We start from the raw sequence: 135,415 nt of genomic DNA, 5'->3' as shown, positions 1-135,415 counted from the left end.
CAAGTTGAAGAGGAGCTGGACTTGTTCTATCTGGTCCCAGAGAAGAAAACCAGAACTTATTGGAAAGAGCTGCAATAAAGGGCAAATTTAGTGTTGATGGTGGGAGAAGCTTTCTAATAATTAGAGCTTCAAGAAATGGAACAGGCTGCTTTGGAACTATCCCCCATCCCCACCCTGCCCATACTGGTCTTCAAGCAGAGGCTGGATGACTACTGGCTTGTAATGGAGCAGTGGAGGAAGGGGCATGGAGGTCGTAGTGAATAGAGCATTGGATTTAGAATGAGGAAGATCTGAGTTCAAATGAAGCCAGAGACAATTACTAGTTTTGTGATCCTGAGTCACTTAAACTCTGGCTGCCTCAGTTTCCTCAACTGTAAAATGGGGATAATGAAAGCACTGATTTCTCAAGATTGTTGTGAAGATCAAATGAGATAATATTTGGAAAAGGCTTAGCATAGTACCTACATATATATGTATATGTGTATATGTACATGTTTGTTCCCTTTACTTCCTTTTTTTCAATTTCTTCATCCATAAAATGGGAGTAATAATAGCCCCTACTTCCCAGAATTGTTTTAAAGATTACATGAGATATTTGGAAACTGATTAGCATAGTACCTGGCACATGGCTTGCCAGATATAAATACCATACACATACATATTTATATATATATGTGTGCTTGTATGTTACATATATTTATGTATATACACACACACACACACACACACACATATAGTTCTATAAGAAATGATGAGAAGGCTGATTTCAGAAAAGCCTGGAAAGACTTAACATCAACTAATGTTGAATGAAGTTTCCAGAACCAAGAGAACATTGTACATAGTAACAAGATTTTAAGTAACAAGATTATGTGACAATCAACTGTGATGGACTTGGCTCTTTTCCACAAAGTGACTTTTTTTAACAAAGCAATTCCAATTGACTTGTAATGGAAAGTGTCATCGACAGCCAGAGAGAGAATTATGGAGACTGAAAGTGGATCAAAGCATAGTATTTTCACCTTTTTGTGTTGTTTATTTTCTTGGTTTTTTTCTTTCTCATTTTTGATCTGATTTTTCTTGCACAGCATGATCAATATGGGAATATGGTTAGAAAAATTCCACAAGTTAAACGTATATCAGAATTATGAAGGAGGGAGAAAAAATTATAACACAAGTTTTTGCAAAGATGAATGTTGAAAACTATCTGCATGTATTTGGAAAAATAAAATACTATTGGAAAAAAAGAAATACATATATATGTATATATTTATTCCCTTTACTTCTCTTTCTTCCATTTTATTAACCCATAAAATGGGAATATTAATAGCACCTACCTTCCAGGATTGTTCTGAAGATGAAATGAGCCATATTTGAAAATGCTTAGCACAGTACTTGGTACATGGTAGGTATATGTTATGTATATGTATATGCATACACACTCTTATGAATGTCTATTCCCTTTCCTCCTTTTATTACTTTTTTTATCCATAACATGGAATATTCTGTAGATCAAACGAGATATTTGGAAACTGCTTTGTAAACTTCAAAGTACTATATAAATACTAGCTATTATTTGCAGGAATTTTTGTTCCAAATATGACTAGCCTTTGAATTCCTCTCAGATTCTAAAATTCCATGCCTCTGGTATCGTACATAAAGTTCTGGACTTGAAGCTGGATTCAAACCCCACTGTAGATTTTTGTTAACTATGTAACTCTGAACAAGTCAGTTTCCTCATCTGTATATTGGGGATGATATAGGTGTCTCAAAAATCTTAGTTTTAATAGCTTTAAAATGCATTGAGACTTTTGGGGCACACTATAACTCTTTACAGGACTGTTAAAAAGATCAAATAGGATATGGTAAGCCTTAAAACAATCATTTAAATGTACATGATAGTTTAAAGCAAACCTTAAGAGATTACATAAATGTCAACTTTTATTAATTGTTTCAGGATTTTTGATTTTTTTTTTTTTTTTTTTTACAGCTCACCAGTGTTCCTCTTTTGTGCTGACACACAGTTCTCATGCCTCACCCTAGCATCATAGGTTTAGAGCTAAAAGAGACCTTAAAGTTATCTGACCCCAGACCTCCTTTTTTGGAAAAGAAAGCTGAAGTCGAGAGGATAATTTGCCCAAGGTGATAAATAGTAGAGTTATAATTGTGGTTTTTATCCAATTTCTTTAACTCCAAGTCTGTAGCTCTAACTACTACACCATACTGCCTTCCACCAATTCATGGCAGTGATTGATACTGGACTACTCAAGAGGAAAGTCTTGGAATGACAGACACACCGGTGTCTGTCTTCTAAGGACTAACCAAGACAAGGTCATCAGTAACAAGGTTGCCTAGCAGGGGATGGATATTGGGGGAGAGAAGAAAGGATCGGGGTAAGAGGAGGGTCCTCTAGGCTTTCATCAGGAGGGTGATGTCTTGAGCTGCCAGCCGATTGGATGTAAATGGGGCAAAACTGCAGAAAGTCACTATTCTTCACATTCATCAGAACCCAATGACAAGACAAAAGTCAAGGGTTCAAGATGCAGTGAATGACCATGGCCTTTCTCAGGTAAAATCTTGCCCAAGTCTCAGTTGATCTGAGGCAACACCCATTCAGTGACAAAGGGCTGTGAGTTCCTTGAAAGTTGCTGCTAAGTGGCCCAGTATATAGTAGGCCTGGCCTGGATGGCAAATATGACCTCAGATACTAGCTTAATCCTGTTTGCCTCAGTTCCTTGTCTGTAAAATGGGTTGGAGAAGGAACTGGCAAGCTACTCCAGTATCTTTGCCAAGAAAACCCCAGATGGGGTCATGAAGAATCAGACATGACTGAAAATGATTAAACAACAATCCTTCACACTCTACCATGATATATTATTTTTTCTCAAATTTTCCTAGAAAACTTTGTCTACTCTCCTACTATATCAGAGCTAGAGTTGACCTCAGAGGGATTCTATTCAGTCAGCTCTTATTTGGCCATTATTCCCTCTACCATGTGTCTGACAAATTCCCCTTTAACCCGCCATTCCCACTACTAGGACAATATCCTCAAGAGATCACGACAGTGGGAAAATGACCATATGTACAAAAATATTTATAGTTACTCTTTTTTTTTTTTTGCTATGGCAAAGACCTGAAAATTAAGGGAATTGGCAGATTAAATTGTGACTTACAAATATAATGGAATATCACTGTGTAGCGAGAGATAACAAAGGGAATGACTTCAGAGAAACCTAGGAAGATTTGTATGAATTGATGTGGAGTGAAGTAAACAGAGTGAGGAGAACAATTTATTCAATAGCATCAATATTGTAAAGACAGACAACTTGGAAATAACCAGCCATAATTTCAGAGGACCACTGATGAAACATGACATCTATCTCCTGAGAGAGGTGATAACTTACAGTGCAAAATGAAACATTTTTGGACATAGCCAATGTGAGAATTTGTTTTGTTTAGCTATGAATATTTATTATAAAGACTTTATTTTTCCTTTTTTCCCCCTTCAGTGAGAGAATAGATAGAAGGGAGAGAAAAAGATTTTTATCACTTAAAATTTTTATTAAAAATAATATTTGATCCTGGAGGCAATAGAGAGTCACTAGACTTTATTGAGAAAGGTGTGTGTGTGTGTGTGTGTGTGTATGTGTGTCTATGTATGTATGCATGCTTAGGAAGATCATTTTGAAAGCTGAACAGAGGATGGATTAGGACCTAAGACTAGAAAGAAAAGATTTATGACAGGGAGATTTCCCCCCTTCAACTTAAGTATCTTGGTAGTCTAGGTGTGAGGTAATAAGGGCTGAGCAGTCAACATATCCCAGAAGGACAGGATATAAGTGGTAAGATGAGGGAATGTTCAAAGACAGAGATGTTTTGAAGGTAAAATTGGATTGGATATGGGGGAAGGAAATGAGAGAGAGTAGAGTCAAGGATGACTGGAAAGATGGTGGTCCCTTCAGCAGTACTAGGGACAGTTTGAAGAGAAGTTTTGGGAACAGAAGAAGATAATGAATTCATTTTTGGATACATGGAGTTTAAGATATATACTGGATATCTGTTTGAGGTATCTGACAGGCATTTGGAAATAAGAGATTAGAGGTTAGCAGGGTGGTTGTTAAGGCAGAATAGATAGATTGGAAAATCATCAACATATGGATGATGCTGAGTAACTCTATAGAAGCTAATGAAATAACCAAGTAAAGGAATATAGAGGGACAAGGAAAGACAGCCAATGACAGAGTCTTAGCACCTCCCCAAATTTAGTAGGCCTGATCAGGATAAAGATTCAGCAAAGGAAGCCTAGAAAGAAGCAGATACTTTCCCCATGAAATTTTATCTTACTCAATTTGGCCCAATGTTCTTTGGATCCTGAATCTCTTTGTTAATTATCCCTTAGATAATTAGAATTCTGTGTCAGTTTCATGCTCCGTTAGTATGCCAGATATGTTTTTATTCATTATTTATTCAATAACATATGATATCTCCAATAGCAAGATAACGTATCTTGGAGAACTTAATCTGAGAATAGATTTCTTGGGACACTACCCAGGGTTGACCTCAAGGCTGACCTCAAGCCATTTACAACTAACTACTTGAGGTTCAGCCATTTAATGAGGTCTGGATTCATTTAATTACACTATCATTTATTCCTCATCACTCCATCTTTTCCTCAAGAAGAACAGAAAACACTTTGTCAAGCTCTTTGCCAAATTCTAGCTGCATCATTCCTTTTATCTTCTAGTTTTGTAACTGTCAAAAAAGGAGAGAAAACTTTAATCTGGTGTGACCTATTCTTGTTGCCTATTTGTGACCAGTTTCCTTTTCTATATCTCCATTAACCATCCTTTTAATAATACTTTTTAGAATTTTGTCTGGAGCAAATATCATCACTGGCCTAGGTTCTTTTGTTATCTCAGATTGTTCTTCAAGCTCTTTCTAATATCTCCATATCTGGTAGTCCAGATAGATACATATCATCCTGAGTTAAAATCCCAGCCTCAGATATTGTCTAATTCTGTGAATCTGGACAAGTCACTTAACCTAGTTTTCCTCAGTTCCTCATCTGTAGAAGAAATTGGAGAAAGAAATGGCAAACCACTAAAGTATCTTTGCCAAGAAAACGCTAAATGGGATCATGAAGAAGCAGTAATGACTACAACAACAACAACTACTACAACAACAATAATAACAACAACTCAAGGAGTTTACCTTCAGGTAAATATACCCAAATATATACAAAGTTAAGGGTATGCCAATAGTTGTTTAACAATGGCCTTTCTGAAGAAAAACATGACACATTTTAAGATTTCATCTCCATCACTTGCTTAAGGCTAAACAATCAACAATAAATAAAGCCCTGGTTTATGGTTTGCTGACTTTTAAGGAATAAATATTCATTCTGAAAACTGAGCAGTCAACATATCCCAGAATTAAGTACAAGTTAGGAGAGAGTGATAGCAACTCTTGGAAGCCCTGAAACTCTCTTTTTAAGGCTCAGCTCAAGTATCATCTCCTTCCCAATCCTCCATTTTTGTCCCTTCCCCCATCACTATGTCATTTATTTGTTAATCTATGAACCCAGGCTAATAGATCTACAAGTGAGTTGCATTTAAGAGTGGCCCATGCAAAATAACCTGCCACTTTCCCCTCCAGAGCCACTAGATCCAATGGCAAGATATAGACCAGAATGACTAGAGATGGTCCTGACTGCAGTAAGAGACCTTAGCCTTTTAGAGCTAAGGTCTTTAACAAGTCTCAGTTTGACTGATGACTTTTGAGTTTAAGGGATGGGTCCTTAAGAAAGAAGTCTAGCATATGAACCTCAAGATATCTTGCAGGTTTCTGGTAAGAGTAGGATAGACCTTATGTGAACAGAGGGAAGGAGAGAGAAGAGGAGGGAAAGGAAGGAAAGAGGAGGGAAGGAAAGGAAGGAAGGAAGAAGAGAGACAGGGAGAGAGTATGATGAAGGAAGGAAGGGAAGGAAGGAGGGAGAAAAGAGAAAGAGAGGGGAGGGGAGGAGAAAAGGAGGGAGGAAAGGAAGAAAGGAGAGAAGAAGTGATAAAAGGAGGGAGGGAGGGAAAAAAGGAAAGAAAGGAAGAATTGAACTGAAGATAGGGATCAGAGGAGTGAAAGGAAAGAAGAAGAGAGAGAGGAAAAAAGAAATGAAAAAGAAAGGAAGGGAGTAAAAAGGGAGGGAGGAAGAAAGGGAGGAAGGGAAGGAGGGAATGGGGAAGGAAGATAGGAAAGGAGGAATGAAATAGGAAAGAAGGGAGGAGGAAGAAAGAAAGGGAGGGAGGAAGGAAGAGAGGGAAAAGGGGGCAAGAAAGAAAAGAGGGATGGGAAGAAAGAAGGAAGGAAAGAAGAAAAGAAAGAAAAGAAGAAAGGGAGAGAGGGGAAGAAGGAAGGAAGGAAAGAAAAGAAGAATAAGGGAGGAAGGGAGAGAAGAAATTGTGTTGCCCAACTGATCTGTTCAGTTGGGTCCCCAGTGAAGCATCTCTAATCATAGATCTTGTTTGTCCTTTGTTTTCAAAGAGGATCATGACATCAAAAAGGACATCATGATATACAAGTGAGTTGCATTTAACCTCTCTGATGTCATGGTCCTCTTTCTATTGGACCTAGTTGGCTCTGGAGGAAAAAGTGGGGCTGGTGACTTTGCACAGTTCTCCTTCTCTTAAGTCTAATTCACTTGTATGTCATGGTTCTCTTTGAGAAGGAAGGACAAATAACAATAATATTTAGCTGTATAGATGATAAACCCGAAAACAAGGGAGTCTTTTGTTTGTCCTTCATTTTAGAAAAGAACAATATCAGGTGACAGACGTGACTTTTGTGTGAATTGAGTTTAAGTGAGGCAGATATTTGAAAAGTCATTGCCTCACTCTCTCTTCCAGGGTCCTCAGAGACCAGTGGTGAGATCTAAGTCAGGATGACTGGGCAATAGTTGGGGACAGAGAGGATAGTCTTGGTGTCTAACCAAGCTCTAAGCATTCTTGCTTCAGCAGTTAATGCACAGTATATAACATCTCACTCCATCCAGTATGCATGCAAAATGAAACCACGTATAAATGAGGGTTTTATAGAATTGCATACATATTATCTATGGCATTAAATTTTATGAGATTTTTTTTTTCCTGGAGAACAAAGGACAAACAAGCTGTGAGTAATATAGGAAAGGAGGACTCTTTGGGGACTCAACTGACTAGTTCTAGTTGACACTGAAGCTATTTACTCCCTCCTTCTCCTCTTCCTTTTCTGCCTCCACCCTACTCCTTTCTCCTATTCTCTCTCTAAGGAGAGACATATCCTTACAGCGATTTTGATAGCTTATGCTTCACAAGATATTGTGGAGTTTGGGGGCTAAGTTTTTTCTTCCACATTTAATTTTTTATTCTGTTTTTTAGAATTTGGGACAACTCTTTTGTCTCATATAGTTTTCATTCATATTTATTGGAATATAACTCTGATAAACCAGGCTTTGATAAAGCACATTAGAATTCAAATGGACTTGACTATGCTTTTACTTAAAAAAATATATTTATTAGTTTTTGACATCAACCTTTTTTGGGGGGTTACTTTATTTCCTTTTTTTAAAATAGCTTTTTATTTTTTTAAATATATGCAAAAATAGTTTTCAACATTCACCTTTGCAAAACCTAGTGTTCCTAATTTTTTTCCCTCTCTCTCCCCACCCTCCTCCTCAAAACAGCAAGTAATTTACTATAGATTTTTTTTTTCCTCTGAGGCAATTGGACTTGCCCAGGATCACATAAGTGTCTGAGGTCAAAGTTGAACTCAGGTCCTACCTGATTTCAGGGTTGGTGCTCTCTCCACTGCACTACTTAGCTGCCCCCTATAATTCACTATAGATGAAACATATGCATTTCTCCTAAGTATTTCTATATTCGTCATTCTGTACAAGAAAAATCAGATCAAAAGGGGGAAAAAACCACAAGCAAACAATACTATCAAAAAAAAAAAAAGATGAAAATACTGTGCTTTGATCCATATTCAGTCTCCACAGTTCTGTCTCTGGATGGAAATGGCTCTTTTCATCACAAGTCTATTGGAGGGCAGCTAGGTGGTGCAGTGAAAGTCAGGATGACCTGAGTTCAAATCAGATCTCAGACACTTAACGTCTCTTAGCTGTGTGATTCTGGACAAGTCACTTAACCCCAACTGCCTTAGTTAAAAAAAAAAAAAAAAAAAAAAAAAAGGCATTAAATTAAAACAAATCTATTGGAATTACCTTGAATCACCTCATTATTGGAAGTCCATCACAGTTAATCATCACAAAATCTACAATGTTCTCTTTGTTTTACTCACTTCATTTAGCATTGGTTCTTAAATAAAATAAATCTCTCCAGGCCTCACAGTTTGATAGCCCTTTGGGCATAGTTCCAAATTGCTCTCCAGAACGTTTAGATCAGTTCACAGTTCCACCAACGATGCCTCAGTGTCCCAGTTTTTCCACATCCCTTCCAGTATTTATCATTATCTTTTCCTGTCATCTTAACCAATCTGAGAGGTGTGAAGTAGTACCTCAGAGTGACATTTACTTTTATAATATTTTGATTTCCATTTTTTCTCCCTCTCTCCCCTCTCCAAGACAATAATCATTCTGATATAGGTTATACATTTTCCATCACATTAAACATTTCTACAGTAGTCACGTTATGAAAGAAGAATCAGAACAAAATGGGGAAACCATTAGAAAAAACAACAAAAAATGAAAATAATATGCTTTAATCTGCATTTGCACTCCATAGTTTTTCTCTCGATATGCATGGCATTTTTCATCAAGAGCTTTTTAGAATTGTCTTAGATCATTGTATTGCTGAGAAGAGTAAAATCTTATCAAAGTTGATCATTCTCACAGTGTTGCTGTTATTGTGTACGATGTTCTCCTGATTTCTCTCATTTCACTCATCAGTTCATGTAAGTCCAGGTTTTTCTGAAATCCTCCTGCTCATCATTTCTTATAGAACAATAGTATTCGGTTGCATTCATATACCACAACTTGCTCAGCCTCCCTAGTTGATGAGTGTCTCTGATGTTCAATTTGAGAGCTGCTAAAAACACTTTTGTACATGTGAGTCCTTTTCCACTTTTTAATGATCTCTTTAGGAAACAGACCTAGTAGAGGTATTGATGGGTCAAAGGGTATGTACAAGTTTGATTGTCCTTTGGACACACTTCCAAATTGTTTTCCAAAATATTGGATCATTGGTTGTTTTTAAACTCAAATCACTCTGGCTCTCACTGATTGGCCAATAGTAGTTCCCAAGCCTCACTTGCTCTTTGGGTTTTGATGGCACAGAGTGAGCGTAAATAGCAAATGTTCCTGTACAAGAATCTTCCCCACGGACCCACATGTGCAAGAATGTTTGTGGCAGCCCTCTCTGTAGTGGCCAGAAACTGGAAGATGAATGGATGTCCATCAGTTGGAGAATGGTTGGGTAAATTGTGGTATATGAAGGTTATGGAATATTATTGCTCTGTAAGAAATGACCAGCAGGAGGAATACAGAGAGGCTTGGAGAGACTTACATCAACTGATGCTGAGTGAAATGAACAGAACCAGAAGATCATTATACACTTTAACAATGATACTGTGTGAGGATGTATTCTGATGGAAGTGGCCTCTCCAACAATGAGATGAACCAAATCAGCTCCAATAGAGCAGTAATGAACTGAACCAGCTACGCCCAGGGAAAGAACTCTGGGAGATGACCATGAACCACTACATAGAAATTCCATCCCTCTGCCTTTGTCCGACTGTGTTTTTTATTTCCTTCACAGGCTAATGGTACACTATTTCAAAGTCCAATTCTTTTTGTACAGCAAAATAACTGTATGGACATGTATACATACATTGTATTTAACTTATACTTTAACATATTTAACATGATCTGGGGGGGAGGAGGGGAAAAGTTGGAACAAAAGGTTTGACAATTGTCAATGTTGTAAAATTACCCATGCAAATATCTGGTAAATAAAAAGCTATAATTAAAAAAATCAGAAAAATTAAAAAAAAAAAAAAAAGAATACTCCTATGCTACAAGACAAAAAAATAAATAAATCTTCCCGGCTCTGATTGATTCTTTTGGGAGTTTTGCCTCAGTTCTTACCCACCTTTAACCATCGAATGGGTGTTGCCTTAGACAGACAGAGACCTGGGAAAGACCTTAGCTTAAAAAGGCCAGGCCTCTCAGCGCACCCGAGTCGTTGCGGTGGTCCTGACCGGTTTTGCCAGGGACTCCGGTGATCGTGGAGGAAGAAGGGAGGCTGATGGATGGCTTTGGTTTGGCCTCACTTAGGTCCAGTTCGCTCTCCTGACGTCATCGGTCCTTTGAGAACGAAGGAGAAAGGACAACAGCTCATATGGGATACACCAGGGCTCTGCAAGCCTCAAAGCTCCATGTAACGCTAGTCATTATTAATTGGGATTAGTAATGATCGTTCTTCACGGGTACAAATGAGATCGAGCAGGGCAGAAAACAGACCCCAGGGAACCGTCGGTTCTGAGGGAAGTATCCCGGATCCGCGCGGGCTGAAGTGCCAAATGCCCAAGGGCGCGTGGCGGGATTCAAACCCGGACCTGCGACTTCCGGCAGAGGCGGCGCCCTCCGCGCGCCCTTTCTCCCTCGCAGAGTGAACTCTCTGCCGCGAGGGCCCCCAGCTCCCAGCGCGGACCGGCCAGCTGCTGACGCGGTCCGTGAGCCCCGCTTCCAGGCTCCGCGCGCCGGGCCCTTCCAGGGTTTGTAGAGTAAGGTGGAAGGCGGGATGAAGTCTGTCTCGGGACCGCAGTCCGAGACCCGCCCACCGCCTTCATTTTCCCTTTCCTTCCAAATGGCAAGCGGCGGGAAAGGCGGCAGTGGCGACACCCTGTGGCCTTCCACGTTCCTGCTCTCTGTGATTCGGGTCTGGGGAGGACAGGCTAGAGGGGTGGGAGGATCGCAGGGTCCTGGGTTTGGAGCTGGCGGCAGTGGCGACACCTTGTGGTCTTCCCCCCTCATTTCTTCGTGGGGACCAGGCTGCAAGGGTGGGAGGGTCAGTCCTGGATTTAGAGTCGATGGTAGTGGCGACATCTGGTGGCCCTTCCTGGAATATACCCACGTTCTCTGTGGTTTGGAGGACAGGCTGCAAGGGTGGGAGGGTCAGTCCTGGATTTAGAGTTGGTGGTAGTGGCGACACCTTGTGGCCCTCCCTGGAATATGCCCACGTTCTCTGTGGTTTGGAGGACAGGCTGCAAGGGTGGGAGGATCAGTCCTGGATTTAGAGTTGGTGGTAGTGGCGACACCTTGTGGCCCTCCCTGGAATATGCCCACGTTCTCTGTGGTTTGGAGGACAGGCTGCAAGGGTGGGAGGATCAGTCCTGGACTTAGAGATGGTGGTAGTGGCGACACCTGGTGATCCCCCCTAGAATAGGCCCACGTTGTCTGAGCACAGGGTCGAGGCTGTAACTCGGGAAAGGAGCAGTGGAGATCTTGGAGTGCAATCCCCTCATTTTACAAGCGAGAAAACCAAGGGCCAGAGAGGGACTTCCCCCATGTTACAGAACAGCAGACTCAAGCATTAAAGGTGGTCCTCTGACTGCGAATGCCGCACTTATTTTTGCTAAACTAAGGTGCCGCTTTAAAAGCTCTTGAAACATTAAAATGAGCTCGCCCTCTGCACTTCACACTCAGAGATTTTTTAAATCTCCATTTGCGGTTTCTTCAGCGTGGAGAGCTCCGTGTGTGGAATCCCGCCCGTTCCTCAGTGACTTACGCTCTCAGAGGCTTGGTGGCGGCGGGTAGTGACTTAGAGGCACAAAGGATGAAGCTTGAGAGGCAGGTGCGTCTCGTATTGTCTGTTAGGCTCTGCTGATAGAACACTGAAATAGTCAACTTAGGAGGGCTTATGGGAAGTCAGGCACATTAAAGCACTGCTGGTGAGGGGGTGATTTGTGTAAACATTTAAAAAATAGTCTGCCCATGTCCTTTGTTTTGGGGTCCCTTTAGATTCACAGGGGAGACAGAGAGAGAGAAAACTTAAAAAAAAGGAAGAGTGGAAGGAAGGAAGGAAAGAAAGAAAGGAAGGAAGAAAGGAAGGAAGAAAGGAAGGAAGGAAGGAAAGAAAAAAGAAAAGAGAAAGAAAGGAAGAGTGAAAGAAAGAAAAAAGAAAGAAAGGAAGAGTGAAAGAAAGAAAAAATAAAGAAAGGAAGAGTGAAAGAGAGGAAGGAAAGAAAGAAAGAGAAAAAAAAGAAAGAAAAAGAAAGAAAAAAGAAAGGAAGGAAAAAAAAAGGAAGGAAGGAAGAAACACATTTGTTAAGGATATATGTGCTAGACAAGTGCGAAGCACACCAATACAAGTAAAAAATAGTTCTTTCCCTCAGAAGCTTACACACAGTGAGGGAAGACAATATAAGAGAGCTGAAAACAGGGAGAGATGGGCAAGTGGAAAAGCCTAAAGTGTCAGGTAGAGAGCTGGGAGATAAGTGAGAATAATGGGTCTGTGAAGTGCCTTACATGGTGGTTTTGGGGAGGAACTCAGCAATCTAAGGAAAAGGCCACATGGGTCTCTCTAGGATGAGAAAATTGGTGGGGCATAGGTAGAAAAGATTTAGAAGTGAAAGAAACCTTTGAAGTTATTATTTAATGTTTACTTGCCATGGGTAGGGATGGAAGAGAGGGAGGGAAGAAGAAAATTTTGGAGCACAAGGTTTTGCAAGGTGAATGTTGAAAACTATCTTTGGGGGTAGCTAGGTGGCACAGTGGATAGAGTACCAGCTGTGAAGTCAAGAGGACCTGAGTTCAAATCTGGTCTCAGACACATAACATTTCCTAGCTGTGTGACCCTGGGCAAGTCACTTAACCCCAATTGCCTCAGGAAAAAAAATAAATAAAAGAATCATTGGAATACCATGCCAAAAAAAGAAAAAAAGAAAACTATCCTTGTATGTATTTGGAAAAATAAAATACTATTAAAATTATTACATTTATTAAAATAAATTATTGACAAAAAAAAGAAGTTATTATGTCAGGGCAGCTAGATGGTGCCATAGTGCACAGAATACTGATCCTGCAGTCAGGAGAATCTGAGTTCAAATTCAACTTCAGAGGCCTTCTAGCTTACTAGCTGACTCTGAGCAAATCATTTAACCCCTACTGCCTCAAAAAAAAAAAAGTCATTTTGTTCATTTGCAGATGAAAAAACTGAAGCTCAGAGATTAAATAACTTATTTATGGTCACATAGCTAGTAGGATTTCTTGATTTATAACTTGATTTCTCATTTTACAAGGTCAATGCTGAAAAGGAAGGTCCCATACATACCAACATATCATAGCAACATTTTCTGTGGTAGCAAAAAGCTAGAGACAAATAGGAGCATTGTTTTTTCTGTCCTTATGTTTCCAGTGCTTAATTCAATACCTGGCACATAGTAGTCATTTAATAAATAAATGTTAGTTGAATCAAATTGAATGTATGAATCTACATGGGGACAACTGAATGAACTGTCTCTAGAGGTAATGAAATATTACTGCATTATAAGGAAGCATGAAGGAAGAATTCAAAGATGCCTGGGAAGCCTTGAAGCTGAAGTGATCCTCAGCAGGCTATTGTAATAATGTTTGATGATGAGGGTCTTCAGAGAATCCAAAAAGGTGAAATTGACAGGACTTGGAAACAGCTGGAATATGGTGGATGACAGGCAGTGAGGAGTCCCACAACTCCTAGTTTGGGAAACTAAGGGATTGGGAGGTTGGTATTGCCCTCAACAGTTAGGCAAGTTAGGAAGAGGAGAGGGGTTAGTGGAAAAAGATAACAAGTTTAATTTTTTTTAATGGTTTTTGTTGTTTTTGTGAGACAAGTGGGGTTAATGACTTGCCCAGGGTCACACAGCTAGTAAGTGTTAATTAAGTATCTGAGGCCAAATTTGAACTCAGGTCCTCCTGACTTCAGAGCTGTTACTCTATCCACTTTGACATCTAGCTGCCCTATTTTTTAAAAATAGTATCTTATTTTTTCAAAATACATGCAAAGATCGTTTTCAACATCTTTGGAAAGAAGGGCACCCACATGTGCAAGAATGTTTGTGGCAGCCCTTTTTGTAGTGGCAAGAAACTGGAAACTGATGGATGCCCATCAATTGGAGAAGGGATGAATAAGTTATGGTATATCAATATTATGGAATATTATTATTCTATAAGAAATGATCAGGATGGTTAGAGCACTAGCCCTGAAGTCAGGAGGACCTGAGTTCAAATCTGACCTCAGATGCTCAACACTTCTTGGCTGTGTGACCCTGGGCAAGTTACTTAACCCCAATTGCCTCAGCAAAAAAAAAAAGAAAAAAAGAAAAAAGAAATGATAAGGAGGATGATTTCAGAGAGCCCTGGAGAGACTTATATGAAGTAATGCTAAGTGAAGTGAACAGAACTAGGAGATCATTGCACATGGCAACAACAAGATTATACAATGATCAATTCTGATGGACATAGCTCTCTTCAAGAGCAAGATGATTCAAGCCAGTTCCAATGATCTTGTGATGAAGAGAGCCATCTACACCCAGAGAGAGACTGTGGGAACTGAGTGTGAATCACAACATAACATTCTTACTCTTTTTGTTGTTGTTTGTTTGCATTATGTTTTCTTACTCATTTACTTCCCTATTTGATCTGATTTTTCTTGTGCAGCAAGAGAATTGTATCAATATATCTACACATGCTGGATTTAACATATATTTAAACATGGATTGCTTGTCATCTAGGGAAGGGTGAGAGAAAGAAGGGGAAGATCTGAAATGCAAGGCTATGCAAGGATCAATGTTGCCAAATTATCCGTGCATTTACCTTTGCAAAAATTTGTGTTGCAAAAATTTTCCCCTCTCCCCCATCTCAACCCAAGACAGAAAGCAATTCAATGTAGGTTATACACATATAATTCTTCTAAACATATATCCATATTCATCATGCTGCACAAGAAAATTCAGATCAAAAGTGAAAAAAAAAGAAACAACAACAAAAGATGAAAAAACTATGCTTTGATCCACATTCAATCCCCATAGTTCTCTCTCTGGTGGTAGATGGCACTTTTCATTACAAGTCTATTGCAATTGTACAAGTTCAATTTCAAAAAACATTGAGTTTAAGATGTCTGCCAAAATCTAGTTCATTTGGATTTAGATTTGGCTTGGAGGCAAGCAAAGCAAAGAACAGAAGAGATGATCTACCTGAGAGAATCAATTTAAATCCCAGAACTAGAGAAATCAGAAGTTCAAGAACAGGTTTAGTGGGAGAGAGAAGAGAGAAAACAGATGATAATACTTGACTTAGCCATTTAGCTTGGCTAAGATTTGTAAGTGGATTTACCTAATTAACTCATTGAATCTTTACAACAAGCCCCTGGATATAGGCACTATAGGTATGGTTATTCCCATTTAACAGACAAAAAAACTAAGGCACAGAGAGATTCACTTACTTAACAGTCGTCAAACAACCAGTTGATGTCAGAGGTCTCTTTATTCTTCTCCAAGAAGAGAGAACTTTCTTTGATCATCCATAGTATTTGCTTTTCCTTACACAAAATATCCCATTTCTAATTTCTAGGCCTTTGCACTGGTTGTTCCTTATGCCTGCAAGATTCTTCCTTCTTATTGCCTACTCTTCTTATCCTGGGTTTCCTTCAAAATTCACTTTCTGTGTGGTCCCTCACTAAGATTTTCTCTTAATTATTGCATCTAAATTCTATGTAAATATATATCCATGCATACATGATCTGCAATCATTTAATTGTTATATATAAATTCTATATAAACATATCTATATCTATCTATCTATCTATCTATCTATCTATCTATCTATCTATCTATCTTTCTTGCATTTACCTATTTATTTATAGGCTTTCTTTACCCCTTTTCCCCAATGTAAGGTCCTTATGGACAGTCAAAGTCACTTCTTTCTTTGTATCCTTGGCGGCACCAACTAGTTGCTTAATAAATGTTTGTTGATTTAAAGTTGTGGGCAGAGAACAGACTTTCAAGATTAGAGATTTTAAATGTGGGGCAATCCTCAGAGAGGGTGAGGTCTAAATGATGGACTAGAGGCAGCTCCAAGAGGACTATTACATTTTTAGGATGAGTGTTTACACTTCAGAAAACAGGACAGACTCTACAAACTAGGGCTAGATTTATCCTTCTATTGATTGTCTAGACTTCAGAAAGTGATCTAAAAAAATGTTAATAATAGAGATTAAATGTTTTTGCCATAGAACTGGTTCTTAAACACTAGCACATCTCTGTAAGATACTGGTGGATAGCTGAAGTAGACTGGAGAAGAATGTTGGAGTTGGAGAGTTTGCTGAAGTGAGAAGTTAGGTTATTTGGGAGAGTATTACCAGCAATTTTGAAGTACCAGAGAGCAAGATAAGGAACTAAAATCACTGAGAAATCTGAAAGAATGACCTGGAGGTTAGGGAATGGCAGTTAATCAATGAGCATTTATTAAGTGCTTACTCTATCAGGAAGTGAGAGAACCAAGGAAAAGAAAAATGATCCCTGCCCTTAAGGAACTTCCATTCTAGTGGGGGAGACAACATATAGAAATCATAACATGTAAGAATAATATAGAGTAGATAGAAGATAGCCTTAGAAAGGATGGGGTCAGCAACTGGGAATACCAAGGGAAGACTTCTTAAGGGAGATATCATTGAGTCCTAAAGGGAGCCTGAGGTTAGGAGGTAGAATGTTTTAGGCTTGGGGAACAGTCAATTCAAAGGCATGGAGGCTGGAGATGGAATATCATTGAGGAAGAATAGCAAAATTGTGGATTGTTAATTAAATTAATTATATAAATAATATAAAAATAAAATAATTTAATAATTTAATTAAAAAGGCAGGAAAGAGAGAGCTTGTGAAGAGCTTTAAAAACCAAAGAGACTACTTTAATAGTTGGTCTTGGAAATTCTAGAGTATCTTGAGTGTAGTGGGGTGACATGGTCACTTTGGCAGGTGGAAGATGGATTGAATGGGGTGAGGCTTCAGGCTGGGTGACCTATGAAGAAGCCATTGGAATAATCCAGGTGAAAAGGATGAGGGCCTGGCTAGGGCAATTGTCCAGGGTATGAAGAGAAGGGGTTCGTGGGAGAGGTACTATGGAGAAAAGGGCAAAACCAAAGTTTTGAACTAGGGTGACGGTGATGTGACAATAATGGGGAGAGAATTGTATTGCATGAACCTTGAAAGAGATAAGGGATTGTGATGGGGAGAGATCTGGAAGGGAAGAAAGCAGGACTTTACCATGGAAGGAAGCAGGGCACCATGATATAAATGAAAAGGTTATTGAAGCTGGTCAGAGGGCTGGGGAGGATAAGTCCAATGGGGCTGGGGATGGATGAATGTAGAAACATTTATTGAGGGTCAAACTTAGACTCAAAACTTGCCTAAAATACTAATTATGCAAGTTAGTCACCTAATGGCTCTGTACTGTCCCTCAGGTCAATAAGTGACATCATGGATAGAGCACCAGGTCTAGAATCTAGATCTGAATTCAAATCCAGCTTGAGATATTTCCTGAATAAAGTCATTGATCTTCTTTGCCTCACTTTTCTCCTATGTAAAATGAGCTAGAGAAGGAAATGGCAAATTACTCCAGCATCTTTGCCATGAAAACCTCCTTTGGTATCATCCAGTCAGACATGTCTGAATAGCAGCAACGCTGCCACCTTAATTTATCATCTGTAAAATGTTAGACTCAATGGCCTTTAAGGGCCCTTCTAGCTCTAACATATACTTCTGTGAAATAGGAGGCCAGTTTGTATTGTCACCAATCAACTGAGCTGAGTCCTGAGGTAGGAGCCTAACAAATATTTAGTGAATAGAACTGAGCGGGGCTGGGATCTCCAGCACCGAGCAAGGTGAAAGAATTCTTTTGAGCCAATCACTAGTCTAGGTATCACAAGACCTGGGCTGTCTTACAGGCTTTGCAAGGGGGTTGCTGGCTGATCTTGGACAAATGCCTTTATCTCTCTGGATCTTAGCTTCCTCATTTGTTAAAATAAGGTACTGGATGCAGCCAAGATTAGGAGGAAGTAGAAAGCTGGGAGATAATTTTTACAGCCAGTGTTTCTGATGAAGTTCTCATTTCTAAAATATGTAGAAAATGGAATCAAATTTATAAGATGATAAACAGTCAAAAGATATGAATAGGCATTAAAGAAATTAAAACCATTTATAGTCATAAAATGTTCTAAACCATTATTGATTAGGAAATGCAAATTAAAACAATTCTGAGTCACTACCTCACATTTGTCAGTTGGCTAACATGGCAGAAAAGAAAATTTATAAATGTTGAAGAGGATATGGAAAAATTGGAATACTAATGCATTGTTGGTGGAGTTGTGAACTGATCCAACCACTCAGGACAGCATTTTTTTTTTTTTTTTTTTTTACATTTCTGGTTATTTAATTTTTTCCCAATAGTATTTCATTTTTCACAATACTTATAAAAATAGTTTTCAGCACTCAAGCTTTTTTCCTCCCTCTCTTCCCTCCCTCCTTCCCAAGACAGCAAGCAATCTTATAGAGGTTAAATATGTGCAGGTGGAGGGCATTTGGAACTATGCAAACCCTTTGATGCAGTGTACCTCTACGTGGGTCCGCATCCCAAAGAGATCACAAAGCAGGGAAAAGGACCCACGTTTACAAAAATGTTTACAGCTCGCCTCCAAGGTTCCTTCTAGTTCTGAGGTTTTCATGGGAGTGGGGGTGGGGGTGGGGGGGAAAGGCGGATTGTAATGTCCCCATTTTATAGGGACGGCTACTGAGGTTTCTGGCTCCCAGCCCAGAGATTTTTCCTTGGATTCTCCAGGTCTCCAAGTTCGCAACCTTTTTTGGGCCCTTCTTCTATCCCGAAACAATGTTTCCTAAAACCGCCCCCTGGGGGTCTGGCGGCCTTAAACTTGAGGACTGCCATTGCTGCCCAGCCCCCGAACTCTGAATTTCTCGGGTTCCATTACCACCGTTTGCCAGAGGGGGGCGCCCCGGGAAGATATTCAAATAAATGACAATTAACGCAAATTGCGAAGCGGGATCCTGGGAAGAGGGCGCGGCGTGCTTAGTGGAAGAAACCCAGCCCCGCTCTTAGGAGCGGGGGGGTGCCTTACTTTTTGCTCAGGCGCGCCTCAGGGCAGCCCCGCCGCTTCCTGCGTCCTCTGGGGGCCCTTCGTAGAGGGCGGGGCCGGGGGGGGCGGGCCTCGCGCGGCAAGATGGCAGCCGCGGCTGAAGAGGCTGAGGCGGCAACGCGGCCTGCGGGGCCCCGGAGCCCCCAGAGGGACCTGTGAAAGGGGCCGGCGGCTCCGGAAGCTCCGGGCCCCGGCCCGGGCTGTGAGGACGGCGGTGGCGGTTGCGGCGGGGCCTCGGGACGATGCTGCGCTCCACCGGCTTTTTCCGGGCCATCGACTGTCCCTACTGGGCCGGGGCCGGCGCGGGGGCGTCCTGCTGTCGGAGGCCCTACTGCCACTTCCGGCACCGCGGCTCCGAGCGCGGCCCGGCTCGGAGCGAGGCGTCCGCTGCAGCCGCTAACGGCCCCGGCCCTGGCGGCGGGGGCGCGGCCCGGAGTGCGGGAGGTAAGACTCCGCCCTGGCCCGGGTCCGACCTCGGGTCCGATCCCCTCCTCCTCCTCCTCCTCATCTGTGTCAAAGAGCCCTTTCCTTTCCCTGGTCTCGATGCCTTGTCTCCCTTCCACCTCCGTGCCTGGTTCCCCCTCCCCCACCTCTGTGACAGTTCTCACCTCCTTTTATGCCTTTCCTGTATCAGGTCTTCTCCCTCAATCATTGACAGCCCCCGCCCCATCCTTGTGACAGCGCCCCTGTATCGGATTGCCTCCTTGGGACAGCCCCCCATCTCTGAATGGGGTCTCCTCCGTGTGTGTCGGGTCCCCTCCATGTGACAGCCCCCCATCTCTGTATGGCCTTCCTCCGTGTACCAGCCCTCCATCTCTGTACGGGGTCTCCATGTGACAGCCCCCTCCATCCCTTTGTCAGGCCCCTCCCCTTCTTCCCTCTTCCATAATCCCTATTTCAGGCCGCCCCATCAGCATAACAGATTTTTCCTGTTAGCGCTTTCTCTCTTCCCCATCCTTCTGCACTTTCTCCTCTGCTGCTCTGTAGTCAAGTCTTTTTCTTCAACACCCTATGCCTTTAGTGTATTTACTGACCATTATTTATTGTTGTACTCAACTCAGGGCTGGGGGTGTGTGGGGCTTAGGAAAAAGGAGCCACATGGCCTTTTTATTGGGGAAATTTATAGTTTATAGTCTAAAGAAAGACATTTTAATTAATTCACTTTATTGTGACTTTATTGTGTTCCACTGGAGAGACTGCAGAGTGCAGTGACCTTAAGAAATTCATAGGAATTTCTTTAGGAAGTTAAAGGAAGTTTCACAGGCTGGAGAGTTCCTAGAGGAACTAGGCCTTCGGGTGGATTAGGAAGGGCTAAGGAGATTGGAGGATTTGGGAAGTTTTGTTGAGGGAGGTAAGGGAGGACTTTCCAGAATGGAACAGAAAATGAACAAAGTCCCAGATATGGTGAGATCACAAAATCATAGATTCAGAGCCAAGAGGGATCTAAGAAATTACTTATACCAAAGAATATATTTATAGGTGGAAAAACTGAAGCTTGGAGAGGTTAAATAACTCAAGGTCACATAGCTAAGTAAATAACACAGGTAAGATTTAGCATGCCTTCCATTGTATCACAAGGGACAAATACTTCTTTTAAGGGACTGTTTGATCATCTCATGAGTGAAAAGTTCATCCTGCATCCATTCCTCGGTAACAGCTGCATCTGGTCACTCTAGGCCCTCATTTACAGGAGCCCAGGTCCAGCTGTTTTACCTTTGCAGATTTTAGCCTCTTATTTATCTTTTCCTCTTTATCAGTTCTCACATCTACAGAAACTGATCTGTATTGAAAAGCACATTCAGTTTTTCCCTTTCCTGTCCATCACACCTTTCTATGACAGTGAGATTGCTCTTACTACTTTGGTACCAATTCCATCTCTTTTAATTCTTGGTTTTACCCCTTAGCAGACAAAGGACTGCCTTTCTTTGTTTCTAGTCCTTCAAGGGAATGAGTTGTTACCTCGACACCAGAGGGCTCTCTATCCTGTGTGAGGCAAGGCCAGTTACTCCCCTCCATTCATCCCTATCCTTGTCAGTCTGTTTTCTCATGCTTCTGGCAGTAAATAGTTTCCATTGATGATTGACTTTTTTTTTTTTTTTTTTACACAGTAGCTTTGGAATGAATTGGAGATGGAAATGGAAAATGATCCCTCTTTTATTAATTCTGTAACTTGTATAGTGGCAGTTAAGAACCAATTCATTGACTTAAGTCTATTTTGGGAAATATGGGGTCTTAAACAGAGGGAGAATAGGATTTACTCTTTTTAGCTCCAAAGGGCAGAACCAGGAGCAATGGATAGAATTTAATAGGGAGGCAGATTTCAGCTTAGCGTAAGGAAACACAATAATTAGAGTCTTTTAGCAGTGAAATGGGTCACCAAGGGTAGAAAATTTTCTCCTTCCTGCAGGTCTCTGACCTGAAGCTGAGTGATCACTTATTAAGGATTATGTAGAAAGGATTCATATTTTAGGAAGATATTGAACTAGATACTCTCAGGTCCCTTTCTGTGCTACAAATAAATCCTAGAAGCATGTAATTTTTAAACTATGCAGAAACTATTGATAGAGAATGCTTGTTTAGGTGCCATTGTATGATTTGCCAAATGAACGTTTAACTCTGACATGTGGTCAGTTAGTCTTGTTGTTGACAAAGATAACAAAATATTAGAGCAACTAGAAATAAGTTTTTTTGTACCATTGAGGACAATTCAATACCAGTCATTTAGGTGGTAACAGTCTGAGAAATGGATTTTAATCCTTCATTTAATAATGGCAGTGTCAGGATGTTTGTTGAAAGTGATATTCCTGTGTTTTTTTTTGCATCTTTTTTTCCCCTAGGTGCAGGCCATTTCACAGATAGGAGAAAACATGCTGTTTGATTAAAAAGACCATGGGCTTAGTAGCTTGATTAGTAACTTCAGGAATTAAGTGTGAAGGAATTTCAGGATTTAAGTGTGAAGATTTGGTATGTATATTTAAAGGTTTGGCCATGTATATGCAACTAAGACTAGCACTGATTGAGAACAAGTAGTACTTTATTCTTGTTTATTATAGTTATTTGAAAGTTTCTCTACTATAGGCCTCAGGCTGTGGACATGATTGATCCTGGTTTCTGAAAGACTTTGCCAATAGAGCACAGCTTCCAGAAGCTTTTTTTAAAAAACCAAGCTGGAAGCTTAGAATATGGCCCAGTAATAGATGATGTGTCTGTTGCCTATGTGTGGAGAAGCTCATCACTGGAAAAGCTCTGACACCATGGAGGGGAGGAGAATTCATGGTGGACCAGGTACCTTTGATAGACTTTGCCATAGGCCTAGGATGATTGCCTTTCAGCTCTGAGGAGTGATGTATGACATACCCAATGCTGTAAAAATTCACATACTTCCCTCACCATAGTCCTGTGAAGGAGGGACTACAAATAAGGTTCTCCTTCTTTTGTAGAAGGAAAATGAGAATTTACTCGGTAAATTGACCTGTTCAGGATCACACATCAAATAAGTGTTCAAATATTGGCAATAACTACCTAGTAAGAGTCTAGGGGCACGGGCACTAAGTATATGAGGTCTGTGACAAAATCTGATAGGAGATGTGGGTGAATTAATCAGCAAGCATTTATTAAGAGTTCTAGGCACTGTTCTTGGCTTTGGGATTACTAAGACAAATGTCAAGCAGCCTCTGCTCTTGAGGAACATGTGATCTAGCCACAGGATACACATATAGTTATAAATATGTATATATATATGTGTGTGTGTGTGTGTGTGTGTGTGTGTGTGTGTGTGTATATGTTATAAAATCTATGTAAGGTAATTTTTTGGGTAGAATCAGGAGAGATTTCATGTAAAAAGATGGTACTTGAGTGGACTAAACCTTGAAAGAAGCTAGGGAAAGAGTACCTTCCAAACCAGAGGAGCAGCCTGGTTAAAGGCATAGAGACAGAAGGCTGTGTGTGAAGACAAATAGTAAGGCGGCCAGTTAAGCTGGTCCTGGGTGTGTAAAGGGGATTAATTTAGAATGCTGCTTGTAAAAGTAGCCTGGGGCTGGGAAGGGTTTTAAGCACCCAATGGAACAGTTTCTTTTTGATTACTGAATTGATCGGGAGCCCTTGGAGTTAGAATGACCCGATGATATCTGAACTTCAGGAAAATTATGTTGGGAGTTGTGTATAGGGGCAGCTTGGGCAGGGAATCTCACTAGAGGCCTAGGAGTGTGGGGGCTGGGGGAAGGAGGCCTCATTAGGGGGTCTTGGCTCAGGTGAGCAAGGGAGAAAGTTAGAGGTCCCTCAATGTTGGGCATGTGGCTCACAACCAAGGGGTGCCTCACTGGGTCCCGGAGACTAGAGGATGTGTGGGTTCAGTTATGAGCACATTCATCCATAAGGGAAAAAAACCTTGACATCCGAGAGGCTGGGCTTGGATTTGATTTTTCTTCTACTGCCTCAGACAGTTCACTTAACTTGTCAGACCTCAGTTTCCTTCTCTCCAAATGACCTTTAGGATTCCTTCTAGCTCTAAATTATAACCATGCTACTTCTCTAGGCCTCCATTTCCCTCTTTTTAAAATGACACTATTGAACAACAGGATTTTGAAGGTCCAGCCCTTGGACTTCTTTAAATAGCTTTTGAGGATCTGAAAGTAGTACTGCTACTTTTAGTATTTTTACATTTTACCCTTTATTGTTCTGTAGCTTGAGACAGCTTAGTATTATAAAGTCTGAGGCTGCATGTTCATGATGTCTGATTTCAAAGCAGAAGTTCTATGACATTTAGTCTGAATTTGAAATTATAAATCCTGAAAAATACATATGTACATGTATGTGGGCAGGCTGTTTGTTTATAGATAAGCCACTTTTGTTGTAGATTAGAAGGATCTTGGAAGACAGATGTTTTTATATAAATTTAAAATTGAGCCTATGAAGTAGGGAATGGATGTCTTAGTCACAACTATAAATATTTATGTGCTTCATGCAAGTGAAGTACTTTAATCAGTGCTGTGGGGGATCTGAACCTTACCTTTTAGTTGGAGAGACATCAGAGAAGATTTCAGTTTAACAAAAGGAAGAATTTAACTGTTAGTACTGTGCAAGAGTGGAATGAGATGTCTCCTTACAGCTAGATATGTTCAAGATGAGGCTTTGTAACTAATTGAGGGCTGATTGTTGAGGGCCAGGCTTTAAGGAAGGATTTGGCTAGACTTCTTTCTGGTTCTATTTTTAAAAATGGGGATTGGATTAGATGATTTTTATGGTCTAGATCAAGTATTCTATAGAATTCATTGTCTTGTTTTTGACATTCCTTCTGTTCAGGAAAATAAAGGAGGGTAAGTATACAACTGGTAGAAAATAACTTTTTTCTATTAAAAGACTTTTCTCAACTGCTTTGAGACTGGGGGCAGGGTATGGAAAATAGAGCCTCCATGGTACTACGTGTAGCAGAAGAGGGCTAGCTGACCATTAGTGATGTAAATAGTTTAAGAACACATTGTTTTACTGAATTTGTGGCATATAATTATAAGGTTTTCACTGAGGATGGTATGATTTCTTCTCAAAATTATAGTTTCTTTGGAGACCAATACAAACTTGATTTCCTGAAATTTAATACTTTCTAATCGAAGATAAATTGTGAGTCTTCTCAAAGTGAATAAACTAGTTATCAGTAAAGAGTAAAAAACAAAGCCCAAAGGAAACATGCTAGAAAGACTAAAACTTGGGACATTTGAGGATTTTTAGAAATGGGTCACTAATTATACTTGGAGTAATAGTTTAAGTTGGGAATTTTTTATCTGAATCCTGGTACTACCTGTATTACATTTTCTCTCTTTCCTAGTGTGCTGGGATGGGGGGGGGAGGGTGGAGTCCTAGAAGTCAGGAAGAGCTAAGAGGTCTGTCTGGGACCAAATTGTGGTGGCTTTTAGTAGCAAGAAGTGATTGAGGGGATTCTCTAGGGAAAAAAAAGGAGCCTTTACCATAGCTTATAAACATACTTCCCCCAACTCTGCATAGCTAAGTTAATCCTTTGTAGAAACTGACATATTATTTGTCCTTCTCTAGCACATGCAGGATGCCCTTGGCTGCTTCAACCATGCCATTCGGAAAGGCTTGGGAATTCTTACACTGAAGATCAGTAAAATAAAAAAAAATCAATTTCACATGTAATGCTGCTGAGAGATGACCTTCAGGTGAACGGTTCTTCACTCTCTGATGTGTCTTCTGGTCACCACAGAGTTGTTTGCTAATAGGAGTTGAAATTCTCAAGAGCTGAATCTCTAAGAGGTCCTGACTCTGCATCAGTATGTACAACCATCATTCACCTTACAACTCACAGAAACAATATCTTATTCAATTTCATTGTTACACATTTTGATTTTACTTTCTGGAAAGTAAAAAGTCTGGAAATACATTTATTTCAGTTGATTTGCTATTAAAATGTCCTTCAAGAAAAGGCAGAGAATACTGGACTAGAAATCAGGAAACCTAGCTTCTAGTCCTGGCTTTGCCATTTAATAGCTGTATGTCAGGGGACAGTAGCTTTTCCTACTCTGGGCTTTAGTTCTCTCTCTGTCAAATGGAAAGGGGAAGATGGACTAGATTATCTTCTAAGACACATTCCAGCTCTAATGTTCTATGGTTTTAGATTGTCTTGGATGATTTTGGTTTAGGACATTAAGGAGATAAGAAGCTGGACTTAAGATATTTAAAAATAATGAGTTCTTAAAAAACATTTAATTTGAAGTCAGATGCTCTGCATTTGAATCACAGTTTTATACAGGCTATCCATATAATGTAGAGGAAGTTATTTCTCTTTAGGCTTCAATTTCCTCATCTCTAAAATGAGGGGTTTGGACTGCATGAATTCTAAGATTCTTTCTAGATATGATGCTATAACTATAGACACATTCTAATCCAATCATTACTCAGAATATGAATCATTTCTACAAAGCTTTCCTGACAAGGGGCTGTTAAGCTTCTGTGCCAACACCTCTCAACCCACTCCACTGTTAGACAGCTCTGAGGTTTAGACAGTTTCTAAACTGAACTGAAATCTGGCTTCTTATAATTGCCCCCAATGGTTTTAGTTGTTTCCTCTGGAGCCAGACAAAGGAAAAGTACATTTAATTTCTTTTCCATGTGATAGATTGTGCTTTAGATTTTTACATAGACTCTGACAATCACATTCTCATTAGCTCTTCTAATAGAAATCGCATATATCTTACAGTGCTTCACATATTTCAAAAATGCTTTTCTACGCATTGAATTATTTGAAAATTACTAAGTACTTCTAAAAACTGCTGGATTAGTATATATTTCAGTAAACTTTTGCTGAACAATACCTATTGTTCTAGGGAAGACCCTAACCTATAGGATGCTAGAGCTGGAAGGAACCTTAGAATTTAATCACCTCATTTTTTGGAAAACTAGTAGTCAGTAAAAAGAATGATCTTCTTCCAGGTCATGTGATGACTAGTGGCTGACCAGCACTGCCGAGGCCTCCAGATTCCCAGCTTCCTTGGCCTCTTTTTATTTCACTGCCTCCTGATGTTATTCTAGGGAGAAGTGATTGGGTAGTGGAGCCATTGTTTTATCTATTTACGCTTATTCCCGACAAGTGACATTTTACTTGGCTTATCAGTATTGAACTTAAAAACTATTTCCTTAAGAAGCCTAATTTGCTTAGTTCCAAGTACTTTCTTTGCGTAAGTATTTCCTCTTTCCATAGATAGAAAGCTTTTAGAATCATAGACTCACAGAGCTGGAGGGTCCTTAGAAGTCATCTAGTACAACCTCTTGCCTGATGGATGAATCCCTTCTACAGCATCTCTGCTCTGCTTATGGTCATCCAGTTTCTGCTTGAACACCTCCACCAGTGAGAGGCTTTTGTTACAGCACCCATCACACAATGTTAAGTAATAAAAATAAAAATATTTCGATCTTGGCTTCTGGGCTTTTTTTTAGGGGAGTGGGGAAGCATTAACAAACCAGAACTTTGCATCTAAATGTGTTGCTGCCCGTTCTTTTAAAACTATTGGCTGGCTAAGTTTAAGAAAGAACCACTTAAGGTCCTAGAGAGGGGGTAAAAAGGGACTGCCAAAGTTGGCTGCATAAAGATCTGGCCTTGAGCTTGAGTATCCTAGGCAAGTGCTTCCCTTCTCTAAGCCTCTGTGTCTTCTGTATAGATGGGAATAACTCAGATGACTGTGTGGTGCATTGAAAACTTGAATCAGGAGAGAGCTAGGTTGGAATCTTGTACTGATTTGATACATGGCCCTGAATAAGCCATTCACCTGACCTTTCTGAGCCTCAGTTCTTTCATCTGTAAAATAGGGTTACTGATGGCAGTGAGAAGTAGCTGAATTGAAGGGTTGTGGGGAACTGCTCCTCTTAGTAATTTTTAAGTGTGAAGTCATAACCATGTAAACATTGGTCACTAGAGACATCACATAGGATCCTTATTGCATACTCAATTTTAAGTGGAAAATTGAAAAGGAAAATAAATTTTTACAATGCTTCATAATTTTTAAAGCCTTTTTTTACCTAAGATGATTGGATCATATGATTTACAACTGAAAAAGAGCTAAAACATTTCTAATCCAGCTCCCTGATTTTATACAGGAGTAACTTCTGGCTTAAAGTCTTTTTGCACACCCCCCCCCCCCAATGTAGTCACATGGCTAATAAGAGGTGGAGCAAGCCAAATCTCATGTTCTTTTTGCTTTCCTATGGTGCCTCACGAATTCTCATTTGAGGCTCCTAATACCTCTGAAAGGGTCAGCTCAAGACTCCTAATGATTATAGCTAGCATTTATGTAGTGCTTTAGGTTTACAAAGTGTTTAGGATCTCATTTGCTCCTCAAAACAGCCTTGTGAAGTAGGTGCTATTATTAGCCCCATTTTATAGTTGAAACTGAGGCAGAAAAAAAGTTGTGACTTATGCAAGGTCATAGGTAGAGTGTGAAGCCAGATCTGAACTCCAGGACTAGAGCTCTATCTACTGAACAACCTTAGTTGCCTCTATATTGAAATATCTGGTGTTCTTTGTTGAAAGTAAAACTAAAGTGTTTTTCTCTTCCATCTTTTATCAGAAAAGATAGGAATAGGAGATAAGAATTGGGCAGGTGACTCTAGAAATTGTTTTTTACATTTGAAACTGCAAAGCAAAGTTCCTTTAATCTCCAAACCTTGATTTTTCTTGAACTTTTGAAATCTTTGAATATTTTGAACTTGTGTAGTTGTCTCCCTAGCTAATGTAAACTCTGGGGGTCAGGGGTGGACCCATGCTTGATGTCTCTTTGTGTCTTTCTAAGTAGTCCTAATAGGGTCTTTTACATAGTCGGTATTTAAGTGTAGGTACTTGTCTATAATCTTATCAGACTTTGGCCTATGAAGGCAAAGGCTTGATCTAGATTGTTTTTTCTCCCCCCATTACGGTACTGGTTGATTAGTTAAAATATCCCTGTGAAATTAATAGAGCAGATATGATTATATCCATTTTCTAGATGTAGAAACAGACTCATTGAGGAAATTGAATGACTTAAAGTCACACATTAAGTAGTTGTGATGATGTTAGTAGATCACAGCTTTTGTTACTACGACTTTAGTTGCCTTCTCTCTGAATCATACTTTATAGATGGTATCCTTGACTGGGAATTCTAGCCTTACTAAATCCAATGTGTTTCTAAAAACAGCCTTTCTTGACCTTAATTTCCTCATGTGTAAGATAGGGCTAATAATAACTTTTTCCCTTGTAAAGGATGAAATACTTCAATGGTGGTAATTTTATAAATGGAATACATTATTACTTGGCATTGACCTTGCTCAATAGGATCAGCCATTTAATAGGTACTCAAATTTGTTAAATCAGTAAATTAGTATTTAAAGATGTTGGAGGTTTTTTTTTTTTTTTTTTTTTTTTTTAACTCTCTTGGATGTAATGATATTACCTTTAATTTAAATAAAATTACAGAATATTAGAACTAGAACATTGACTAAGAGGTTCACAAAGGTTATTTGACAGATGAGGTTACTGCCCAGAGAGAAAGAGAGAGAGAGAGAGAGAGGAGGCCCAAAGTAACTTGGCTATTTAATGTTAGATTTAGGATAAAAGTCTTAAGTCTTTTAACTCTCACCATACCAGTTACCCTTATGTAATAACCACACTTCCTATTCCATAGCCAGTTCCTTGTTACTAACAATATGTGTTTGATAATGCCTAAAAACTGGTAAACATTATTATAATACATGTATTTTGTTACATATGACAGATAAAATCCTGAGAATTAACATTAGCCCAGTAACACATTTGAAAATAAGCTTATGGATCCTAAAAACAAGATGCCAGTCTGCTGACTTCCTCTTGCCTTCTTTTGTTTATAAGTGTTTTTATTATTACCAGTGACTAATCTGTGAAGTACTAACATGTGTTTTAGGATATGGATTGTTTTGCTTTGTCACAGAGAGCTGAACTAGCACAGTTGGGTACAAATTATAGGAAACAGATTTTAGCTAATTATAAGAAAAACCTTAACAGTTAGCATCAACAGTGTAATGAGCTATCATTGGAGACCTTTTAAACAGGGGTCAATTGATCATTTCTTGGAAATATTATAGGATGGATTCATGAGTTGGTCAAGATGCCCTCTGAGGTCTCCTTTAGCTCTGACTTTCTTTGCTTTGTACCAAGAAGATAGCAAGCACCTACAAGATTGAGACTGATTTTAATCTTTGCATCACATTATTAACAGTGCCCTTACAGATTAATAATATTTACTGAATGGAATTCATGCTGTGTTTTGAATTAAATGGGCTTTTGTGGGCCTGTCACCCTAACTGCCATTTACGGAAAAATGTGCCCGTTTTTAGACTATTGGACTTACTATTTGGACATAGCCTGTTGCTAAGCTAAGGGACTGCCTGTAACAGTGATAGTTTTGTAGCGATGGGATATTTCCCCTGGTAGCCAAAGTCTGGAATTAGTGTATTTTCTGAAAAACTTGGGAAGCAAAGCAGCTCATTTATCTTTAAGATTTTAATCTTCGTTTTTCTTTTGAGCCAGTTAGTCCAGGTATAAGTACTGTTTGGCACTAATATGACCAGATGCTCAAGATTGAGAAAGGGAAAAGTTTATTTTTTTGTTTATAATCCTAGAGTGTGGACTAGAAGGGGCCTTAGTGATCATCTAGTCTACTTTTACAATCAATGCAACTGAGTCCCATAGTGGGTACGTGATCTCTTCCAAAGGAGCTTCCATTGTGCTGGGGAATGTGTAGTATGTACACGTTGGGAAATGAAAGGAGGTCAAGAATACACCTGAAGGATCACAAAGGAACCACTTGAGCATTCAAATACTGGCAAGGGGAAATTCAGGGTCAAGGAGTAAATTGAGATATGAGGGAATGGTCACACAAAGGCAAACCCAGGTCTCCTGAATTCCTTGACTTCTTTACATTGTGCTGAGTTAGAGCAGTATGAAGTACTTGCATAAAATACCATGACATTTGCTCAGGTGATTTCTGACTTCTTTTCTATGAAATTTTTATTCTGTCACAGTACAACAACAAATTAGCCAATAACTAACTGGTTTTGATATCTCTTAACAATAATGAAATGAGCTCTGGGCTTGAAGAAAGGAGACCTGGTTTTTAATTTTGGATTTGCCATTTTCTAGTGGCCATGGGCAAATCAGTTTGCTTCTCTTAGCTGGAATGTATACATTTGTAAACTAGGTAATTGTGAGGAAAGCATTTTGTAAACCTTAAAACACTGTAGACATAAATGTGTTATTATTTGGAGGTGATTTAGTGATTTAGCAAAACCTTAGTAGTAATCTACCACTGTTGGCCTGACATTAAGGTCTTAAGTTCTAAAATTTCATTGAGCATTTGTGAAAGTGTCAATTATAGACAACCATGTGGAAATACAGTTAATCCTAGATTCCTGTGACTACTGGCTGCTTCTAGTTAAAATAAATTAAGCACCTACTATGCTTAAGGCACTGAGGATAATTACAAATAAAACAATTATTGTTCTCAATGGTACAAATTAATATTATAGAGTATGTTAATATTGACAGTGTTTTATATATATTATCTGACTTGCTTAGTCATAAAGCTATTAAGTGTTGGAGGCAGGATTTGACCCTAGGTCTTCTAAACTGTAAGTCTAGCATTATCTCCACTGTGCCCCATAATCTCTCCCAAAGGAGCTTCCATTGTGCTGGGGAATGTGTAGCGTGTACACGTTGGGAAATGAAAGGAGGTCAGGAACACACCTGAAGGATCATAAAGGAACCATTTGAGCATTCAAATATTGGCAAGGAGAAATTCAAGGGCAAGAAGTAAATTGAGACAGGAGGGAATGACTTGTGTGCATGCGAAGAGGTGAGCAATGTGCAGAGAATGGCTAGCAAATAGTCTGAATTGGTAGAATAGTAAAGCAATATGAAATAAAGCTGGAAAAATAGTTTTGAGTCAAATTGGGAGAATTTTAGATTTCAAACTGAGGATTTTGCATTTTTCCATATAAGTGATGGGAACCATTGCAAAGAAATGACATATATAGTCAGAACTGTACATTACAAATATTATTTTCAGTATTGTGAAAATTAGCCTCGAGGGGGAATAAAATAGAATAAGCCAGAAATCTAATGCATTAGTGTAGATGAAAGCCTAAAGTAATAATTGCAAACAGAGAGGAAGAGACTGATTTGAAAGATGAGGATGAATCTATAGGATTCTATAGAATATATAGGAATCTATATATTCATTGGTAGGATTTGGGGGAGGAGGGAAGACCCAAAAGCACTATGCTTTTGGATCTGGGAGACTGGGAATGTGTTGGCAACCTGAACAGAAACAGAGAGAAGGGCAGATTTAAGCAAATCATGATTTCTATTTGGGAATGTTGAGTTCAAAGTTATGGGACATAGTTATTGTCCAGTAGGCAGTTGGATTTGTGGTGCTGGGATTCAGAAGAGAATTGGGATGGATATATATTTTGGGGAATCATCTGCTTAGAGGTGATAATTTAACAACAAAAAAGCTGTAGGAATTGATTAAAATATGCTGATTGAATCTACTACAAATGGATTTGTTATCCATTCTCATTTGGGCCTTTCCTGGGCAAAACAATCCTTTTACAGATCCTTAATTGAATCACTCACTCTCTATAGTGGCTTTTCCAAGTCTTTTTTTTTTTAATGCTCAGACTTTGAATGGTTCCCTCTCTTCCTTTTCAGTTGAGAGTCTTGACTCATATTTTACTGAAGAAAATTTAGGCTATTCATTGGGAGCTCCCATTTTTCCATATCTCTTTTCACATCACTTGGCTCTGTACCTCCTTTATCCTTGTCTCACATGAAGTGCCCTTTCTCTTTGCCATTCACAAAAGATCCCATTCCATTCCTATTTCCCCCCTTTGTTCTTTTGTCCCCTCATCCCACTAATCTTCAATCTTCTTATGTCTAGTGGTTGCTTACCTGCTACCTATAGATATGTCCATGGCTCGTACAGTCCTCAAGAAATCCTCACTTGATCCAGCCATCCCCATTAGCTATCTTCCCATATCTTTTCTCCCTTTGATTAAGTTTAGGGTATAATCCTCTCTTATTCTCTTACTGTCAAACTGTTGAGGGCGGTAGCCCCTTGATATTCTTTGTTTGATCTCCAACTGCATTTGGGACTTGGACCTTTGATACAAGATCTGGTCAAACTAGTTTGGGCTATCTGAGATGGCCAGGGTTTTACAGCCCCCATTCTAATCTCAAATAGACCAAATGGCATTAGGAAATTCCTTTTTGGGAAGAGACTTCTGTCTGTCCCCAAAAGATAACAAGAGAGTCCTTATCTTATTTACATCACTGCATAAAAGAGAGAACTCAAAAATCTTCTCTTTGCAAAAATGGGCCTTGCCCACCGGCTCTCTGGTGTTTCCATTCTAATCAATAAAGACTATGTTTCCATACAGCATTAAGTAGCAAATTCCTTTGCTGCCCAACCCGCCATTGGTTACTTTGGGGAAAGAAGGAGAGAGAAAAGGAACTGACCCATCTCTCTTTAGACCACAATTTACTTCTCATCATTTACTCCTCATCAAAACTTTGAGCAGTCTGTCTTTTGACCTCATCATTCCACTAAAACTGTCTCTCCAAAGTTACCAATGATCTCTTAATTGTCAGTTCTGATGGCCATTTCTCAACCCTCCTCCTCCTCCTACAGCAGTCTGTGGCCTTTGATGTTGTTGCTCACCCTCTTCTTCATACTCTCTTCCCTTAAGTTTTCAGAGCCCTGCTCTTCCCTGCTTCTCCCAGTCTGATCATTGTTCATTTTAGGGATTTCAGGTTTACTAAGTGCTTTCTGTTCATTATCTTTAATCTTCACAATCCAAAACCTGGATTGGTTCTTTACTTGGTTACTGACTGAAAGATCTTGGACAGGTCATTTATTTTCTTAGATCATATTTTTAAAATGAGAGAATTAGACTAGGGCAATAATCCTATAATATCCTTCTAGAACTCTCCTTCCATCCTTGTTTTTACATGTAAAGAAACAGACCCAGAAAGGGAAGTGACTTGTCAGAGCTGCCATTAAACCTTGCTGCATATCCAAGGTCCTCTGGCTCCCAGAACAGCGTGCTTTTCCCCCCCCCCTTCATCCTTGCTGTCCAGAGAATTAGTCCAATTAAACTTGTTTTCCTAAAGTGCTTCTCGAAGAAAATCCCCAGATGAATCTCTTTATACAGTATCTTGTCCTCCCAACTATAGTAACTCAGATCATTAGTAAATCTCTTCAATTTCTAATTTCTAAAAGCTTAAAGCACTTTCCTGGCTCCCTTGTTAAAAGCTCCCCAGTGTGTGTGCCTGAAGGCCACTCCTTTTTAATGGTAACTAAGCCGTAGGCAAAGCATTTCTGTTACTGAAGGGTCTCTTAATTCCGCCGGCCCTCCCTGGAGCCAGCCTACTGGCTGACAGTCCCTCTCTAGGTACTGAATGTGGTGGAGTTAAAGACTGTGGGTGAAGGGGACTGACTCTGTGCCCTCCTCTTCCTTATAATTATCTTAAATGCTCTGGAGCAGCTGAAAGACTATTGGAGACCCAGGTCAGCTGCTTGTGGCAGGGTGTGTATGCAGATGCAAAGTATGGTTCTCAGGGGTGAGAGTGAACTCGAGGTACTAAGCTGGAAGCCTTCCCATGAACAAATACCTTCATCACTTGTTGGCGGAAGAAGTGTCAGGTAATTCTTTAAAGATTCAGGTCCATGTTTTCAAACTGGAAGTCAGCCTCGTGCTCTTGGTAAATGGAGTTTTGTTTTAATATTCTTTGGCTTTATTCTTTGAGATACTTAGTCTCTCCCTCTTCCTCCTCCTTTTCCAGAACCCAGCCCTGGACGCTCTCCTGGTTGTGGGGCTGTTCCTTAGAAGCTTTGAGAGCTGTCAGACTTTGCTAATTACTACCTCCTTCTGTGTCAACTGTGGCTGGGAATTGAGTGGTTTTTTTTTTTTTTTTTGTTTTTTTTTTTTTTTTTTTTTAATGTAGCCATTGTTTGACTAAGCTAAATGAACTTTATTTCCAGCTCCTTAACTTTATTACCTTAGATACATCATAGAATTTTAGAATGGAAGGACCTTAAAGACCACCTATAACAATTCCCTTGTTTTACCTAGAGCTGAAGTGATTTGCCCCAGAGGTAGTTCTGCAGTTTTGGCAGAGCCGGGTCTCCGATCTAAGTCTTCACACGAAATCTCTCCGGAGGCTTCCTTCCTTAGACACACCCCAGTGTATTCTAGACTACACTGACTGAACTTGGCTCTAGGAGATCTAGCTCTGCTGGCTGCAGCTCTTGCTACTTGAGGATGGATAAGTCACTTAACATAGCTTAACTTCATTTTTCTTTTTAAAAACAAGCAGGAGAATTTCTGCGTTTTAAAACATCTAGCCTAAAATATTTTTTGAGTTAGAAAAATACCACGTGAATATTTGCCTTCTCTCTGCAAAAATGTCCAGGATTCTGGGTAATTGAGACAAATTTCTTACATTTTAGACACATTTTCCAATTTCAACAGTTACTGATTGTGATGAGAATGACTCCTAGGTTTAATTAACTCTGTTGAGGTATTTATGTTTCAAAAGAATTACTAAGTACTTTTTGGTACTTTATTTCTGGCTTGAAACTCTTCTATTTGAACTTCACAAGGTTTGCACTTGAATTAATTTTAGTTTTTCGTGTAGTTTTTGAAGCCAACTTAGTTGCAGATAATTTGTCTGACCTTTTATCTGAACTAAGAGTTTGGGATAAAGGATGTGTCTGATGCAAAACTTCATTAAAGAGCATTTTTTTTTTTTTAAATGGGATTGTTCAGGAAAATATTTAATTTCCTTTGGTAACCTTAATTCCAGAGGGCTTTGAAATAATTATATGAGTAGCTATAATAACTCACATTTATATAGGGCTCTTAAAGTTTGCAAAATGCTTTCTTTTAAAAAGAAAGCTCAGTGACTCTTAGAATTTTTCTCTTTCCTTAGGACTCCCCTAACCTTAAAAAGCTCTGGAATTCTCAAAACACAGAACTGAATGACAGTTTCTGTCATTTGTGTGACCAGAAATAGGCGAGTCACATACTACACCTCTTCTTTGGGCCTCATTTCCCCATCTATAAAGAGAAGAGTTGTTGGATGATCTAAGATTTCTCTTTAATTCTGATACTCTCCATGGTCGTCTTTCCCCCCCCCCCCCCCATACAATTTGTTTTGTTTTCAATTCCAGATAAGAAATGATACCCAATATATTTAGTCATACAAAATTTGTTAGCCATTTTTCTGATATTCTGTGACTATTCTTTGAACCAATTTTAAGTTGCTTCCACACTAGACAGGATAATTGGGAGGACCAGACTAAAAGAAAAGTCTTATCCTTTTTTCTACTGTGAGAATTTTAAACTGTGCTTCAGTTCCTTCCTTACTAATGGATGGATATAGCTAGGGCTGGTGGGAGGAGGAGTCTTTGGTTAGGTCCAGCTGAAGAACTGAAACTTTCTTGATATTAAAAGTACTCTGTTTCAGAATGAAATGCACTTTAAGGAAACTTGGAGCTGTGGGCTGAGAGAGATCTAATTAGGCTGTTTTCATTCAGATGTTTTTTCATTATTGGTTGCTAGTTTCTTTTTAAACTAAATCTGTACTCTTGATATCTGGTTTTAAAAACTGGCTTAGGATATACTCATGTTACCAACTATTTTCTAAACATCTGCTGTATTTCTTGAGCAGATTGGCCACTTTTTCTTTCCATCCCCTTTCACTAATTTTTGATTTTTCCTTGTCTAGTGACTGTTTACCTGTTCCTGCAGACATGCCCATATCTTCCCCAGTCCTCAAAAAACCCTCACTCGATCCAGTCATTCCCATTAGCTAACTTCCCATATTTTTCTCCCTTTTTTTTTTTTTTCCCCAGGAGTCTAAATTCATGGAGAATTTGTGCCTCCACTTCCTCTCCTCTTATCCTCTTAATTTTCAGCAGTCTCTCTTCTCTGACCACAGCATTCCACTGAAACTGGTCTCTCACAGATTCTAGTGACCTCATAATTGCCAATTCTGATGGCCCTTTCTTAATCCTCATCCTTCTTGAGCTGTCTCTAGCCTTTGATATTGTTGATCACTCTCTTCTTCTTTCCATTCTCTTGCCTTTAAATATTTATGGCTCTGACCTTCCCCAGTTCTCTTGCCAGTCTGATCATTTCTATATTGGATCTTCCTCCATGCCACAAATCATTATTCATGGATGGACCCACAAGATTCTGCTCTCTTTTCCCTCTATGCTATTTTTCTTAGTGATCTCATCACCTTCTAGGGATTAAATTTTCATTATACTGATAATTCTCAGATTTACTTAACCAGTCCCATCTTTTTCCTGACCTCTAGTCTCTTTATTTCCAACCTGCCTCTTGGAGATCTTGAACTGATTGTCCCCTAGACATCTTCAACCCTTTACTGTCAAAGGTATGACCTTCCTTCTAGTCATTCCATTATCAACCCATGGATCTTGCTTACAAGAACACTTTTCACATACAATCTGTTGCCAAGTCTTGTAGTTCTCATCTTAAAATCTCTGATATATACTCTCTCTTCTCTCCTCTGACACTGTCACCACTCTGCCTCAGCCCCTTATTGCTTCTTACCTGGACTATTGCATTAGGCTCCTGGATGGTCGTCTTGCCACAAGTGTCTCAATGTTTCAGTCCATTTTTCGTTCAGCTGTCAGATCTTTCCAAAGTATGTCTGACCACTTTACTTTTTCCTTCTACCCTTCATTTAGGAAATTCCAGTGGTGCTCCCTATTAACTTCATGACCAAATATTAAATCATAATGTCACCCTTCTTACCCTTATTCTCTTATTCAGCCCTCTTACTCCTTATTCCCTCTCCTTGTACTTTGCTGTCCAGTGACACTGCCCTCCTTGCTGTTCCTTAAATCAGATATTCTCATCTCCTAACTCTGGACATATTCTCTGGTTGCCCTCCATGCAGGACTCTCTCCTTCCCATTTCTTTCTCCTGCTGGCTATTCTGGCTTCCTTCAAATCTCAGCTAAAGTCTCATCTTTGGCAAGAAGCCCTTCTATTTGATGTTCCTTAATTTTTGTATCTTCTCTCTGTTAATTATCTCCAATTTATCTTATATAGATCCTATAGAGATAGTTATTTATGTGTTGTCTTCCCTACTGAACTAAGGGCTTCTGGAGACAGTAGCTGTTTTTTGCATTTCTTGGTATCCACAGCCCTTATCCCAGTGCTTTGTATATTCTAGGTGCTTATTAAATGTTGACTGACCTCACTGGGACAAGACTTTAGTAGGCTTTGACTAACTAGGAAACCTAAGTTCAAATCCAGATTACTGAGTTTACAAGGACTTCCCTTGCCTATGCTTATTTATCTATAAAAAGATGACCATACTTACCTATTTCACTGGGCAGGTTTGAAGAAAGGGCTTTTGAAATATGAATTGCTAACTTCCTGGGAAGATTAAGGATGCCAAATCTTTCTGACTAGAATACCCAAATCTTTCTGATTGGAATATCCTTAGGGAATGGAGAGTTCTCACTCTGATTCTGGTGTAGGCTGGTGATAGGTTACTTTCCTTCTAGTTCCTGGTCCCTGATTCTTTAATAAACAAAATCCCTCTGGGAAATGGGGATGGAAGTTGGGAAAAGGAAGAGACATTTGCAAAACAATTAAAAATAAAAGAAGACTTTAATGACTGTGCTAATTCTGTCTCAACTTGTTGGTAACTTTTGAGGGGAAAGATAAGAGAATTTAGAACTGGAATGAGCTCTCATTTTCTATAGTGTACACTGTTAAGATCAGGAAACTGAGGCTCTGAGAGGTCATTGTGCACATCATTCTATTCTTAGTACCTTATGAGCTTGGACAAATAATTTTGTCTCTTTGGACCTTTGTTTCTTTTGTAAAATGAATAGGTTGAACTCGATGCTCTAAGATTCTGTCCAGCCTAAAATTGATGGTTTTATGATTTTAAGTGTTAGAGCCAGGATTTGAACCTGGAGTAACTGACTCCATCTACCACACCTTTTCCTAGGAACCTGACTTTACAGATGAGGAAACAATGCCCAAAAGTTGGTAACTTTTTCTCTTCTAGTTTTATCCCCTCCCTCAACCCCATTTCTTGTTGTTTTCCAGAATTTGCTATACAGCTTAGTGGGTTGAAATGTGTGAAATGATGTGGGAGGAATGAGTTTATTGAACTGTTCCATGTGGTTTCCCAGGAAACTTGGGCTGAACTTTGAAGAATTTGGGCAAAGTGAAATTTTTTGAGAAGAAAAGAGTGATGAGCATTCTGCTGTCAGGAAATGATGTAGATGATGAAGGTTAAGACTGGAATGTTTGGGAATAGGGACAGACTTGGATGTTGTTGGAAAGAGAGCAAGATGAGCCAGATTGGAGAGGGCCTTTAAAGCCCATGCAGGCTGATCATATCATGCTTTAGTACTGTAGAATGTTTGAAGTAATAATAGCCTTAAAGATTGTTGAGTCTTGGGGTAATCAAAATTTAGAAGAGAGAGCAAGTAACTAGTTCCAGATTTTAGTAGCAAATTAGTGGCAGAAAGCAGAAATTCTTTTTTCAGGTTCAGGGCTATTAAGTGGGGTGTAGTCTTAGTGCTAAATGAGGGATTATTAATCTTTTTGTGTCCCAGACCACTTTGGTAGTGAAAAAATAAAATTGATACTGTCTTCTTTGGTAATTGATTCTATTCTCTATCACCACTGATGTTTTATATATTGCCTGAGTGACATTTCTTTGACTCTGAGTTAAATCTTTCTCATAGTTAATTAAGTTGAAAAGTTCAGTTTTCCACTTTTTTCTTGTCAAGGAAATCTACTCTCCTTGAAGGATGTAAGTGGATAGAAGAGAATCTAGTCTATAATCTCAATAGCACTGGTGCTCCTTTAAGAAAGTCTTTTGTATTATTCCTGTGACAAAACCTACTTATGCAAGTGGACACCTCCAATAAACTTTCCATTGTGGCAACATGAAAGGAGGGGTTGCTGCTATCCTGCATTCCTGATTTTCAACCAATCATTATCCTCCAACCTGTGAGGCTTCAGGTTTTGTAACTAATAGTTTTGTTCCCTCCATCTGTGATGCTGTCTTCTAATCTTTATGTGCCTATTGTCAGTAAAAGTGATCTATCTATCCTTATTTAGGGTTTGTTTTGTTTTGTTTTGCTTAGGAGTTGAAAGATCCCTTTCAGTGGTAAATGTTAGCTTTATCAATAAATTGAATTGCTCAGAAACTTGTACCTCAGTTTATGTTTATTTGGTTCATAACAGTAGTCTAGTGAAACAGACACCTGCCCTTTTGCCAAATGATATTTTTAAATTCATAAAATAATACATAGAATTGCAAAAGAAACTGGTTATATAGAAATAGTTATATTTTTTTTAAAATTCATAGACTTCAAGTAAAGAACGCTATAGCTAAAAGGATATACTATTATCCTCCTAACCTAATAGTAATAAATAACTCAAATTTAAGTTTTAGGAAGTATTTTCCTCTCAGTAAATCTGTAAATTAGCTAGTACAAATTCCCATTTTAAAAATGAATAAACTGAGCATCAGATTGGTGAAGGACTTGCCGGGTTCATCTAGCAGTAAGTACTGGAACTGGGACTCAAAAAAAGTCCAAATCTTTTTCTTTCCATTATTACTAGAAAAGACCCAGTTGGTTGAAAGAAGCGAGGGATAAGGATTTGGAAAGGGTCTCTGACTACTTTTCCTTGCTCATTTTTCAATCCCTTGAAATCTTTGATTTTTGATCTTATGACTTGGCTGCAGCTGCTGACACCTAAGGTGACTCTTGAATCATGTAACTTCTTAAATCAGTGGCTTTTTCTCTGTCTTTATCTTATTTGACTTCTCAGAAGCTTGTACCATTGTTAATCACCTGCTCCTGCTGAGTACTTCTCTCTTCCTTTGGCTTCTGGGATACCTTCCTTCTCAGTAAGTGTCCTTTGCTATGATATCATCCATCTCTTACCCTTATGTGTAGCTTATGTTCAGAGTTATTGAAGTAAAATATATGTATAATAAATATTTCCTGATTTTAGTTTTTTGGGGAGAGAAGGATAAAGTTTACAAAGGAAGAGTAAAGCTGAATTTTGAACTTGTATTTCAAAGGTCACAGAACTGGAAATCGAAGAGAGCTGGATTCTAGGCTTTGTTATGCTGTTGGGTGACCTTAGACAAATTACCACCTCACTTTGAGCCTTGGTTTTCTTTCTAAAATATGCAGATGGACCAGATAATCTTCAAGGGTTTTTTCAGATACACTATTGCTTGTTGTTTTCACAAGGCCTTTAGATAAATCTTTTTTAGTTGCTTACACTGGTACATATCTAGAAAACCCCCAACCCTAATGAATAAAGAAAGACTGAAAGAATAAGGAAGGTTGGTTCTAGAGAAATTTTAGGGGCTATAGTCACTGTCTTCAAATATCTGAAGGGATGATATTGGGAAGAAGGAGCACATTTGTTCTGTATAGTCCCAGAGACTGTATGTTCTAAGATTAAGAATGTTTTTGTTCAGTAGTTCAGCCAAATCTGAATCTTTGTGACCTTGTGCTCCTTATTATGCCAGTACTGGCCATAGTGTTTTCTTGGCAAGGATACCGGAGTGATTTGCCATTTCCTTTCCCAGAGGCAAATAGGATAAGTGACTTGGACAGAATGGGGCAAGATTTGAACTCAAATCTTCCTGACTTCAGAGCCAGTGCTATATTCACTGAAGCATCTAGCTGTTTCAAGATTAGGAATACTCTTCTACTTCTGACTTATTAATGAGGCAGTCTTGGGCAATTTCAAATTGTTTAACCTTTCTGTGAGCTCCAGTTTCTTTACCTGTAAAATGTAATCCCTGTAGAACTTGCCTTATAGAGTTGTCTTGAAGTTTGAATAAAATAACTTTCATATACCTCTTTCTAAACTTTAAAGCTCACTACAAATGAAATTTATCACTATTGTTATTATAATTACTATTACTGTTGTTGTTATATGCTTCCTTAGAACTTTTCCCTGCTATTCTTATTTAATAATTAAGTTCCAAAGATGCAGATTTTTACTCTTAAGAAACAGAAAACCATTTAATTTTAGCATGCATTTATTAAGCACTTACTGTGTACATGATTGTACAGTATTTAACACAATATGTTTATGATATAATGCCATATAAATATTGGTGGTTATGATTATATTATCATTTTCACAGATGTGCTAGATAGTAAAGACAAAAAATAGTCCCCTCTATTTAACCTTTATTGGGAAGATATAAAGTGCATAGATAAATATATGCAAAGTAAGTTTTAGGAGGACAAGAGAACACATAACCACTGGAATCAGAAGAGTTAGAGATCTGTGTAAAGACACATTCTCAAAAAAAAAAAAAAAAAAAAAAAAAAAGACACATTCTCCTCGCTAAGCCTTAGAGATGGGTAGGAATTGTAAGAATGGGGATAGAAATGGAAGGGAAAAGCATCCCAGGCATGGAGGTAGGGCTTGCATGTGTAGCTTGTGAGGCATCAAGTAGTATTAGGAACTTATGTATACCCCATAATTGAAGGTATTCAAGCAGGTGCTATAGTTGAAATTAATGTAAATTGAGATAACAAAGTGTTGAGCACATTCAATTTCTTGGTCAGGTTAGTACTAATCAATAAAAAGGGTTTTTAACTCCTCATAAGCCAGAAAACCCAGAAGTGGGTTTTGTAGGACTTTGTTTAGGGAAAGTAGATAAAAATAGAACAGTACATAGGCAGAATATAGGGTTGTCACCTGATTTCTGTTGTTAGAAAGGATGAGCTGATTGGTTGTGTCCACCTGTATCCTCACAAGGACACATAACAGTACAGAGATATAAAGTTTTGATATAAAGATAGAACAGTGATTTACAGGAAGACTAAACTTAGAGATTTCTGAACTTAACTCAGAGATAAAGAAACATGACAGTTGGCAGTTTGCAAAATGTCAGTGATTAGTATAGAATAAAATTAATTACAGAGTGGAATCAATTTGATTTTGTAAATCCCCCTCTTTGATTTATCTGAGACAGTCTCCTATGAATCATTTATTCTTACACTAATTCTGTAATTTTTATATTTTTTAACATAGTAAATGTTAGCAGTGTGTATTGCCATAAGCTTTTCTGTGGCCAGTCTGGACCAGGCTTTAACAAAGATGGCTAACAAACCATTTCCCTGTATCCAAAGAGCCAACTATTTCACCATAGATCATTTGGGAGTGGTAGTTGTGTTTTTGCTATAAAACATTGGATCTTAGTAAGGTTGTCACAATTTTTCCTGCCTGGTTATTCATGACTCCAAGCCTTTCCCTGAATTGCTGTAAAAATATCTAAAATTGTATAATTTTGTAAAGCTGTTTGAGCTACAAAACCTACATCAGTCTAGGAGGAGATAGATTTAATTTGTGGCTTGAGTCAACTTCTCAGTTTTAAGTGAGAGTTTCAAACTACTTGGAGGACTCATCAAGGGCAAATCGGAGAAAGGAGATTTCTATGTCACCAGGATAACCAATAAAATTCAGCAAACATAAATACCATGAAATAAAAAGCCAAAGTAGTACAATAATGATGATCAATATTAACTAACATCAAGTGTCCTTATATCTCATTCCCAATGTCCACTTAGCACATTTCATTTCATCTTGAACCTCCAATTTCCTAAGTAGTCATCTGTTTCTTGGAAACATCTACTCTTGGACATTCTGGAATAGGCCTTGTTCTCAGTGTAGTTCTGAAGGGGATTTCTTCTAAATAGATTTGCATCTCTTGTTCCAAGTTATTTTCAGAGATTTCTAGGTAATTTTGACAGTAACAAGACTGAAAACAATTTAGTACAATTAACTATTAATAATAGAACTATAAAAACAACATCAAATTTAGAATCCATAATTCAGAAAATTTCAGTTGTTACAAGCCATTTGCTATTTTTGTCTTTACATATCACTTCATTGTTATTGATAGGCTAAAAAAAGAATTTCTAAAAGAATTTGAGTTCTTGATTTGTAAAATGGGCCCTTCTGTTTATTTTTAATTAAATTTTTAAAATTTATATTCCTTCTGTCTCAAAATTATCCAATACTTAAACTAAGAAAATAACTTCACCCTTTTTACAATTATCAGTGTAATCTTACATGAGAATCCTTAATTCAGTTTTAAAAATGGATTATGCCGTTAGAAATACTTGGAAGCAAATGGTATACATTTAAATATTCTAGTTTTTAGAGGAAATGATCCTGTTGTTTTCTCAGTTTACTACTCCATTTAAATAGAAAACTTTTACATCTGTGTCTTATAAAATTTTTTTCATCTTTTCCCCTTAAGAGAATGTTGCCCCTATATCATGACTAGTAGGGAAGGGGTGCTAAACACAAGTACTCAGTTGCTTTGGATAGATTGAAAACAGGTCTTTTATATTTGTATCCTATAACCGTAGTACAGAAGTGCTGGATTATTGCAGAAACAAAATTCATTATGTTAAAAAAATTACTACTAAAGTTTTTCAGAGCCATGATCATTTTAATGCCAAATGGTAAATACTTTTCATATCCAGGCCCAGGAATAACCAGGAAACATCCTGTTCAAAAAGGAAATAATTCCCAGTGAGGAAATTGAGCCAAGAGAATCTTACCTTCAGCTATACCAAAGTTAACTTTTAGATTTCATTTACTTTGAGCAACTTGTGTTATTTCCTTTCAATGGAGGATTTTTTGATTTAATGCTCATTCAGACATTTATATCTGAATTCGGAACTCAGAATATTATCAAGTTATAATTTCAAGAGATTATTACCCCATATAGCAAGTTTCAGTATTCATAGCTTAGGGTCAGACAGTTATATTATTTCTCTCATATTGTTGCAATAATAGTAAGCAATAAAAAAGTGTATTAGATTAAAAAAAAACTACTGAACATCTCTTTTTAATTTACATACAAGCTGGTATAAAAATCAGTCATTAAAAATTAAGAATATGATTATATTCTGGAATTCTACAGAGATAGTGAATATATAAGCCAAAGTTAACTATAATCATATGAAAAAAATGTCTAAATCACTACTGAGTAGAGAAATTAAATTGCTTTGAATCACCTTATTGTGGAAAAGAGCCAAATCTATGACAGTTGGTCATCACATAATCTTGTTACTGTATACAGTGTTCTCTTGTTCTGCTCACTCCACTCAGCATCAGTTTATGTAAGTCTTTATAGGACTTTCTGAAATTACCTTGCTCATCGTTTCTTACAGAACAGTGATATTCTATCACATTAATATACCGTAATTCATTCAGCCATTCTCCAACTGATGGACATCCACTCAATTTCCAGTTTCTTACCACTACAAAAAGGGCTGCTATAAACATTTGTGCACATGTGGGTTCTTTTCCCTTTTTTATGATCTTTTTGGGATACAGGCCCAATAGTGACACTGCTTAGTATGCATAGTTTGATAGCTCTTTGGGCATAGTTCCAAATTGCTCTTCAGAATAATTGGATTGGTTCACAACTCCACCAACAATGTATTATTATTCCAGTTTTTCCCTATCTCCTCCAACATTCATCAATTTTTCCTGTCATCTTAGCCTATCTGAAAGGGATCAAGTGTTATCTCAGAATTATCTTAATTTGCATTTCTCTAATCAATAGTGATTTAGAACATTTTTTTCATATGACTAAAAATGGTTTTAATTTCTTTGTCTGGAAAATTGTCTGTTCATATCCTTTACTTACTGATTATTTTAGAATTTTACAGCATTTAGTAAATTCTTTCATATTTAAAATCTTATCCAAGCAGAAGGTCCCAAGAGCTTGGCAAATTTACAAATAAGGGGATTTTACAAGGTTCTCTTCTTTTCTCCCCTTTTCTCACAAAGTAATTATTTCTCCCTCTTAAGATAACAAATATTTCATATGTTTCATAATTCTAATAATAATTTAACAGAATGCATATCAAAAGTGCCTAAATTTTCCAACAATACAATTTCATCATTCTTTACTAGCATCTTTTATACAATGATTCACAACATAAGAAAATTTATAAACACAATAATAACAAACACAATATTATATATTTAAAACCTGAAACAAAACTTATTGCCAGTTAAATGACATTAGTTCAGTTGAATGCTTTGCCAAATTATCTTACATAGAAAATCATTTTATCTCTTCTAGCAGTTTATACTCAACACATTTAAAATACAATATAAAGATAACCAGTATAAAATAACAATAATTAACATTTACATAGTGCTTACCACATGCCAGGCACCATGTTAAGCCTTGCATAATCATATCATTTTGATCTCTATAATAACCTTTGGAGATAGGTTATCCTTCCCCTTACCAAACAGAGAACTGAGATAAAGAGGTGAGATAACTTGACTAAGGTCATACAGCTAACAAATTTCTCAAACTAAGGTTTTTCTGAGCCATGATCATTTCAATGCCAAATAGTAAACTTTTTTTCTCCAAGGGAGACTCGGGGCTCAGGCTGAAGAACAATCAAGACACAAATCAGTTTTATCCCTTTAGGAAAGTCATTCATTGCCAAATAATCTCAGGAAATGTGAAACACTAAAACATACAAGCTAAGTTCCAGCTTCTCCAACAGGGTAGGGGCTTTATTATGGCTTGGATAATTTTTTTGAGACCAAAGAGGAGTCTGACCTCCAGGGCAGCCTCTCACAAAGAAGTCTCTGGTGAAATATCATCAGAGTGCTTTTCAGGATTTCATTAGAGACTATCCACAGGGCTGGTTGTTCCCTCTCAACACCTGGCTAGCTCGCCAGTTGCAAAAATGGAAATGAAGGTAAATTGGGGCAACAAAGTTCTGAGCATGTTCAATTTATTGATAAGTTCAGCAACTACAATAAAAGGGGTCTTTAGTTCCCCAGCAAGCCAAAAGATCTTGAGGAGGAGAGGTTTAATGATTTCTTGTAGTTTATGGAAAGTGGATAAAAATAGAATAGCATATAGGCAGGTAGTAGGATTGTCATTTGATCTCTTTTGGTAGAAGGGAAGAGATTTTCTTTGTTGTTGCTAAGGAAAGCTGATTGATTCTGTCCACTTGTATCCTTACAAGAATAACTAGTAGTACAGAAATCACAGATCTCCTTGACATAAAGAGAGGAAGGACAGTGATTTACAAGAACTTTTGAACTTAACTATGAGACAAAGAAACATGACTTAAGAAGTTACACAAAATGTCAGTGATTTTTACAAAATGTAATCAATTTTATTTTCTCACAGGAGTTGGTTAATTGTCAGGGACATTGCAGAAATGACTCTTGCATTAAGTAGGAGTTTAGATTATGTTAATGATAGTAAAACTCTCATTTCTAAAATGCTTTAAAATTTATCAAAGATAATACAAGTATTACGTTCATTCCATTTTGTAGGCAAGAAAACAGACTCAGAAAGATAAGTCAACTTACCCACAGTTCTATAGATCTTAGGTAGTTTCTAGTCTCTAGAATATCAAGGCCGAAGGAATTTCACTACTTCCTTAAAATAGGAATCCCTTTTTAAAGCTTTTCAACATTTTTATTTGTTTGTTTGTTTGTTTTCCCGTTAGCTACCTTATGCTATTTTTTGTGGTTTTGCTTAAAGAGCTTCAGTGATAAGAAACCTAGTACTTACCATTGTATCTTATTCTACTAAATTCTTCCTGGATTATAAACCTTCTAAAATCTGGCTCCATTCTACCTACCTAAACTTTTCCCCCCTGCCCCTTAACACATATCTTCTATGTAGTGTTGCCAGAATGTTTTTTTTTTTTTTTAAATTTTTATTAATTTTATAATTATAATTTTTTTTGACAGTACGTACATATGCATGGGTAATTTTTTTTACAACATTATCCCTTGTACTCACTTCTGTTCTGAATTTTCCCCTCCTTCTCTCTACCTCCGCCCCTAGATGACAGGCAATCCCATACATGTTAAATGAGTTATAGTATATCCTAGATACAATATATGCGTGCAAAACCGAATTTCTTATTGCATAGTAAGAATTGGATTCAGAAGGTAAAAGTAACCTGGGAAGAAAGACAATAGTGCATACAGTTTACACTCAATTCCCATTGTTCCTTCTCTGGGTGTAGCTGATTCTGTCCATCATTGATCAACTAGAACTGAATTAGATCTTCTCTATGTTGAAGATATCCACTTCAATCAGAATATATCTTCATACAGTATCGTTGTTGCCGTGTATAATGATGATCTGGTTCTGCTCATTTCACTCAGCATCAGTTCATGTAAGTCTCTTCAATCCTCTCTGTATTCATCCTGCTGGTCATTTCTTTTTTTTTTTCTTTTTGGAAATTTTTTTTTTTATTAATTTTATAATTATAACATTTTTTGACAGTACATATACATGGGTAATTTTTTAGAACATTATTCCTTGTATTCCCTTGTGTTCTGAATTTTCCCCTCCTTCCCTCCACCCCCTCTCCTAGATGGCAGGCATTCCCATACATATTAAATATGTTATAGTATATCCTAGATACAATATATATGTGCAGAACCAAATTTTGTTGTTGTTGTTGCAAAGGAAGAATTGGATTCGGAAGGTAAAAATAACCTGGGAAGAAAAACAAAAAATGCAAATAGTTTACACTCATTTCCCAGTGTTCCTTCTCTGGGTGTAGCCGATTCTGTCCATTATTGATCAATTGGAACTGGATTAGATCTTATTGTTGAAGATAACCACTTCCATCAGAATATATCCTCACTACAGTATTGTTGTTGAAGTGTATAATGATTTCCTTGTTCTGCTTATTTTACTCAGCATAAGTTGATTTAAGTCTCTCCAAGCCTCTCTGTATTCATCCTGTTGGTCATTTCTTACAGAACAATAATATTCCATAACATTCATATACCATAATTTACCCAACCATTCTCCAATTGATAGGCATCCATTCATTTTCCAGTTTCTAGCCACTACAAAAAGGGCTGCCACAAACATTTTGGCACATACAGGTCCCTGTCCTTTCTTTAGTATTTCCTTGGGATATAAGCCTAGTAGTGTGCTGCCAGAATGTTAAAACTGGAGGGATACTCAAAGAAGAACATGTCTGACGAGTAATAATCCAGTCTTTGTTTCAATCAGCATCCTTCCTTACTCCAAGCAGGACAGGCAACCAGAGTAAAGAGATAGAGACTGGAGATAGAATATCATCTATGAAAAATAACAAATAGTCCAGTTTGGTTGGACCCCTGTGTTTGAAGGGGAGCAATGTATAGTAAACCTGGTAAGGTAGGTTAAGTTATGAAGGACTTTAAATGTCAAACAGAATCTGAGCATATATCTGGTCAGCAGTAGGGAACTACTGGCTAGGGAATGACATGGTCAGACCTATGCATTGGAAAGGGAGATCTCAGCAGCTTTGCAAATGGACAAGTCAGTATGGGTAGAGACTTAAATCAAGAAAAAAAAAAATAGAACATATTGTTGCAGTAATCCAGGCAAGAGAGTATGAGGAACTCTATGGGTATGATGGCTAGTTGAATGGCATGAGGAGATAGATTTGAGAGATATGGAGGTGAAATCTCTAGAATGGTTGGATCAATTCATAACTTTACCAGCAAACATTAGTGTTCCAATCTTCCCATGTCCCTTTAATATTTATCATTATTCTTGTTATCTTCACCAGTCTGATAGGTATGGGATAGTACCTCAAGTTATTTTAATTTGAATTTCTCTAATTAGTATTGATTTAGAGCTCTTTTCATATGACTATAGATGGCTTTAATTTCATCTGAAAATGTTTATTCCTATCCTTTCACCCTTTGTCCCTTGAGGAATGACATATATTTGATTCAGTTTTCTGTATATTTTAGAAATGAGATCTGGCTATAAAAATTGTTTCCTAACTTTCTGCTTCCCTTCTAATCTTGACTGCATTGGTTTTGTTTGTGCAAAATCTTTTTAATTGTAATCAAAATGATCTATTTTGCATTTCATAATATTCTTTATTTCTTGTTTGATCATAAATTCCTCTCTCCTCTAAAGATGTGAGAAGTAAACTATCCCTTGTTCTCCTTTTTAGCTCACCCTTTATGTCTAAATCATGTACCCATTTTGACCTTATTTTGGTATAGAGTATGAGACATAGTTCTCTGTCAAGTTTTCTGATATTATTTTCCAGTATTCCCAACAATTTTTATCAAATAATGAGTTCTTATCCCAGAAACTGAAGTCTTTGGGTTCAAACAGTATATTCTTGTAGTCATTGATTATTCCCGTAGTTAATATAACCTAACCTATTCCACTGATCCACCTCTCTTATTTCTTAGTCAGCACCAGATGTTTTTGATGACTGCTACTTAAAGTCTGGTACTAGCAGGCTTTCATCCTTTGCATTTTTTTTTTCCAATTAATTTCCTTGATATTCTTGATGTTTTTCTTCTTTTTTCTAGTTCTATAAAATAATTTTTTTTGGCAGTTTGGTATGGTATTCAATAAATAGACTAGGTGGAATTGCCATTTTTTTTATATTAGCTTGGCCTACCCATGAGTAATTGATATTTTCCCACTTATTTAGATCTGACATTTATTTGTGTGAAAAGTGTTTCATAATTGTGTTCCTGGATTCATCTTGGTTGCCTTGGCAGATACACTCATTAGCCATTCTTTAATGAGCAGCTTCTACTTTTATTTCCAGTTCTTTGCTACCACAAAAAGTGATGTCATAAATACTTTGGTGAGTGTGATGCCTTTGTTTTTGTGTTTGACCTCTTTAGGACATATTTTAGCAGAGGAATTTTTGGGTCACTGATTATAAACATTTTAGTCTTTTTCTTTCATGTAACGTGCTCTCCTGTCAGTTACCATTACTAGTCTGCCGTAGGCCCAACAGAGTACCTTTGGCCACTGTCCTTTGCAGTGTGATCTCTACCCAGCTTGCCTCCTCTGAGGCCTTCAAAGGTCTCTGGCCACGATCTCTTGAATCTATAGTTTAATAACCGGTAGTGCGCTCAAGAACAGCCACGTGTAATCTTAAAAGCCTTTATTATACCTACTCACATAATGCCCTGACTGATGCCCTGACTTGCTGGTTTCTGAGTCAGAAGACCCACGTGTTCACTACCAAAATCCTTACCTCTTTTGGCTATCCATCTCTGCTTGGCCACCCAGGCTAGAGAGCCAGGGTGAAGAGCGCCAGGTTAAAGAGAGCGACTGCTGCCTGCAGTGGCCTTATAAAGGGCTTGTGAGGTCACACACACAGCCAATCAGCGAGAGAGTCACCCATTACGAAGTTATCTCAATGTGGCCAAGATCCCACCCAAGGGCAGTCCTAATAGCCACAGAAATTACTTCTGGGCCTCAATCTTCCCGATGCACTGTGTCCACCCATTTAAAGGGCTCTTACACTTTCAAGTTCAAATTGCTTTCCAGAATGGTTGTACCGATTCACAGCTTCACCAGAAACCATGACTTAGTGTGTCTACTTTTCTGCAATACAGGCTAGTTCCCTGTCATCTTTGCCAAATGACTAGGTGTGAGATCAAACCTTTGAATTATTTTGATTTACATTTCTATTATTATCAGAACTGGAGCATTTATTCTCATGCATGTTGTTCTTTTGAGAAAAATATTTTCATATCCCTTGAATATTTGCCTATTGGGGAATGAACTTTTGGTCTTTCTGTTAATTGTCTATTTTGGATAATGTATGTTATTGATGAAATTCCCTGTAAAAGATTTTTGCCCTCTTGATGGCTTCCCTACTTATCCTGATTGTATTCATTTTGCTCAAGTGAAAATGTCTTTCAGTTCCATGTTATTTGTATTATCTTTCCCAATTACATCTATCCCTTCTTTAGTTAAGAATTCACTTCTTATCCATAGTTATGAAAGATGCATGGATTTGTTTCCTAATTTTCATGATAAAAACTTTAATAGACCTGATATCCATCTAGAATTCATTGTGGCATATGGCAAAAAGTGTAGTTTTAAATCTAATTTCTTTCATATGGCTTTTATATTCAATTCATAATTTAAAAGCAAGTCTGACTATGTCATTCTCCAGCTCAAGAAACTTCAGTGATTCCTCATTTTCTCTAGAGGCAAATTGTAATGTTCTTTGTTTTGGTTTTCTTGGAGATCTTTGGACCAGCCTTCCTTTCAGTTCAGTAATCATCACAAGTGCAGTAATTCTCTGCTTTCTTTAGTCCTTTGCTCTTTCTCAGTTTGCTGAAAATACATAGAAGCAAGCACAATTTATGATCTAGTGAAATTAAAAAGTACTTAATGTGGTATATATTAGGCATGCCATTTTAGTACCGGTAAGACTTAAAGGAGAACCAGCCTGTTAGAGAGCTGGTCTTGCAATCAGGTTCAAAGCTACCTTTGATATACTTTAGCTTTGGCATCCTGGTCAAAGCACGTAACGTTTCTGTTGCCAAGAAAATGCTGGGGTACATTGGTAGGAGAAGTTCTTCACCAGACTGTCTACACAGATGAAATCATAGTTCCAGTCAAAACAAAACCAAAATATTTTAAAAATTCAGCCATGTTGGTAGACATAGTTGAGTTGATCTAGAACCACCGTCATGCAATTTTTAGTGGGCCTATATACAAAGTCTTTCTGGATTCTTAGGACTGATCAGTGCTCACACTTATAACTAGAAAAATGGAATTGAAGTTCTAGTCTACTTTGCCAACCAATGGCCAATTTGAAAAAAAACTGTAAATATTAAATAATCTACTCTTCTGGGTGTGAAGTCAAGATGATGAAGTAAAGCACTCAATCAAGCTCTCCCATCATTCTTCTCCAAAAATACCAAAACATTAATTGTAATAGTTTAAACTGTATGTTAGAGTGGCAAGATTAACAAAAGATTAGAAAAAGACATTCTTCCAGCGTAAGGCAACACAGAAACAAAAAACAAAACAAAACAAAACAAAAAAAAATCTGTGACACAGTGGAGGAGACTGACCTAGAGTTCACATGGATAAAACAATAGTGGTGAGAGTAGGTGGTGGTGACAAAAGCAGCATCAACTGAATTCAGGAGGTCTCAAGCTAGAGACAGAAAAGAGTCCTGACAACTGGTAAGAGATACCCTTTGAAAATCCTAGATCCCCTCCATGCGACAGAGAGGAACTGAGTCATGGACTTTAGTGGAGGATTACAGGAAAATCACAGAAAATGTAACCAGTGGAAGGAAATTGTTTATTTCCTATTGTAGTTATTACCCCTTTTCTGTTTTGCTATTTCTTTTCTCTTTCAACTGAACTCACTTCGTAAAAGATCATATATCCTTTTTTTTTTTCTTTATCTGTAATGCTTATAATACAGAGCATGAGTCTTGACCAACGAGCTCCCGCCCAGCCCATTTGTTCCTATGCCCTCTTCTTGTACTGATTGACAGTAGCAAACATTCTTGTGCCCCAGCAAGTTAAGTGGAATGAAGTGGGCAGGAAAGATGTACCCAACTCCCTGTACTAAGTAAACTCTAATTTGGGTCACAGTTTTAATTTGATTCTCTGTGGGGCATTTCAGTTATCAGACAGCCTTCGAGAAGGCAATGGTCCCCTGAAATAAAGATTTCAGATAACCTAAGCTGACCTGTTTAAAGGGCTTACCTGCCGTCTTCAGTCCTTTCTCATATCGAAGACATACATGTGATTTAACTTTGGCAGCTTTGTGGAGTTGTGTGAAGAACATAGGATAAGTTGGAAGGACTGAGTTCATATCCAAGTTCTGCTACCCCCCTCTTGGTCTCATCTTCTTGGTCTCATCTTCAGAATTATAGGGTTGTACCAGATAGACCTGAGGCTGTTTCTTTGTCATAATCTGTGTACTTGTGAGTCTTTTTCTCAGGAATACTGGTTTGTTTGTTTGTTTGTTTTTTCGAACATTCTGTTAATTTGTAGTACTTTAATACCATCCTATTAATAGCACCTGAAGACATGCATTTTTACCCCAAGATTCAAGGACAAGCAAACTGATAAACTGAACTTAGGTGTTTTACTTGTCTGTCAGTTCTCATTGTTAGTGTATCAGCTTCTAGCACTATATCATAGTTTATGTGTATACCCTCTTCCCCCTTTGAAATGAACTATTTACTTTCTGCATACTAGGAGAGAACTGATAACCAAGAATGTTTGAATTGTGTGGAAAACATAATTAGACCCTGAGTGAGGGCATGTCTATTCATAGCTTTGTAGATTTTATGAAATTCATTTTTGTTCCTCAAGAGTCCTTTGTTTCTTCTTTTTTGGGTCTTTGTACTTTCTAATAAGAGATTGCTGGGAAGTAGGTCACTGGATGCAGGAGATGTTACTCTTTTGAACATATTTGGTAACTTCTGAATGTTACTTCTTTATTGAACTAATCTGTTAAATTGGGATTTTTAAAGATGTGTACATTTTAATTATTTGCAATGTTTTATTCTCAACTTGTTACTCTTCAGTAAATTCATTCAAATACATGGGGTAAAAACAATCCTGTAAAGAAATCATAAAGTACAAATCATTTACTTTTTTTAAAATGTTAACTCCTTCCCCCCCTCGCCTAGCAAAACCTACTGTTTATTCCCCCCCCCTTTTTTTTTGTAGTTTTAGTTTGATGTTTTTATTTTAGTCATAGCATAGATGTTCTTATTTTTCTTCACTTTGTTATTTCATATAAGTCTTTTCTTTATTTATTTGTATTCTTCATATTTGCCATCTCTGACTCATTACTGAATTATATTAATATGTTATGATTCAATCTCATTATTTGCTATTGCAACAGCAGCTGCTAACTTTGTACATTTAGGTCTTTTGTTTCTTACCATTAAAAAAATTAAATTATTCTTTCATCTTACAGCCCCCTACCCCATTAAAAAACAAAACAAAACTCATACACCGAAAAGTAAAACTTCCATAACAAGCTTGGCATAATACAGCAAAGTGAATTCCCATATTGAGAAATCCATAAATATATGTATCTTTCTGAAATTGAAGTCCATTATCTCTGGCAAGAATTGGGTGGCATGCTTTATAACTTCAGTTCTCTGGACTGCTAGTTCATCTTTGCATTTAATTAAAATTCTAAAGTCTTTCAAATTTGTTTTTTTTCTGTCATGTTGTCATTGTTCCAGTTCAGTTCAGTTCACTTTGTATCAGTTCATAGAGTTCTTCTAAGTTTTCTCTTAAAACTCTCCATGCCATCACTCCTTAAAATTTTCTTCCTCTTAATAGTTTTCAAGATTTTAATAGTTATAGTAATGGAATCAAAAGTATACATTTTTTTGTAGTCTATAAAAACATGGGTATTTATTGTTTCCCTCCTCCCCCTTTCATTTCAGAGCTTGGCTATGACCCATATAACCCTGACCTTCCGAAGCCTTCAGTTGGAACTGAACATGGCTCCCTGGGGGATGTTCCAGAACCCAGCTCTGGCATTTTGGAGCTAGAGTTAGTCAACCAGGCCATTGAGGCTGTCCGGAATGAAGTGGAACGAGAGGAAAAGAAATATAAGGAGCTGCTAGAGACAACCAAGGAATATGGCACCACAGAGACCTCACTTGTTTCACAAAGCCCCACTGGAGCTGGAGTGCCCAACCCAGACTCCTTTGCCACATCCTTAGAATATAATCCAGGTAGCTACAATCTATTAAATAATAACACAGACTATAACCCTACCCCCTTGGCTGCTGCTAATAAATGTAACAAGTATACTTTGGATTCTTTGGAGAAATCCAAGGCTAAAGGTAACTCTCTGGAATATGTTCCAAAGTCTGTGATCCAACCCAAAAAATATAACCGTGCTGTTCCCAACAGTAAATATGTGATTGACAATTCTAAGCCATCCACAGATTTGGAATATGACCCTCTTTCAAATTACTCAGCCAGGCTTTTAAATAAGGGCAGTCCGAAAGACCAGAGGGGGATCAAAAGGAGAAGGGACTCAAACCAAGATGAGTCCTATACTCCTTCGCTCAAGAAGCATTGCGATGTTTTTAGCAATTATGAAACAGATGCCAGATTTTCTGACTCAGAAGATGAGGACCCCAGCTCAGAGAACCAGCCAAATCCTGCCAGCCCCACAAAAGCTAGAACTAGTTCAGAGAGTCAGTCCAGCAGTGGGTCCTCCCCTGCTAAGGGAAAGCCTCTGGAACCTGAGGAAAGTAGTTTGAGGGAGACGAAGGAGATTGCTGTGCAATACGACATGGGGGATATCCAACGGCGGCAGAGTCCTATTGGAAAACCTCCATCAGAGAAAAGTGGAAAAGGAAACAAACACTCTTCAGAAGGGAGGGAGAAAGTGGCAGTTGGGGACCTAAAGTGTAAAGGCAGCCTGAAGGATCACAGAGTCCAGAAAAGAAAATCACATGACCAAAAGAGCTCAGGCCATCAAGAAGTGGAGAGTCTGAGAGAAAAAAGTAAATCGTCCGAGAAAGACAAAGGGAAGAATAAAGACAAAGCAAAAGGAAAATTAGGGGAGAAAAATCACAGAGAGAAGAAACTTTCTAAGGTCAAAAGTGATGGACACATAAGTAAAATGGATAAGTCCAAGTTAGAAAAGCAAGAGGTGACCAGGAAGGAGAAGTTATCTGCTATGTCAGTGGCCAGCTCAGGGAAAAGGAAGAATGATGACCTTGGTAAGAGACCGAGCATAGGGAAGCTGGGGAACCATAAGAAGGAGGCCAAGCTGAAGCCAGCAGATCCTCCCAATGGGAAAAACATGTCCACTAGCAATAAGCTAAAAGACAAGAAAGGCAGCAAAACCTCTTCGGGTAGGCTGAAAGACAAGAAGTCCCTTTCTCTAGATGAAAGCAGTTCCCAGGGGTCCCCAAAGCCTAAGAAGAGGACGTTGAGCCATATTGATCTCTTTGGAGATGAGAGTGGGGATGAAGGGGAAGGGACATCCCCAGTTCTTCCTACCACTCTCCCAAGTCTAAGCTCAGACTCAGACTCAGACTCAGATGATGGAAGCTGTAGCCTCCCGAATGAGAGTAAGGGACCAAAGCTCCTCCGGGGTGCCCAGATCTCTACCTCTTCATCCTCATCTTCTGAGGCCTCCGATGACATCGACTACTCTGTCCTGGAGAAGGAATTGGATTACGATTCAGACCCCATGGAAGAATGTCTTCGGATTTTTAATGAGTCTACAGATGTGAAGACTGAAGACAAAGGGAGGCTCAACAAACAGGTAGCCATCATTTTGCTTTTAGCTGTAGGAATTGCATTGTACACTCAGCGATTTGTTCCCTTGACAGATAGTTTTTGGAAGCAAAGATTTGAAATTGGTAGTTAGGCTAGCCAGATGGATCAGTCATTACTTTGTTCTTTTAGAACATAGAAAATCCCCTTGGTTTCCAACTGGGGAAACTGAGGCCCAGAGTAGGAAAGGACTTACCAGAGCCGCACAGGGAGTTAGTGGCATCTAGGATCATTGCTTCATGACTCCAGTCACTATGCCTCTGCTTTTTCTACTTTGACTCACTGAGAAGTCTGATTTTTTTTGGGGGGGGAAAGTGGTCTAGCTATCCTTTGAATCATTCTCCTCATCCCTATTCTCACTTAGTTCCTCCCACTGGAACCAAGTAGAAGGGAGTCTGCTTGTATTCTCCATGCATTTACATGGTATACAGTAGAAAGAGCCCTGGGTTTGGGAGTCAGGAGACTTGTATTTAGAGTCTGGCTTTAGCATTTGCTATGCAAATCACTTATCCTTTTTTAGCCTCTGTCTCTGTAAAATAGGATAATAATCTTTTTACTACCAACATCATAGAGAAAGAAAAAGTGTCCCTTTAAAGCATTTTAGAAATTTAAGATTTTGTTAGAATGTTATTATAAGATGCATTTACTGATTTCTTCTTATGTAAGAAGCCCTGTGCTGGGATATTAAGACTCTGGTGGTTAAGAAGACATAGTCCCTGCCCTGTAGGAATATAGCCATATTTGAGGAAATGCAGGAAATAGGTAACTGTGCTAGGAAAAATGCAGTTAAATATCAGAGTAGAATAGACACAGGCTTATGGAGGGCAGGAACAAGTGAGATCAATTTGGCCACTAAAGGTCAGGGAATGTTGTGGGGAGGAGATAAGAAACTTGAGCTTTGTACCTGAAGGATAATGAGGATTAGGGGAGAAAAGAGGGAAGGGGTATTTAAGTTGGGAAAAGCAGAGGGAGGGGAGAGGCTAGCAATGGGATCAAAAGAAAGAATGAAATATTTAGCCAATAAGCATATGCTATGTTATTGTACTTAGCTAGGCTGGCCAGCATGGGATGCACAAAAAAAGTTTTTAAGACTGAGTCCCTTTTCTCTTGGAGTGAACTAGAGGAAAAAAAGACATGCATAAATTTTTAAAAGGATCACTAATATTAGACAGCTTCTAAAATGTCATATGTTCTTTAAGTATTCTAATACATAAATATTCAGAAGTCACAGCAGCAGATGGGAGAAATAATTTTCAAATTATTTCAAGCAAGTTTTAGCAGCCTGGAAGAGTAGAACCCTAGCTCACTGTGAACCCATAGGAAAATTATTTTGACCTTTCTGTGTCTTATTTCCTTTATTCAATAAAATAGGGATCTTACACCTTCCTGAACTACCTCACTGGATAATTGTGAAGAAATGGCTTCATAAACCTTAAGTCTGTGTGATCTAATTCATATATATGTAAACTTTATTAGATAATGGTAGACCAGAGGGGCCAGGACCAAGGCAATATTAACTTGAAGGTGGATGAAATGAAGCTGAGGGCCAGGGGCTCCCTTCTCTAGTGCCAAATTATTCTTGTGGGACACACATAATTCCCACTGATTCAGGCCTGGTCTCTAAGCTAGCCTTTCATTGGCTGAGAGGATGTGCCAGAGTCTCTGGGGTCTGATGGGCTGGGGGTAGGGAAGAGATGGAAAGGAGTGATTGTGGAACTGGAGAGCTGCAGCTCCTAAAATGGGGAAGAAAAAAAAAAAGCTTTCTCCCTAAGGAGACTCACTAGAGCCAGGAAGCATCCAGAGACACGCACAGAAAATTCCCGCTCCTCTTCCCCTCCTCCCCTCCCCGGAGATGTATATTCCTGGAGCAAACAGCTCCTTCCTAAAGAAGCCACATGTGTAATGGAAAGAGCTCTGGGTTTAGAGGCTCAACAACTTGGAGTCACCCAGGTTGTTGATTTCAGGCCCCTCTTTTTGTAGAAGAGGTCTAATAACTTATCTAGAGTCATTTATAGCAGGGTGAAATCCTGACCCCACAGCACTCTACACTGCACCACATCAAAAGACCTGGGTTAATATCTCTGTTGTGGTGGTTAAATCTGTTCTGATCTCGGCAAAATCTTTTGATCTTTTTGACCTTGTAAAATGAAGGGGTTGGACTATGTGGTCTCTATGGGTTATTCTTCAAAAGTTGTAGAGTGTTGTTTAAAAACTACTTAAGCTAATCTATTGATCCCATTTGATGAATGGAGAAATTGAGGCTTTGAGGGATGTGACTTATCTGGGTCACTATGGAGGACAAGTTTGATGTTCTTTTTTCCATTTCTTCTCTAGCTAATTTGTGTTGATTCAATACCATTGTCTTAAAGTTTCATTATCCCTCTGCTTAAGTTTTCAAATTTCAAAACAAAATACTTATTAAGTAAACAATTAGTCTGTACCTGGCACTTTGCTGAAAATTCAAAGACAAAATGAAACCGTCTTCTTGCCCTCAAAGAGCAAACTTTCTGATGGAGAAAACAAACATGTTTGTAGGTATAAAACACATGTAAGCACATATAAAATAGACTCAAGATAACCTTGAATACATTAGCAGCTCAAGGTATTAAAAAAAGCTCAATGCTGGAAGCTGACTCTTAAAATCAGACATTTGAAAAATAGAGGTAGGGAGGGAGAATGCATGGTAAGAATGGGGCACAGACAGTGCAAGGCTTGAGGACTTGCAATCAAATGTCATTTGTAAGAGCAAATAGATCAATATGCATGGAGGTTGTAGCAGGGGGAGAAATGTGTAAGAAGGCTAGAGAGGAAAAGAAGGTAGAATTGTGAAGAGCCTTAAGTTGCAAATAACAATTTATAGGGAAATTTTATATTTTAAATGTTTCCATCAAAAAAAAAAAAGATAGAACCAGTCAACAAACTGGCTATGCAACTTATTAAAAAAAGAAAGAAAGAAAACTAGAGAAAAAAATGTTATTTAAATTCTCATGTAACAAAATAGAAATCCTGAAAATCAAAAGAGAGATGAATAAAATTAAAATTAAAAAATTATCAAATTAATAAATAAAAGTGGAGCTAGTGTTATGGAGGGAAAGTCATAAAATAATTATATATATATATATAATAACATTAGTTAATTTGATAAAAAGGAAAAGAAGAAAACCAAATTTATCAGTATCAAAACTGAAAAGGGTGAACACACAATCAATGAATATGAAATTAGTGCAATTTTTAGGAACTATTTTTCCCATTTATCAAATTTATCAATAAAATTGGTAATTTAAAAAAAGGAATATTTATAGAAATGCAAATTGTCCAGATTAAGAGCAGAGATAAAATACAAAAATAACTATTTGAAGGATAATTAATTCTAATATTTTAAAAACTATTTGAAATACTAAAGAATTGTCTGAATACAGACTGAAGCATTCTATTTTTTTACTTTAAATTTTTTTATTCAAGTCGTCTTGTACAAAATAGAAAAGTTTTTGCCTAATTGTACATGTATAACTGTTTACCATCTTAGGGAAGGGAATTTAAAACTTAAAATAGTTTCAAAAATTTGCTTCTACTATGTAATTGGAGAAAAATAAAATAAAATATTCTATTAAAAATAGCTAATGAAGTACTATCAAATTCCTTGTGTGACACAAATATAATTTGATGCCTAAACCAGGAAGACCAAAAACAGAGAAAGACAAAAAGAGACCAATTTCCTTGATGAATATTGATATAAAAAATTTTATGGGAGAGTTAATTTCATTTACATTCACAGTTATGATTACTAACTCTCTTTCCCTTCATCCTATTTTTCCCAAGTTACACTGCTCTCTCTCCTTATACCCTTTCCCTCCTCACCAGTGTTTACTTCTGACCCCTACCTCTCTCAATATACCTCCTTTTTTTTTTTCAATTACCCCCCCTTTTCTTATTCATTTCCCTTCTACTTCTCTTCCTTGTATTAGCCTTCTCTTTCCCTTTTTCCTTTTCTCTCTTACTTTCTTACAGTGAGACAAATATTTATACCAAACTAATATATATGTTATTCCCTTTTTGAGCCAAATCTAATGAGATTAAGGTCAGTGTTCATCCTCTTTTCTTCTTTTCCTCAACTGTAATAGGTCTTTTTTGCCTCTTCATGTGATGTAATTTAACTCTATTTTACCTTCCCTTTCCTCTTCTCCCAGTACAATCACCTTAATTTTTTTTATATGATCACATTAAAATTGATTAAAACTATGTCCTCTAAGTATGACTCTTCTTACTGCCCTGATATAGTTTTCAAGAGTTATACCTATCATCTTCTGTAAACATTTTAACTTTGAAAAATCATAGTTTTTTCCCCTTCCTTTTTTACATGCCTTTGCTTCTCTTAAGGCTTATATTGAAGATCAAATTTAGTTCTAGTTGTTACAAAAAAAAGAGTAAAAATCCCCTATTTCATTGAATGTCTTATTTTTCCCCCCTGAACGATAATGCTTAGTTTTATAGGGTAGTTAATTTTTGGTTGAAGTTTAAGCTCATTTGAATTATGGAATATCATATTTCAGGCCCTTTGATCTTTTAAAGTGGAAACTGCTACATCCTTTGGTAATCCTGATTGTGTCTTTTTGATATTTGAATTTTTTCTTTCTGGCTGCTTGGCAGTATTTTCTCCTTGACTTTATAATTCTGAAATTTTGTCACAATATTCCTTGGAGTTTTTCATTTTGGGGTCTTTTTCAGAAGATGATCATTGGATTTTTTTCAATGACTATTTAACCTTCTGATTCCAGGATATCAGGGCAGTTTTCCTTGGTGATTTCTTGAAAGATGTTGCCAGGCTATTTCTTTCTGACTTTTAGGTAATCCAAAAATTCTTAGATTGTCTTTCCTGGATCTAGTTTTCAGGTCACTTGTTTTTCCTATGAGGTATTTTACATTTTTTCCTATTTTTAAAAAAATTATTGGTTTTGTTTGATTAATTTTAATACCTCATTGAGTCATTTATTTTCATTTGCACAATTGTAATTTTTAGTGAATTATTTTCTTCAGTTAGCTTTTTAACCTCTTTTTGTATTTGATCAATTGTTCTTTTAAAGGAGTTGTTTTATTCAGTGGAATTTTTTTTTTCCATTTCACTAATTGTATTTTTCTAGGAGTTGTTTTCTTTTTCCATTTTGCCAAATTTATTTTTTTAACAAGATGTTTTCTTCAGTATATTTTCTCCCATTTACTCAAATTTATTTTTTAAGAACTTGTTTTCTTCAGTAATTTCTGTGTTTTCTTTTCCAAGCTGTTGGTTCCTATCCCCAAATTATTATACTTTTTGTGCATAGAACTCATTTCTTTCCCCCATTTTTCTTCTGTTGTTCTTCTGATCTTTTTTTAAAAAGTTTATTTTCAAAACATATAATTTTCAACATTCACCCTTGCAAAAACCTTGTGTTCCAAATTGTTTTCTCTCTTTTCCCTCCCCTAGATGGTATGTAATCTAAAAAATGTTAAACATATGCAATTTTCACAATTATCATGCTTCACAAGAAAAATCAGATTAGAAAGAGAAAAAATAACAAAACAAAATGCAAGCAAAGAACAAAAAAAAGAGTGAAAATAGTATGTTGTGATCCATACTCAGTTCCCATAGTCCTCTCTGAGTGCAGATGGTTCTTTTCATCACAAGTCCATTGGAACTGGCCAGAATCATTAAGATCCTTTTTGAATGCTTCTAAGAGAGCTTTTTGAGCTGGAGACCAGTTATGTCCCCCTTTGAGGCTTCACTTAAAGACATTTTGCCTTTGCTGTCTTCTGGTTTTGTGTTCTGGTCTTCACTGTCTTCATAGTAGCTTTCTATTGTCAGAGATCTTTTTGCTTTTTTGCTCATTTAAAAAATTTGAGCTCTGCTCCTAGGGCACAGGAATATTTTTCTAAGTTCTTTTGGAAGGGGACAGGCACTTCTCACTGACTGCTCTGGGCTGGATCTGGCTGTACTGTAGGTTTGCCCACTGTATTGGGTGGATCTGGCCAAGCTTCACCTGTTAATGATGGGCTTTAGAGGCTCAAAATTTGCCGCCTTTGGTTGCATTGGAGGTCTCACAGCTGATCCTCTGACCTTCCCAAACCAGGATAGAGTAAGCAAGGCTACAATATTTTGGCTAAGAGCCTCCCCCTAGATTCCAGTGCTAGGCCTCCCTGCCTGGGCCTTTCTGTGCTGTGTTTATGGTGGGCTGTGTACCCCTTGCCCAATGAGACAGACCTTTCCTGAAGTCCTTCCAGGATATCTTAAGCTGGAATATTATTATACTTTGGATATTTATGGGTTCTAACACTCAAATCCATTCAGATTCTTGATCTAGCATTTATTTTGAGGGGAGCTAGGGAGAGCTTAGGCAATGTCCTGTCCACTCTTTGCCATTTTGACTTCAACTTGGAATTTACTTATTTATTTGTTTGTTTGTTTGTTTTTGCTGAGGCAATTGGGGTAAGTGACTTACCCAGGGTCATAGCCAGGAAGTGTTAAGTGTCTGAAGTCAGATTTGAACTCAGGTCCTCCTAACTTCAGGGCTGGTGCTCTATCCACTGTGCCACCTAGCTGCCCCTAAAATTTATTTAAAAAAAAAAAAAAATATATATATATTGTATTTTCCTCTAATTACATGTAAAAACAATTTTTAACATTCATTTTTAAATTTTGAGTCCTAAATTCCCTCCCTTCTGTTCCTCTCATTGAAGAAGTCAGAAAATCTGATGAAAGTTATAAATGTGTAGTTATGCAGAACATTTCCATATTAGTCATATTATTAAAGAAAATACAGGGCACTCCCCCTTCTGTGCCCCAAATCCCCTACAAAACAACAAAACCCCAACAAAAAACAAAGCCATGAAAAATAAAGCAAAAAAAAAGTTTTGATCTGCATTCAGACTCCATTAGTTCTTTCTTAGGAGGTAGCTAGTAGTTTTTATAGGTTCTTCAGAATTGTCTTGATCATTGTATTCCTAAAAGTAACTAAGTCATTCCCAGTTGATCCTGTCAGGATATTGTTGTTACCGTGTATAATGTTCTCCTGGTTCTACTCATTTCACTTTTTATTAGTTCATATAAATCTTAACAGGTTTTTCTGAGCTGCTTTTCATTCCTTCTAGTATAATGTTATTCCATTACAATCATATACCATGATTTGTTCACACATTTCCCAATTTGATGAGGATCCCCTCGATTTCCCATTCTTTGCTGCCACTAAAGAGTTGCTATAAATATTTGTATCTTTTTCCTTTTTAATTTTTTGCCTCTTTGAGAGTGGTATTGTGGTGATATTGCTGGGTCAAAGGGGATGCATGTATTTTATATCCTTTTGGACATATTTCATATGGTTCTCCAGAATGGATGAATCAGTTCATAGCTCCACTAACTTGTGCATCAGTGTCTCAATTTTCACATATCCCCTCCAACATTTGTAATTTTTCTTTTCTGCCATATTAGCTAGTTATAATGGAATTTTTTATGTGGTGGGGTGGTTTAGTGGAAAGACCTTTGCATTGAAGTGGGAAAAGGCAGGGGAGTCACTTAGAAGGCTATTTTATAGTGGTTTAGGTGAGAAGTGAAGAGGATCTGCACTAAGATTGTGTCTGTAAATTCAAACAAAAAAGGAAGATTTGTTGTGGCAATAGAAATAAGATTTGGTAGCTTATTGGATTTGTGGAGTAAGTAAGGGTGAAGAGTAGAGGAAGACACTGAGATTGCAAAACTGGTGCCTGGAAGCATGGTGGTGCCCATGACAGTAATGGGAAGTTTGGAAGAGGGGTGAATCTGGGGGGAAGAGGGAGAAAGAGTTCTGTTTTGTTAAGTATTAGTTTGAAATTGCCTAATAGGCAGTTTGTGGTATGAGAATGGAATTAAGGAGAGAGTTGAAGATTGGATATTTAGATCTTGGGGAATCATCTGCATAAAAGGAGAAGCTAAAAATGATAACTTACATAGAAATGATTATTAAATACATAGTGGGAAGGGAAAGGAACAAGCTTTTATCAAGTGCCTACTGTGTGCCATTCACTGTGCTATTATCTCATTTGATTCTCATGACTCTGGGAGGAAGGTGCTATTTTTTTTTGGGGGGGATAGAGATTTTTTAAATAATAGCTTTTAAAAAAAATTTCAAAATACATGTAAAGAGGGGCACCTAGGTGGTACAGTGGATAGAGCACCAGTCTTGAAGTCATGAGGACCTGAGTTCAAATATGATCTCAGGCATTTAACACTTCCTAGCTGTATGACTCTGGGCAAGTCACTTAACCCCAATTGCCTCAGGAAAAAAAAAAAAAACATATAAAGATAGTTTTCAACATTCACCCTTGCAAAATATGCTTTCCATATTTTTCACCTTCCCTTTCCACTTCTTCCCTCCTCTAGATAGCAAGTAATCTAATATAGATTAAACATATACAGTTCTTCTAAACATGTTTCCACATTCATCATGTTACACAAGAAAAATCAGATCAAAAAAGGAAAAAAAAATGAGAGAAAAAAACAAGCAAGCAAGCAACAAAAAAGATGAAAATGCATTGATCCACAGTCGCCATAATTCTCTCTCTGAATGCGGATAGCTCTTTCCAAGTCTATTGGAATTGCCTTGAATCATTGTTAGAAGAGCCACGCCCATCACAGTTGATCATCACTTAATCTTGTTGTTACTGTGTATACTGTTCTCTTGGTTCTGCTCACTTCACTTAGCAGCAGTTCATGTAATTCTTCCAGATTTTTCAGAAATCAGGCTGCTGATCATTTCTTATAGAACAATAATATTCCATAACATTGATATACCATAACTTATTCAGCCCTTCCCCAACTGATGGGTATCCACTCAATTTCCATTTACTTGCCACTGCAGAAAAGGCTGCTACAAACATTTTTACACGTTAATCCTTTTCCCTTTTTTTAATGATCTCTTTGGAATACAGAGCTAATAGAGATATTGCTGGATCAAAGATACTACTGGACATAGCCTGATAGCTCTTTGGGCATAGTTGCAAAGTGCTTTCCAACATGGTTGGATCAGTTCATAACTCTACCAACAATGTATTAGTAATTCAGCTTTCCTACATCCTCTCCAACATTTAGCTTCTTTTCTTGTCATCTTAACCAATCTGAGGGGTATATAGTGGTAGCTCAGAATTATCTTAATTTGTATTCTCTAACAATAGTGATTGAGAGCATTTTTTAATGACTAAAAATGGCTATAATTTCTTCATCTGAAAATTGTTCATATCCTTTGATTATTTGTCAATTGGGAAATGATTTGTATTCTTATAAATTTGAGTCAGTTCTCTATGTATTTTAAAAATGAAGGCTTTATCAGAAAACTGGCTGAAAGAATTGTTTCCTAGCTTCTTGCTTCCCTCGTAATCTTGGCTGCATTGATTTTGTTTGTACAAAACTTGTAAATTTAATATAATTAAATTACTCATTTTATATTTCATAATGTTCTCTTAATTCTTTTTTGGGCATAATTTCTTCCCTTTCCCACAGATCTGAGAAGTAGACCATCCCTCATTTTCCTAGTTTGCTTGTAGTATTACCCTTTCTGTGTAAATCATGAACCCATTTCGATCATATCTTGGTATAGAGTGTTAGGTGTTGGTCAGTACCTAGTTTCTGCCATGCTATTTTCCAGTTTTCTCAGCAATTTTTGTTAAATAATAAGCTAGAGTCTTTGGATTTATCAAACATTAGATTACTATAGTCATTGTGATGAGGGCAAAATGATGAGACTCTAAGGCTGAGATGGGTCAGTGCTTCCTTTCTGACTGTCGGATTATCTCTCTCCCTCCTCCTTCCTCCAAAGTACCAAGGCCGGGTACCAAGGAATGAATTCGCTTTCTCAATAATATGATAAAACAAAATCTTTATTGATTAGGAAAGGGATAGGCAGGCAATTGACCTCCAGGGAGAAAGGCCAAACTGCCTGAAAGGGGCTGCCTCAGCAAAGTCGTGGGGCACAAGGCAGAGAAAAGCCTAATGCAAGGAATAGAATTTTGAAAGTTCATTTTATACACAAAAAGGATCATAAAACAAAGTTTGTATTTGCAAAAGAATTTTCTGCTTCCTTCGGATAAAGAGATGTTTGTATATCAAAAAATTTCCTGAGGAAGCTTGTAAATCCTTTTGAAGTTTGCATAAGACAGGAATTTCTCTTAAGGATGTTAAATTCTATTAATCATTTGTGCCTCAGGTTACCTCCTTTGACCTCTTCTAAGACAGGTGTTTCTCTGTTAATTATTTGCATGCTGGGCTGTCTCTTTTGACCTTTTCATTTCAGTATGGTGAGCTCCACTGATTCATTATTTCTTAACCAGACCATATGGTTTTGATGACTGCTGCTTTAAATATAGTTTTAGGTCTATATAGCTAGGTCACCTTTTTTGCATTTTTCCCCCCCATTAATTCCATTGAAATTCTTGATCTTTTGTTTTTTCAGTTGAATTTTTTTATTATTTTTCCTAGCTCTATAAAGTAATTTCTTGGTAGATTGATTGGTATGGCACTGGATAAGTAGATTAAGTAGAATTGTCATTTCTTTTATATTAACTCAGCCTTTCCATGAGCTTTGTTCCAGTTGTTTATAACTAACTTTATTTGTGTGAAAAGTGTTTTGTAATTGTGTTCATATAGTAACTGGCTTTGCCTTGGCAGGTAGATTCCCAAATATTGTATATTACCTAGTTATTTTAAGTTAGATTTCTCTTTCTATCTCTTGATATTAGGTTTTATTGATAGCATAGAAATGTTGATGATTTATGTAGGTTTTTATTATAATCTGTAATTTGCTTAAGTTATTAATTGGTTTTAGTATTTTTCAGTTGATCTTCTAGGATTTTCTAAGAATGCCATTATATCTTCTGCAAAGAGTGATAATTTTGTTTCCTCATTACCTACTCTTAATTCCTTCGATTTCTTTTTCTTCTCTTTTAGCTAAAGCTAACATTTCTAGTCCAATATTGAATATTAGTGGTGATAATGGGCAACCTTGTTTCACACCCTGATATCACTAGGAATGCTTCTAGTTTCCTCATTACTTTCCTCATTGCTTTCTAGCTTCTTCATTACATATAATGCTTGCTAGTTAGATAGATGCTACTTACCATTTTAAAAAAAAGCAAAAACAACTTAATTTATTCCTATGCACTCTAGAGTATTTTTAATTGCAATGAGTGTTGTATTTTATCAAGTGCTTTTCCTGCATTTATTGATATAATTACACTATTTCTGTTAGGTTTTTTTTTATTGACATGGTCAATTAAGCTGATAATTTCCCTGATTTTGAAGGAGCCCTGAATTCCTGATATAAATCCCACTTGGTCATATTATATTATCCTGGTGAAAAGTTGCTGTACTCTCTTTACTAATACTTTATTTAAGATTTTTGCATCAGTATTCAATAGGGACATTGGCCATAATTTTATTTTTCTGTTTTGGCTCTTCCTGGTTTAGGTATCAGTATTATATCTGAGTTCATAAAAGGAATTTGGTAGAACTCCTTCTCTTATTTTTCCAAATAGTTTATATAGTATTGGAATTAATTGTTCCTTAAATGTTTGGTAGAATTCCCTTGTAAATCCAGGTGCTATTTTTCAGTTGGGGAAATTGAGAAGAAATTTAAGCCTGGGGGTCACGCAACTAGTAAGTGTTTGAGATAGGATTTGAATTCAGGACTTCCTGAATTCAGGAATAGCATAGGCCTAGAACCCTATCCACTGGGCTACAAGCTGTCTTAAAGAACAGTAGTCCTGTTCTTTGAAACAGTTTGAGGAGTTAGTCTCATCTTTTGAATAAGAATACTAAAGTTCAGAGAAACAAAGGTGTCTTTGCCTTGGTTCTGATATTAAGTGGAAAGGCCTTATATGTCTACCTTGTCTTGCTGTGTTCCAAGGTCTTGGAAACAATCACAGAAAGGGGGATGAAGAGGGATTATAGAAGTCATCTAGTTCACTTATTTCATTTTACAGAGAGAGAAATATAGGCCTGGGGAAGTAAAATGATGTTCCTAAGGTCATTCACTGAATAAGTATCAGAGGTAATTTTCTGGCCTTTTGATTTAAGTTTCTAGGCTTCTCCTCCCCTCCCCCCCCCCCCCCCCCCCCCCCCCCCCCGCCCTTGTTACCATGGTTTAGTGGAAGGAATTGCAAACTTAGAAGCAGGAAAGACATAGGTTTGAATTCTTGATACTTAAGAGTTGTTTGATTGAGCAATCTTTCACTAGGCAGTTTTGGGGAAAGTCAGATGTAGCTCTCTATAACCTCCTAGGGAAGGAAGCTTCCTGATTTTTTTTTTCTATTTCATTATCACTTGTGATCATTTTAACTTAATTTCTCCAGTAGTGCTGGTGGGCAGAGTCCCACAACTCCAGGGACAGCCCCATTGCAGGGTATTGTAGGCCAGAGATACACAGGTATCCTTTGCTTGGTGTCACAGATGCCTACTGAAAATATTTGTGACTGGGGAATTCCATTGTAATTTCTGGTTCTGAGAGGGAATGAGACTTAAGTTGAAGAAGCTAGTGAGTTTTTTTTTTTTTTTTTCAAATATGCATTTAAAAGAAAAAGAAACAGAAATCTCAGTATCACAAGCTTCTCGTTCTGATTGACTTCCCTTAGTTTATTCACATTGAGAAATTTAGGCAGGTTGTGACTTTCACAATTAGTGAGACAACAACACAATGCAAGAAGCAGCATATTGCCAAAGTCCTTTAAGGCGACTTGAAAAGTTGAACATTAGACTAGAATTGGTCCTAGCTTGGAATGCTATATATATATTTTCCCACATTTTCAAAATTTGACATATGTAATGTTCACACCTGGGAATCTCTCCCCATTGCCTCTACTTTTTTGGGGGGGGTCAAATCCATCATTTTTTTTATGATCAGGAAATTTTTATTTCTTCTATTTGTTTTTTTTTTTTTAGTTTTTATTTACTAGATATATTCATGGGTAATTTTACAACATTGACAATTGCCAAACCTTTTGTTCCAATTTTTCCCCTCCTTCCCCCACCCCCGTCCCAGATGGCAGGTTGACCAATACATGTTAAATATGTTAAAGTATAAATTAAATTAAATATAATATATGTATACATGTCCAAACAGTTGTTTTGCTGTACAAAAAGAATCAGACTTTGAAATAGTGTACAATTAACCTGTGAAGGAAATAAAAAATGCAGGCGGACAATAGAGGGATTGGGAGTTCTATGTAGTGGTTCATAGTCATCTCCCAGAGTTCCTTCGCTGGGTATAGCTGGTTCAATTCATTACTGCTCTATTGGAACTGATTTGGTTCATCTTATTGTTGAAAATGGCCACATGCATCAGAATTGGTCATCATATAGTATTGTTGTTGAAGTATACAACGATCTCCTGGTCCTGCTCATTTCACTCAGCATCAGTTAATGTAAGTCTCTCCAGGCCTTTCTGAAATCATCCGATTGGTCATTTCTTACAGAACAATAATATTCCATAATATTTCTATACCACAATTTATTCAGCCATTCTCCAATTGATGGGCATCCACTTAGTTTCCAGTTTCTGGCCACTACAAAGAGGGCTGCTACAAACATCTTGGCACATACAGGTCCCTTTCCCTCCTTTAAGATCTCTTTGGAATATAATCCCAATAGAGACACTGTTGGGTCAAAGGGTATGCACAGTTTGATAACTTTTTGAGCATAGTTCCAAATTGCTCTCCAGAATGGCTGGATGCATTCACAACTCCACCAACAATGTGTCAGTGTCCCAGTTTTCCCACATCCCTTCCAACATTCAGCATTATCTTTTCCTCTCATCCTAGCCAATCTGAGATGTGTGTAGTGGTATCTCAGAGTTGTCTTAACTTGCATTTCTCTGATTAATAATGGCTTGGAACATCTTTTCATATGGCTAGAAATAGTTTCCATTTCTTCATCCATACTAATTTCCAATTTTCCCAGCAGTTTTTGTCAAATAGTGAATTCTTATCCCAAAAGCTGGGGTCTTTGAGTTTGTTAAATACTAGATTATTAAAGTAATTGATTATTTTGTCCTGTGAACCTAACCTATTTCACTAATCAACTAGTCTATTTCTTAGCCAATACCAAATGGTTTTGGTGACCTCTGCTTTATAATATAGTTTTAGATCTGGTACAGCTAAACTACCTTTGCTTGATTTCCCCCCCCCCCCCAATTAATTCACTTGAATGTCTTGACCTTTTGTCCTTCCAGATGAATTTTTTGTTATTTTTTCTAGGTCATTAAAATAGTTTTTTTTCGGAGTCTGATTTGTATAGCATTAAATAAATAGATTCATTTAGGTAGTATTGTCATCTTTATTATATTTGCTCGACCTATCCAAGAGCACTTAATATTTTTCCATTTAGTTAGATCTGACTTTAGTTGTGTGGAAAATGTTTTATAGTTTTGCTCATATGCCTTGGCAGATAGATTCCCAAATATTTTATACTATTGGCAGTTACTTTAAATAGAATTTCTCTTTTGACACATAATTTCTAATCTCAGTTCTGACATCCTGGGTTTTAAGATTCCTGTTCTAATGTCCTACTGTATATTCTAAGGGCCCTAACCTCTGACATTCTATGGTAGCATAGTAGATACGAGTACAGAACTTGTTCAGAGATGGCTTAGACCTATTCTAGCTGGGTGACATCTTAACCTCAATTTATTTATAAAAATGAGGATAACACCTGTCAAGGCCTGTGATTTTATTGGCATAGGGAACTTAGGGCTGAGGAAATTACCAATGAAGGTCTTTATCTTCTTTTCAACTTACATTTTTAGAGTTGCCAAGAGCACTGAGAGTCTGACTTCCCTGAAGTTCTATAGACAGTGTGAGAGGCAGGATTTGAAACCACAGCAATTCTTGGCTTCAGCACCAGCTCTTTATTCACTATGAATGATACTTTACCCCTCTGTCTCTTTCCCGCTCCCCTCAGCACTTGTAACACACACACACTTTCTTATATATAAAATCTTAATAACACATGCAAATACTATATACCATTTGTAGCTATATAAGGAGATATTAAAATTATATTGTTTTCAGTCTTGTTTAGTTCTTTGTGACCCCATCTGGGGTTTTCTTGGCATAGACACTAGAATGGTTTGCCATTTTTTTCTTCAACTCCATTTTTTTTAACTATCTTATTTTCAAAATTTTCAAAACATTCTTGTGTTTCAAATTTTTCTCCCTCCCTCCACCATCTCCTCTAGACACTAAGCCATTTAATATGTGTTAAACATATGCAATTACATATTCCACATTTAACATGCTGTACAAGAAAAATCAGAATAAAAAAATGAGAACGAAAAAATCAAACAATAAAAAAAAAAAAAGTGAAAATGCTATATTGTGATCCATACTCAGTTCTCATAGTCCTCTCTGGGTGTAGATGGCTAACATCACAAGTCTATTGTAATTGGCCTAAATCACCTCACTGTTGAAAAGAGCCATGTTAGGGGTAGCTAGGTGGCACAGTGGATAGAGCACCAGCCTTGAATTCAGGAGGACCTGAGGTCTCAGACACGTAACACTTCCTAGCTGTGTGACCCTGGTCAAGTCACTTAACTCCAGCCTCAGGGGCGGGGAAAAAAAAAAAGAGAGAGAGAGAGAGAAGAGCCATGTTGATTAGAACTAATCATCCTATAGTCTTGCTGTTGCTGTGAACATTGTTCTCCTGGTTCTACTAATTTCACTTAACATCAGTTCATGTAAGTCTTTCTGAAATCATTTTGCTGATCATTTCTTACAGAACAATAATATTCCATAATATTTGTATACCGTAACTTATTCAGCCATTCTCCAACTGATGAGCATTCACTCAGTTTCCAGTTTCTTGCCACTACAAAAACATTTTTGCCACAAATATTTTTGCACATGTGAGTCCCTTTCCCTCCTTTAATATCTTTTTGGGATACATGCCCAGTAGAGACACTGCTGGATCAAAGGGTATGCATAATTTGATAGCCCTTTGATAGCCAAATTGCTCCCCAGAATAGTTGGATTAGTTCATAACTCCACCAACAATGAATTAGTATTCCAGTTTTTTTACTTCCCCTTTAACATTTATCATCTTTTCCTGTTATCTTAGCCAATTTGAGAGGAGGAAAGAGATACCTCAAAGTTCAACTCATTTTACAGATAAAGAAACCGAACAGAATTAAAATGACTTGTCCAGGTCCACACAGTAAGTGTTTGAAGCTAGATTTGAATTCAGAAAGTTGTTTTCTTGACTCTAGACCCTGCACTATTATCTACAGTGCCACCTAACTGCCTGTGTATTATCACTATCTCATGTAAGCAAAAATTTTGTAACAAATATGGTTAGCTAAGCAAAATCAATCAGTTCCTGTACTGTCTATATCCAAAAAATGTTTTATTCTGTAATTTGTCTGGAGCAGTGGGTACAGTTTAATTTTATAGTTCTCTGGAATCATGTTTAGTTATTGTGTTGATTAGAGTTAAAAATTTTTAGATTAAATCTTTTTTTTTTTTTTTCAATTATCAAGGACAGTTTATCACATTGATTATTAATAATTACAGTCATTTTCAACTTTTACTTTTTATTACTTTGTCTTGCTTTACTTTCTTTTCTTTTTTTCCTTGAATTTTTCTAATGAGTTATTTTCCAGTAATTTCCTAATTTCAGATTGAAATTTCAGCTTACATTGGTGTCCTTTATCTCTTCCTTATATTCTTCCAAATTTCTCCTCCCCAGATTCTCCCTGGCTTTTTTCTCCCACCAATCTCTTTAAATCAACTTTATAGTTTCTTTCTTATGAGGCTTATTCTTTTTCTACAACTTTCTCCCAAAGAAGCTGGTAGTAGGAAAGAGAAAGAGAAGAGAATAAGCATTTATGTAATGTTTGCTGTATGCCAGATGGTATGCCAACTAGAAGGTATGCAAACATCTCATAATATTTGATCCTCACAACAACTTTGTAAGGCAGATCTTGCCATGATCCTCATCTGTGTCCTGTTATGGTCCCTGTCTTACAGTTGAAGAAATGGAGGCAGGCAGAAGTAAAGTGACCTGTCCGGATTCAATAATTAGTGTCTGAATTAGTGTCATCTCTTTTTCTGATTCCTCTGTGCCTCTAGTTACCTGAGTGGTTCTTAAAAGCAGGATCCTAGTCTTCAATTGTTTTTGTTAGAAGTTCCTGTGACTAACTGACTTGGAATACTTTGGTCTGGTTAGCATCTTCTTTCTAGAGCCTTTCCACCTGTTTAGCGTCTTTCTTTCTTTTTTTTTTTTTACTCTTGTTGACCTCACCTGGTTAACACCTTGAAAGGTAGGTAACTTTTTCTTCTCCTTTGCAACTGTGTTCTTGTCCTTCTGCCCAACTTCTTTGGTTTCCTAGTCCTACTTATATTTGTCTATTCTGGTCAGTCATTTAATCAAAAGAGGATTTATTAAGTGCTAGGCCCTGTACCAAGGGCTTAGGATATAGTGAAAAGCAGAATATATATCAGATGGTTGCTGTTTTGGGGAGGGGAGAGCTAAGGGAAAGAGGGAGAAAAATTTGGATCATGAAGTCTTAAAAAAATGTTGAGAACTACTTTTACATGTATTTGGAAAAATAAATACTATTGAGAAAAAACAAAGAAAGGCAGACATATTTTTCCTGACCTAAGGAGCTCACTTTCTAAAGGAGGAATACAATATATAAATAATGGTATACATGTGGGATACTTCCCTTTTGCTCTTTATTTCCCTTGTTTGTAAATTATGATATCCATATCCAGAGTTAATGGGGTTACTCTCCCTTCTCTTTTTCTATGTATGTGTACATATTTATGCATATACATATCTTGTTTGTGGCTAGTTATTTACATGTTGTCTCCCCCGTTAATAACATGCTTCTTAAGGGCAGGCATAGTGGTGTTTTTGCCTTTTTTGGTATCCCCAATTCTTAGCACTGTTCTTGGTACTGATAAATCAATTAATAAATGCATGTGTGGACTGATTGTTAGAATGGCATCGGTGTCTCGTTAGGGAGACCCTGTGAAAGGTCAGATTTGAGCTGAGCATTAAAGCTAGTGTGTATGTATGTGTGGGAGAATGGTGATGGAGAAAGCTAGTGATGTCTTCTAGGAGCAATAGAGGTAAGCCTGTGTTGTTCAAGTCTTTCTACCCAGTCTTCTCTTTCATTTTTCTCCTTTCTCCCTCTCAAATTTTCCCTACCTCAGAAATGTCCCCTTCTCCTGTTCCTCTGTATTATTTCATCCTGGGCCTTCTCTTTTTCTTCTAAACTCAGATCCTCCTGATTGCAGGGCTGCTTCTCTAACCACTGCGCCACCTAGCTGCCCTATGTGGAAGCTCTTTTTTGTAGTGGCAAGAAACTGGAAACTGAATGAAAGCCCATTAGTTGGAGAATGAATAAATTATTTTATATGAATGTAATAGAATATTATTCTTCTATAAGAAACGATCAGCAGGATGATTTCAGAAAGGCTTGGAGAAACTTATACAAACTGATGTTGAGTGAAATGAATAGAACTAAGAGAATATTGTACACAGCAACAAGAAGATTATATGATGATGAGTTCTGAAGGATGAGACTTTTTTTTAACAATGAGGTAGGTGATTCAGGCCAGTTCCAATGATCTTGTGATGGAAAGAGCCATCTGTACCCAGAGAGACTGTGGGAACTGAGTGTGGATCACAACATAGTATTTTCACCTTTTTTGCTGTTTGCTTACATTTTGCTTTCTTATTTTTTTTCCCCTTTTTGTACAGCACGGTAAATGTGGAAATATGTATAGAAGAATTGTACATGTTTAATCTATATTGGATTACTTGCTATCTAGGGGAGGAGGTGGAGGGAAAGGAGGGAAAACAATTTGGAACACAAGGTTTTGCAAGGGTGAGTGTTGAAAACTTACCTTTGCATGTATTTTGAAGATGAAAAGCTGTTACTAAAATTTTTTTAAAAAGAAAGGAATTTGGAAGGAAAGAGAAGGGAAAATATACATAGTAGCATTGGATAGTAAACAGATCAACATTTCTATGTCATTTTCATCTTGAGATCCCATAAAACAAAGGGGTGGTAATGTTACCTCATAAGGTAGTAAAATCACTGGTCTGGGTCTCAGAAGTCCTAAGTCCTAATTGTACTCTCCAGTGACTTCTATTCTCCTCCTATATAAAAATGAGGGTGTTCGATTCAGTGATCTCTCTTTAAGATACATTCCATTTCAGACTTTCAATATTCTGAGGGGCCTTGTAGCTCCATCATTCTGTTTTTTAAAAGATACTTGTAATACTGACAGTCTGTGTTCTGTTATATGGCCCTTTTCCAGCTCTGATAATAGTTCTAAGGTCTTTTCCAGCCCTATCCTGTGATAACTAGAATTGGGTTCTCCTAGGAAACTTGATCCTTTTTGTGTTCCAGCCATCCAAAGAAGAGAAGATTGAGGGAAAGTCAGAGGACAGTTTGACTACATTGTTTCCAGGCCAGAAGAGGAGGATTTCCCATCTCTCCAAGCAAGGAAATGTAAGGATCCTTTATCCCAAATTAGGCATGTCAGCCCTGGGGGCCAGGGGAAGGAAGGGAGGTAAGTGCACAGCAATAGAAGGGTATGGAAATATGTTCCTCTAGAAATTCCACTCTCTGTAAACAGTTTGACAGTTTCCCAGGGAGAAGGCAGCATAATGCTATGGCTGAGCATGTCAGCTATATCATTTCTTCTCTTCATTTATAATAATACTATTGCTATGTATTTATGATTAATGTTTAAAAAAAAAAAAAAAAGGAGCAAAACTAGATGAGTAAGCCCCTTCTCAATGTAGACACATTACACATTAATCAGCAAGCATATATTAAGTTTGTGCTATTTGCTGGGCATTGGGTAAAGCACCAAATAAAAGGAACTGAAATTCTGAGAAGTAGAAGAATTGGGATTTAGAGCCAGGTCGGCTTTAAATTTAAGCCATTTACCTCTCTCCCAAGTTATTTCCTCCCAAATCATTAGCATAACTTCAGTTAGGAGGAAATTGTATTTCAAGGGTACTGTACCGTTACATTATTTTTCTTCTTTCCCTGTCCATCTCTTGTTTTCCTTAGGTCAGAGCTCATCACTTCTAAACTTAATCATTCAATTACTGGGCAAGGATATACTAAGTGCCTACTAACTACTGATTAACAACAGTTTCTACTCTCAAAAGCTTTCAGTTGTGAATGACATCTTGATGAAAGAGAGAATTTTGTATATAAACTAAAGAAAATCTTTACTCTGTTCCCTTACCAGCTCTTTGAACGAGGGCAAATCAGTTCTCTGTGCTTCAGTTTCCTTAATTGTAGGAATAAGAAAAGAGGGCTGAATTTGGAGTCAGAGGAGTTGGGTTCAAATCCTGGACCTTTTATTCCTGTATGATCTTTAGCAACTTACTTTTCCTTTCTGGATCTGTTTCCTTGTCTGTAAAAAGGAGGACATTGCTCTAGTTCCACTCTTTAGCATCCCTTCCAACTCGACAGCCTAAAAGTAAATTCTGCCTACCTCTAGATTTTTAGTAAGATCATATGGAGATAATATATTTAACAGGTTGTGTAGGCCTGCCCAAGCTTGTGTGGTTCATCATTTAGATCAGGGGTCCTCAAACTACAGCCCTCGGGCCAGATGCAGCTCACTAAGGACCTTTATGTATCCTACCAGGTTATGGCAAATGGGCTGAGGGGCGGAGACAGAGTGTGAGTTTTTGTTTTTACTATATAGTCCGGCCCTCCAACAGTCTGAGGGACAGTGAACTGGCCCCCTATTTTAAAAATTTGAGGACCACTGGTTTAGATTTTGATGACTTAGAATGAGTGTATGTAGCAGTTGTTTTCTGTTTTGACCAAAAACTCTGGGGATCTTCCCTTGAAGATTGATATCTTTGTAATGATGAATTGGGTCATTTGTTTTGGTCTCAGTTCTTATTTAACTATTAGTCATTGAATGAGTATGGCTTCAGACAAAGACCTAGGAAAGACTTTAATTTAGAAAGGCCTAGGTCACCCAGTGCATGTTGAGCCATCATCATTTGCCCTGACTTTTGTGTTGCAACTGGAGGAGAGAGCTCCCATTCAAATCTAATTCATGGGTGGCTCTATAATCATCACACTTGTGATGTCACTGGTTCTCAAGTATTATTACTAGACTTTAAAATAAGGACATTCTTTTAATTGATGAAATCAAGCCCCTCCCCTATTTTAAAGTTGTCAATCTGCTGCTTGGGCCTGGCCTATAAATAAGCTACCTTGTAGTTGGAGTTTTTCTTTTGGGACTTTGACTGTTATTTGACACTTTTTCTGTTTTAACTCTTTTTCATCTGAGCCCTCTAAAATTTGCCCCGAACCAACATCTATTTTTTTTTTTTTATTTGGATTAAAAAGAAAAAATCTAAAGTAACTTGGAATTTAGCTGCTTTCTCTTTTTTTCCTCATAAACTTGAACTGTGCTCCAGCTTGTTTTTGTTTAGTAGGCCCCAATTTCTCATTCCCTGGAAATGGGGTATTTTTACTACCTCTCCCATGATTTTAGCTATCCTTATATGGTCACCTGGCTTCTAGACTGCTATAGATTGCCTGTCATGGGTTTGGTGCAGGGAGACAGGAGACTGTCACACTCTGGAACAATAGGATTCCCCACTGAATGTTATCTGATCCAACAGGCTGAAGTCCCAAGCAAGCCAGTCATTCGACCCTATCGCCCACCCACTGCTCAGGAGGCCTGCTACCGACGAACCCAGCTTGCCCAGAAACAGGCCTCAGACATTCTGGCAGGAAGACTGGCAGCCCAGAAGCATTCTGTGTCTCTGCCTGAGGAGAAGAGAAGAATTGCCCATGTGCCCAATCCCCGCATGGCCACAGCACTGGCAGCAGCAGCCAATTCAAGTAAGTCAGTAGTGAGTTCTATTTATCTTTTTGTTTCCCTAAGATGTACTGATATGGTTTGGGACAAGTGGATTGGTCCTCATTTTCTATGCTATCTCTGTCCCTAATTCACTATAACTCAGTACATGTCATTTTAATCATTTAGTATATGGTCAGTCTATAAACATTAACTACCTACTGAATGCTAGGCACTGTGCTAAGTGCTAGGGGTTCAAAGACTGTCAAAAATAGTCTTTGATGGTCTTTGCTCTCAAGTGGCTCACAGTCTAATGGAAGAAACAGTTTTGTATTAACAGGGTATTATGTGTTAAATTGCAGATCATCAATAGAGGGAAGCCATTAGTAGTAAGAGTAATTAGGAAAGGCTTCTTGTAGATGAGAGGACTTGAAAGGAAACAGGGAAAGATAGGTAGAAATGAGGAAGGAGAACATTTCAGACCAGGGGAGCAAACAGGGAAAATGCCCACAGGAAAGAGATGGAAGGCCTTGTTTGAGGAATAGTCAGGAGACTAGGATCACTGAGTTCTACAATATGTGTGAGATGTGAAATTGAAGGAGATTGCAAGAAGGCAGGTTATACAAGGGCTTTTTTTAACCAAGTTTAAAAATACACACACACACACACACACACACACACACACACACACACACACACACAATCTTCCAAATATTTTTCCTCCCTTTACCTCCTCCCTGACCCATCGAGAAGGCAAGAAACACTATATTCATTATACATATTAAATCATATAAAGCTTATTGACACATGTATCATGTTGTAAGTTGGGAAAAGCAAGAAAAATAAAGTTAAAAAAAATAAAAGTAAGGTATTATCCCTTGAATAAGGCATCTTAGCAGCAGAAGCTTCAAGGTAATTCACATATTTATTTTTGCTTTCCATTCTCTTTTCATTGTTGAAATGGTGAATGATTAGTTGCTGCATAATGTCCTTTCATTTCACTAGAAGCTAGATTACTAAAGTAATATTGTAGTGCTAACTGCATAAATCTTTTGGAGAAAAAACAAAATAGAGATATTTAAAGGAAATTTGAAGTTGAAGCATCTGCTTGCAGATTTGATTCAGAAGTCCTGTCATTTTCTGTCATGGACCTTTCCTAAAAAGCCCCCTTCTCAGGATGTTTTTTTAAATGCATAAATTAAAAACACATATAGCTACAAAGGAATCCAATTTAAAATTTTTTTTAAAAATCATGTTCACAGACTCACCAAACTCCTTTAGAGGATATCCATTAATATTGCTAGTCTTCAAAAACTGTTTGGCAGTGTAAGCTTGAAAAATAGCATTTACAACATGTATACCAAGTAAAATGGAGGAACAATGTTAAATTAATAAAATATATATTCTTAGGGGAAAAAAGTCTAAAAAAGGCTTCAACCTCAGATTACATTAATTCTCTCTGTAGAGATGGATAACATTTTTCATAATGAATCTTTTGGAATTGTCTTGAATCGTATTATTCAGAGTATTATTCAGATTATTCATCTTTACAATATTGCCATTACTGTGTACAATGTTCTTCTTTTCACTTTTCAGTTCGTATTGAGTCTTCCCAGGTTTTTCTGAAGCTGTATCCTTCTGTCATTCTCTATAGCATAATTGTATTCTGTTACAATCATATACTGCAACTTGTTCAGTCATTACACAAGGCTTAACACTGGAATATTTCTTTCTTTTTAAAGAAAACACCATTTAACTCAATCAGAAGTAAAGTATAAGCAAAGCTTAGGGAGATGCAAGATTCTGATTCTGTAAGAAGGCAGATAAAATTCACTTTTAGGCTATGTCCTGAAGGTTGTTTATGGGCCAGAGAGCTGATAGAGCCATGTTGATTAGTGAGAAAAACATGATCCTGGAGGGATAGGCTGAACACTTCCATCAATTGATGCTGAATCCATTGATGGTATACTTCAAGTTGAAGTCAAGCTCTCTCTAGCCAAAAATAGAGGTAGAAGAAAAATTTAGAAAAAAAATAAAAGTTATGAAAGAATCATGAAAAAAGCTCACAGCTTGGAAAAATAGGATTGGGCAAAAAAATCCACTACAGAAAACACCTTAAAAAGTAGTCTTAGCCTAATGAAAAAGGAGGCATAAAGGTAACTGAAGAAAATAATTTCTTAAAACTTAGAATTGAGGGGCAGCTACACAATGCAGTGGATAGATGCACCAACTCTGAAATCAGGAGAACTCGAGTTCAAATTTGGCCTCAAATACTTAACACTGCCTAGCTGTGTGACCCTGGGCAAAGTCACTTACCCCCCCAATTGCCTCAGGAAAAAAAAAATTAAAATTGAGCAAATGGAAGTTAATCATGCTATCAGAAATCAATCAAAATGTAAAGATGTAGAAAATAGAAGAAAATGTAAAATATCTGACTGGAAAAACAGCTGACCTGAAAAATAGATCTGGGAGAAATAATTTAAAGAATTAAGTTTACCTGAAAGCCATGACTAAAAAAAAGAACAGTATATTTCAAGAAATTATCAAAAGAAAACTGCATGGGATATCCTGGAATCAGAGGTAAAATACTCATTAAAAGATTCTACTAATCATCTTCTGAAAGAAATCCCAAAGTAAAAACTCTAAGTAATATTGTTGTAACCAAATTTCAAAATCATCAGGTTAAGGAGAAAATACTGCAAAACAGTCAGAAAGAAGCAATTCAGATATCAAGGAGCCACAATCAAGATTGTGATTAAGAGGGATCTAGCAGTTTCTAAATTTAGCCCCTTGAGTAGAGGGGCTTACCTTAATACCTCTTAATTTAAAAAAAAAAAAAAAAAAGAACTAAGAAATAAATCCATCATAGAAACTTACTATGGGAACAGGGAAGACAGGGGTTCATCTTCAGAGGAGGATATTAAAGTTAAAAAAGGTTCTACCCCAAAGAGTAATGTGAAATAGCTTCCTGCTTAGAGAGAATTTATAGAAGAACTTAAAAATAATTTAGAAATCAGAGAGACATTGAAGAAGAACTAAAAAAACTAAAAACCATCCAAGAAAAACAAGATTATGAAAAAAACAGTTAACTAACTAGAAATTCTATCTCAAAGATGAAAATAATTCTTTAAATATTAGAATTGGACAAGGGGAAAGGCAGTGAATCTATGAGAGACCAAAAAAAAAAAACAAAAAAAAAAAACCCCCCAAAACAAAAACAGATCATAAAGAACGAAAAAGTAGAACAGAATGTGAAACATAAAGAAAAAACAACAGATCTGGAGAACAGATCAAGAAGAGAAAATATAAGAATAATTGGACTGCCTGCAAGTTATGACCAAAAAAAGAAGCTTAATACAATAACCCAAGAAATAATTGAATAAAATAAAATTGTCCTGGAGCGAAGGGGAAAGTAGAAATTCACCAATCACCACCTCAATAAGAGATTTTTTTTATGGAAAACACATAGGAGAAGTATTGCCAAATTTTGAAATCCCCATCAAAGAAAAAATTTTGCAAGAAATAAGAAAAAAAACAATTCAACTATGCCAGACCTACAGTTAGAACTGTACAGGACTTAACAGCAATCACAATAAAAGACCACAGGTACTAGAATCCTATCTAATGACAATCAAAAGTTACTAGCCTGTGGGCAAAAATATCATCAGCAAAATTATCTGTAATATTGAATGAGAAAAAATGGACATTTAATGATTGAACTTGTAAATTTTCAGGACTTTCTATCAACCAAATCCAAACTTAACAAAATATTTAACATATAAGAACCAATGTCAAAGATCAATTTCAAGGAACTCAACATGGACAAATTTTTTTTTTTAAACATGGGAAATATATGCCATATTGTTTAAGATTTACATACACAATAGAGTAGGTTAAAAAAAAAAAGATCTGGGGTGGCGTTAAGGTAAAAATAATAATGTTAATGAGATACAGAGGAAGAATAGTCACAGACATTAGAAGGGGGAGGAGGGCTTGTAGTTCTGAAAAACTACTCACATTGGGAATGGATTAAATAGGCAACTACATATAAACCATGAAGGATAGAGGACCCTTGAAAATCTATAAAGAAATAAGAGAAGGATGAACAGATGGGGAAACAAAGGAAAAAAAAATTAATAAAATATAAGAACAATGAGTGGGTTAAGCAAGAAACAATAATTTCATCAAAGAAGATGACAATAATAAGTCAATATGCCAAAATTTATAGAATGCAGCCAAAGCAATACTTAGGAAAAATTTTATATCTCTAAAAGCTCACGTCAATAAAATAAAGAGCAGATTAGTGAATTAGGCATGCAACTAAAAAAGCTAGAAAAAGAACAAAGTAAAAATCCTCAATTAAAAACCAAGTTAAAAATACTGAGAACTAATAAATAAAACTAGGAGCTGGTTTTTTTGGGGGGGGTAAAGAAAACACAATAAAATAAATAACCTTTGGTTAATTTGGTTTTTTAAAAAAAGAAAATAGAAAACTAAATTACTAGTATAAAAAATAAAAAGGGTGAATTTGCCACCAATGATGAGGAAATTAAAGCAATAATTAGGAGCTTTTTGCTCAAGTTTGTGGCAACAAATTAGACAATCTAAGTGAAATGGATGAATATTTACAAAAATAGAAATTGCCCAGATTAAGAAAGAAGAAATAAAATGCTTAAATAATCCCATTTTAGAAAAAGAAATTGAACAAGCCATCAGTGAACTCCTTAAGACAAAAAATCTGCAGCTTTATAAGTGAATTCACTAAACATATAATGAAAATTTTAATTACATTATGTTAAAAGGTTTTTGTGTAAAACTAATATAACCACAATTAGTAGTAAAGCAGAAAGCTAGTAAGTAATTTTTACCTCTGGTATTTTTTATTTTATTTATTTATTTGTTGAGGCAGTTGGGATTAAGTAATTTACCCAAAGTCACACAGTTAGGAAGCGTTGTGTCTGAAGTCATATTTGAACTCAGGTCCTCCTGATTTCAGGATTGGTGTTCTATCCACCACACCACCTAGCTATCCTTACAGCAGGTATTTCTAATATAGTGTGAGGCCTTCTCAAGTATATGGAGAATTGAGTCAAATTTATAAAAATATAAGTCATTCCCAATTGATAGTCAAAGAATATAAGCACAGTTTTCAGATGAAGAAATTAAAGTCATGTATAGTCTTATGAAAAATGCTCTAAATCACTACTGAGTACAGAACTTAAAACATTGGAGGTACCACTTCACATCAATCAGACTGGCTAACATGACAGAAAAAGAAATGGCAAATATTGGAGAAGATGTCAGAAAACTGGAACACTAATGCATTGTTGGTGGAGTTGTGAACTGATCCAACCATTTGGGTTGCAATTTGGAACTATGCCCAAAGAGCAATCAAATTGTGCATATCACTACTAGGTCTGTATTTCAAAGAGATTTTTAAAAAGAGAAAAGGACTCTTGTACAAAAATTTATAGTGGCTCTTTTTGTGGTGGCAAAATAATAGTAATTCAGGAAATTCCTTCAGGGGAATGGCTAAATGAATTGTGGTATTCAAATGTAATAGAATATGATTATACTATAAGAAATAAGCAGGCAGATTTCAGAGAAATCTGAAAAGATTTACATGAACTGTTGCTGAGTGAAGTGAGCAGAAACAGAACATTATATGCAAAAATAGCATGGTGTGGTGATCAGCTATGATAGACTCTTAGCTCTTCTCAGCAATACAGTGATCTAAGACAATGCTAAGACTCATGAGGGAAAATGCTATGCACATCCAGAGAAGAAATTATGGCGTCTGAATGTAGATCAGAAGCATACTTTTTTCATTTCTTTGTTGCTGTTGTTTGTAGTTTTCCCCTTTTGTTCTCTTGCTTCTTTCACAACATGACCAATGTGGAAATCTGTTTAACATGATTGCACAGGTATAACCTATATCAGATTGCTTGCTATCTTGGAGGGAGAGACCAAAATTTGGAACTCAAAATATTTTGAAAAATTAATGTTGAAAACAATTTTTACATGTAATTGGAAAAAATAAAATACTAGCAAAGATAATTTTTTTGAATCAATATTCATCAAGGAAATTGGTCTCTAGTTGCCTTTCTCTGTTTTTAGTCTCCCTGGTTTAGGAAACAGAACTATATTTGTGTCACAGAAGGAAGTTGGTAGTACTACTTTAGCCATTTTTAATAGAATATTTTATTTTCCCCTAATTACATAATAAAAGCAAAATTTTAAACTTTTTTTTTCTTTTCGAAATTTTGAGTTTTAAATTCCCTTCTCATCTTGAGATGGTAAGCAATCACTTATAGGTTGTACATATACAATTATGTAAAAACATTTCCATATTATTTTGTACAAGATGTGAATAAAAATTTTTAAGAAAGTAAAAAATAGATTTCATCAGTCTGCATTCAGACAATTCTTTATTCTTTTGAATAGTTTATATTGTCCTTCAAATGTTTAGTAGAATTAACTTTTAAAAATCCATCTGGACTTGGAATTTTTCCCTTAAAAAGTTCATCTTTGACTTGTTCAATTGCTTTTTTTTCCCCTGAGGCAATTGAGGTTAGTGACTTGTTTAGAGTCACACAGCTGAAAGTGTTAAGTGTCTGAGGCAGGATTTGAACTCAGGTCTTCCAGCCTTCAGGGCTGATGCTCTATCTGCCCACTTAGTTGCTCCTCCTTTTTTTCTTAAATAGAGTTATTTATGTATTTTATCTCTTCTCTTAATCTGTACAAGTTGCATTTTTATTTATTATTCCTCTATTTTGTTTAGATTGTCAGTTTTCTTGACACATAAATGGGAAAAATAGCCCCTAACAATTGCTTTAATTTCATTTTCATTGATTGTGTGTTCATCCTTTTCAGTTTTGATACTGGTAATTTGGTTTTCCTCTTTTTTTTTCTTTTCTTTCTTTTTTTTCAAATTAATGAACGGTTTATTTTATTGTTTTCCTTCCATAACACCAGTTCTTTTATTTATTAGTTTGATAATTTTTTTTTTACTTCTAATTTTATCTTTCCTTTGATTTTCAGGATTTCTATTTTGATATTTAAATGGGAATTTTAAAAACTTTTTTTTTTTCCTGTTATTTTCCTTGTTGGTTTTTTTTTAGTTACATGCCCACTTCATTGATTTGTTTTTTATTTATTTTATTAATGGAAACATTTAGAGATATAAAAATTTCCCTATGTATTCCTTTAGCTAGGTCTCTCAAATTTTGGTATGTTGTGTCATTGTTGTCATTATCTTATTATCTATTACTTATTTTATTATATTATATCATATTATATTATATTATATACTATTATCTATTAAAGCAATAATTACTTTATTTAGTATTTTATATTCCCCCAGTTATATGTAAGAATAATTTTTAACATTCATTTTCAAATCTTTAAATTCTAGACTGTCCCTCCCCTGCATAACCCCTTACCCAAATAGCAATTCAAAATAGATTATTCGTATGTAGTGATATAAAACATTTTCTTAATAGTCATGTTGTGAAAGAAAACATAGCCTATGAAAAATAAAGGTTTTTTTTTTTTTTTTTTTTTTTTTTTTTATACTTCAGTCTGCATTCAGACACCATCAATTCTTTCTTTGGGTATGGATAGCATTTTTCATCATGGGTCCTTCAGATTTATCTTGGATCATAAAACTTCAAAGAACTTTAGAAGAAGACAGGGTTTAAAAAAAAACAAAAGAGAATAGGATGGATAAAGAGACATAATTAGCAATTATACTTATGAATATGAATGAAAGGAACTCACTCAAAATGAAAGTAGATGGCTTAAAAGCCATAATCTGTTGTTTTTACAAGAGATACTTGATAAAAATAAAGGGATAGAGTAGAATCTGTTATGCTCAAGTAAAAAAGGCAAGAGTAGCAATCATGATCTTAGACAAAGCAAAATAGACCTAATTGAAAGAGATAGAAAGAGATAAAAATTTTTGAGCTTCACTACAAAATATCATCAGCTCCTAATAGTATGTGAATCATTTTGTTTTATTCCTATAAAAAGTAAAGGACATTTGAAATAAAAGAAATAACATATAGGCATCATGCTATAGCATCCAAATTCTTGAAGGAAAAATTAAATGAATTATAGGAGGAAATAAGAGATCAAAGCTATACTATTACTGGGGCACCACAATTTATTCCTCCAGACCTAGATAATTTTTTTTCTTTTTTTATTAAAACTCTTTATTTTCAAAATATATGCATGGATAATTTTTCAGCATTGATCCTTGCATTCCCCTCCTTCCCTCCATCCCCTCCCCTAGATGCCAAGTAATCCAATATATGTTATACATGTTAAAATAAACATTAAATTCAATATATGTAAATAAATTTGTACAATTATCTTGCTGATAAGAAAGATCAGATCAAAAGACCTAGATAAATTTAATCACAAAATAAGGAAATTAAGGAGAAGAATAGAATTTTAGAAAAGGTAGATATAATAGAACTGGAGAATCCTGAAGGAGAATAGAAAGTAGGCTGTTTTCTCAGCTACACAAGGTACTTTTAAAAAAAAACTGATCATGTATCAAAGCATAAAACCTCAAATGATACAGAAAAGCAGAAATATTAAATATACCCTTTTCATACCATAATACAATGAAAAAAATTACTTTTCTTGATTACAGCTTTATAGACATTCTCATTTTATACTCAGGAAACTGGGACTCAGAAGTAAAATGATTTATGTCAGATTATTATAGGTGGTAGAATATGGATCTGACTGCTACCATTGTTGTTTGATCTTTCAATAATCAGCAGTCCTCCTGCCAGTGCTGTCAGCATTTTGGGATGGAATCTATCTGGACCAGGTGACAGCTGGTCAAGCACAGCTGATAACTCTATTTTTTTCTCTTGGGTACCAACACATTGCTATTAATTTTTTCCCTGCCCTTTCTAGTCCAAAGATAATTATTTTTGGCAGAGAAAGCAAGCAAAATAAAAAAGCTGAAAACTCGTGCCCTCTCTCAAGATTTCTATTATTCTCCCTTTTCTTCAATATTTATCTTATCCCCCTAGGAATCCTTCCAGAGCTGAAATTCTGTGAATTGCAAATGGAATTATTCTGTTTATAACAGTAGGTTGATTTATAGCATTAAGAAATAGAACTTTACATATAAGTCCTCAAAATGGCCTGTCCCTCAAATTATGATGCACTTGATTCATTTAGAAAGTAAATAGAACATGTAGCTTTATAGAGCAATTGATGATAGTGGGGTTGGAAGAAACAGTTGAAATTTTTGTTTTGAATGGGATCCATGATTAGTATGGGTACATGGACTCATCCAGAAACTCATTTGGGCCAATTCTTTATTATACCCAAGTATCTAAACCAGAGACAGTAGGCAGAACTATGATAAGTGATTAGAAGTGGTATCATTTTCAGCTCAGTCTGAGGAAGGGCCTCTTAGAGACTGGCCAGAAGTAAATTTGGAAGTATTCACACAGGGGCTATATGAACACTTTCCTGTTAGGGCCTTTGGAGAGGGAAGTAGCACTTCATGGAAGGTTCACTAAGAAACCTCTCAAGTCTTTTCCAACTAGAGTTAACATCTCTCTTTCCTTGTATTGGAGGCAGAGGTGGTGAGATGGTTAGAAAGAAGACAGGGTTAGAGAGAATTTGTGCTTGAGGAAGTAGAAAATTGAATAGCAGAAGAAGGAAGTTTGCAGAACATTGATTGCAAAATATAAATGACTGGGTCTTAGTAAAATAAAATTAAAGAGGCCATTTAAAACCAGCTATACTCTTCTCTTTTCTTAAGGCATTGTTAATTGGCCTCATGAAGATAAGAAAAGCCCTTCGCTCCCAACAGATGTTTTCTTTTTTAGATGCCCACATCCCAGTACATTTTCTATAGAGATTTGTCACATAACTTGTAGACTTGAGTCATTCATTGTTGTAACATTGAGGAAATTTGATTCAATCCATCTATAGGTATTGAACACTTGCTTGTGTGTGACTCTGTGCTTCCTGGGCTGTTACCAGCCCTTGCTCTCTATTTTCACTTTCCTTCCCCTTTACTCAGCTTTGGAGTCTATGAGAAATCAGTTTTCAGTGGCCTACAGGTTTGTCTTGATGGGGGAAAGGTGGGGAAAAGTAGAGTTCCTGGGCCTAGAAGGCATTCAGGAAACTGTCAGCATTCCCTGTTAGTGAGGACTTAGCTTGCTGTCACCCATTTTTATCTTCTACTGTGGGAATGTTTTTGTACACCTAAAGGAATCTATGCTAGACCTTGTAAATGTGCCATGTATTTTCCTTTAGGCTAAAGCCTGAATGTTTGTAGGGCTTTGCAATTTCTTGTAACAGCCATCATTTTACTAGTGGATAAAAACCTTAGGACCAGAGAGTGAAGGAGGCTTGCCTAAAGTAACACAATCAGTGAGTAGCAGAGGTAGGCTTAGAACCCAAGCCAACTGGGGGTTTTTAGTTCAGGGTTCTTTTAAACTATCATGCTTTGCTGTCTCCCTGTACTGTGATGCTGCTTGGACTGCCTTTGTTATTACATCTTTAGCTTTGAACAAATAATTTCTTCTTTGTCTTTTGAGCCTCAGTTTCTTCATTTATAAAATGAAGTAATTGTTCTAGAGAATCTCCAAGGTCTCTTCCATCTCAATGCTATGTGATTAATTGGAAAAATTTCCCCTCCTCATTTAATACAATTTTATTGTTTTCTAATTACATGTAAAGATACTTTTTAACATTTACTTTTACAAGATCCTGAGTTCCAAATTTTTCTCTTTTGCTCCCCCCCATCTTCCCAAAAAAGCAAGCATCTGATATAAGTTATACATATATGGTCATAATTATATTTCCACATTAGTCATGTTGTAAAAGAAGAATCAAAACAAAAGGGAAAAACCATGAGGAAAAAAAAAATGAGAGAAGTGAAAATAGCAAGCTTTGATCTGCATTCAGGCTTCATGATTCTTTCTCTGGATGTGGATAGAATTTTTTACCTTGAGTCTTTTGGAATTGTCTTGGATCATTGCATTGCTGAGAAAAGGTAAGTCCATTATAGTCAATCATCACACAATGTTTTTGTTACTGTGTACAGTTTTCTCCTGGTTCTGCACTTCACTCAGCCTCAGTTCATGTAAGTCTTTACAGGTTTTTCTGAAATCTGCTTGTTATCATTTCTTAGAATACAAAAGTATTCCATCACGTTCATATGTCACAACTTGTTCAGCTGTTGCCCAGTTGATGGGCATCCCCTCAATTTCCAATTTTCTGCCACTACTAGAAGAGCTGCTATAAACATTTTTTAGGTCCTTTCCTATTTTTTATGTCATAAAAAATATCTTTAGGATATAGACTTAGTAGGAGTGTTGCTGGATCAAAAGGTATGCACACTTTGATTGCCCAAATTGCTCTCCCAAATGGTTGAATCAGTTCACAACTCTTTCAACAGCATAGTATAGAAAAGATCTTTTTAGTGAAGTTTTTTTTTTTTTTTTTTTAGTTTCTTGTTATTTCTCAGGTAGTGAGTGACTAGGTGTGGTGGGAGGGGGGGTAGGGAAGAACTACAGAAACAGTTAAGCCAAAAGTCCTTGCCTTCCAGGATTTTGATTTGGGGAGACAAAATAAATGAAAAAAATTCTTGTTATAAATGAGTGAAACAGTATGTGCTACAGGCCTTGAAAGAAGGGAAAGATAATTATAGGCTAGCGAGTTGAAGTAAGTTGGGCCTTGAAGAATGGAAAGTTAGATGGGATCCAGTGAGAAGGGATTCTAAGGAGAGGTAAGCGAAGGTGCAAAGGTGGGAATACTTGGCTCTAAGGACAGTGTCACCTACTGTTTTTTCCAGAAATGAGATCTGTATAGGGGACTAGTGGGACATGTAGTTTGGACTGGAGCACTGGATTATGTGGTTTAGTCTTTGAGAGGCTGTCTGCAAAAGCAGTAAAAATGGGAAGTAACAATGGAAGGGGTATGAGGAATCATGTTAAATTCAACAGAAAAAAATCCTCTAGATAGAGGGATAGAGAGGCCTAAGATTTTCAGACTTTTCCTCCCTCTAATCCATCCTGATTCCTGGTCAGGTTGATTTTTCCCTTAATACATATATCTTGTTCTTTCAAACTGACCCCATGGTGTGATCGTTATTTTTCTGTTAAAACAATAACAACCATAAATGTTTGTTGTTTCTATGATATTGAGATTGCTAGCCATTTGGTCTATTTTCCCACCTTTGAAAACAAACCCGCACAAAGTAGTCCCTTGTCTAGGCTGCAAGGGACTATTTTATTTGTGACCTCATCAAAGGGAGTGGAAGAACATAGAGCTGGGAGCAAGTAGTCTTGTCACAATGACCAGGAGAGCAATGGCATAACCCCTGGGTCCTTTGCTAAGGAATCAAGGCCTTTTCTAACTCAGATCTAAATGCTTCAAACTGAAGGACCTGACCATGTGGCAGAGGCTATCAGAAACCTATACCTTTCATTGGACCTACAAATTGGTGACATTGCCTGATCTGACCACTGAGTATTGACTTTTTCTCTCCATGGCCTTGCCACAGAACAGATCTTAATGTCGTCATTCCAAAATCCTAGTTCAAAATCCAGACCTTTCCCTCTGTGCACCCAGATGCACATTTTGGTAACATTAAATGACCGGAATTACTTGGTTCTCCGGAGCTCGGTGATGGGAATTTTGTCTTCCTACAATCATGTGCCCTGTACCCTGTCAGCCCCCACAGGTGCCAAGAAAAGTAATTCTTTGAACACCGTTCAAGTCGCAAATGGCTCTGAGCCAAACATCTCCTTGAAGTCCCGAACGATGTCTGGGATGGCTTCTAAAACGAGCACGACATCCGTGCAGAAGAGGATAGCACATATGCCCTCCCTACAGGTAATGCACGTTTTCCCACATTCAATTCAATAAACATTTATTAAGTGCCTGTTGGGTGCCAGGCACTAGGAATATAAATACAAAACCAAAACAAACCCTGCTTTCAAGAGGTTGAGGGGAAATGATAAAAATAAGGACGTAATAGAAACAGACTTAATCATTACAGGATGGTGGGAATATGAGTGGGGAGTGGGGAGGCTTCTTTGCAGAAGGTGGTATTTCATCTGAGGCTTGAAAAGAGACCTAGGAGTCTTGGGTGGAGATGATGCTTCATCTCTCCCAAGTCTACTTCATAGACTAAACATTTTGGGGACTGCATCGAACCAAAAGGCTGGGAGCAAATAGATCCCATTGGGAAGGAGCTGTTGGGATGTACTGTTAAGTTTCATTAATACATAATTTAAAAAAAAATAAAGTAAGAGCTTTTTTAATCTTTCCTCTAGTCTTGCATTTACTATTCCACCAAAACAACCAAGGGCTGTTTTATCCCCTTAGCCTTATAATAATCTTGTCCCTGGCTTGTAAGGAATAGGTGGCCAAAGATTTTGAACTGCAGATGGACCCTTACTTGGTTTTTACTTTGGCTCTTAAGAGTTCTTGAGGATCATAAAGCATTAGGAGACAAGTCAGATTATTTGGGGGGAGATTAGGAAAACTTGGAAAATATGTAACTTAATCTTTTTGTTTGGCAGTTCATTAAGGCCTAGACAAAAGTTAGAATGTCTTCTGGAAGAAACAAAACAGACTATCCTTGGTCTATATTAATGTGGTCAGTTACCCTATTTTACATTTAACTTTTTTTTGAGGAAGGGGAAGATTAGGACTTTCTAATGATTCCTGAGGCTGTGGAAGGTGGTTAGGAGTGGAATTTTTACAGGGACTTCCAAAATAGCTTTCATTCACACTTTGGTTGTCCCTGTCTGATCATTTGCCTTAGCAGAGGGCTTTGAGACCTGATTATGAACCCCCTTTTTTACAAGCAAATCCTCTGCTCCACCTTTATAGGTGGAGCATCATCTCTATCTTCCTTTGGAGTTAGCAACAACTTCCTCCTCTGGATTCTTTGTCACACATTCTCATGTGGCATTTGTCTCACTTTGCCTGGGAATGTGGTTATCTATGCCCATGTTAAATCTTCCTACTAAACTTTCCCTTTTGACTTTGTTACCTGTCTTCCTCTTCTCCCCTTTTTCCCTCCTTATCCACTCTTTCCCCTTTCCTTCACCTCTTCCTTTCTCCTTTTCCCTGTTTTCCCCTTCTTTCCATATATTTTTCCTCATATTATCTTATATCCCTTCTTCTTTCTCCCTATTTAATAGGAAAAGAAACGATATTATCCATGGCCATCAGGAGATTACAGTCTAGGAGGAAGTAAAGATTCAAACAGAGAAAAATGATAATACATTGCAACCTCCAACTAAGTGCTCTAAGTTTTGAGTTGGAAGATTGACAGGGCAAGAAGTTGCATTTGAGTTGAGCTTTAAAGGATAGACTAGAAAGTCATGAAACTGTTGATATGACAGGAATTATTAAAGACATTGAATTGAAATTTGTTGAATTGAAAAATTTTGCTGCTGGCAGTCAGTAAGCATTTATTAAATTCTTACCATGCATCAGGCACTGTGCTATAGATACAAAGAAAGACAAAAGCATTCATTATCCTCAAGGAGCTCAGTCTAATGGAAAAGAAAGCATTCAAACAATTACACAGACCAGCTACATGCAGAATAAATAGGAAATAATTAACTGAGAGAAGGCACTAGAATTAAGAGGGATTGGGGAAGACTTCCAGTAGAATTCACTAATCATGCTTTGTAAACTTAAACAGGCCAGTCATTCTAATTGAATTTGGGGTCAGGATTTCCACCAACTTACAACAACTACCTTAAATGGAGATAACAGTAGTACCTTGTTGAGGACCAAAGTGCTCTTGAGTTTGAGGGTAAAGTTGTTACTGACAGAGCAGGAAGTATCATTTGACTTAAGCTTCAAATGATAGATTAGAATTTAATAGTGGGGGAAGGGAATTGGTGGGACACATTTCAGCCCAATGGCACATTGTGAACAGAAAAAAAAAAATAGTGGTCAGGTGAGCTCAGGCTGCATTCTAGGGATTCTTCTTTTAATAAATGAAAGTAGTCTAGCTCTTTAAAATCCTACAAGATTGATAAATCCATAGATGATAAAGAGAAAGTCCACTCTCCTATTTCCCCAACATATTGGTACCAACTGGCTAAAAAGTAAATTTCAGCTTAGAAAATGATAGTAGTCGGTTGCTTCCTGCCCCCATCTATTTAACAAGAAATAAGCCCAAGCTCTTCAAACTCCCTAATACAACTCTGCTGCTTGAATAACACAGTTACAGTCTGAGAATCCTCCACTCATTTCATGTTCCTTGATCTGATTGGGGCTGAGAAGAGGCAAGCATGGACTCATGGAGGTTGAGCAAGTGGAGCCAAACTCTGGGTGACTTCCTGTGGAGTTTGGAAGACTTTGAGCAGCGGCCCAGCTCCACTCCCTCTGATGGTCTATGGGATGTGAGCTAACCTGGGCCAACTTCAGCAAGACTTCTCCGGGGGAAGACATGAGTTTTGAAAAAACCAGAGCAACTTATAAACCAGCTTCCTGAGGTGTTAGAGGAGGCTGTGGGCTGTGTCACTGGAGGGACAGCCAGTGCTGGCAGAATCAGAGCAATGGACAAACAGAGGTTTTGGAAAGGAGTTATAGCATGGTGTCAGAGTTCAAATAGATCTTCACAAGGAAGTCAGGAAACTGTTGATAGGGAATCTTAGAGATGTCATTTGTTGAATTAGAAAATTCTGCTGCTGATAGCCAATAAGCATTAGGATCTGCTAGGTACCAGGTGCTGTGCTAAGTGCTGAGAATTCAAAGAGGGGAAAAAAGATAGTCCTTTGTCCTCAAGAAGCTCCTAGCTGGGTACAGCAAGCTGAATAAATAGGAAATGACTGGAGTTAAGGGCTGGGGAAGGCTTCCTATAGACCACTTACTGATCTTTCTTTTGTCTTTCTAGAGTGTAAGCTTAAATAGACCAGTCATTCCAACTGAGTTTGGGGCCAAGGTTCCCACCAACATCCGCCAACGTTATCTTAATCTTTTTATTGACGAGTGCCTGAAGTTTTGTCCGTCACCCCAAGAAGCTTATGACAAGGTCTGTATCCATGATATTGTTGATTTTGCTGTGTGGTGAAGTTGGGGGGCTGACAGCGGGGAGAGGGTTAGTTTGCCATAGTCTGACCTATTAAAACCAGGGTATCTTGGCTAGGGGTTAGATGCCTCCATTCCCTTCTTCTTTCTCTTCAGAGGGGACTTCAATCTTTGCTCCAAGCTGGTTTCTGCTGCTCTGCCTCTCGTCTTTTGTTCATCTTCCTCTCTGAGTGATAGATCAGACCTCTCAGGATGGGGCAGATAGAAACAAGAGCCAAGGCTGTTCTTCCTGTACTTGGAGTTAGTCAGAGAGGAGAATTGTAGAAGGTCTTTTAGAGCTCATCTCGATGATCCTTTAGGAGGGGACTGCCAAGAACTCTGGGCTCAGGTCAGAAGGCTATCCTTGGCTCTGTATCACTCCCTGCTGGGCTCACCAACTTGGAGCAAAGGGATTTCTGTCATGACCCATGCAGTGCCTTCTGGTGATCCGATCAGTTCTGGACCAATAAGAGATGAATGGGGAGAAAGGGCCTGGTCAGTCTGTGGAGAGGGCCAATGCTGGGCTCTTGGTTCAGGAACTGACTGGCAAAGAACACCTGATTGAGGCAGGGGGTCAGGGCGGCCTTGTCTGTAAAATGGAGGTGAAGACTAGTGGCTTGGTGTAGGGAAGGAGCGCCGTATGCCTGGAACCTTCACTACGACAGTTGTTCATGTTTTTATTCTTACTGACCACCTGAAGCTCCATCTGAGGGAACTGAAGCTCAGGGGAAGAGAATTGGCCATACTCTGGACAAGCCCAGGCTCTCGTTAGGCCTACATCTGTGGCAGCCACCCAGACACCTTGGAGCCAGGCTGCTGGCCCTCCTCCTGCAGTCTGTCAGCCTGTCTGAGGAGCTGAGCCCACACAGTTGCTCCCTGAGCCTAAGCTCTCTTGGCTCTCCTGCTAGGATTTTAGGAAAACTCAGGGTTTCTGCTGCTGCCTCCTCCTGTTGGACCTTCAGCTCAGGATCTGAGTCATGCCATTGGAGAAGAATGATGGACTGCTTTAGTCCAAGTGTTCAGATATACTTTTCTTCCCTCCCAGGCTCTGTCCACTCTAGGAAATGAGGAAGCTCCTTGCCCTCAACATTCTGATGTGAGACCAGTCCTAATCTTGTTCTTGATGTCACTTACTGGATCTAATTGCACTGTGTTCTTTGTCTTAGCTCCATCCACCCCTCCCCTCTACTTAATTCTATGAAAGTTGAGATTAAATCTCTGCAACATGTTTTGCCAGGCTTTATCAGAGGAGAAGGTGGCCTATGAACGGAGTTCAAGCAAGAATATCTACCTGAATGTGGCTGTCAATACCCTAAAGAAGCTAAGGAGTTTAGGACCTGGTTCTGTACAATGTGTAAACAGTAAGTATGGCTTCAGTGAATTTTTTTTTCTTCTTTGATCCTGAAATTGAATTGAAACTCTTCCCTAGAGGGCTATATGTCTAATAACATTAGCTTTCTGGAAGCCATCTGAAAACTAGGGTGGAAAAGCATGGTAGATTTTTGAGCAGCCTTCCATGCCTACTTTTCCCAGGAGTGCTTTAGATCTTGTCTCAGAGCCCATTGACTCTTTGAACACAGTTATAACAAAGATCTCTATTGTCCAAGTCCACAGTAAAGAAAAAAGGTCATGGCAGGACATTGCTAGAGAAAGCAACAAAAACCGACTGGATGACAGGAAAAAAAATAGCAAAAACAAGCTAGGTCTTTCCCTGAGGAGTCTTAACATACTTAGGTTCACAGTCATGATTGTGGCTTTTCTCAGGCATGAAGGTAATAAGTATCAAAACTAGAGTTTAGAATCCAAATCCAATGCTTTTTTCTAACACCTCATTCATTCTGTGGTAGATAGCCTGCCAGATTTCACCTTAACTATAATGCAGGAAGTACATCTATAGGTCTTCAAAAGTTAATAGCTGGAATCCTCAAGAATAAGAGTATTTTTCCACATTATTTATTATAAAAATAAAGAAAACGAATAATCTGTTTCAGAAGAATTTCTATCTAACATGACTATAATAATTGTCATAACAGTTTTGTCATTTAGGTGGTATCTAAACTGGAAACTTCCTTCAATGGTACCCTGGGATGCCAACAGGATGCTAAACGTTATTTGATAGTACTAGTTGAGCTCAATCAGTGGGAGAGAGGTCAGGATCTTAGGAGATGCTGCGACTCCTTTGTTGTATTAGTCACTCTAGGACTTAGCATTAAAAGGACTAGGGCCATCAATTATCATTGTATCATTGTACTTTGAAATAAAAGATTTCATTCTGCTCTACCATTTTTCTTTCTCTTTGGGATAAAAACATATCTGTATCAGTTGAGGCAGTTTAGTCTTTTAAGATAGTTTAAATCTGGTCATATCTATGCCTTATTGAGACATGGTGACGTGGTAAAAAGAGTTTTACATTTGGAATTCGGGCCTGGGTTTGAATCCTGACCCTAGGACTGAGGGACTTGTCATCCTAATATTCAGCAGAAGACAACCTGTGAAATAATAGAGAACAAGAATGTTTGATAAGGAACTAAGTAAGAGGCTACCAGCAGTGGTAATGAGGAAGATGATTACAGCTTTCATTTCTCATTACCTCATTATTTGTTTTTTATTTACAAAGTGATTACTTTATGTTCATTATCTCATTTAGTGCAACAACTTTGTGAGGGAAGTTGAACCCCAGAACAGAGAGAAGATATTACTTAAGCTCTGGTAATCCATCTAGTAAGTGTTAGTGTTAGTATTTGAATTCTTCTGACTGCAAATCTAGTGCTCTTTCCAACATATCGTAGCTGCCTTTCAGTCATAGAGCAATAGTATATGATAGTAATAATAGTATATATATTAGTATGTCATGGGCTAATTATAGGGTATAGAGGGAGTAAATGCTGAGAGTGATGGTGGAGGAAGATGAATAGGCTGCTTGGGGTCTGATACAGCAATGTTGGTCACCAAGATAGTGAAGTTTATGATGTTCTTGGAACATCCAGTTACATAGATTCATAATGTTACAGATGAAAAGTCCCTTGGAATATATTCAGAGCTGAGAATGATTTTATCATGTGGAGTGTCAGCCTGGGAGCATCCTTAGGACACAAAATGTCAGGGATGAGAGGTCCCTTAGAACACGGGATATCAGAGTTGGGTTGAAAGAGTACTTGCATACATAACAATTGATTGTGATTATTTTATAGCTGGAGAGATTTATGACCCAGAGAAGGGAAGGAGCAGTGCTAAGGTCACCTAATTTGGGCCTGTTGAATTTCAGTATTCAGTTTGCTATTATATGGCTCTGTAGCTGACTGAGGATGAAAATATCTGAAACCCGAACATGAAAGCAACAAGTCCAAACAACATTTGTGCCAAAGAAGTGTCCCTCTTTTCCCTCTCCACCAGTAATTAAGGCCTTTCAAATCAAACCTTTGTGATTCTCTACTGTTATATTATCTGAGAGGAAGGGAGGAGGGAGCCATGATAGAAATATAAACTAAATAGCTGCTTCTTTGACAAAATTGTATAGGCCATGTTAGGGACTGGATGTAGAGAGGGAAGGACCAGGGTACTTTAGTGGCTCTCACCTTATCTGAAATGGAAATGGCCTCCATTCCCCAAAGCATGATGCTTTTTCTTCGTTCTCTCTTATTCTTTTCAAAGCTCCTATTTTTAAAAGGTAAAGGGCCACTAATGGAGTAACTTTTGAATGTCTTCAAAGCGCTAGGCTAGCCTTTAAGGCATATTTCTGTTTCACACATTAAGCCTTCGAGAAGAAAAAAGAAGGAAGGTTAAGACATTTCATTATTGGCTCTCAAGAGGGTACATTAAGCAATCAATTTGTGCTGTTCTCCTAATTTTTTTGATCTCATCTTCCTCACTCCCTCCATCTCCATTATCTTTGCAACCATTACTCCGAGAGAACTTGGGAAGGTTAGCTTTAGAATGGCTGCCAGTTAATGATTACCACAAAGTACCTGTAAACCATTAGATAATGTGTTAAATCTATTCCCCAGTGAGGGCCTCCAAGGTCCTTACTTTCTAGTCCTTCCCTTCAGTGTGAAAACCTGGCCTGCAGGGATCTTTTGGGGATGAAGAGAATGAAGTGGGCTCTGAAGAGGTACCATCTGGAAGCTCTGGCTAATGGAGCTTAGCACTGCCAGTGCTGGTCTGACTTAGGCACACCCCTTTGCTTCTCTGTCTCCTTGTTGGGTTAAGGATTTTGTTGTTGTTTGTTTGTTTGTTTGTACAGCGAATTCAGTTCTCCTATCAGCCCTCAACTGATTTTCCCTTTTTAGACTCCCAAGTGAAATCAGTAGCACTGACTGAAGGAAGGGAAAGTGGGTCATATGAGTCCTTTGATCATATTTCACTGGTCATACTTCAAATAGAAAAAACTGAGACCTAGAAGAGTACCATAGTGGGTTAGGGTAGAACTATGCCCAAAGCCCTAGTCTTTCATGTGCAGTCCAGATGTTCCACACTCCCCACCCACAAGAATGAATGGCAAGGGGTTAATTCTTAGAGTAGAGGTCAGAGGTCAGCTCCTTACATCAGCTCTTCTAGGAAAAGAAGAAATAAGGAAGCTGGGAGCAAAAGAAGAAAGGGAGAGAAGAGAAAGGAAGGAAAAGACTTCATTGGGCCCAGATGTGTACACACACACACACACACACACACACACACACACACACACACACACACACTGACAAAGGCTCAACAGTACATAGACTATAGTAGAAAATCAGAAAAGGGGAGATTCTTGTGAGTTGGAGTCATTGGAAACCTTCATAAAGATATTTTAGATATTGTAGCAGAGATGAGATACATTTTAACACCTCCCTGCCATTAAGAAGTTTACTGTGTTGTTAGGAGCTGGTGAGTGTATGTGAAAGATAAAATATGCCCCCTTGGTTATTTAGTGCAGAATGATCAGTAGAGATTTTTAAGTTCTAGATCAGGTCAGGGGAGAAAGACCTAAGTGTGGGCTTTGCTCAGGAAAGGCTTCCTGGAGGGGGTGGAATGAGCTGGACCTCAAACTAGAGGAGGAGAAGGGGACAATAGGGAAAAGGAGGGATGTTTCAGGAGTGGTGGGAACCCTGATGTGTCAGAGCTCACCATTTTCTTTTCTTGATCCTTCCTTCCCATTTGGGTTCAGTCCTGCCTAGTGGGTGTGCCTCCTCAGTGGTGAAAGTAATAGCTCAGGTTGTTCCTCTTGCCCCTTGCAGAGAACAGCAATCGGAAGGTGGTGTCCCATGAAGCTGTGCTGGGAGGGAAACTGGCCACAAAAACAAGCTTTACACTGAATCGATCGGGAAACCTCAGAGCAGAAGATTTGACAGGTGAGAATCTTGTTTTTGCATGTTCATGCTCTTAAAATATGTAGGCCTCCATATAGCAGAGGGGAGAGGGTTGAAAGGTTAGCTTTCCACTTGTAAATTTTAACTTGTAAATTAGTAGAATACTAGAATATCAGTGGTGGAAAGCACTTTTAAGAATTAAAATGTCATCTGGAAGGGACTTAGTACTATTTTAGTCCAACTGCCTTATTATGCACAAGAGAAAATTAAGGTCTACAGGGACAAGGTTTCACAGTAAGTCAGTGGCAAAAATGCGAATAGGTTGATTTTTTGATTTCTAATCCTGGGATTCCCCTGTCCCCCTGTACTTTATCTTTGCTACCTCCTTTCATTTGTAACAAGTCAGGTTTCTCAAAGAGATGTCCTGATAGAAACGCAGAGAAGACACATACTGAAGTATGCAAATCAAAGAGGGATTCAGAGATCCCCACCTTGCCCCAACCTATCACTGAGCCCCCCAGCCTCCCATTCCATGAGCTTATTGTGATGCTATCCTTGGCCTGCTGTGATTCCAAGAGAGATTGAAAATGTGCTCAAGCGTTCTCTCTGGTCATCCCTTTCTTTTCAAGATTCAGGTCTGGCTGATGATTATGAGCCCCACATCATAGTTATGCGGCCATTCAGTTTAGGTGGCCTTTTCACTGACCTGGCTCACAAAGTACATCCTTCTCTCTGGTTGCCTGGTTGAAGATTTGCTTTCATTGGTCATGTTTGTCCCAGGACCTCTTTACGTTTTCAGATGTTATCGAGGACTCTCCAGAGAGTTTTAGTTTGTGATTCTATTTATTGATATTTACCATTTTAGAAATTGAGGTCTTAGTAGATTCCTTGAAAGGAGCTTGGTGATCCCTGACTACACTTTGAAAAGCTCTAGTCTATTGCATTGGTAATAGGAAGGAGAAAAAAAATGTAATTGTGACTTTCATTGTCCCTAGGAGCTGCCTTGTATCGAAGATTGAAGGACTACATTCTTACAGAGGATCAACTGAAAGAGAACGGCTACCCTTTGCCCCACCCTGAAAAACCTGGCCGAGCGGTGGTCTTCACCACCGAAGAGAAGAAGACCACAGACTGTGAGTTGTTCCCTTTCCACTGACTCCCATCTGGTTCTCTAAGGTAGATCAAATGCTTTCTTCCCCAACCCTGTGAGGTGGCTGTGGCACAAATATTGTTCCCTCCACTTAATATTGGGGCTCTTAAGATGACCAAGATCAGGTTAATAAGGGTCAGCTCTGAGATTTGAACCCAAGCTCTCCCTGCTTTCTGACCATATCACTCAGCTTGTCTTGTCCCTTTTAGCCTCTGACTTACTGGCTTCATCCCATGTTCGGCTGGGATCTGGGCCTCTGAGCCTAATGATGTTTCTAGGTGCATTGTGGGTACATAATGGAATTCAGTTGAATTCTGCATCCTCTACTGCCTCAGAGTTCACAACAAGACGAGGCTTTTTGTACTTTGCAATCACATTAATAATGATTAATCCACCACATATAATTTTGGCTAATCCACATCCCCCTGATTTAAATTCCCCCATTTCTTGGTGCTCTTTAGAGCTCCTATCCTAGCTGAACCCTGTGTCCAAGGGGACAGAGATGTGGCTTGGAGAAAACAGATCCCACTTGCAGTGTTGTCCTGAGCCCTTTGTGCAAGGGCTTATTGCACCCAAAATGCCAGCAGCAGTGGTTCAGTAGAGTCAGAGCCATATGCGGAAGGCAGCTGTTGCCTCATTGACTTTCCATGTTGAATAGCTAGCTCTCTCATTCTCCTACTTGGCAATACAACCCTGGTTAGGTGGCTCTTTGACTCTTCTCCAAAGGAAACTGTGTGCTGTATGGTGCTATATGTAGCTAATATATCACTGTTCCCTGACTGTTGCTTTAGGAGGGTTTAGCTTCTCTAGACATTTAGAGACAGAGTAAGGTACTTTGGTTGCCTTTCTGGCCTGAATCTTCAGTTGGATTTTGAAAATAGTTTGGGTATTGTGACAAAAGAAAGCAAGACAGGCATTTTAGGTAGATAAAGCAGTGGTTGAAAAGATGGAAAGAAGTAGATGATAAAGAGACAAGTCTACCTAGTCATTTGGCTTATCATGGGAAAGCCATGGGAGGAGAGGCTGAATAAGAAAAGAACTAGTCAATGGAAGGCCTTGAAGACCTCTCTCTGCTAAAATTTAAGAAAGCCTCAAGTGTTTGAAGATAGGAAGAGTCACTGGTTATCTTCCCATGTGAGAGGAGTCCATGGCTATGAGCCTCCTGCCATAAACACTTAGTTCAGTGGTGGTGATTAACTATAGTACTCTGGATCTATTGTTAGTATTTTGTAAATATTTTGTCTTGAATGAATAGGTGACATCTTTAGTGAGGCTGTATTCTTTTGGTAAACTTGGCCATGGAAATCTAAATTATCTTTAACACTCCAAGTCATTAGTAGATTGTTTGGTGGCTACTAGAGCAATCCAGGGATAGAGGCACAAAGGATGAAGAGATGGAATTCAGGGAAATTCTGCATCCCCTACTGCGATGACTGAGTTAGTACTCTGGATACCTTAGAATCAGTCGGAGTCAGGATCAGCAAAAGTCCTTGATCTTTATTTTTGGTCAAAATGAGAGGAATGGACCCAGGAATCCCCATACCGCCTTTCTCTTCTCCACCAGAAAAGTTACTCCCCTTGTCTTACTCCACTCTCTGATCCCTCTTTTCATTCACTGTATACACCCACAGATCCAGCCAGCACAGAATAGTTGTTCAGGGCCATTTTCCAAGCATGTGTTAATAAAGTATTGTCCAATTGGTAATTAGCCCCAAGTGCTTGGACCTCAGTGCAACTCAGTTTTCAGCCCTTTACACCCTACTGCCTCAGAGCTCACAACAAGGCGAGGCTTTTTGTACTTTCCAATCACATTAGTATTAGATGATTAATCCACTTCTTATATCTTTGTCTAATTCACATTCCCAGTGGGCAGGCTTGATTGAAATTCCTCCATTTCTTGGTACTTTTTATTGAAAAGAAATGCTGACTATCCCATTGTAGCTGAATACTTTGCCCAAGGTCACAGAGAGATGAGACTTGGAAAAGGTAGAACCCACTTGCAATGCTGCCCTGAGCCCTTTGTGCAAGGGCATATTGCCTATCGTGTTCCCTTTTGCCATGCCAGTGCTCAAACTCCTTTCAAAGTCCAATTTAAGACTTAGGCCAGAAAAGCAACCAATGTACCTTCTCTACCTCTGGAGCAGGTAAGCCTTTTTTCTCTAATAAAGCTGCTGCTGCTGCTTGTCAGCTGCACTATTGTCCCTGAACCCTTTGGAGTCCAAAACTCTACCAGAAACCCTATTGCTTTTGTCACATGTTTGAGGAAGGTAGATTGCTTCCAGTACATCAGTAACTTGCTAAGTGAACCAGAATGTACTGGAAAGAGTTTGAAGCACTCTTTGATTACATTGAAATCACTTGCTCTATGAAAAATGTTGATATTCTTTAGGCCGTGTTGCCAGAGAGTGCCATTTCCCTTCTCCATGTTAACACATAGCATAGAATATAGAAATGGTGTTCTTATAGAGGAGTGATGTCTCTGGAGGCATTCCCCAGGAGATGCCTTGTCACCCCAGATCACAGAAACAACTGGACTCCCAGGTTCCAGAGACGGCAAAAAACTTGAGAGTTCATTCATTCTGTTGAGTGTGTTTCTCTGTCTGCTGCTACATCCTTTATGATCCCTGGACCTGATTGCCTCAAACAAACCTGGGAAATCACAGCCTCCTCTCCTTGTACCCATCAAGTTCTTTTCAATCTCCAGATCCTGTAGAAATTACAAAAGAAGACTGCACTGGGACACCAGAATATAAAGATTGGTTTTAATACTCCTAGTAGTGTTAGGACTGACTAACCACATAGACTTGGACAGATTGCTCTGCCTCTTTGAGCATCAGCTTCCTCAGTTGTAAAATGAGATAAATAATACTTGTACTCTGCTTCATAGGGTCTTTGTAAAGCAAGCACCCAGTGGATGTGAGTTAGGATCATCACTTATACACTTTCATTGTGTCTCAGAACCAATTGTGACTACTAAGGTGTAACTGCCAGGAGTGCATATTACAAAAATATTCCTCACTGGGAGCTCAGGGTTGGGATGTCCCCCTCCCCCTTGCCAGCTGACTTTCTCTCTGCTCATCAGTAGTGCCATATTTTTTCCCATCTCCGGGATTTTGCTCTTCCTATTCCCTGTTCTCTGCCCCATGAAGCCTTCTGTGAGCTCTCCAAACTTGGGTTCCTGTTTCTGAATCAGGGTTTTAGATTAGATTTACAGAGCCTAGAAAGTTGTGGTTTAAAAAAAGAATCCTGCAGTCCTGTTTGCAGCACCATGCATGATGGTACCAGGCAGTAGAAGTTTGATATTTTTTGCAGGACCTATTTCATTTTGACTTTAGCATCCTGCCTACTCAGTGGCCTTGCTTCTTTCAGGGCCATGGGTCCCTTCCCAATTATTGTGTCTGTTTAACCCTTCTCTGTAATCTGTACAAAAGGTCTTCCCTGGGACAAATGAGTGGTGAGTTTAGGCGTCCTATAAGCTTGATCAATGTAGTACTTAGAGTGGTGGTGGTTCAGACCAGATGAACTGTTACAATTTAGAGAGAAGCAACAGGTGGGGGAGGGTTTGTGGAGGGAGCTCAACTTTCTGAGACATCCTGATTCAACTCTGAGGGTCCAGTGATGTTGCTTACAGCATAACCACTTCATACTCATCCCTTCAGGTACTCTAGGTTTGGAGCACATGTTAGAAATGTGGTCACCCCAACATCCCATCACACAATGCTCTTCCCAATATCAGATTAGTACAGAGAGATTGTGAATCTACTGTTCTTTCTTTCACTTTTTTTTTTTTTTTTTGCTGAGGCAGTTGGGGTTAAGTGACTTGCCCAGGGTCACACAGCCAGAAAGTGTTAAGTGTCTGAGGCCAGATTTGAATTCAAGTCCTCCTGATATCAGGGCTGGTGCTCTAACCACTGCACCACCTAGCTGCCCTGTGAATCTAACTTTCTTGATCATTTATTTCTTGTCCCATTCCCTTTTAGCTTTTAACATCTCTGTTTATACTCCTCTTTAAATAAGTCTCTAGTAGCTTCATCCTATTCAGTGTATATGCCTTTTGGTCTTCTGTAACATAATTTTTTTTTTCTTTGTGTCTTTGGTGTCCCCCATCTCGTCCCTAGAAATTCCCTTAGCCCACTTTGGAAGATTCCTTGGGACTGAAGGGACCCTTAAGCCAAGATGAGGAAGGAAGGGGGGTGGGGTTGGTATGAGGACTTGCCTCAGGGCTCCTGTTTTTCTTCATCCACCCCCCCCTCTCTCTCTCTCTCTCTCTCTCCCTCTCTCTGTCTGTCTCTGTCTGTCTCTGTCTCTGTCTGTCTCTGTCTCTCTTTCTCTCTCTCTCTCTCTCTCTCTCTTTCTCTCTCTCTCTCTCTCTCTCTCTGCAGCATCCTGCCGTATTTGCTGTCGCTGTGGCACTGAGTACCTAGTCTCGCCCACCGGCAATTGTATCCGGAAGGAGGAGTGCTGCCATCATTGGGGGAGGCTGCGTCGGCAGAGAGGTCAGTGCCTGCTGCTGGATCCCTATGCTGGATTGGTTAAGGGAGTGGCTCAGAGAGTAGAAAGCATAACCACAGCTTTGAGATTTACCTTCTTTTAGAATGGGACACTTCTGCCTCTTCCTCCCTCCCTCCCCCCCCCCAAAGGGAAAAACAGCCTTTCTTGCACAAAGGAACTTTTAGTAAGACTGCCCTTGTACAGGTGACATAGATATGGGGCTGCAGATCTACAGAGCATCCACCAGGGGGTGCCACATCCCCCCAAATCACAGAGAAAGAGCAGGGCTCCTAGAGATGGTGAAAAATGTAAAAGTGGGGTCAGACGTGGGCTGAAATGCACCCTAATCTGGCTTGAACCAGATTAAAGAGTCAATGGGAAATACTTAACAAGATAAATTAAAAAATGGTTAACCATAGATAGAATTCCATTTTAAAACCAAGTCACCATGTGGCTCCCAAGCTCGTTTTTATTTTAATTTAATACCATTGATCGAGCATAACCCCCTCATTTTACGGAGGAGCAACTGAGGCCCAGAGAGGGTCTTTCCTGAGGAACAGAACCACATTTGGGCTGTGGTGTTGCTGATTTGGCTAGATTAAGTTCTTTGAAGCTGGAGCCCCTTCTTGGACAAGCAGTTTGAAGGAGCCATTTGCTTTTTAAGGCCAAAGATGGATCTGTGTGCCGATGCCCTTAGGATGGCTTAAAGCAAGGTGAAATACCCCAGAAGCACCTACTTTTGCCAGTGACAAGTAACTGGCAGAGTCAAGTGTGCATATCTTTTTGATTGTGCTTAGCAGAAAAAGCTCTGTTGACCAAATTGTCATTATACATTTTCTGATGAGCCTCTTAAATATAATTGCAATCCATGTGGACTAGAAGTCCAAAGGGTCTGGGTTCCATTCCCAGCTGTGCCATTGATCCTGAAGTGTAATTTTGGGTAAATCCCTTCTCCCTTCTGTAAATTCACCAAGAAGATGAAGAGGTTAAACCTGCTTCCAGAGTCCCTAGAGTGGTTCCAGCATACCATGATCTTCCTAGGGTAGACTTGTTTCCTGGTGGATTTAAGAATGGCGTCAATAGACTATGAGAAGATGTTCTCAAGCCCGGTCCCTTGTCTTCTGAAACTCGGCTTGATTCATAGTGTGTAACCGCAGTGATGATCACTCGACAGACGAAAACATTAATCTGAGATGATCATATGGTTCTTGTTAATTTGATTATTAATATGGTCAATTATACTAATAGTTTTCCTAATATTAAACCAGCCCTGCATTCCTGGTATAAATCCCACTTGATCATGGTGTATTATCCTGGGGATGATTTTCTGTAGTCTTTTTGCTAACATCTTATTTAAGATTTTAGTATCAATGTTCATTAAGGAGATTGGTCTATAGTTTTCTTTCTCAATTTTCAACCTACCTGATTAGGTATCAGTACCCTGTCTGTGTCATAAAAGGAATTTGACGAAAACATTAATCTGCAAAGACATCACCATTGGCTCTGATTTAATTAAATAAATCCCTCTAATTGGCTCTAAATTCTATCAGCCCATTAATTTAGTGAGGTTGTCTTGACCCACAGTGCCTTGCCCTGAACTAAGGGGACATCTCCCTACAATAGGTATGATTAGCAGCACCCCTGTAAAGTAATAGGGATCTAAAGTGCCACAAAATCTCTGAGGCTTTTCCCTGCCCCCTATCTCCCCCCAAGTGCCTAGTCTTACTCCCCTTGAGATGACTTTCCTACCTGACTGCATCTCCTTGTTCTCTTGACTCTCTAAGTGGCTGGTGGATGGGAAACCCAGTATAGTTGCTGTTCAGGAGCTGTTGGTTCTGTTGGGTGTCAGGTTGCTAAGGTAAGTGCTAAACGGGGTTAAGTCTCCTGGATTGGGGGCTCTTACTTCCCCCTCAGGTATGATCATCCTTGATTGTCTGGAGATCATAGAACCTAGAATTTTGGAACTGAGGAGGAGCTCAGAATATAACATCACAGGGTGGGAGGAATCTCAAGAGCCTAGAGAAAAGAAGCATAAAGGTGGGAATGGGGGCATGGACAGCAAAGAGCACTTGTCCTCAGCCTCAGAGGACAGCCCTGGGAGCTAAGAGAAATTACCCTGCCAGATTTCAGGGAGATTCTGGGGGGAGGGAGAGGAAGGAGGGAATCATAAGATTCCCTAAGTTGTACTTAGATGAAAGAAGATTATCTGGGTGCTGGGTTTTCTGTTTTCTGAAGATTATTGAGGGCAATTCTGTTTAGGTGCTAGTAGGGGGAGCTATGGTCAGGGGTGACCTATTCCAACTTCAAGACACAGTTGTTCTGTGCCTATCATTTTCTAGCAAAGAAAATTTTACAGAAAAGGCAAGCCAGTGAACTTGATTTTGATTCCTGGGAAAACTCAAAATGTTGAATTTACAATAATTATACTCTTAATTTCTCAATGTTAATATCTTCCTTGAGGGGTTGGGAACTTACCAGAGTCTTAGCTCATTATTTCAGCTTCATAGGTAGGGAAAATCAGTACTAGAAGTCATAAGACCTGTATGTGCCTCTAGTTTGTTGCATGATGGTACTAAAGTTATCCACTAGTGCTGTGCTTTGGTTTTTCCACTTTAAAAAGTAGGGATAAAATCAGTGTGCTGTGAGACTAATCTGAGTTGTGAGAGTGTGTGGATGTTAAGAATATCTTTGGAGCTTTTGTGGGGTAGGGGGTCTCTTGAAGAGTTACTGAAAGATGACATTTAGGAAAAACCTCATAGCCAGCCAGAGGCTATTAGAAAGGAGAGCAGCAATGAAAGATAATCCCATATCAATCTTGATAGAAATCTTCATAGAACTTTTTAGGGAGAGGAGAGAGCCACGTCATTGGGCACTGGAACCTTTTTAACTGTTGTCTACTCCCTTTCCTCCAAAAGTGTAATTTTTGTGGCATCATCAGCTCTTGGAAGGAACACAGGATGTCACAGGTGGAAAATCTTTTAGGTGAGATCCAGTCTAATTCTTGCATTTTCTTCCTAGGCAGGGAAAAAACAGCTTGCTTGAGGCTCTGTGGTAATAGAAGCAGAGCTCTAGGAGATTCCCTGCTGGCCTTCCTCACTCCCACTCTTCCACTTCCCTCAGTGGGGATTGCAGACGTTTATCAGGCCATTCTCAGAGGTCCGCAGCAGAGGCAGAGGCGAGCCAGTCTGCAGAGTCCTGGGGCAGCTCTTCAGGAGCACTTATTGCATGGACCCTGCAAGAACCGGATCTAGGTGGCAGAAGAATCCATCATGGCTGGAAAGGGATTGGGGCAGCTGGGGAGAAACTGATTTTTAGTGGCCTGAGTTAAACTGGCCTTAGCATTGTTTCCTGGCTCTGAGAGACATTTATCCTTCCATGCATATAGATTTTTCATTTTGTGATATTGGTGAGTCCAGTGCTCTTATTACTCATTTGCTTAGAGGTCCCAAACCAGAGAGCACTGATAGAATGCTAGAATTTTCCAACTACAGGAACTCTTAGAGAACACCTCATTCAACTATTCACATTTAATAGTTGAGGAAATAGGCTCAGAACAGATTATAAGCTTCTTCCCTTGTTTTGTGCTAGCTCCTATACTGGCTGGGGCACCTGAAGGAGAATTTTTATCATAGAAGTATTATATAATTATTATTAAATAATAACGTAAAATTATCCTTATTAATAATTGTTGTTCAGTGCTTTAGCTATTTTGGGAGCCAGACTTTTTTATAGCATAAGACTCCAGTGGTCCATGTGTGGTACCCATCCTCTGTTTTTGTCCATTGACAAGGTCAGTGTAATTTTTACAAGATGTTGTAGTGGTGCTGGAGCTTAGAACCAAGGAGGATAGCTCCCATGAAAATAAGGCATATCAGAGTGGGGGCAGAGCGGTGTTGGGTACGGGTGTTGTAGTTGGCCCTTGTTGGGGTCCAGATTGTTATTGGAGCCTGGCACTTTGGGGGTTTGCTTTGCTAGTGGACAAATAAAATCCCAAACAATGCATCCAAAATAGAATTTGGAAGATCTATTAGTCTAAACTCCCCATCTAAAAAGAGGAGGAATCAGGGTATGAGAGAAGCTTACTTAAGATAGATAGCAAGCAGCAGAGTTGAGATGAAAGTCACCTTCCCCTGGTGCAGTGCTGTGAGCAGGAAGAATCTGGGCTCGGGCTCTGCCACGCACTCATGTGACAAGTTGCAGCCTGGTGGGATGGAAGGATGGGCTAGATCATCTCTCTGGGTCCTTTTAATGCCATCAGTCTTGATGGGGTGAGGGTTGTGAACATGAGTCTTGTACGGTGTATGAGATGCACCAGTGTAAGTACTGATGGATGGTTAGAGAACGAACACTAAGGAGGAATACTAGCGAGGGATGCACTATGTGCTGCAGATGGGAAAGACCATAGCAACAATGGAAGGAGCTCAAAGAAGCCAGGGAGTTCCAAGAGGATGAAGGATCCAAGTGGTGTCCTAAAGGGTGGGTAGGTTATGGAGAGATACAGGGATTCTCAAATTTTCTTCCTTATTATTATTTGCTCTGAAGAATCTTACACAACAGACTAAGACATGTTCAAACATAAATTCCCTATAATTTTATAAGACAAAAGTCAGAGTTGGGAGAATAGCACAAATGGATGCCAGAGTAGACTAGACACAAATTTTTGTGCTCTAAATAAGATGTGAAGATTTCCTCCCATTGGGCATTAAGCATTTGATACTGGAACTCTCACTTTCGCAGAGATCATTTCAGAGGCTGTCCTGCTGTAGAGAACTGTAAAAGGGGGTCTCCATACCTTTGTGTGGACCTTCATGGAGGGGAATTCCCTGCTTCTAGAACAACTGCAGAGCCTTGTCCTGGGGCAGGTCTTCAGGAGCACTTCCATGACCTCAGATCTAGGTGGTAGAAGATCCACATGACTAGAAGAGGGATGGAGGAGCCAGCTGATTGCAGTGACTTGAACTCAACTGGAGATAGCATTGTTTCCAGGCTCTGAGAACAGGCCTCCATTTGTCCTTCAAATGCATATAGATTTTTCATTTCATGGTGTTGGTGGGTTTAGTCCTCATAAGACCTGTTTGCCGCCATCACTTTGCTTTATATTGTAGTGCTCTGTGGTTGGTCTCTAGAGGCTATTAAATCATCTATCTGTCCAATCTAGGGAACTTTGGGCTGAGAGGCAACGTTTTCTATAGCTCTAATTGTTAATTTTCAAGACTGGCTAACTCCTTTATCTCACTTTCAGTTGGGAATGACCTTCAGTCTCCTCTTCATCCTGATCATGTTCCCCTGGATATTCCTGGCTTGTCAGTTTCTGTCTAAAATGTATTTTCAGAACAGAGTATTCCACATAGTAACTGACCAGGGTGGAGAAGAGCAGAATAATTGTCTTTCTGGACAATATCATAAAATAAACCTCTGTGTTCTGCAGAGACTGGATTTTTGATATTAAAAGTATTCATATTTCTTTTAAAAAAAATAATTACTTCCATTTAAAATGTCCCATGTCTCTAGTCTCAGGCCCTGCATGATGATTTGTGGGGCCTAGAGGAAAACATTGGCTATGCTCCCCTGAATATGCTTAATCTGGTTTGATCTCAGCCACAGAGTGGATCTCAGTCTGTAGTTGGATGGGACATTGCCGGGGAATACTCACTGACATAGGCTTTAGTGCAGCCAGATGGCCCTCCTGTTGGATTTGGAGTCACAGTTCTTATCCACCTTTTATCCATTTATCAGCTGTGTGACCTTGAACAAGCCACTTCACCACTTGGGTGTGAGAATCTTTAATCCCCATTCCAGCTCCATTAGGATTCTGTGATGTCATGGCTTAAACTTTTGGGGAGGGGATGAGTTAGAAGACTTGACAAAAATTAGGCTCTTCCTCCACCTCATTTAAGTGTTTCTTGTTTGTCCTTCCTTCTGGAAAAGGACCATGCTTCAGGAAGATGAGGTCATCTTCTTGCATTCACTTGCAAGTGAATTGGATTTAAGTGAGGGAGGGCTGTGCAAAGTTACAGCCTTACTTTCTCCTCCAGAGTCATCTGGGTTGTACTGTTCCATTTCTTGCTGCTGCACCTGAGCATTTCTAACACGTCTGTGGATAGCATTGTTATTAGTTGTGGGATTAAGAATTAGTCGTGCAGATCATATCTTTGTTGATCACCAACAAGCATTCCCATTGTTCGTCATCCTTTAGAGAAAGTATTATGGGTAAGAAAGCCATTGAGCCATGCCTGTGTGGGCTTCTTGTGTTAACTACATTCTTTGGGCCAGCCTCAGGCAGGCCTCCAAGGACCAGGTTTCCGCATCTGCCTGAAGAGCCAGCCAGACTGTAAAGCGGCTTAATTTTTTTGAAAACCACGTCCATTTTAGTGGGGCTGGATGGACTAAAAATGGTTATGTTCAATCATTTAGTCCTGCACGCACTTAGAAGGGTCTGTTATAGGCCAGGAGCAGGGCACAGCCAAAAATCTAATTAAGTCCTACCCACACCGAGCTGGCAGTCTAGCATCTGCACAGGCATTGAGCTTGCTTTGGGGACTTTCACTGGTAGAGGAGTTCCTAGTGAAGAATTTCCTCTGCTAAACCAATTTTTAAAAGTCCAAGAAAACTGCGTTGGGTCCTGGCCAGTGAGGAGGCCCTGTGTGAAGTTGGGCTCTGGGTCTTAGGGCTTTTGGCATACTGCCCATGTCCACAGAAATGTACACAGAATACATCCTGAGAAAATACAGTCATTAGGGAGGGAAAGGGTTTGGGGGGAAGTGTTTAGGAAGGGCTTTCTGTAGGTGCTTCTTGAGCTGATTCTTAAAGGAGATGAGGAATTTTGTGGCATGGAAGTAGGAGGGAGAAATACTCCAGATGGGAAAAGGTAAGAAGGGTGTTTATGTGTGTGCACGCACGTGTACATACAATATGAATACATTTGTATATTAAAAACCAGGTGCCGTTCTAGGTTCTCACTGAATACTGTAATACATTGTACAGCTATCAGAGCTAGGAGAACTCTTAGGTTCTAAGAGCTTTCAGAGCTTGAATTCTAGGGATTAGGAAATAAGTGGGTTTGACTCCTGGTTCTAATCTGACCAGAAGTGGGTTGTTAACCTTTCTGAGCTTCTATTTCCCAGTTTGTAAAATTGGGAGCTAATATTATTTGCACTTTCTACCTCATAAGGTTTTGGTGAAAAAGTGCTCTGTTAAACCTTAAATCACTTAGAGAAGTGAGATTCTGTCTTTACTTGAAGCTATTTTAGAGCAGAGATGTCAAACGTGAAGTTCACAATATTATCTAAACCTTATGAAAATGCCTTTGGGAAATATTTAACAAAATAAAACTACAGTAAAATGCAGTTACCATGTGTTTTTCTGAGTCAGTATGTAACCTCGGGGATCCTTATGTAAATTGGTGGCCCCAATTCTACTTATGTTTAACCCCAGTCCTTTAGAGTATAGAATTCTGGGAAAGCCCTAAGAAACCTTTCATCTGCTCCAGCTTCCTCAGTGGGTTCTTAGGGATACCTCAGCTAAGGTCAAGCTGTTTTACTTATTTATAGACCATTTAATAACCTTTTCCAGAAGAAAAGTCTAGGTGGCCATGATCAGGGTCAGCCTGCATCTTGGTGCCTTTCTATCTGTCTCCCTTAAAGCAACATGTGCAAGATGGCCGTAAAGACAACCTTGAAGGGTTCGTGAAAACCTTTGAAAAACTTCCCTCTACAGATGGATATCCAGGAATATATGCCCTCGACTGTGAGATGGTAAGACTCTGGGGCTGTGACTGGTGTTGCTCTATCCCAGTAGTTGTTGGCACTGTACTTTGCCCCTGTCTCTGTGGTGAAGCCTGTGTTGCTTGGCCTGACTGGCCTTCCTGTCCTTCCTGTCCTTCCCTTGCTATACCCAGGACCAGCTATGTCCTTCAAACAGGGTCTCTGGACCTTAGTGGCCTGCAGCTGGCCCTGAGGATAATTATATAAGGTGTGTTGGTTACTGCCTGAAATTTAGAGTTTTAATTTTCTTTCTGATAAGTTGCCATGAAACCCCTGAATGTTTCAGGAGAAAGAAAAGCCAAGATGCCATTAATTTGTATTTACAATTAAAATGATTGTGAGTGTTACTTTGCAGCCCCAAAGCCCCAGAGTCTTTTAGGTTTTCTTATCCTTACCTCTCTTTTATTTATCTAAAATGTAATAAAAAAAGAAAAAAAAGAACATTGCCAAGTACACTCTCCCCTCTTGCCTCTTTTTTCCCCACTCTTTTCTCCTCTGGATAGCTCTCCCTCTTCATTTCTTTCTCTGCTGTATTGGCTTTATTCCTTTCTCTGGCCACCCCCCACAACATTGACTTTTGTGTTAAAGTACATTTTTTTTTTTTAAATTGATTATTTCTATTAGACAAAGTGGTATATTTTTTTAAAAATTGATTGTTTCTATTAAACAAAATTATGTTTCTTGATCTCTGGTGACAGTGATCAGAATTCATAATACCAATATTTTCTCCTTAGGGTTTATTGACTCCTTTTTTAAGGATAGGTTTGGCTGTTTGAGTGTGAAGTTCCTCCACTTCTGGGGTCAGAGCCCTTGATTTGTTTACTTTAAATTGTTTGTAGTTCTCCCTCTCCAACTTTGGGTCATGATTGCTCTCCATATTGAAAAGGTTCTCCCACATCTGCTTTAAACTTTGATTGGCATAATCCTTTGCAGAAAAATTGTACCCACTTCTGCTTTATTTTTAAATACAAATGGTTCAAGATGCCTCCTGGGATTTTCCTATAATGATTCTTTTTCTTTTGATTAACGAAAAGTCTTCTTGAGATTGGGGAGAGGTTAGGAGCAAGGGGAAGGAAAAGAGGCCAGTTATGTGACCAAAGCCTTTGTTTTGTCTCTTAAGCTTTTGTATTTAAGAGTCTCCTGTTATCAAATCTGGTGGGGACCTGGATCCTAAGAAATTGTTTATACATCTGACTTTGAAATGAGTTGTCACAATTGAGCCCTTCCCTGTTTGTTTGCTTTCCTTTTAGTGTTATACCAAACAAGGCCTGGAGCTAACAAGAATAACTGTGATCAACTCTGATCTGAAAGTTGTCTATGACACATTTGTGAAACCAGACAACAAAGTTGTGGATTACAACACGAGGTAAGTGAGGATTTTTGCCTGCTGTTTTAGAGGTTCTCTGTGCAGACAGTCTTTTCTTGCTTAATTGGAGTTTTTGTCTTTTTTTAACTCTCTGCCAGTCTCACTGATGGGGGAGATAAAGGTCTCTGGGGGAAGTCCAGGCATTTACCTTGCTGATCTCATTCTTTTCACATTTATCTTTTCCCTTTAGAAAGGTTATGGCTCCCTGTTTGTTGTCTGGGACATTAATTCCCTACTTTCTGAGACCCATCACCATCTGACTCTGGGCCCCGTGTTTAAACTTCTTCCTGATCTAGATTAATTCATTGTCACCAACACATCTTGTTCATCCTGCCCCCCATCCTTTCATTGTGTATCCCTGACTTGGAATGCCTTTCATCCTCCTTTTGATTCTTCAAAAGCCTGTTCATCCTCAGAAGCTCCACTTTAGTCCTTTTCTCTGTAAAACCTTTCTTTGCCTTGCCAGTCCCTCTCCTCTCTCTCCATCTTCACTGAATTCTCGATTCTCCTGAGACAGTTCAACTCTTTAATTCTTGCCTGACTGTGCCATGGAGGTTAGAATGTAAACCTCTGTGATTTTGCTCAACAAGAGTGTATTAAGTGCCTGCTACTGGCAAAGCCCTGTGTTAAGTACTATGGTTACAAAGAGTACTGGACAGGGCCCAGGGCCCAGGGAGGGGAAGGGACAAGTGGGCTTTTATAGAGAATATCATGGAATAAAGAATAAAGTCCAGGTACAAGGTAGGTCAAGCCTGAAGAAGAGCTCACTCTCATTCATCAAGATGTCATCTGAACTGAGCCTGGAAGCTTATATAAGGCCTATAAATGGGAGCTGCTAAAATGAGCAGAGGACAAGGAGCTATCCACTGGGGCTAGACTGTAGGCTGGGCAAAGAGGGATATGTCTGGTGGCATTCTTATTCAGGTGAACTTTGATCTCGATGCCTTCTGAGAATCCCCTCTGGCTCTGGTTCATGGAAAGTTTGCTAAGATCTATTTTTTTCAAGTACTGATGACCTCTGTGCCTCTACCTTTCCATTCAGGTTTTCGGGGGTGACAGAAGAAGACTTGCAGAATGCGTGTATAACCCTTCGGGATGTCCAGGCGGTATTGTTGAACATGTTCAGTTCAGACACCATCTTGATAGGACACAGCTTAGAAAGTGACTTATTTGCTCTCAAGGTAGGAGTCTGCCCCTCACTTCCTCTCTCCATCCTATTCCATACACCCCTCCCTCAGTAATTCTTTAGATTGGTTTCTTAAAAGAACAAAAAAGGAGAGCAGATTGGTGGGAGGGAGATTAAGTGGCTAAGCTCAATATGGGAAAGAAATTCCTGCTGAGCAGTGCTGTTTGATCCTCGGCTTGGGCTGCTCTAGGAGGTGGCCAGTCAGAAGTCTACCTATCAGGGACACTTGCCTTTTACACATCATCTCCCAGCCTATTCAAGTGCTGGACTTCTCTGACTCTTAAAAACTCTGGTTAGTTTTTGGGGAAGAAGCTAGAAACCAGGTCAGGAGAATCTCAGGGAAGCCGAGGCTTCCCTTCTAGGTTTCCCAGAACACTGTCCTTTTGGAACTCTACCTCTAGCTTGGTAAAGTCATCAGTGCCAGCCTGCAACGCCAGCAGGAAAATGGTCTCCATTTTCTCTCACCAGGAGCAAAAACACTGTCCTATTATTAAGAAATTCAGCCATTTGTTGCTTTTGTTGTTGTTTTTCCCAAACCTAGGTAGCTCTTGGAGGAAGGGAATGACCTGGAACTGTGAAGCAGGAGATAGAGATAAAAAAATATATAGCTGTAAATATAGACAGAGGGCAGGCTCCTTGGCTCTTGTATCCCTTGTCTCCTTGCATGCATGTGTACATACTGCAAATGTATACATGTATGTGATTGTGTGTACACACATGTATGTAAATAAATCTGGTAAGGTAGGTGGGGCCCCAGGTGTGAAAGGATCAAAATTCAGACAGAAGAATTTCTGTTTACTCCTGGAGGTAATAGAGGACCATTGGAGTTTGTGGCTGACATAGTGAGAACTGAACTTTAGGAAAATCACTCCAGCAACTGTGGAAATTTGATTGGAGAGGGAAGAGACCTGCTGGCTGGCCCTACATCTGGGCCAAAAGGGAGGAGGAAAGCGGGAGGTGAAGACGAGGAGAGAGGACATTGGGAGGTGGCAGTGGGGGGACCTGGTGACAAAGATAGGGAAGTCTGAAAGAAGAGCAGGCTTCGAGAGGAAATGGAATTCTGTTTTGGACATGCCGAATCTGAACGTGCCGGTGTCAGCTGGTGACGGCTCAGGAGAGAGGCCAGGATTCTGGAAATAGGCCAGGCCGACTATGCATCCACTTTAGCAGAAGGAAATTGTGGTCACTGAGTAGTTTTACTGTAGTCATCTTGACTCTGACCTTAGGCAAGTGAGGCCTGGGTCTGAAAGCCGGCCACTTCTGTGAAATAAGGACAATGATTTGTGGTGAGGAAGCTCCACATACCCGTGACTTAGCAGAAAAAAGCTGGATTCCAAACTTGGTCCTGCTTTTCCTTCCTAGTGTTATCTATGTCCATTTTTATCCCTGGGCTTCAGTTTCCTTGTTGGGACCTTGTGGAGGTTGGACTCAAAGAACTTTTCTAGCTCTGAATCCTTTAGTCTCTTCATAGGATCTGTCAGGGTATTGTAAGGCACCTGACACACTTTGGAAATGGAAGCTGGCTGAGAAGTCAGATTTTTCCCTTTATTCTTTTCCACCTGTCCCTACTAGAGTCCATTCTCTGCTCCCTTGGAGTGCCGAGCATCATGGTTTCTCATGTTGAATCTGCAGGCTGTTAGCCCAGAGCTCCAGTCAGCCATCTGGGCAGAGGGATGCGTTGGGATTAAGACAAGCAAGGCTCACTTGTGTAAACAACAGGAAAAGAGAAACTGCTGTTTTGCCTTCTAAAGGATCGGCCTTCAAGAAGCTGACAGTGTGTCCCTGGTTGGCTCTCTGGCTGGCACCTGGCCCAGTTTGTCTTGGTTTAACGTATCCCACCCTGCGGGAAAAAGAACAGTGGAGTGCTTGTGTGTGTGTGTGTGTTTGTGGTACTGGTGTGCTTTTTTTCAGAGTTCTTTTAGCGCTTACCAAAGAACTCGCCCCCTGCTGCTGCTGGAGGCTGCTCGGGCTCTTGTGGAGCGTGGGCATCATTAAGGAGGGAGGAGACATGGTAGCTGACAAAGAACAGGCCTCTGCGGGTGGTGGGGCCTGTGTCCCGGGCTTCTCAAGCTGACTCCTACAGGAACTGGTTTGGTGGGAGCTTTTGTCTGGTGTGTTATTTCAGAAGGGCTAATAATTCTGCACTGTAACTGGGCTGATTCAGGGGAATGGAAATAAATCCCTAAAGCCCAAACAGTACCTGAGGTCTAACTGGGACTCCAGAATGCTTGTACACTTGGGCACCTTCACGGTAACTTACAAACTTTATTCCTTTTTCTTCTCTCTCTTGTAGCTTATTCACACCACAGTAGTGGACACATCAGTGGTCTTCCCTCACCGCCTTGGGCTCCCCTATAAGAGGGCACTGCGGACGCTAATGGCCGACTACCTCAAGCGTATTATCCAGGACAATGGTGAGTTGTTCCACTGTGCCATCCTCCTGCCCTGCCACCAGAGCCAGTGGAACAGGATGGCCTGGGTATGAGATGGACCCTCAGCCGGCGCCTCACTTGGAGTCGTAACACTAGTGTCAAGTCTTGATTTTGTGATCTGCATGGACTCAAATTTCCCAGGGTCTGGATCTCAGAAGCCTTTCTTCTCCCTCTAAATCATATCACACACACACTCACTCTCTCTCTTTTTCTCTCTGGGGTGGGGGTGGGGGTGGCAACTGGAATTAAGTGACTTGCCCAGGGCTACGCAGCTGGTAAGTGTTAAGTGTCTGAGGCCGAACTCAGGTCTTCCTGAGGAGGGCCAATGCTCTCTCCACCTCACCATCTAGCTACCCCCTCTTTCTTTTTTTCTGTAAATGGTTAGAAGCTAATTTGGGTGTGTTCTGCAATGGTGCAGAGAGGGCTGTGTTAGGCAGAGTGTTTTAGGTTCTGCTATTGCCAGCTGTGTGGTCTTGGCCAAGTCCTTCCTCTCTCTGGGCCTTTTGGGCTTAGACGAGGTGCTCTCTTTTCTAGCTCTGATGCTCCATCCATCTGTGCTTGATTTCGTGGATTGTTGTGCACTGACTCCCTCTCCCCTCTCTCTCTGTAGTGGAAGGCCATGATTCAAGTGAAGATGCCAGTTCTTGCATGGAACTGATGATTTGGAAAATCAAAGAAGACTCAAAAGTCAAGCGATGACTCCTCTCTCCTCCCTTCCCCTTCCCTTCCTCCTTAACCATCTCTATCTTCATCCCCTCCATCACCATCCCAGTCCCCTCACTTCCTCCAAAGCAGTGCAATAAATCCTCAGAGTTAACACTGTTCACCTTGCAAACAACAAGAGCCTCCCCTGCCCACCCCCCACCAGAGCCCCTCCCTTCTTCCCTCCCTGTCCCTACTCCCTCCTTAGCCCCAGCCCAGCAGCATGCTTTCCCCCGGCGTGTCTGTGCACTTTGGGGTGCTCGTGGAATCTAGAGACTTGTGCCAGCTCAGCACAAGGGGCTGGGCTCCCCGGCTCCTGTACCTCTTGTCTCCATCAGATGAGCATTTCTGATTCTTGCCTTTCCGGTCCCACAAGGTCATGTTGAGCTGCACACCCAGAACTAGGTCCTAATTCTCTGCCCCAGAGGCAGTTTGATCAGGTCTGCAAAGTACTGTTTCTTTTTACATGATGTTAAGGGGGAGGGAGGGTTGGGTGGGCAGGGGAGGGCATGTAGAGTTACCGGGTTTATTTAGGAGGGGGCACTAGGGTTATTATTTTTTATTATTATTTTTTATCATTTTTAATTTAAACCTGAAGAATTGCACAGCATCTGTCTGCCCGCCTGCCGCTGCAAGGATCTGGTGCTGCGCCACCCTTGGGCTGGTGGATGGTTGGAAGAGAATCTGGCAGGGCCCTGTCCAGCTGCTGAGGGAAAGAGCGGGATCCCAGCAGGATGGCGTTTCCTAGAGGGCACAGGTCACATTCCCTTGAAGCCAACATCGAGTGAGGCAGCTCTCCATGATGCTACCCCCTAGCCACTGTCCTTGGGGGAAAGAAGCCACTGGTGTCTTAAACCCATCCGTCCCCTCATGGGACAGGCCGCGCTGCTGGAGTCCCACCGAAGGCCTCAGCCCCTGGCTGGTATGGAACTTCTGAGCATGCCGCCTCCCACCTCCCCAGTCACCCCTCCTCCCTGTTACACGCATAGGGACCTCGGCCTTGTTCTGGGTTTTGTATTCGGCCCCCTTCCCCTGGTTTGTTCCTCTTGGAGAGAAAGCGTCACCTCCCATGGAGGGGGATTGAACAGCATGTCTTTTGGCGCATTCTGGTACTTTGGCCCCATACGCTGGGGCCTTTTCCCTTTTGTGTCTTCATGGAGATGAACCAACCGTGATCTAGGTATTCCCACTCTGAGCTCTGGGAGCGACCCAGGAGTCCTAGACACAGCTTCAGTTTGCTCAGCCGATGATGGCGGCCTGTGGTAGCATCCTTGGCCCTTTCCCTGAACATCAGCGTCTGGTGTGGCACTGGAATCAGTGACACGAAAACATCGGCCTGTTCTTTTGTAACTTTTTTCTTATTTCCACTGAATTTATGGGGTTTGTTTTTATTAAGGGAAATTTCAGCAAGGCTGCATAGGTACTGTTCTCCACTGCCTAGTTTTCTTCCCCTTCCCTCTCAGCTGGAAAAAAATAAATGTTTGTATAGATTTCAGCTTTTGTACAGATGTTATTGGTGACTGAATGAGGAGGTTAGAATCATGTGGAGTCAACTTTCGAAATGGCTCCGACGGCCAGGGATCCTTTGCCATGGGAGAAGGTCCTGGAGTTCGGCCATGTGCTCCACTTCCAGCACTGAGATAAGAAGAACTCTCTTTTGCCTTAATGATTACCAAGTTCCTTAGCCTGGCTTAGATATGGGAGCAGTGCAGGGATCCTGGGGCTTTGTGCATGTGTTTTTTCTTTCTTTTTTTTTTTTTTAAGGGAAAAAACAAACAGGATCCACTCTAGGAGATTGGCTGTGACCCATCTCTCAGTGTGACACAAGTTGGTGGGGGGCACCAGCTAGCCTGAGGGGCTCAATTCACTCTTTCTCCTTAGAGTCCTGCCTGGCAAGGCCCTTGGTCCAGTGTCGTCAGGGTGGTTCTTGACAAAAGCCACTACATTCTGGACCAAAGTTGTCCATGCACTTCCTTCCAGCATGGAGCATATGATTCTAGAGGCTTTTATTGATCCTTTATTCAATTGCTTCCTCTCCCCAGGAGGAGAGATGGATGCAGGTATCCTTCTGTACCATATGTGAAAATAAGACTGTTTGCCCTCTAAGCAAAACACTGTAAATCTGATCCAGTTTTCCCATTGACTTGAATTATCTGGAGGGGTATGTGTTCCAAGGTTGGCTGTTTAATGTGTGGGAGTTACTGTGTGGGTGAGGGGATGGAAGCTCTTCATTTAGGAGGGTGGTTCTCAAATCTGATTTTTTTTTAAGGTAAAATTGGATACCCTCCTCCTTCAGCTCCCATCTTGCCACACCCTCTGCCCTGATTCTATTTCCCCCAGTGACTGTTCAGTTATCTCTGATAACAATTCTAAAAAAAAAAAAAAAAAAAAAAAAAGGCAGGGGTAATGATAGCTGCCAACCACCTGCTATGAGCACATGCCCTGATGGCCTTTGGGGGGACCTTGGCCTGAAATTGTCATGACTTTGAATCTTCAGGTTATGTCCAATGAGATCTGCTGCCTACTTTGTGAATTACAGCCTGGTGGAATTTTATATGTTGGGTTTTTGGACAGCAGGGGGTCTATTCCCCTATATTTCTAAGCCTCTCCAGTGGCCAGGACCACTGTAAGGGGCCACGTTGTTCGAGAAGAATAGGGGAGGGATTTTTTTTTTAAATGTAGTGCCCTGCATTTTCTCGTTTCAGGGGCTTTTGATTTCTTCTTAAGTATGAGTGCTGCCTCCACACTTCAGTGGATGTAGATGTTCTTCCTTGCTGACCGTGGCCAAAAAACCCACCATTATCTGGTGGCCAACCTTTTAGCCTCCCTTTAAAGGAAACAAAGGGGTCGGAGGAAGAAAGAAGGTCAACAATAAAACCCTTGCAATCTCTGTGGAGCCACTGAGTCCCTTTTTCCACAACTTTTGGGAACCAAATACCTGGAGCTGTTGGGCCCTCAGGGAAGTGGTGGCCTGGGGGGGAGGGGCTAGCCTCCTGGAAGCATTAAAGAACCAGCTCCTCTCTGGCTTTCTTCTTCCCAGGAGGTATAAATAGACTCTTCGATTCACTGTCAGCCCGGTTCTCCAGCTGGTCACTTGGGGCCTCAGTGTTCTGCAGGGTGGTGTCTGTCAGAGGCCTCCAGGACAAACAGTAAAGAACAACACCTCCCCGCTTTAAGGGTTGGTTTGGGTGGCGTGGGCCTGCAAAAATCACTTGGGTCCACTTGAGTGAAGAAAGGAAAGAGATGAGAAACGGTTTGTGCTCTCCTCCCCCAGGTTCAAATAGGTTTTAAGGTCAATGCCTTCTGAAGGAATGTTTAATTAGCCATTGGTTTAAAGCCTGTGACTCCCTGGGGGGAAGGACACTACCTTCCCCATAAAGCCTGACCCCTTGGGAGAAATAATTAACTGGCCCTGTGGAGGAGGCTGCCCCTGGCTATTTCAGCTGAGGGAGCAGGGGCAGCCAGCTGAGATGTGCTGGACAGTGAGTCCCCTACTTCCTCCCTGCCTATTATCTTCAAAAGGGCAACAAAGTGGAGAGGAGTCATTAGTAGATGATGCTTGGCTCCTGGATTTCAGCCAGTGGAAGTTAAGAAATTTAACAGGTCCCTCTCTTCTCAGAGAAGAAACCAAAGGGCTCTGCCAGTTTGGGGCCGGGGCCATTCCTGCCAGAGGACCGCTAAAGACTATTTTGTCTTTCTCTTTTTTTCAAGTGCCCCACTTAGTCAAGAACTTTCCTGGCTGGATATTCCTTTTCTATGAATGGGCCCAATGCATCTGGTCCCTTCTCTTTTGAGAATTCTTTGAAGCATTTACCTTTCAAAGTTTTTCTAGGCTTCTCTTCCCCCACCTCCCTTCCTCCTCCCTCAGGCTTGTGTCATCCCCATCTTGAGCCTTAGTTTGCCAATTTGTGAAACGAGGGATTTGAACTAGATGCTCTCCTAGCTCTCCTTTCTATCTTTAAATCCTTTCCTTGTCTCCTAGTTGGATATTAAATTGGGATTAAATTGGAGGCCTAAGTGTGCCAGAATGCCCAGAGACCACTGGAGTCAGAATAAGTAGTCATGAAGTAGGGGCCCTCCCAGCCACAGCTTTGGTTTCCTAGCCTCTGTGATGCATCAGGCACCTGTGGGAAAGAATCCTAAAGTGCTGGGTAGCGTTGGGGACTGTACATATAGATATTGTAACTGTTAATTTCCTTTTTGTAACTATTAATATTTTTTAATAAAAGGTGCTGAGCTTATTCACAAAATGCCTTGTTTGTCATGCTTTCTTGACCAGATAGGATGAGCAGGTAGAGGTTGCAGCTTTAACCTGTTGGTTTGCCAGGGACATTTATTTTCTCAGGGAAGTACCGTGACAGGAAGATGGAACAAACCAAAAAAATAAATAAATAAATGACTGGCATTTCTGGGGCACTTGACAGGCTAAAGAGCAGATCTTCACAACTTGAGAGCTGGGTTAATGAAGGATTATTGTCCCCATGCATTACATTTAATTTAGGAAGGAAAGAAGCATATGTTGAATACCTTTACAAATTTTTCGTTTGAGCCTCTCTACAACCTTGGAAGATGTGTGCTCTTATCATTCCCATTTTACAGATGAGGAAACTGGCAGAGATTAAATGATTTGTCCAGAATCACATGGCTATTAAGTATCTAAAGCCAAATTTGAATTTGGGTCTTCCTGAAGCCAGGCCCAGTGCTATTCAGCTGCCAGGAACTAGAAAGGAGGAGGATATAAAATGAAAGTTTCTGTCCTCAAAAAGATTACATTGTTCTGACAGAAATTTGTGCACTGAGATAGTGCACATATTTGTTTCAGAGAGATCAAGAAAGATCAGGATTGAGGCATGACAGGCAAAGATAAAATTGGTTTGGGAAATGTCATTTGCAAAAAATACATAGAGGAACATGGTGTCAAACTATATGTAGTATTTCCTTATAAAATAGGCTGTGGAAATTAATGAAGACCTATCAATCAAAGAATATTTAGAATTTAAATTGAAAGGAGGATAATAATAAGTGAAAAATTGAATCAGTTGGCATTTCTTTAGTAGAACTAATTTTCATCAGGGACAGTGGGACTTCCAAACTTGGAGTCTACCAAACAGATCTACTAAGAAGTAGAAATCATTAACAAAGACAAAGGTGATTTTTGATCTGATTTTTCTTGTGCAGCATATGATAAATGTAGAAATCTGTTTAGAAGAATCACATGTTTAGGGGAAGTCAGAGGTGGAGAAGGAGGGAGAAAAATAGGGAACACAGTTTTTGCATGGGTGAATGTTCAAAACTGTCCATGCATTGTGAAAAAGTGTTCACCAGGTAGATACAAACATCTACACAAAGTAATTTGGAATGAGGGAGGGCCAGGAAAGGGCTTAGCAAGGATATGGCACCTGGGAGGAGCTTTGGAAGGTGTTGGAGATCCCAAAAGGCAAAGAGAGCAAACCAGAATTGGGGAACTGTGTTTGAAGCTTGAGGCCAAAGATGGAATATCTTGTACAGCAACAGTGAGAAGGCCACTGGAGTCAGACTGTTGAAGGGCTTTAAATACTACAACTGAATTTTTATTTTGTTTTGGAGACATTAGGAAACACTGAAGGTTTAGAGGCCTGGAGAAATATAGTTTTGCAGTAGTTTGGGAGATGGATTAGAGAGATGAGAAACTGGACTGAGCCCACTTTAGAGTCATTTCTAGGCACTCTTAGGGGCAACTTCTCGGTTACACACTTTGTTGTGCTGGTGGTTCTGCTGTTTCAGTCATGTCCAATTCTTTGTGTTCCCATTTGGGCTTTCCTTGGCAAAGATACTGGAGTGGTTTGCCATTTCCTTCAGCTCATTTTATAGCTGAGGAAACTGAGGCAAACAAGTGAAGTGCCAGGTGAAGTACCTCGCTATCCTGTCATACCTACCCTCTCCTACCACAGGGGACAGTGCCAGCCAGGTCCATGAGTCATTTAGGCCAATATGGTCCCCAATTATATCAGCCACTTTTATGGAACTTGATGTGATGATAGCAGTTACAAAGTCAGGAATGTTTTTAATGTGACTTCTTTGTGATTAGTCGTAGCATTAGATCTGTGTGATCACTAGGTCAAATTGCCATTTTGGGGAGTAAGAAAAAAATTTTTTTAGTGAATCTTAAAAATTATCTTTAAATGTAATTGAGAAAAAATAAAATACTTTAAAAAAAAAAGTATATGTAAAATGAACATAACACCTACTTGGTAGGATTGTGAGAATCAAATTAGATAATGGAAGTAAAGGCTGAATAAATGAGAACTATAAAGCCAGTTCTTTGACCTGAACAGTGAAGGGGAATGGGACTGGAACATTTTCTGGTGCTCTAACTCTTAAAGTAGGGCCCAGAGGAGAGAACCTCAACAAGGATTTAGAACCTTTGAGTTCAAGAGCCTGCTCTGTCATAGACAGAGTGCTGTGACTGGGCAAGTCACTTCCCATCCTCTGGGTCTCAGTTTTCTCTTTTGTAAAAGGGGATCATGACAAGCAGCCTTTCTTCAGGAGGATCAGAGACAAAAAACACATAAGCAAGAAGAGGTGCTAGTAAAGAGCGTGTAACACAAACATTAGAATATTGTTAATTTTGTCTAATCCAATTCCCACCATGATACCATGAGCCTATATGTAGAGGAAACCTTATCCAGTCAGTTCTGCAGTGTTTCATCACCTCTCACCTGGACCATGGTAATATGCTTTTCCTATCTCAAGTCTTCCCCTGTTTAACTCATCCTCCATAGTATCAAGTCCAGATCTAGCCTATTTGCTCCCCCATGCTAAGTGGCTCATCATTATTTCTGCCTCAAACACAAACTCATTTGATATTTGGATCCGCTCATAATTTGACTCTCCCCTTCTCCCATATTCCTCCACCTTTTATGCACCAAACCCAAACCAGTCTTGCGGTTCTTTACATCTGAAGTATATCCCCTCATCCGCCTCTTACAAGCCCCTTTGTTGTTTTGTTCAGTTGGGCAGTCAAATTCAATCTTTCATGAACCATAGCACGCCAGGCCATAATATTCTTTACTGTCTCTGAAGTCTGTCTAAGCCCATGTTCATTGCTTCTATGATAACTATGCATTTCACCCCTGCTACGTCTATCTCCTCCTTTTGCCTTCAGTCTTGCACAATATCAGAGTATTTTCCACTGAGTCCCCTCTTCTTGTTCTGTGGCCAAAAGTATTTAAGCTTAAGCTTCAGTATTTGATCTTCCAGTGAATAGACTGAATTAAATATTGATTGATTTGATCTTCTTGCTGTCCAAGAGACTCTCAAAAGTCTTCTCTAGCACCATAATTTGAAAGTGTGAGTTTGTGACACTCAGCTTTTCTTAGAATACAACTTTCACAGACATACATTGTTACTGCAAAAACCATAGCTCTGACTATACACGACCTCCATTGGCAGGTGATGTCTGCTTTTTAGTATGCTGTCTGGGTTTGTGATGACTTTCCTTCCAAGGATCAAATTTCTTTTTAATTTCAGGGCTGCAGCTGCTGTCTGCAGTGATCTTTTAGCCCAAGAATATAAAATCTGACACTGCTTCCATTTCTCCCTTTATTTGACTGCAAGTGATGGGATACATATACAACATTCCTATGGTTGCATGGTCTAATAATCTATCCCATTGAAAACGGAAAAGAGATTAAATTGGAGAGAGAAATGGTAAAATTATAATAGTGGAAGTTCTCAATTTAGGCAGATCTAGCCAAAAAAAAATAAGGAGACATTTCTAGGTCGTGTCCAAGATAGAAAATTCAACTTTTCTTTTATTCTCATGACCTTTCAGACATCTCCAAGATAAGAAATATGTGTGAGAGATAAAGCTATTTCAGCTCTCCAGTATTTGAAACCCCAAACCAGGGTAATAACTTGAACTAACAGCAAAAGCTAATCCTTTTCCCCCAGTAGACCCCATACTCTGGCATGGTTCAACAGCTAACTTTAGAACTCAACTAGGCTCCTCTCCCTTTCTCCTACCACAGTACATCCAAAGCCATCTCCAGTCATCTTGAGTTATATCTTACAACTGGACCCAGATACCTCTGGAGGCAGGTGACCTTGCACAGTCCTCCCTCATTTAAATCCAATTCACTTGCATGTCATGGTATCCCCTCCCTGATGTCAGGGTCCTCTTCAAGAACAAAAGAGAAACAATACATTGCAGCAGAGGTGAAGGTATAGGAAAGGATTTCACATTGCCTAAAGGAAAGGCTGACATTCCCTTAGAAGTGGTGGAGGAGAGACTGAAGTGTTGAAACATGACTTCTCCCATGTGGTGAAGAATGACTAAGATTTGAGGTTCCACACTTGAGAAAGAAAGCTTTGAGAGGAACTCTGAGGGCAGAGCCAAGATGGCAGAATGAAGCCAGGAGGCTGCTCCAGCTCTCCCAGTTACTCTCAAAAACCACATGAAACCAAACCTCTGAACAGAGTCTGATGGGATGAAACCCTCTCTTGCTCAAGATAAATTGGAAAGACTTAAGAAAGATCAGTCTCATTGGGGTGGAAAGAGTGTTTAACCCAGCTCAAATGGTGTCCAGGAAAGTTAGTGAGAGGATCTTAATCATATCAGATCAGCAACTGAGACCCTCGGTCCTGACTCAGTAGCTGGACAGACCAGTGGGGCAGCCGCCAGTCCCAGCACAGAAGACAAAACGCCAATCTGGGAAACCAGGCTGTTGCCTGGAGACAGCCAGTAGGGCTACCCTCTGCTGTGAGCAAGACACCAAACCAAAAGGCCCCTGTGCTCAAAGCCAAGGCTCAGAGCTGCACAAGAAGCCCTTTTAATATTTATTCCAGGAACAGAGCTTGACCATAAAAGTCACAAAATAGGGAGGGAAATGAGCAAGAAACAGAAAAAAAACCTTAACCATACAAAGCTACTGTGGCGACAAGGAAGATCAAAACACCAACTCAAGATGAGGACAAAATGCCCACAGCAAAAATTTCAAACATGAATTAGTCTCAACCCCAAAGAGGCTTCTTGGAAGCATTCATAAAAGATTTTAAAAGGTAAGTAAAAGAGGTAGCAGAAAAATAGGGGGAAGGAACAAGTAGTATTCAAGAGAGAGTCAACAGCTTGGCAAAGGAAGGACAAAAATTAACTGAAGAAAATAATTCCTTAAAAAGTACAATTGGAGGGGCAGCTAGGTGGCGCAGTGGATAGAGCAGCAGCCTTGAATTCAGGAGGACCCGAGTTCAAATTTGGTCTCAGACACTTAACACTTCCTAGCTGTGTGACCCTGGGCAAGTCACTTAACCCCCGCCGGGGGGGGGGGGGAAGAAGAAAATAACACCTTGAAAAATAATCAACTGGAAAATTACAAAAGCTAACTGAAAAAAATCACACATTAAAAACTAAAACTGTTCCAAATCACTATTGATCAGAGAAATGCAAATTAAGACAACTCTGAGGTATCATTACACACCTGTCAGATTGGCTAAGATGACAGGAACAAATAACGATGAATGTTGGAGGGGCTGTGGGAAAACTGGGACACTGATGCATTGTTGGTGGAGTTGTGAAAGAATCCAACCATTCTGGAGAGCAATCTGGAATTATGCCCAAAAAGTTATCAAAATGTGCATACCCTTTGACCCAGCCATACTACTACTGGGCTTATACCCCAAGGAACTACTAAAGAAGGGAAAGGGACCTGTATGTGCCAAAATGTTTGTGGCAGCCCTTTTCATGGTGGCTAGAAGCTGGAAGATGAATGGATGTCCATCAATTGGAGAATGGTTGGGTAAACTATGGTATATGAATGTTATGGAATATTATTGTTCTATAAGAAATGACCAACAGGAGGAATACAGAGAGGCTTGGAGAGACTTACATCAACTGATGCTGAGTGAAACGAGCAGAACCAGAAGATCATTATACACTTCAACAATGATACTGTACGAGGATGTATGCTGATGGAAGTGGATTTCTTCAACATAGAGAAGAGCTAATCCAATTCCAATTGATTAATGATGGACAGAACCAGCTACATCCAGAAAAGGAACACTGGGAAATGAATGTAAACTGTTATTTTTACCTTCTGAATCCAATTCTTCCTGTGCAACAAAAAATTCGGTTCTACACACATATATTGTATCTAGAATATACTGTAATATATTTAACATATATAAGACTGCTTGCCATCTGGGGGAGGGGGTTGGGGGAGGAAGGGAAAAAATCTGAATAGAAGTAAGTGCAAGGGATAATGTTGTAAAAAATTACCCATGCATATGTACTGTCAAAAAAATGTTATAATTATAAAATAAAATAAAAATTAAAAAAAAAAAAAACAAAAAACAAAAAAAACTAAAACTGGACAAATGGAAGCTAATGATCTTCAATGAGATATCAAGAATAAGTCAAACTAAAAAGAATGAAAAAATGGAAGGAAATGTAAAATACCTCATTGGAAAAACAGTTGACTGAATATAGATCCAAGAGACACAGTTTAAAAATTATTGATTGATTTGAAGGCCATAACAATAACAACAAAAAAGTCTATACAAACTATTTGAAAAAATAGGGAAAGAAGGAGTCAGTCCTATCAAATTCCTTTTATGACACAGATATGGTACTACTACCTAAGCCAAGTAGGATGAAAACAGAGAAAGAAAATTATAGACCAATTTCCCTAATGCATATTGATGCAAAAATATTAAAGTATTAGGAAAGAGATTACAGAAAGTCATCTCCAGGATAATACATTATGACCAAGTAGGATTTATAGCAGGATTGCAGGGCTGATTCAATATAAGGAAAACTATTAGCATAATTGACTATATCAATAACCAAACTAACAAAAATCATATAATTATCTCAATAGATGCAGAAAAAGCATTTGATAAAAATCCAACATCTATTCCTATTAAAAAACAATAGAGAATATAGGATTAATGGAGTTTTCCTTAAAATGATCAGTAGCATCTATTTAAAACCATCAGCAAGCATCATATGTAATGGGAATAAACTAGAACCATTTCCAATAAGATCAGGAGTGAAACAAGGTTACCCACTATAACTATCTACCATTCAATATTATATTAGAAATGCTAGCTTTGTCAATAAGAGAAGAAAAAGTGTAAAGTCTGTGCTAGCTTCCTGGAGGCCTCAAGAACAGCCTGAATCAGGATAAGCAAAAGTCCTTGGTCTTCAAGGGGGAGGAATGAAAGAGATGGACAAAACTGCCAGGAGTTTTGCTAAAGATCTAGAGTTCAGAATCTCTATACTTTTTTCTTCTTTGTCCTGAGGCCAAGTGAAGTCTGGCTCCTCTCACTCCACGCTCTCTCTCTATATATATATATTTGGTGTATGTATACACCAAATGATTGAGCCATCATGGAATAGTGAGAAGGGCTTTTTTTCCAAACACATGCTAATAGAGTTATTGTTGAATAGGTATTTAGCCTTAAGTGCTTGGTTGTCTGATTCAAACACACCTTTTAAGAGTTTCAACCCTTTACAAAAAAGAGATTAAAGGAATTAGACTAGGTGATGAGGAAACTAAATTATCACTCTTTCCAGATGATATGATGACATACTTAGAGAATCCTAGAGAATCAACTAAAAAAACTATTAGAAACAATTCACAACTTTAGCAAAATTGCAGGATACAAAATAAATCCACATAAATCATCAGAATTTTTATATATTACCAACAAAGTCTAAGAGCAAGAGATACAAAGAGAAATTCAATTTAAAATAACTGACGATAATATAAAATATTTGGGAGTCTACCTGCCAAGGAACTAGAAGAACACAACTACAAAACACTCTCCACACAAAATCAGATATAATTAACTGGAAAAATATTAAGTGCTCATGGGTAGGCCAAGCTAATATAATAAAAATGACAATACTACCTAAATTATTTATCTACTTATTCAGTGCCATGCCAATCAAACTCCCAAGAAATTATTTTACAGATCTAGAAAAAATAACAAAATTTATCTGTAAGAATAAAAGGTCAAGAATTTCAAGGGAATTAAGAAAAAATGCAAATGAAGGTGGCCTTAGTTGTGCTAGATCTAAAACTATATTATAAAGCAGAGGTCATAAAAGCCATTTGGTACTGGCTAAGAAATAGACTAGTTGATCAATGGAATAAGGTTAGGTTCACAGGATAAAATAGTCAATGACTATAGTAATCTAATGTTTGACAAACCCCAACACTTCAGCTTTTGGGATAAAAATTCACTATTTAACAAAAACTGTTGGGAAAATTGGAAACTAGTATGGCAAAAACTAGGCATTGACCCACACCTAACATCCTATACCAAGATAAGGTTGAAATAGGTTTATGATTTAGACATAAAAGAGTGATACTATAAGCAAATTAGAAGAACAAAGGATAGTCTACCTCTCAGATTAGTGGAGAAGGAAAGAATTTGTAGCCAAAGAAGAACTAGGGCACATTATGGAATGCAAAATGGATAATTTTGATGATATTAAGTTAAAAAAGTTTTTGTACAAACAAAACCAATGCAGACAAAATTAGAAGGGAAGCAATAAACTGGGAAAGAATGTTTACATGCAAGAGTTCTGATAAAGGCCTCATATCTAAAATATATAGAGAACTGACTCAAATTTATAAGAATTCAAGCTATTCTCCAATTGATAAATGATCAAAGGATTAGAACAGACAATTTTCAGATGAAGAAATTAAAATCATCATAGTCATGAAAAAATGCTCTAAATCATTATTGATCAGAGAAATGCAAATTAAAACAACTCTGAGGTACTACTACATACCTCTCAGATTGGCTAAGATGACAGAAAAAGATAATGATGAATGTTGGCGGGGATGTGGGAAAACTGGGACATTAATACATTGTTGGTGGAGTTGTGAATTGATCCAGCTATTTTGGAGAGCAATTTGGAACTGTGCTCAAAAAGTTATCAAACTGTGCATATACCAAAATAAGGTCGAAATGGGCTCATGATTTAGACATAAAAGAGTGATATTATAAACAAATCAGAAGGACAAAGTATAGCTTACCTGCCAGATTTGTGGAGAAGGAAGGAATTTGTGGCCAAAAAAGAACTGGAAATAATTATTGAACAAAGAATAGATAATTTTGATTATATTAAATTAAAAAATTTTGTACAAACAAAACTAAAGGAAGCAATAAACTGGGAAAACATTTTTACATTCAAGGTTCTGATAAAGGTCCCATTTCTAAAACGTATGGAGAATTGACTCAAATTTATAGTAATTCAAGCCATTCTCCAATTGATAAGTATTCAAAGGATACAAACAGACAATTTTCAGATGAAGAAATTAAAACCATTTAGTCATACTAAAAGGTGCTCTAAATCACTATTGATCAGGGAAATGCAAATTAAGACAACTCTGACATAATACTACACACCTCTCAGATGACAGGAAAAGACAATGACAAATGTTGGAGGGGATGCTGGAAAACTGGGACACTGATACATTGTTGGTGGAGTTGTGAAGTGATCCAACCATTCTAGAGAGCAATTTGGAACTGTGTCCAAAGGGCTATAAAACTGTGCGAATCCTTTGATCCAGCAGTGTTTCTACTGGGCTTATATCCCAAATAGATCTTAAAGGGGGGAAAGGGACCCACATGTATAAACATGTTTGTGGCAGCCCTTTTGGCAAGAAACTGGAAACTGAGTGGATGCCTATTGGAATACATGGGAGCCATCTGACAGTGGCTGCTTGTTGATCCAACCCAGAATGGATCTCCTCTTGTGAGAGGATGATACAAGGAGACTGAGAGACAGTTGCTGTTCTCTGATCTCTCTCCTCTTTCCTCTGCCTACAATTTATCTCATTCCCAGTCCACAACACCTGTGTCAGCAAAGGCTGCCCTGCAACTCCTTCAGATGCTATGATCCACAGCTGTGGAGGCTCTTGGAGAATTGACCTGTCCCTTAACAGATGCCCATCAGTTGGAGAATGGCTGAAAAAATTATGATATATGACTGTTATGGAATATTATTGTTCTATAAGAAACAACCAGCAGAATGATTTCAAAAAGGTCTGGAGAGACTTACATGAATTGATGTTGAGTGAGATGAGCAGAACCAGGAGATCATTGTACAAGGCAACAGTAAGATTATACTATTATCAGTTCTGCTGGATCTAGCACTTCTCAACAATGAGACAATTCAAGCCAGTTCCAATGATCTTGTGATAATGAGAACCATCTACACCCAGAGAGAGGACTGTGGGAACTGAGCATGGATCACAACATAGCATTTTCACTCTTTTTGTTGTTGTTTGCTTGCATTTTGTTTTCTTTCTCATTTTTTTCCTTTTTGATCTGATTTTTCTTGTGCAACATGATAATTGTATAAATATGTATGCATATATTGATTTTAACATGGATTTTTACCATGAGTAACATAAAAAAGAATCCATCTCTGGAAAAGTTTTCCCACAAGGAAAACCCTAAGAAACATTGTTACAAAACTCCAGAACTATAATCTCAAGAAAAAATTTTATAAGCTGCCATGAAAAAAAACAAAAAAACAATTCAAGTATCAAGGAACAATGGTCAGAATTACCCAGAATCTGATAGCTTCTACAATAAAGGATCAAAGGTTTGGAATACTATATTCCAGAAGGCAAAGGAACTGGGATTACAATCAAGCATTAACTACCCAGTGGGACTGAGCATCATTTTTCAGGGAAGGAGATGGAGCTTTAATGAAGTAAGAGACTTTTAATCATTTCTATTGAAAAAACCAGAGCTAAACAGAATATTTGATCTTTATACACAAGACTCAAGAGAAGCATAGAAAGGTAAATGGAAACATATATATATATATATATATATATATATATATATATATATATAATAAATTTAACCACAAAAATTCTGGAAAAAATTGAATAGGGACAGAAAATAATACATATTTTTTTCTTAGCAGTACATGGTACCCATGTAAAAATTGACCATGTATTGTATGTAAACCTAACAAAAGAGAAGAAAGCCTTGAGGTTCCACCCTTAGGAAAATTATCAAAGGAAGTCAGAAAATGAGTAATAGGAAAATATAAGGGCTGGGAGGAGGGGGGAGAAACCCTAAGCTCTCAGGAGGAAGAAAATTCTGTTAAAAACCTTGAGCACAGGGGCAGCTAGATGGCGCAGTGGATAGAGCACCAGCCTTGAATTCAGGAGGACCTGAGTTCAAATTTGACCTCAGACACTTAACACTTCTTAGCTGTGTGACCCTGGGCAAGTCACTTAACCCCAGCCTCAGGGGGAAAAAAAAAAAAAACCTAGAGCACAAACAAATGAATCAACAGGGAAGTTATAACAAAATGGAAAGGGACTCCAGATCATCTAAACTATTTCAAAGATTTCTGAATAATCAAGACAACAGAAATAGTTGGTGGAATAGAAAAACTTGAATCTATGGCAAATATCAACAAAGAAATAAGAGAGAACAACTGATTGGAATGCAAAGCCACAGAAGCAAAAAACAAACAAACAAAAAAAAAACCAAACCAATCTGGAAGAAGGAAAGCAAAAAACAAGAATGTTAAAAGAAAACATGATCTCCATATAAGCAAAACATAATGATCTTGAAGACATGATGCATAGAGAAGTTAAGGATTACAAGACTTTCAAAGAATGTGACAAATCAAATACAATAAATAAGACAAGAAAACTGCTCAGTACTTCTAAAAGCACACCAAAAAAGTACCAGTTGAAAATATCTCCAGATTGCCTCTAGAAAACAAAACAAAATATTATTCTTTACACTCTAAGGTTTCAAGTTAACTATTTCAGCATCAAATAACAAATTTTGCAAATGACCAAATATAAAGGAAGAGAAATTAGAATATTATAAGACTATTTTGTACCTACTACAGAAAGGATTGAACTATAAAGTGCAAAGTGGCTCAAGATGCAACCCTAGATGGTATACTCTTAAAACCTCATGAATTAATCATCAATGAAATAGATTTTTGGTATAACTAGATGGTGCAGTGTATAGAATAATGGACCTGAAGTCAGGAAGACCTAAATTTATATCTGACTTCAGATACTTACTAATTATGGGACCTTGGTAAGTCACTTAACCTTGGTTGTCTCCGTTTCCTTTTCTGTAAAATGAGCTGAAGCCCAATCTAGCATTTTTGCTAAGGAAATCCCAAATGGAGTCAGAAAGAATCAGACATGACTTAACAACTGTGTCACTTTACAAATATTACCTTATTTG

The 135,415-nt window shown here is 38.7% G+C and overlaps 1 protein-coding gene across 2 annotated transcripts; it reads left to right on the top strand.

The window, feature by feature from the left end:
• Positions 1-19,204: 19,204 nt before the first annotated feature.
• On the top strand, positions 19,205-119,304 carry REXO1 (RNA exonuclease 1 homolog). 2 transcript variants are annotated; one of them, XM_074303596.1, is made up of 16 exons: positions 19,205-19,607; positions 55,024-56,870; positions 76,291-76,392; positions 78,549-78,771; positions 91,446-91,606; positions 94,638-94,775; positions 96,048-96,171; positions 100,024-100,137; positions 101,091-101,228; positions 105,628-105,741; positions 107,521-107,594; positions 113,380-113,490; positions 114,750-114,865; positions 115,908-116,046; positions 118,345-118,465; positions 119,094-119,304. In XM_074303596.1, the coding sequence occupies exons 1-16, from the start codon at positions 19,406-19,408 to the stop codon at positions 119,180-119,182; spliced, it is 3,813 nt and encodes a 1,270-aa protein (XP_074159697.1). In that variant the 5' UTR covers positions 19,205-19,405; the 3' UTR covers positions 119,183-119,304. The 2 variants fall into 2 exon arrangements, with proteins under 2 accessions (XP_074159697.1, XP_074159707.1); XM_074303606.1 differs by lacking the exon at positions 19,205-19,607 and adding an exon at positions 34,255-34,381.
• Positions 119,305-135,415: the final 16,111 nt, after the last annotated feature.

The sequence above is a fragment of the Sminthopsis crassicaudata genome, chromosome 1 (genome assembly GCF_048593235.1).
Source record: "Sminthopsis crassicaudata isolate SCR6 chromosome 1, ASM4859323v1, whole genome shotgun sequence".
NCBI lineage: Eukaryota > Metazoa > Chordata > Mammalia > Dasyuromorphia > Dasyuridae > Sminthopsis > Sminthopsis crassicaudata.
Note: the sequence above shows the minus strand (reverse complement) of the source record. Positions and strands in the feature narration are given on the sequence as shown.

Coding starts and splice junctions, on each gene's coding strand:
- REXO1 (XM_074303596.1), top strand. CDS start 19,406: ATGCTGCGCTCCACCGGCTTTTTCCGGGCCATCGACTGTCCCTACTGG. Junction 19,608..55,023: donor CGCGGCCCGGAGTGCGGGAG/GTAAGACTCCGC, acceptor CTTTCATTTCAG/AGCTTGGCTATGACCCATAT. Junction 96,172..100,023: donor TTCTGTACAATGTGTAAACA/GTAAGTATGGCT, acceptor TGCCCCTTGCAG/AGAACAGCAATCGGAAGGTG.